General features: G+C 43.4%; 4 protein-coding genes across 7 annotated transcripts; 3 read left to right on the top strand and 1 right to left on the bottom strand.

The window, feature by feature from the left end:
- Window positions 1-4,844: 4,844 nt before the first annotated feature.
- Window positions 4,845-10,795, top strand: LOC130254817 (bone morphogenetic protein 2-like). Its single transcript, XM_056494822.1, has 5 exons — window positions 4,845-5,139; window positions 5,209-5,348; window positions 6,062-6,178; window positions 7,327-7,528; window positions 9,140-10,795. Exons 1-5 carry the CDS (start codon window positions 4,845-4,847, stop codon window positions 9,547-9,549), a joined length of 1,164 nt encoding a protein of 387 aa, XP_056350797.1. The 3' UTR covers window positions 9,550-10,795.
- A 9,082-nt stretch (window positions 10,796-19,877) lies between these two features.
- On the top strand, window positions 19,878-37,570 carry DRGX (dorsal root ganglia homeobox). The gene is made up of 6 exons (XM_056495128.1): window positions 19,878-19,911; window positions 22,977-23,074; window positions 23,317-23,418; window positions 25,930-26,102; window positions 26,410-26,522; window positions 36,160-37,570. The coding sequence occupies exons 1-6, from the start codon at window positions 19,878-19,880 to the stop codon at window positions 36,396-36,398; spliced, it is 759 nt and encodes a 252-aa protein (XP_056351103.1). The 3' UTR covers window positions 36,399-37,570.
- An 11,064-nt stretch (window positions 37,571-48,634) lies between these two features.
- C6H10orf71 (chromosome 6 C10orf71 homolog) lies at window positions 48,635-96,198 on the bottom strand. 4 transcript variants are annotated; one of them, XM_056495197.1, is made up of 4 exons: window positions 89,911-89,987; window positions 89,382-89,446; window positions 59,002-59,176; window positions 48,635-57,337 (listed from the first exon to the last, which is right to left on the bottom strand). In XM_056495197.1, exon 4 carries the CDS (start codon window positions 57,155-57,157, stop codon window positions 52,568-52,570), a length of 4,590 nt encoding a protein of 1,529 aa, XP_056351172.1. In that variant the 5' UTR covers window positions 57,158-57,337; window positions 59,002-59,176; window positions 89,382-89,446; window positions 89,911-89,987; the 3' UTR covers window positions 48,635-52,567. The 4 variants fall into 4 exon arrangements, with proteins under 4 accessions (XP_056351172.1, XP_056351174.1, XP_056351171.1 ...); XM_056495199.1 differs by lacking the exons at window positions 89,382-89,446; window positions 89,911-89,987 and adding an exon at window positions 96,086-96,198; XM_056495196.1 differs by lacking the exon at window positions 89,382-89,446 and having other exon boundaries at window positions 89,911-90,001.
- On the top strand, window positions 93,706-110,128 carry TMEM273 (transmembrane protein 273). Its single transcript, XM_056495200.1, has 6 exons — window positions 93,706-93,833; window positions 98,320-98,370; window positions 98,591-98,701; window positions 99,213-99,237; window positions 107,192-107,218; window positions 107,986-110,128. Exons 1-6 carry the CDS (start codon window positions 93,752-93,754, stop codon window positions 107,987-107,989), a joined length of 300 nt encoding a protein of 99 aa, XP_056351175.1. The 5' UTR covers window positions 93,706-93,751; the 3' UTR covers window positions 107,990-110,128.
- The last annotated feature ends 14,896 nt before the right edge of the window (window positions 110,129-125,024 follow it).

Below are 125,024 nucleotides of genomic sequence, written 5' to 3'. Positions count from 1 at the left end.
TTGTTCATGAAGATGCTTTCCCTCATCCTCCCATCCCATCCTCCTTTTACATTATTCCTGGTGCTTACTCTCCTGTGTTCACCCTTTTGCTGAAGATGTATAGCCAACCAAAACATCTCTGGTATAGAACTAAATTTTGACAGAGAAAAAAGACTTGGCTAAAGTTGAAGGCTTTTCTGGACTATAATGATCCACCACAAAAGAAATGTAAGATGCTGAATGGTTAGACTGATTAGAAATGGTGATTAAAGGTATTTTTATATGCCTGACTTCTGTCTGTGGCTCAGCCTCTTCTCAAAGAGCTGCACCCTGTGGAGAATTGAGTCTGTTGCAGATAATAAATGTCATCCTTCTAAATAAAGCTGTAAAGAAGTGGGGTTTTACATCTGCAGGTTTTGGCTTATTGTCACCCATAGACAATTGTACTCAAGTCATAGGGTCAGCTTTGCTTTGGATTCCCATACTGCTAAACTTGGCTAAATTTTACTGTCTTCTACTACTGCAATTAACTGCCTTTCAATAGGTTATAACAGAAGGGACAAACTTGAATGTTACTTTCTTTTTCTCCTATTCTAAAATAAATTTATTTTTAAAATAAGTAACTGGGTAGATGAATAATTAAACTGGTGGGATAATACCTAACTTGAATTCTTTTTGCATACTGGTGTGATTCATATGTAAAACCCAGTCATTACAGCTTAAGCAGTCTTCTCTCTTGAAGGGAGGAGGTGTTAAGGAACAGTAGAACAGCTGTATCTCAGTGATTCAGCAAGGAGGAATGATGCAATGCCTCTTGTGCTGCTGGTGGCTGTGCCTTCTCAAAAGATATATAAAGATGCTGAAATATTTAAATATGAAGAGACCCTATAGCAACTTTATCCAAATTTGGCTTATTTCCAATGTATGGCATAAGAAATTACTAAATTTCTTCCTATTTTTTCCTCATGTTTTACATTGGGTAACATAGTCACTGAGATGATTTAAAATGTGGAGTAATCTGCCTGCTTGGGCTTTTAGGAGCAGGTTATCTGGAATTTCCTGCTGTAAACCTCTGGATAGCTTTGGATGCAATACTCAGATTCCTGCGCTGGTTTCTCCATCTGATGGATATGGTCTTTAGAGGGAAGCAATACATCTTTCAGGTCCTTCAGAAATGCTTCAATAAATGATAGCACAGTACAAAGAAGTCCTGGTTGGAAAAACAGGTAATATGGCATTTTACTGTCTAGATCATTAATTCAGCAACTAATTCACAAAAAACTATCATAGAAAATTGCTGAGAGTGCAGTTTTTGAAGGGCTTGCATAGGGCACATGTCTAGGAGTCAGGATGTGCTGTTGAGTCTGCACTGGGGAGTTTATCTCCTCTGGGAGAGGTATTTATATATTAGATACATGGTAAAAACACTCTGCTACTTAGGGCCATTTATAATGTCCATGTTCCAACAGTCAGGCTAAATGCTGAATATACTAAATGCTTACTAACTCAGTGGCTCTCTCCATCTCTCCAGCCCTCACGGGATTGCTATTCTAGGCTCTGGGGTGATGTCACCACTCTTACTTCACACAGTATTGCTGATGTGGTACAGTCCTGTGCCTTCAGCTGAGACCTAGTAGATGAAGCTTTCTTAGTAATTCTTAACTTGTTCTGGTGGCCATGGCTTTGCTGCCTCTCCTAGCACCAAAAGTAAAGAGGAGTCTGACATCTTTCAGGCCAGGGCCATTCCTCTCTTTTATTTTGTAAATGGGCCTAAGCTGCTGTGGAACAGACTGAAACACCTGGCGTTCTTGCTCCCTGCCTGAAAAAGCTGGGGAAGACAGCAGAGCATCGTTGTTTCATTCACAGAGCAGAAAAGTAATCTTCTTTTCCCCTGAAAGAATAGACCTACAGTGAGTCATTAAATTAGGAACTACAGAACCAGCACAGAAAACTTAGGAAGTGTCAGGCAGTTGTGTTAAGAAAGAAGCAGCTTCCAGCCTGCTCTACCCACGGGCTCTCCTTGTTCATGCTAATGTGACACAAATGAGAAAACGGAGGATGTGTTCTGACCTGAGCTCTTCCTTTCTGAATGGCAGGGCTGGACTTGCCCTTCAGTCCAAACTTGGTAAAGTTCTGAAATGCCCAGTGAAGGCTCCCAAGTTTGCTCTGCCCACTAGTGATACCATGTGATAAACACGCTTTTTGAATATTGCTATTCTATATTCACCACGATGGCATCAAAGATGATGTGGCAGGCTGTGTAATAAATATCCCCATTCTTACCCATACACTATACCTGAAAGCCAAATGATTGTGAGCTCTTCAGACTCAACAAGCTGTTTATCCAGTCATTTGAGAGAGAAGGGGAAGCAATGCCAATGCTGAACTCTAGAGAATCCACCTAAAATTTTAAGTTAACTATCTATCATAGTTCCCTTCAGATTCACAGCTTTTCCTGGGCTCCCAAAGCCACACTGCTCACAACACGTAAGCTGAGAGAACCTATTTTTATTGTACAGAACAGGGAGGTTGAAGCCTTGCACTAATTGCAGACCGGGACTTAGAATCGTCAGAGGAGCTATGACCAACTCCTGCATAAGGCTTACATAAGTGGTGAGTCATGCAGTCTTACGAAAGAATGGGGAGAGAGGCTTTCATTATGTTGTTTGCCTAATCAGAAACATGAAAATAAAAGAACACAGCACTCAGTGGGTTACGTTTGGCTAACTGTAGGCTGAAATTTCTGCAGTTGCACTACGATAGAGGCATTTCGTTGTTTGTGGTCCCAGCTTATATTAAGCAGAGAGGATTTTTTTCATAAATCTTTGCCTCTGGGGCAGAGTTAAGGTTCTTTGGGAACCCTAACTATGTGTTCCCAGACATTAATGTCTGGAAGCAGCACCATGAGAATAAAAATGAAGGTATATGCCTAGGGAGGATACTGGGAGTAAATGAAGAGACCCAAGGGCAGGGTAGGGTTTGTGAGGATAAGCATGTGAAGAAGCAGTGGAGTGGAAGCAAAGCTTTTTAGGGTTGACTGAAAAACAGTCTAGTGATGACTTCTCCTATCTTACTAGTCTCTTTGTGAGCTCTCAGGCAGGTAGCTGAATGGGTGTATTTTATCCAGCACAGTTTTTAGGCATGAGCTGAGATACCTTCAGCCCTCAGAAGACAGCTGGAGAATTTTGAGGATCAAAATCGACTCAAGCTTTATGTGCAGCAACAGTGCTCTTTACCCTGGTGTGATTAACCCATCACTGCACCTCTTTTTCCTCCACTAGTCTTTTGCACTTTATGGGGCAAAAATTTGGGACTGTGTGAAGCTGTGGCCTCTTTGTCCCCACCTTATTCTCCTGTAGGTCCACCTGCTTGCTCAATGCAAGCACTCCTGTCTAACATAGTGTGGCTAAGCAGAGAAGCCAGTAGACATTTTTATCTGTCCCACAAAATACTTCCCAATACTTTCCTGCCTGAAAAAAGAACCCAGTGCAGTGTGGCACAAGCACTGCTGCACGAGCCATGAGAAAGGTCTATTTGCTCCTCTGTAAGTTGAGGCTTTGCCTTGAAAAGGAATACTATGCAGGATCCTTAGGGCTGGGGTAGGTTCGTTTGGGTTGGTTTTCCATTTCAGTATTTTTGGGGTGGGGGGTGTGAAATCCCCTTCATCAACCAATGGGTGGAAAAAAAGACAAATTATTGAAAGCTGGTTGACTCTGGGAAATAGTTAAGCCTTAAAATAGCTCTTCGGAATGTGCATTCCTGCCCCTATCCCTGAATACTTCGAAGCCTGGCTGTTCTTGCTGCACTGCACTAGCAGAATCCCGGACTCTGTCCTTAGACCTCCTCCCCAGGGCAGCTGTAGCCAGGAGTTTGAGCCTGGGAACTGCAGGAACTCCGTCCTGCAGCCCGGCCAAGCCCCGGCACCGGGCCGCTCCAGGGCGGTTCCTCAGGCTGTGGGACGGGAAAGGAACGGGGATCCGGGCATTCCTCAGGCTGTGGGATGGGAATATTCTGGGGATCCGGGCATTCCTCAGGCTGTGGGACGGGAAAGGAACGGGGATCCGGGCATTCCTCAGGCTGTGGGACGGGAAAGGAACGGGGATCCGGGCATTGCTCAGGCTGTGGGACGGGAAAGGAACGGGGATCCGGGCATTGCTCAGGCTGTGGGATGGGAATATTCTGGGGATCCCGGGCATTCCTCAGGCTGTGGGATGGGAAGGGAACGGGGGTCCGGGAATTCCTCAGGCTGTGGGACGGGAAAGGAACGGGGATCTGGGCATTCCTCAGGCTGTGGGATGGGAATATTCTGGGGATCCCGGGGATTGCTCAGGCTGTGGGATGGGAATATTCTGGGGATCCCGGGCATTCCTCAGGCTATGGGACAGGAATATTCTGGGGATCCCGGGCATTGCTCAGGCTGTGGGACGGGAAAGGAGCGGGGATCCCGGGCAGGGAAGTACAGAAGCTCACGCCCACGTCCCAGTATACTTTTCATTGCTGCTAAAACGACAGGAAACGGCACATGGGCTCAGCAGCCTCGAAATCAAAGCGTTTTTCGCTTTGAAAAAGTGGACGGCCGATTTAAAGGCTAGGCGTTTCGCAAGTGCGGCGCTCTTCGCAGACACTGTCCCTTCCCGGCGGCCCGAGCCCCCGAGCCGGCCCGGCGGCCGCTCTGAGGGCGGCGAGCGCCCGGCGATGCCCATTGAGTCCTTAAGCGCCGCCGACGGCCCGGGCGCGGCGCGGCCGCCCCTGCCCGCGGCCCTGCGCCCTCAGGGCGGCCGGGGCTGAGCCGCGCCCAGCCGGGCCGCGCCAGGCCCGCCGCCCCTCACGCCGCGCGGGCACGGCCGCGGGGCCCCGAGCGGCCCATGGCGACCGGCCCGCCGTGCCTGAGCCTGTGGCTGTGCCTGGCCGGGCTGCTGAGCCTGCGGGCGGCCAGCGCGCTGCCCCTGCGCCCCGACCCGCGCGACGAGGTGCTGGCGGCGGCCTTGCAGCGCCTGCGGGAGGTCTTCGACATCGAGGAGCTGCCGCCCGACGTGCTGCCCCGCAAGAAGCCGCCCCAGTTCATGGTGGATCTCTTCAACAAGGTGGCCGACGCCAACGGCATCACCCGCGCGCCGGGGCTGCTGCAGGGGGACGTGGTGCGCAGCTTCGAGGACCGAGGTGGGCCCGGGGCCGCGGGGAGCCTGCGGGGCCGGGGCGGCGGGGCTCCTAAAGAACCGTCTTTTCCAGTCCACCTGGACCACCACCACTTCTACTTCGACATCAGCGCCATGGAGAAGGGCGAGCAGATGCTGAAAGCCGAGTTCAGGGTCTTCAAGCTCAAGAGGACACGGCGGTCCAGAAGGTCCGAGGTGCAACACTTCTGCAAAGTAAGTGGGGCAATAGTTAAACACGTAATTCTGCTATCTTTTTTTACTAAAACTGAAAATACCGCACAAACCGGCTTTGTTATTATTTTTGTTTTGTCATCCTCACTTTTTCTTTGCCTCCAGCATGCAAAGAAGTAGTGAAAAGTTCTGGCTTTGGTTCTTCCTTTGTGCTATGGCAATGAGCTTTCCCTAAAGATACCGATGTCAGATCTATCACATATCAAACTCTGCTCCTCTGGGATTTGAGATGTTTCGAAATTAGAATTGAAATTTACCTGCTGGAGCTGGTCCGAAAAACAGAAATAGCAGCCAGGGATTAATGGGAAAACAGGGCGGGTAAGGAAATTGAATGTATCTATTCTTCTGACAAAGGGCAGGGTTGGACTTTTTGCAAACCTGAAGACAAATATGTGGAAGAACGTAAGACTTTGATGGTACCAGGTGTTCAAAACAGGATAGGAATGGTCAAGATAGTTTTCTATAGTGTCTATAGTCTGGTATCCTGCCTCTGAACACATCTAGATATATATGTATATAGCAATGACTATTTTTCTGTTAAACTGAGCAAAATCTACTTTTTACCTCCTTTGAAATGACAGTATCGTTTTACAGCTGTGATGTAGCAGAAACCTGCATAATCGTAATGCTCCTTTTCTGCTGTAAGAAAAATCAAATTAATTTCTTGTTGGTTTTGTGGTATTGCTGTTATTTAGGTGGAAGTGTATGAGCTCTTGGAGAGTGAAAATAAGCCACAGAAAAAACATCTCATTGCATCAAGATTATTGTCCCTCTACGGAGAAGGCTGGGAAGTCTTCAACGTCACTCAGACAGTAAGCAGAGAAGTCTGGCTTAATTTTGTTTCTAAAACTTTTAGGGTGTCACCTTATAATTCCAGCATTGCCATTAAGCTGGGTTTTGAGGTCAGTTCAAACAGAAGGACAGCAGCAGAAGGAGAAACTTTCTCTCTACCCTTATAGGTACACCTGGTGCTACCTAAATTAAAGAAGTGTTTATGAGCTGCTAGGAGCACAAGCATGGTGGAAATTGAGTAAGCCAAAACTAGTCGATGGAGGGAAGTCAGGCCAAGTATGTCATTGTGATTAAAGCCTTGTGTTAGTCCTTAAACTGCCAAAGCAATTGGCATTGGTTGTGTACAAAGAGTATATTTCCATTTCTCCTTTTTATTCTGGCAACATTTCTGTACAGCAGTATGCTTCAGCGTTGTGTTTCTGGAGTTTATCGTGGTTGGGTTGCCTGTCATTCAATTTCCCCCATAGACTTCTGTATTTGTGAGCTTCAAGCTTTGTTTCCATAAATTGTAAAAGTAGGTGAATGCACTTCCATAACAAAAGAACCCACACACGGTTTAGAACTCTGCTCTGTGACAGTGTTTTTTGTTGCCTAAGCTTTATGATCAGACTGAAGACCATGCTTGGATGATTGGTTGAGTTCTGTCTCAAGTCATGATATTCCTGCTAGGGAATGATAAGGCCTGGCCTTATCTATCAGTGTGTACTTATAACAACTAAATAAGTAAATTTTCTTGATTGTGAATTTCTTCAAGTGCCATGGTTTTTAGATTTACGTGAGTCTTAATAGTATGAAAAGTCTGGAGAGTTCATTATAACGGTGTTGAGATTGCTATCAAGAATAAATTTCTGAAAGTCAGAGAGAGTTTATTTTAATATTAACTTCTACACTCAAATGTTCACTGGTAAGTTCTCTGAAATTAATTATCTTTCTGTAAATGTAGCTTTGGGGAATGCTTATGCTATTTTGTATTTTTAAGTGCCGAATTACTGGTTTAAATATTAAACTCAATGGAGTCTCAGCTATACAGTTATTTCTGTTGTAATATATGTCCTTATGATCTCATAGCTTGTTGCCTATTCTCTTTTCCTAATATAAACATTGCTTAATCACTATGCTGTAATTAGAATATTGAAACAATATTTTTTCTTTTCTCTATCTTCACCAGGTTTCCAAGTGGGTTGGAAACAGCAGCTCCAACCATGGCTTTTGGATAAGGACGACACATGTTTCCAAGAATGGAATGGAACACGACGTGGTTACATTTGCCAAGAGCCAGGGCTCTTTTCAGGAGAGTAGAAATGCTCTCCTTATCCTCTTCACGAACAGTAACAAACGGAGGTCTCACAGCTTTGTACCCTCTGCTGCAAGTAAGTGCACTTTAGAACATGAATTGCCTGTTCATCTTCTGTTACCTCCTGCTCTACCTCATGTAGATCTATCCTCAGTTATTTACTTGCAGTATAGAACAGGTTTGAAGTTCAGCTTTGTCAGTGGTTGAAATTTGGTTTAATAGTACTTGCTAGTAGATCACCAGCATCCTAAATTGCCCACTCCTCTCACAAACAATGTGTGTGTCAGAAATATTCATTAATCCTAAGGGGAATCTGGTTTATTTAGTTTGTAAATGAATGTGAGTTCTGTTTTTTAAGTACTACTTATATTACTTTTGTGGTGGTGAAATTTGCATAGAAATTGTATGTTAGGTTTAGACTGAAAACAACTCGGTGACCTGGAATACTTTGTCAAAATTCTGGTAAAGTATGTGTAAGTAGAGTCATTAAGTGTGGTTTTAAGAGAGAAAGAGATTGTTAAATAAGCAATTTGAACTTCTCTGTCTTTGGCTTGGTTTTTAAGCACCTATTTGACTTCAATGACTAATTAGCATTGTGACTAAAGGCTGCTTTCGTCAAAGACAACGCCCTCGTGCCTTGAAATACAAAACAGTATCTTACCTCTCCCACTGGCCTTGGTGTAAAATCAGCTAAGGCTGGATTTTAGGGCCTGATAAATGCAAAGAGCAAAAGCTTGAAGGAGGAGCAAAAATCACGCTGTTCTGGCTTTCTAGTCTTTTCTGGCAAACGGTTGTATTTGCATATCAGAAAGAAGCTAGGTAGAACAATATTAAAAAGTAGGTGGTGAAATCGATTAAAAAAAAAAAAGAGCCTGGCCTGTTTATTTTTGTTTTCCAAATAAAAATTAATAGCGAAATCCTAGATCCAGTTTAATGAGCGTCAAGCTCTGCACGGAATACTGTGTCAGGATTGAGAAATTTCTTAAGGAAGAAACTCTCTAGACCTGGTCAGTGATCACACAGACTGTTCTGCATATCGGTGAGTTTCAGCTTGTATCCATGGATCTCCATGGACCTCAGGGCTTCTCAGAAGATACTTTAAGAAAGCATCCTATTGACAGTAGGCTTCATTCTTAAGCAGTATTCTGTAAACCTGGTGGTGGTTTTTTTTAGGATCAAATATTTGAAATATATATTTTTTACAGTGTTACTTTACACATTACCAGGTTACTGCACATTCTCCTTTGCAAGTGTATGGGTAGAGTTCCTGGGAGAATACTGGAGAGGAAAAGGCTGTGATCTCCACTCTCTGTTAGCCCTTCCCATAATAATATGTGTTGTAGGAGTGGCTCTATGAAGACAGTTAATACCATTCTGACCAGATTCAGCCCTGAAGAAGGACTGTGGAGTTCACAGAATACTTGGTAGATGAGTGCATTTTTCTTTTCTATTTTTGCTGAATTGGCTTTTCCAGAACACAAAGTGAAACACAAGATTTGGCAGATTTAGTAGTATGGCTGAAATGGCAGTTGAATACAGACCTGTTCTGGTACATTCACAGGTTATGTGCCATTTTAAAATCTGCTCTGAAAACTTTGATGCAGTAGTAGTAGTAGTAGACCTTCATGCAGAATACTGTACTTAGGAAATGAACTTTGTGAAATACTAACATGGAGCTTCCTTTCAGAATCAGAAGCAGGCCGTGTTTCCCATGAGCCTGATGTGGAAAGCAGCAGTGGCAGCACGAGCAGGAGAGCCCGCGCTGCCAGGAGCCCCTTGGCAGCGTGCCACCGAAGGGAGCTCTATGTAGACTTCCATGCTATTGGCTGGTCAGGGTGGATTATTCACCCCAGTGGATACAATGCCTTTTATTGCAGAGGATCCTGCATCTTCCCTTTGGGGGAAAGTCTAAATGCAACAAACCATGCTACAGTTCAGTCCATTGTTTATACACTGAAGCTGTCTCAAGATGTCAGCATGCCCTGCTGCGTGCCAGATGAATTGAAGTCCCTCAATCTCCTCTACTTTGATGACAAACAGAATGTCGTCCTTAAAAATTATAAAGACATGGTGGCAACAAGGTGTGGTTGTCATTAGCAAGACTTTTTTTTTTTTCTGCATTTGATGTGCACCTGGATTCAGTTCCCCATTTGCCACTGAAGATACCAAAGGAGATGGCATTTCAGTTCACAGGGCAGGAGAGAGGGAAACTGGTCCGAGCTTCAAATCCTTCTCCTCTCACCATGGCTGTGTGGAAAGGTGGCTGGCTTATGGAAAGCTGCAGACTTTAAGAGTTCCATGAAGAACTCTTTGAGTGCCTGAACACCAAGGAAACTATTAAAATCAGGAACTTGCTATGTGAAGGAATTGAAACACATTAAGTTGACTGTTCAAATTAAGGTCTTACTCAGTATACCAAGGCTCAGAATTACCAGTGATTTAACAGGCATGGCATCCTGCCTCAATCCAGGATGAGATGCAGGTGTCTCAGTAGCAGAGCCTTAATCAGTTTTGGCTGCATGATCCAGTGGGGATGTGCAGCTCTCAGGGTAAGTATTTGCCCAGAGATAATTTTAGAGGTCTCTACGACTTGCAGATCATGCATTACCAGGAAATGGACTTCTCCCTCTGAGCTTTATGCAGCTCTACCAAGTGCAGAGACCTCCTCATAAGTCCCTATGGGACTTGCTAGCCAGTCTGAAGGAGCCCATGGGTCAGTATCTGTCTGGGAATCAGCTTACTTGTCTTCTAACTCAGGGCTGCACCTCGGTGTGGTGAGGCCAGTCTCTGTGAGGGCTGTTTGGAAGTATGGCAACAGAGCCTGCCCTTGTGTATTTGCTGTGCTGTGGGATCCTAAGCTTGGGTCAGAACCCTCGTGGTTTAGCAAAAAGAAAGAAACCCATGAAGCTTTGGAGGTCCATGAGGATATGCTAGATACTGGCCTGGCCAGGTGTCTGAGGTGAGTGTGCTGCAAGGTACTTGCTGATTCCCTTCCCTTCAAGGAATAGGGGGACATAGTCTTGGATGGGGTCCCTTGAGATCTTCCAGTCTTGCTACAGTTTCGTGCAGGTAACCAGCCCATTGCCGTTCCTCAGTCAATTCACTGAGTTGGATCTCAAGCCTGGTTTGGTTTCTTGTCTCCATTAACCCTTGAAGGAAGCTGACCTCTCACAGAATGTGGTATCTCCCATGGGCAGAATCTTCATGGAGAGTTTTTTTTACTTCAATAAGACTTAAAAAAAGAAAAAAAATATGTAATTTTTTTCTGTAAATATTGATATCTGTAATAAATTTATTTTATTTAAAACCCAACACTTGGGGAATATTAAATTAATCTGTAATATAAAATGCTGATTTTTAAATAAATGTAATGTAACATTGGTGTGGTTTGTATGTTATATTTGAACCTCTTTCCTAGAGTCATGAATCAAATAATTTTCCAGAAGAGAGGACATTCCCTATGGCTTAGTGGGTACTGTATCAAGACCTCTGTGTCAAGGAGTATAACAAATCAGGAGAATAGACATGTTTCCCTTCAGGGAGGATCCAGTAGTTATTCCTCAAGTGAAAGCTGTTTGATCTTGATATGTGGCTGCCCTGCTAAAGTGGAATGTAAGTCTGGTAGCAGGGTGGTTCCAACTGCTGCATCAGCCCCACCCAGCCATGGCATTCAGTGTCCTTGCCAAAGGGACCTTGGGAAGCATAGAGGGCCATGAAGGACCTCCTTTTACTGTTTCATTTCCCTCCCTGCTCTTTTGCACTTTTCCCTTTTCACTGCAGGAGTACCTCTGGTGTTACAACTCTGTAGGAAGCACACCTTGGAAATGGCAGGAGGCATCTACAGTGAGAGTCTGGATGAGGTTGTTTCTAAATGGTCACTTCAGCTGATGTTTTATCTCTGCTTTTGGTAGAGGCCCTAAGAACTGAAGCCAGAAGTTTTTACTGGCAGCATTTGGAGTGGATTGGCAGAGGCAGGTTCTGTATCCCATCACATCTTCTGTCCATGCATGACAAATGCTTTCCAGCACCATCAGCTGTGTATCAGCTTCAACACAGAACTGCCCATTGTATTTCTAGGATATCCTAATGTGTTTCTTCTTGTTTCAGATGCCAGGAAATAAAAAGAAAATTTTCTACTGGAAAGCAAGTGTGATTAATAAATAAATAAATAAATGATGGGCACACTGAATATTAGCCAACATAGTGCTGCCCTATAATAGGTGAAATATGCACAGGCATCTAGGAGCACTAGGTAGTTTTGCACTCATTAAATTATTTTTTTTCTGCACCACTCAACTTAGTCTTATTATGCCCCATTAAACCCTGATAATTAAAACAAAATATATTGGAATTGTTTATCCTGGACTTTGTAAGGAAATGAGGTTCATAATAATGCCAAGGGAAAAAATTTACACTACACCACAACTTGTAATTAGAATAACAATTAAGCACAAGTAGGCTCTTTCTTTTTGTTGCCTTTTGTTTTGTTTTGCTTTGTTTTAGAATAAAGGATAATTTTCTTCTTATTCATTAACTGAAATAGTAAAAATTCCAAAATAAAAAGAAAATCCAACTCATGGTAAAGCTGAAGGGTTGCACTCAGCCCCATGCCAAAGCATTTGGTCCGAGTTTGGAACTAAAGTGGGGCAGGCATGTGAGGGATGTGCAGTCGCACTCTGCCCCCTAAGGTGGGGAGAGCACTGAGCTGGTCCTGACAGCACGGCAGTGGGAGAGAGCCAAAGGTAAAGAGCACAAATTCTCAGGAGTGGTGTCCTGTTTGTAGAAATGTTTGTTTTAAGGGGTTTCTTTCGTGCTCCTTTCACAAGATACAGATGATGGGAAGGTGCTTGGCACTGAAGCAGGAGAAAGGATATGCTGGGGATGTCCTGGAACAAGACAGAAGGGATGGGCTTCGGGAAATTGAACTGAGGTGGTTTCCTTTTTTTTTTTTTTTTTTTTTTTTTTTTTGCCGGGGAGTGGGTGGGTAGGATGGGGTGGGGAGGAAAACTTCTATGTGCCTGCCCTGAGGAAACTGGAGCACAGCAGTGCTGTAAGCTCGTTTCTATCCACTCTGCAGACTTGAAAGTGCTGTTCAGTATGAGGCAATCTTCTAGGAATGCTGGGTGTTTCTTCCAGACAGCCAAGGGTAATTACTTTGGTTCCTGTTCTTCGTGTAGGAAATGGGGCAGTTATTTGAAAGACACATGGAGGATAGTATTTATTCATAGTCCTGGAGCTTGTCTCCGGGAAAGAGGAGTGGCTGTGTGTCTGTGGTAAATTCCAGGGCTTCCAAACCCTCCTGATTTCACCAGTCCCTTCCTTTCAGATTGCACATGCAAATGCGTGTATAGCTGTGGGTTCATTCTTATGTACACCCATGTGCACATTCACTTATGTTCAGAGGCAGCTTCACTCCTGCATCCCACAGTATGGTGCAACTTTCCAGGAACTGAGATGGAGTGCTCGGGCTAATGTGAGAACATTGCCACATCCAGAGGGTGCATTTCAATGGCTTTGTGCAAAAGTATGTCACACCTAGGCCACTTCTTTCCTGCCCTGGAGTGCAGCTCACCTCCAAGGAGAGTAGTTAGTAGGTGTGAATTTGCCTTACCTGTGGTGAATAAGACAATTGTGCATTAAAGCAGATAATAAAATGTTTTATTTCTTTCTTATGGGTTTATTGCTAGAAGCCATTCCCAGAAAAGGGGAGACTGCTAACTTTCTGTTGTCACAGGATGTGTGCAGCTTTAGATTCATGCATATACTAACTGCCCTTATTCAGAGTTAGATTGTGGCCTGCCTTGTTGTGGAAAACAAAAGATGCAGATTTTCCCTGAGAAAAATGACCTGATACTGAGAAATGACTAAACTTTAACTGGAATTTGGTGGTGCTATAAATTCAAGCTTGTGACACGAAGTGGCATTATGGCATAAACCCCAGTATGCTGGTTCAGATCTGCACACAGAAACCTTGCTTGGTTAATCATCAGGTTACATGGAATTGTCAGGCAGCACAAACTGGTGTTGTATTTAAAAATCTATATAAACTTTCTACTGTGATCCACACTGTAAACTCTTCATCTGCATCACGTTTTCTGCTGAATGTGCTGAGACAGTGTTTGTGGCCAAGCAACAGTGTCTTCTAAAGCCATAGACTGAAAGACCTTCCCTTGGAAGCCTTTACTCACAGATCTTGGTTAGAAGACTTGCTTTATCTGGGAAGAGGCACCTTCTTATGATATCTTCACTAAAAACCCAGACAATTGCCCTGAAAACCAGTATTGTTTTGCCTCCTCCTGGCATAGACCCTGCCTGTGCCAAGCATAGGTTTGGTAAAGGCTCAGAGAGTGGCAGATACTGAGGAAGGCTCCTGGCAGATTAATCTTGTGTGCCACTGGAGGTGCCACAAGGTACCTTCTTGAACCTTATAGAATAGGGAGAGAAGCCAAGAGTGATTTATGGGCTGTTCATAGGGTGTTCACAGGGTCCTGGCCAGCTCTGAAAAGGAACATGCACTCTGTGCCTAAGAGAACTATGTGGAGGGCACTGGTGAAGGTCTGTGTGTACCTACATGAAGGTTTTTGGACCTGGATTGAATGAATATAACACTTGCCAGGACATAAACAAAACAAGAGATGATCATAGAATCAGGCCTGGCATACTGAATGACTTCTCAGTGGTAAGTAATTTAAGCTAATATCCCTTTCTGTCTCATGCACTTCTTTTGCCATGTCATGAAATTTCTATCCAATTCAATTTGTTGCTTAGCCCTTGCCCAGACTCTGATTAGAGACTTCCCTCTCTGATGTTGCATGTTCCTTTATCTAAGGGTCATGCAATTTCTGTCAACAGCAGCTCTCAGATGAGATGAAAATATATACCAGAATATGCACACCAGTATATGAAGTCTCCATTAAAGGCAGAGGGAAGAGAGAGAAGGAAGGCTTACTTTCATTATAAATGGGACCAGGAACATAAAAGTTCAATTACCAGAATGCATTTGCTTTGTACATTTTAAACCTGTTGTAGCTGCTGGAACCAGCACATGCAGTTGGGTCTAATTGCTGCTTTCCAGCTTGACCTAATTGAGGCTCTGATTTGCAGTCACCTTACCTCTGTGAGCCCATGTTTCATTATTTTACCCTTGCTTCTGAAATCCTAAAATTCCCATGGGGAAAAATAGACTACAGCAATCTAGAGCTTTTGTGTATGATCTGACAATTCTTTCTCACCTGTAAATTTTTTCATCTACCCATGAACAGTGAAAATACAGTAGGTTGACAAAGAGGTTTATTAGTTACCCAAATATACTCCTTATTTAGGTAGGCATAACTACTTTTAACTCACTGGGAGTTTTACTTAAACTCTGAGTGAAAACTGCAGTGATATAAAATCAGCTTAGAGATAATTTCATAACCTAATTGGGCTGTTTATATTACAGGACTGTGCTGTTCTCAATCTCTGCCCATAATTGCAAAGAAAGAGTTCTCTGTGAAGAATGTGTCAGTATTTTTCATGGAAAATTATTTCAAGAAAAGCTCTTGAAATATGAAAACCTCATGGTTTTAGCTTTAAATAAGCACTTCAGTCATCATAAAAAAAAAACCCCTTCTAATGTCTCCTGCAGCTTTGATTTCAAACACGTCACATTCTTCATTAAAGCAATCATTGTTAAAACAGAGGGACATAAAGCAACATAGGATTTATTCCTTCATTAAACTGATGATCCGTATATGAAGCCAATTAACATTATGAGTCTGGTGAACATCAAGTGTAAAGAGGTTACAGAAAATTAAAAGCAGTCACCTTGGTCTTTAGATAAAGAAAGAACACTTTTACATTATAAATTATAAGAGTGTCCAAGCGGGACAAATCGGCAAATTTGGTTAATTGGAAAATACATTTTACTGCGCATGAATTAGGGTAAAATAACCTTTTAGCTGCTAGCCTTTTTCTGTGGTCAGGTATTGAGGATCACGGGAAAGGAAGCATTTGGACATGGAGAGGCAAGAAGCCATTTCATCAAACCGAGCTGTTCCTTGAGTTTCACGAATGATCCCCTCAAAGCTCAGTGCTTCCAAGGAAAACATCCATTCGGTGGTTTTGCTCAGCAGTTCAGCCCTAGGTTTTGTTTTCGTGGGTGAAAGATGAGGTCTGTTTGTGTATGCAGCAGTTCTGCTCTAAGGCAGGCACCATGAGCAAAGTGTCTATCAGAATTATACTTACCTGGACATTTTCTTACAGACCTAGTAACTAATATTGATGTCACAATAGTCACAGTAAGAACAACAGTAATAATAATAATAATAATAATAGTAATAAAAATTGAGTTTATGACGGAGACTTTAAATAAAAATATATTTTTTTCCTGAAATAGTGTAGCCCTGTATGTTATTTCATTCTTGTTTTTAGTGCTTGCCTTTGGTAGCCGGATCAGAGGAACTACCAGAGAAATACTAGACATGATCCCAAACGACTTACTGCATATTTTTTCCTCTGTGGTCCCAGATTCGCAGGAAAGAGTCTGCAGCAGGGGGACAAGGAGGGGAGCAGGAAGAGATCTGCGTTTTCCCGGGGAGGGCCGGGCGGAGCGGGGCCGGGGAGCGGAGCTCCATGCGCGGAGCTCCATGCACTGAGCGGGGCCGGGCGCGGAGCTCCATGCACTGAGCGGGGCCGGGCGCGGAGCTCCATGCACTGAGCGGGGCCGGGCGCGGAGCTCCATGCGCGGAGCTCCATGCACTGAGCGGGGCCGGGCGCGGAGCTCCAGGCGCGGAGCTCCATGCACTGAGCGGGGCCGGGCGCGGAGCTCCATGCGCGGAGCTCCATGCACTGAGCGGGGCCGGGCGCGGAGCTCCATGCACTGAGCGGGGCCAGGCGCGGAGCTCCATGCGCGGAGCTCCATGCACTGAGCGGGGCCGGGCGCGGAGCTCCAGGCGCGGAGCTCCATGCACTGAGCGGGGCCGGGCGCGGAGCTCCAGGCGCGGAGCTCCATGCACTGAGCGGGGCCGGGCGCGGAGCTCCATGCACTGAGCGGAGCCGGGCGCGGAGCTCCATGCGCGGAGCTCCATGCACTGAGCGGGGCCGGGCGCGGAGCTCCAGGCGCTCTCCGTGGTGCTGAAGCTCCGCCGCCGCCCCGGGGCTCCGTCAGCCCGAGAGAAGCGCCCAGGGCGCCCCAGCGCTAACTTTTAATTATGTCAGCCCCGCGTTTCGAGCATTAAAATTAAACAGACACAGAGCTGGCAAGGGATGGAGGGTTATATATTGCATAGTTATCTCCTTGTTTTGCAGCTGCTGGTCCTTGGGAGAAAGTTGAGTCTCGACCGGCTCAGCGTTCTTCTGCTTCTATTTAAAAAGCAGCGACTTGGAGCACTTCCCCGTGCTCCATTCCGCTTTCTCCCCCTCCTGTAATACGCTGAACTTGCAGGCTTCAAACTGCTGGGGAAAGTGAGTCCTGGAGCCAAAACAGCAATGCAGCCCCCTCAGTAGAGCAAGGCCTGAGAGCGCCATAATGAAGTTATTATTATTTTATTAGGGGTTCTTATGATAAAACACTCTCTCACTCATCTCTTCCCGACGTCAGAGAAAAAGGAAAAGGCACATCTGTCTCTGTGCAAAGGGATCCTACAGTACTGGCCCTGTGTGGCTTTTAAAGCTCAGGAGGGAGAGACTGGCAGGGGAGATCCAGGCAGCACCTCTGGGTTATGGCCTTCTTTTTAAGGTTACTTAGCCTAAAGCTTGTGCTGCTATTTCATCGAGTGCAGTCAGATTTAGAGCATTGGTCTTTGATCTTGCATGGTGCTGTAAAAGCCATCTCAATTCATAGCATACTTTACTGCTCTGAGACATGCCTGGATAGTGAGCAAATATCTGTTGTCAAACAAAGATATTCCTAAAAGTGTGCCTGCAGACATGTGAACATATATAAAACACATTAAGACAGCCTTCTACATCTGTTACTACTATGCTAAAATTATAAGGGAATGGATAAGATAGGATCAGATCAAATCAATTGGTATCTCAAGTCAAATTAATTTTTGCCTTGCTTCGCTAAAATAATGCTTCACAGGATGGAAACATAACTTCAACTTGAATATACATTAGGGGAATTTCCACATCTACTCCTAATGCAAAAGACAGAGCAGGTGATATTTCTAAGGCTTATTAGTGTTTATTTAATGAGATCATATGTACAGAATCAACTTTCCAAAGACATCATCGCTTCAAAATCACTATTTCTGCACCTGTATTGCCTGTATCCATCTCCTTTGCTCTGGTATGAATGTGCTGTCTTTAAACTCCCATCAGATCTAAGAGAGCCTGTGTAGATTTGCTCGCCCTTCCTGCACAGAACATTACAATCTTTATAAAATATTAAATTTGTGTAGTCTGCCGGAGAAGCAATTGTTCCAAAATAAAATCAGCAGTCTAGACGAAACATAGACACCAGAACTTATCAACAGTTGTCTGACTTACATCTTCTGATGCATCTTGAGTGGGTCATAATACCAACTTTATTTTCAGTGGTGCATAAATTAATTACACGCATTTAATAACCAAAATATCATTATATTCCCCCTTTAATATCATAAAGGCTTTACGCCAGGGAAGCACTTAATGTGCAGGGGGCCATAACAGGCTATTATCCTTGTGTAATGCTATTACAGAACCAATTATGCGCCATTATACTTGCTTTTTTTGCAGTTTATGTGATTTGATCCAATCCCGCGTCCCTGACTTGAAAATTTCATCTGGGTACTTTAAAGTCTAATTTTCACCCGGGCTGAGGCAAGGGCCATCTCTCTCCGCTGAGCCTATGTCTCGGATGCATTTTAAAAGTAATTGCGAAGGGTCCCGCCGCATATCATTTGCAGACGGGAAGCGAGCATAAATCCAGAGACCCCTCGCTGCGAACAAAATCAAACTTTGCCGTGGTACGATCGCTTGGAAAGGCGAGGCGTGTGCAGAGCGGGCCCCGAAACCCACCGGGCGGCAATTGCGCGGCGCTCCGGGCTGCGGGCGGAGCGCTCGGTGCCGGGCCCCGCACCCCGGGCACCCCGCACCCCGGCCCGGGGGGACACGCTGCGAGCCCCGGAGCGCCAGCGCTCGGAAAATAATGGGATTGTGCTGCTGCCGTTCACATTCCTGGCGTTCGCTGAGAAATTACGGGTTTTTTTCTTTTCAGCCTCTCCACCCCTCCCCTGCTCTGCACACCACGTGGGCCATTTGTAGGGCCCAATAGACCTATCCAAGTTACTCACTGTAGACAGCGCTGGAAATAATCAGATTAAGGCCAATTATGCGTGAGATTATAAAGGCAAGTGCTGAGAGGCAGAGCATGCTGTAGACAGATATAAAGACATCTGGCCACTTCCAGAACTCCACAGAGCCCTTCTGTCTCTGCAGCCAACAACTCACAGCGCCTTATTCTAAAGCAAAACACCCCAAACCTTACCGGTGATTTTTACTTCTGTTCGGTTTAGGTATGGATTGCTATATTAATATAACTTCTGGATTTTTTTGTTCGTTCGTTTGTTTGTTTTTTTTTTCTTTTTAGTATGACTGCATATAAATTTGAATTGTTATTTGGGATTTTTTTCATTGCCGAGGACATTGCTCCCAGTGTGTTGGATGCTTTAAAAAGAAGGCAGCTTTTAGGTTTTATTGCTGTTTCATTTAGGCAGAATAATTTAGATTTTTTTTTAAGCAGTTCAATCTTACCTAGAAACATTTTTTTCTTTATGCGACTATTTGCTCCATAAAGTAATACTTGAGATAGATAGATCAGATAGATAGATAGATTAGATAGATTAGATAGATAGACAGATAGATAGATAGATAGATAGATAAATGGATAGATAGATAGATAGATAGATAGATAGATAGATAGATAGATAGATAGATAAATGGATAGGAGAACACAGAGAGGCACAGAGGGGCACAATCTGCCATTCCAGGCAGAAAGAAACCCAACAAAACAACAAAGTTTTGCTGATTCTGATTGTTGTACACCAACCACGGAGTTTTCTGCCTTTGGCTTTTTAAATTCGTTGCACGGGGTTAGACACTACTTTCTCTTCTTCCTCTGGGATGGGCTTTGGGTTTATCAGTGAGTTTCGTCAGGTGTTTTCTTCCGGCTCTTCACCTATTCTGTTCTTTCCTTCTGTGTCCCCAGGTCTGCAGGAGGCAGCTCGGCGGTGTGTGGCGGTGCCCGAGCGCGGAGCTGGTGCGGGTCCGTGGGTGCGGGGGGTGCGCGGGAGCCCCGCGGGCTGGTCCCGGTCCCGCTCCCGCTCCCGGCCCCGCTCCCGCTCCCGCTCCCGCTCCCGGTCCCGGTCCCGGTCCCGGTCCCGCTCCCGGTCCCGGTCCCGGTCTCTGCCGCCGTCGGGCTCGCAGCTGCGGGCAGCGGGCGCCCACCCAGCCGCAGAACCATGTTCTACTTCCACTGCCCCCCGCAGCTAGAGGGTGAGTGCTGTCGCACAGAGATGTGTGAGTGCAAGAGCTGAACTTGTTGGGGTCTGTGGGCGGGGGGTGCTCTGGGGACGGAGGGACAAACTGTGACCGAACTTGCGCCGCGACGGTCGCGAACAGATACGTGCTGGGATAAGATGCAAATTTATAGAGACAACTAGATAGCATCCTTTTCCTTAAGAAAATACAACCCTATCCCTCTCTCCCATCCTAGCTCTTCCCTCTTGTCATAGAAAGGAAAGAAGGATTGCAAGACTTTTTTTTTTTTTTTTTTTTTTTTTTTTTTTAATTTGATTCCTGCTGGAAAGGGCTTGGTTTTAAACCCCCACCCCTGTCATTTTGCCACCTGCCTCCCCTCTGTGGATAGCGATCCCGCAGTTGAGCCTCAGGCGAAGAGAGAGATGCTTTTCTCCCCTCCCTGCACAGATGTTGGTGTCATGGCTGTAATCGGGACACTTTCAGGACTTGGTCACGCCTCTTCCCTCTAGCCAAAGGGACCGCATAAATCTTTAATGCTATTTTGCAAACATTCTGTGGGAGGATGGGGAAAAATGAGGTACGAGAGAAGAAAAAAAAAAAAAGGAAAATAATATTTGAGAGGACGTTTTTCTTTGTTTTATTGGTCAGAGACGTTTTAATTTTTACTACTATTATTGTCGTTGTGATGTCATTTTTTAAAAACTGGCAGCTTTCAGGATTTCCCCGTGTTACCCAGCCCCGCAGATGCCCAGGGCCGTGTGTCCCCGCTCTCTCTGGCTCTGCTCGCAGTGCGTGGAGCATCCCGGAGCCCCCGGCGGGGTGTCCGGCCGTGCCCGCTCACTGACGGCGGGGAGAGCACCCGGGCCCCCAAAACCCCCGGGCCGGCCACCCCGCTCCTGGCACGGGTCACCCGGACAGAAAGGGGCTTTCCCTGGAAGTGCTCCAGCGGTTTCATCCCGCTCCGGGGGAGGGTCAGCCCCTCGTTAAGCTCGGCTTCCGAGGGTCAGCCGACCCCAGCCGGGCTGTGCATCCCCAAAGTTTCCTCCGGGCGGGACAGGGGAGCCGGGCTGGGCAGGACGAGTGCGAGAGTCCCTCCCGCTGGTGCCACCGCGCTCGGAGGCGGCTTTGTTTGCTAGTTTTTGGCAGACAGCTTGGGAAACGTGCTCTTGTTTTTGCTTGTTTGCTTGTTTGTTGGCTGAGCGTTTGTTTCTCCAGTGGCGGAGCGGGGCCGGTGCCTGTGTCCGGCGGCCCGAGACGGGGAGAGCCCCCAGGCTGGAGCCTCTCCCGGCTTGGGCAGCAGCAGGGCGGGGGAAGGGGCGATCTGTCCTGCCAAAGGGTGAAAACAGCTTTGGGCACCACGAGTGAAAAAAATAAAATTAAAAAGTACACCTCCGTCCAAACCCTCCCACCCATCAGCAAACCAAAGAAGAGGAAACAGAAGCGCTCTGTTCGGCCAGCGTTGGGGCAGGCAGGGAGTGCCGCGGGGAAGAGACCGCGTTCTGGGGGTCACAGGGACGGTGTTTTATTCTCTGATGAGCCTCTCCCAGGCTCACATGTGCGAGCAGAGGCTCGGGGCCGTGTTTATCTTCCAAATGACGCCGCAAGATGAGCGGTGACCTCCAGCCCATGTACCCCAGAGCGCTCCAGGGGCAGGTTTGAGAGTGGAGTTACAGGGACACTCAGCAGCGCTTCTGGGGGCTCGGGTACTTTTCTGTTCCTTGAGGGTTTATTTTGGATTGGTTTTGTGGGTTTTGGTTTGTTTTTTTTTTCTTTTTTTTCTTTCTTTTTTTTTTTTTTTTCTTTTTTTTTTTTTGGTTTGGGGTTGGTTTTTGTTGTTTGGGTTTTTTATTTTTACTTTGGTTTGAGTGGGTTTTTTGGTCTGTTTTGTTTTGTTTGTGGTTTTTGTAGCCTGTTTGGTCAGCGAACAGAAAGGGAGTGACACATTTCAACACGAGCACGCACGGATGATGTGTGACTGGGTCTGCTCCCTGGAACGTGGTTGGCATCCCGGTGGGCACCCATCTGCCCTCTCCCGACCTCTGCCTGGGGACAAGCCCCGGTGCCCAGGGCGGCCTCCTCCAGCCCCGTACCGACCCCCGGCGGTTCAGCCTGGCCGGGCCGCTGTGCTGTGCTGGGCGGCACCGAGCTCCCGTTCCGCCCCAAAGCCCGGGCGAGCAGACGGGGCCGGTTCGGAGGGGTGCGTGGGGAGGAACCTGCCGGCGGCCCCGCTGCCTCCTGTCCCGGCACGGCTCCCTCGGCAGCCGGGCAGCGCCTTGGCGAGCTGCCGGCCGCACGCCTAGGCCAAAGCTTTGTCCCTTTAAAGCACGGGTGGCCCGAGAAATGTTGTTTCCCGGGCTGGGGTGAGCTCCGGGCGGCAGAACCGCGCGGTGCCGGGAGCCGGGGAGACCGCAGCGCCCGGGGCCGAGGAGATGGGGCAGCACTGCCCGCCCTGTGCCCTGTGCTCCAGAACAAGGGGAGATGGGGCAGCACTGCCCGCCCTGTGCCCTGTGCCCTAGAGCACAGTGAAGATGGGGCAGCACTGCCCGCCCTGTGCCCTGTGCCCTAGAGCACAGTGAAGATGGGGCAGCACTGCCCGCCCTGTGCCCTGTGCCCTAGAGCACAGCAGAGATGGGGCAGCACTGCCCGCCCTGTGCCCTGTGCCCCAGAGCTCAGCGGAGATGGGGCAGCACTGCCCGCCCTGTGCCCTGTGTCCTGTGCCCTGTGCCCTGTGCCCCTGAGCACAGCAGAGATGGGGCAGCACTGCCCGCCCTGTGCCCTGTGCCCTGTGCCCCAGAGCTCAGCGGAGATGGGGCAGCACTGCCCTGTGCCCTGTGCCCCAGAGCACAGCGGAGATGGGGCAGCACTGCCCTGTGCCCTGTGCCCCAGAGCTCAGCGGAGATGGGGCAGCACTGCCCTGTGCCCTGTGCCCCAGAGCACAGCGGAGATGGGGCAGCACTGCCCTGTGCCCTGTGCCCTGTGCCCTGTGCCCTAGAGCACAGCAGAAATGGGGCAGCACTGCCCTCCCTGTGCCCTGTGCCCCGGGCCCTGCGGCCCCTGACGCTGCTCTCCGTGCCCCGCAGGCGCTGCCCCCTTTGGAGGTCACTCCGCCGGCGACTTCGATGACGGGTTCCTGCGGAGGAAGCAGCGCCGCAACCGCACCACCTTCACCTTGCAGCAGGTGAGAGCCCGCTCCTCTCTGCCCCGGCCTCTGCATCCACGGCCCCTGCTTGTCTGCTCCCTGCCTGCTCCCTGCCTGCTCCAGCCTCCTTCCCGCATGTCCCGTGCCATCCCAGCCCCATCCTGCCTGCCCCGCTGCCTCAGTGACCCCTTTTCCTCATCCATGCCTGGCAGACACCCCCGTGGGGCAGCCAAATCCCTCATGGTTCCCTCACGGATCTCTGCTCTCCTTCCCTCCATCAGCTCGAGGCCCTGGAAGCTGTTTTTGCTCAAACCCACTACCCAGATGTGTTCACTCGTGAAGAGCTGGCTCTGAAAATCAACCTCACAGAGGCCAGGGTGCAGGTAAACATCCTGGGGAATTACTTAACTCGGATATTCAAACTGGCAAACTTTTTTTAATTTTTTTTTTCTTATTTGACATCATGACTGCAGAGTGCACATTTGGCCAAAGAACGCAAATGAAGACGATCTGTCATTTTCATGATGCACTTTAATAACATCAACATAATGTGGAATATTAGATTAGGTTGATTAATCGGTCATTCATAATTAACTAGTGATAATGTTCTACACTAATTTGTCCGCGTCTCCAAGGTACTAAATTACATCAATGCACATCCATTTCCTTGCTTTTGGAGGGGGGGCGTGGTGCAGAGAAAAGAGCTGAGACGTGATTCTCCAAAGCAGCCGTGGCCATGTCGAGCAGGGGGTTAGTCAGCTGCAGGGAGCCAGGAACAAAGCTGCTGCACCTCTTCAACTTCTCTCCCTTTTGCCTTCCATCTGAGCACTTCATGCAGCTAGAGACCCTGCAGAGCAATTCCCACACCGTTATTATGATCCAATAAATACCACTGGCCATGATTATTCTTTCCACAGCCACGCTTTTCCAGCCCTTCCTTTCTTCCTTCTCCTCACCTTTTTACTTTTTTTTCCTTTTTTTCCCCATGTGTTTGTTTTTGTTACCCAGTCCATATGTATGTGTACATGCTCTTCTAAGAGAAGCAGTCCTGCAGTTGTCAGAGATGGATCCCTGTAACTCTTCAGGCATCCACCACAGAGTTGCAAATCGTTTTTTGAACACGATTATGCATTCATTTTTATTTATGGGGCTTTTCTGCACGCTGTTCTTCTATTTTTTTTTTATTTAGGTGCTTGGGGTTAAAACTATGCAAAGATCTAATTGTAGGAAATATAATAGCTTGCCTTTTGTTCCCTAGGGTCATGTTAGTATCTCTTAAAACCCAATGGCTGAAGAGAGATAATGGAATTCACCACAGTAAATTGGGGATTGTAAACAAATTATTTCTCCTATAATCAGATTATGTGATCCTGATTATTAAATCTGAACATGAATCATTGGTCATATGCGGACAAATTAAACTGATTATTATTTGGAAATGAAAATCTCCTTTTACCACTGCATTGTAGGTACTGGCTTAAAAAAATAATAAAAAATGCCATTTTGGCTATTGGTGCCTAAAGACTGAACTGCAAATTGAGATAAATGGGACAATTATCGAGCATTCAGAAGTGGAAGATCATAACTTCTTCCTGAAAGGTGCAAGGGTGAGATAGGGGTGGTGACAATTAGATTGCTGAGGACTGGTGTTTAGCCTTGTTGTTGGCTATTATGCAAACAGACAATAGATGCAAGCATTTGTTTAGCCTGCTTTCATGCAGGGACATGGGGAAACACAGAGGATGGGAGATATGTTTACATTTATACCCCTTGCTCATTCAAATATGATTAATGTGCTATAAAGCAGAGTCTTAATCGAAGATGATGTTGTCAAACAATAACTAAATAGGGAAATAAACGACTTCATCATGCTCTTTCCTCAGAAGCAGGCGAACTGTCAGTGCAAAGTCATTAAAATATGATAATGAAAAATAGCTCAATTAAATATTGTTATAGCTGTGACCTTCATTCAATTAAGACACAAGAAAGTGTCTGCATTTTGCTTTGCATTTAACTGCTCTAAATTTAGAATATAGATAAAATCATTATTCAATGTTTGCTGATACATGCAATTAAAAGGCAGCTAACTAAAATGGAATTGGAGAAGGAGAATAATAATAATAATAACAATCTCGCCTATACTTGAATTCATATAATAACATGTGGATTTCCTGATCTCAAAAGATGCTTGGCATTTTCAAATCAAACATGGTGCTTTCAGCATATCAGCTCCAAGGTTAATAAAAATTTTTTTTTTTTTACTAATAGTCAGGTGATAAAATTAAGAATACGAATATTTGTTTTGCATGTGGGGAAAAAAATTATTGAACTGCAGAATGATGTTCCAAAATTAGTACCTATCAGCTTTTGAGTCCTCTGAAAGCAGACTGGACATGGAGGAAGAGGAGCCAGTCAGAAATTGGGCTGGATAAGATGGCCAGATACACACCTTTTCATTCCTAACCTCTCTGATTCTAGCAGCAGCTGATGTAAAGACATAAATGTTTTCATCAGAATGTTTAGATACGTATTTAATACCATGTCTGTAAAAAAGCTTTTAGATGTGTTAAAGAAATCAGTGAGAATTAATGTGTCTGTAAAGGCATGTGATGAAATGGTTTGCTAACAGGCACAGTAGTATCAAAACTATTGCTTTTAAAATTTTTGTTGTGACATGCCTTTTGAATGTCTTTAGACATTTCTGGCTTGTTTTCCAGAGGCAGAAATATTACAGATACAAATGTAATCCTAAAACTCAACTAGAATAGCAATGGGGATACAAAATAAGAGGAAGATTTAGTCAAGGTACTAAATGCCAGAGTAACAATTTACAATCTCCTTTCTTCACACTTGGCTAAGCATGATTTTCACCTAGGATTGCTCTCCTGCTCCAGGTGTGGTTCCAAAATCGGAGGGCTAAATGGAGAAAAACAGAGAGGGGTGCTTCAGACCAAGAGGGCTCTAAGGAAACCATGGCTGAGGTGGCACCTCCTGCAAGGAATTTAAATTCCCCTTCTCCAGCAGATCAAACCAGGAATAAAAAAGAGGGTCTGGAGATCCAGCAAAGGTAAGAGTAATACATGATATCAGCTGCCTGCCTGTCTGTGGGGCAAGAATGTCTCATATGTGTGTTTGTGCATACAGATTTGCTGCTATGCCTTGACTACAGGTATCATCTTTGGAAAATGAGGTGTTTCTTGTGCAATCCACTGTTACCTGTGGAGGTGCTGAGGAGCTGTTGGCTGTGGGATTCTGATGTTGTCCCACCTGGGCCAAATCTTGTGTGCTGAGACACCAATGTGTTTGTGTGCATGCAGAAATGGAATCTGCTGGTTCTGGTTTTGTAAGGAAGTTGTTTTCTTTTTCTCCATCAGCCTGAGTCGAGCAGTGGGTCCTACAGGACCTTTCTTCCCTTCCTGCCTGCCAGGGACTCTTCTCAACACAGCCACCTATGCACAAGCTTTATCCCACGTCGCCTCTCTAAAAGGTAAGTTACTTAACTTAGGGGTAAGCTCAAAGAGCATCCCTTTCAAGGTAGGTGGCATGGTCCCACTGCCCTCTGTGAGGAAACCTTTGGGAAATGGCAGATCCCTCTTTCTGTTTGACTGGCAGCATTTGCACTGGCTGATGTACCTAAGTGAGTCTCCTGTTGTATCTTGTAGCATCATTTGTGGCAAAACTCCTTCATTGTACTCTGACAGCTACTTTTTGTGAGGTCAGGGTTTCTCTGAAGGAGTAAGACAGGTAGGGTTTGCTCCTTGAGAGATTTTGTTGTATATGTTATTTTTTTAAGAGTTAAATTTATTCTAATAAATTAGTTATATACATCCTTTTGCATTATGTAGTACCTGGCACCATTACTGATGCCTCATCCGCTCTTTGCATGTGGTTTCCTTTGCAGTGCATCTCTGCACAATCCAAACCTTTCTCTTCTTGAACAGTAGGTCCCCTCTGAGAACTTGAATAAAGCATGTTCCTGGGGACAGGGGAGGATATAAAGTAATTCCTCATGACCTGGGATCCAGGCTTCAGGAAGGGTACATCCAATGTCTATGTACTTTCAGTTTCCAAAAAGCAGCAGTATGCATCTTTTAAAAATAAATTACCTACTCATCCATTAGCTGTTCTTAGTCTAACAATTTATAAGACTAAGGGTGTAAGCAGAATGAATTCAATTTATAGATTTATAGGATGCAAAGCCTCATAGCAGTGCCAAGTACAAAGAGGCACATACATTTACTCAGTGTCCCAATGTGCTGCAATAACTTAGGAGGAAAGTTGCTCACCTTAAAGACCCCCCACTATAAAGAAAAATGTCCTCTAATACATCTCACTATATTCTCTGGCATGCCTCATGCTCCCTGTATTCCCAGTTAAATCAGCACTGCCAAGGTATATTCCTGAAGCACATGTTTGGAATTCCTGAGTGTGTGTTAAGTTCAATGTCCTGCCCCATGCAACCCCTTCCCTCCTGTCTTTTACAAAAAGCTGAAGCCAGACACTCCACACAGTTACTGCTCTTTTGGTAGGTGTGGGACCTGAAATTTTGAATCACACACAGGTGTGACCTGAACACTAAAAGGCTCATTGTCACCTGTAAGCAGGCAGCAGCTGTTTGGAGTGTCTGACTCCTCTTGATCTCTGCCTTGTGAAGTCTTGGGGCTGGTGAATTTTCACTTTTTCCATGAAGCAGGAAAAGCCTTTCTGGAGTAAATACAGCTGAAATCTTTCAAGCAAGAAAATTGTTCACTGATAAATGTAGTCCCAGACAGGTTGAAAAGTGTGGAAAAAGGATTGTGTTCAGTGAATAATTTAAATGGAAATAAGGGGGTTTTGTCCTTAAAATTTACGTTCAAGCATTTTCAAAACTAAATGCATCAATATGTGTTCTCAGTTGCTTCATGTTTACATGTTGCTACGTTTTAATAAAAAATTACCCAAATAAACAAAAGCCAAGCAAAATGAAATTAAAAAAAGATTTAAAAATTGTCATGAGGGGTTGGTGTTTTTAGTTGGTTGGGTTTTGTTTGTTTTGTGTTAGGCTTTCTTGGTTTTTTGTTTTTGTTTTTGTTTTTTTGCTTGTTTGTTTTTATTTTTATTTATTTGGAAGACTTCCTGACACTCTTTTCTTTGATTTTACAACTTAGCCAATAAATTGAGAAACTAATAATTGGCTCTTTTTTTTGCTTGATTGAAGTTTTACAACCTAGGGGCAGAAAAAGTTCTATTCCTGAATCTTTTATAGATATTAAATAGTCTTAGCCCAGACTAAGAGATGGTGTCCCTGAAAAACTGGTCAAAAACATAAATAGGAATTATTTATTTATACAGTTTGTATAGGAATGGTCATCTATCACATGCCTACGTATTGTCTTGGTGAATAATGTCAGTTATACATGCAGTTAATTTCTGAAATGTCAGTTTTGTATTTCCTGCCTGGCACTAGAAATCATCAGGTACATGCAAGAGGACTGGGATAAAGTAGTGTATTTTGGTTTTATGAAATCCAGTTGCAGATTTGTGCATCTGCCTTTCCATCTAGCAGGAGCTGCCTGTGCCTGTCAGTGTATTGCTATCCTTGCAAGGAGCTGTTAGTCTGAGCTGCTGCTTTGAGGGGAGCTCTTTTTTTATTCCTGCCAGCTCTGCTGCTAAGTCTTAGTAATGTCAAATTTTGGCTTTGGGGTTACAGGGGAAGAACTTATTGCTATATGAGGGACCAAGTCTGATATATACAAGCAGAGAATAATTGTAGCATCTTTCTTGTGGTATTGATATATGGAGCATTGTGTCCTCCTTCCTTGGCTCATCTCCACAAGTTCCTCTTTCTCCATTTCTCCAGGATAAATTCACTTGGGCTGAGGTAGGGCTGTGCACAGCAGCCACTGAGCTTTGATCCTGTTAACTGGTCATATGCTCAGTTCAGTTTGTTTGACTTTCCCTTTTCATTTCTGTTTGAGACAGGAGCTGTGTGCATGTGGGTAATAGTGTATGTCCTTATACATCTTAATAAAGGGACCTAAGCTTCTCCCTTGAAAATCTAGTTGCATTTTGCTGCAGAAATTATGCCACAACCCCGCCACAGTCAGTCTGGAGGCACAGGACTTTATGTCACAGAAATCCCATAAAACTCATCACAGGGCATAAAGTTATGAGCTGCTTGTTTTTTTGATTGCTTGGATAAGGGAAAATCTAGCAAGTAGAAAGGTTTTCCAAAATTTTGCAAGTTTTATTGAAGAATGAAATGACTGAGAGGTCTTCCCAGTATTTGTCTTGTGTGAGCCACACTTTGAAATTACCAGGAATTCTCTGTGCTTTTGAAAGCAAAATAGTTGTTCCAGAATCAAAGCATTATTTTGCTACAAAAGGATGCATGACCCTGCTTTCTTTTATGCAAGTGTCAAGCCAAATGCAGCTCCTCTATGTGGATCTTGTAAATAGATATGTATTCCCACCATTGGGAGAATGATCCTAGCCAGTAAAGGGAATCACATTCTTCAGTGCAGCCATAAGAGCTGCCTGCAAAAAAATGAGCACTCTCAGCACACCAGGTTCTACTAGGAAGTGTAGGTTGTTTTCTTATTCTTTTGAGGAGACAAGATGTGCCTTGTTGGACTTGTGAGCCAACACTTCGCTGGTGTCAGTGAAAAATATTTGACTGATGCTTTAGAAGGAGACAATTAAAATCAATACAGTGAACAACAAGTGATGATGGTGATGTTAATTAATAATTATTTTATGCTCTCAGGGATCATTTTCATTCTGTCATCTGAGAGTTCTCCATCTTTAGTAAAAAACCTAATATCTCTCTGACTCTGCTTGGCTCCAGACCCAGGTTTCCAAAGCTACGTAAAGTGCTTAGACCACAAGGTTCTGGGGTCTAATTCATAGTATAAAGATGCAATAGGTGAGGGTGAAGTTGGTCTACAAGAGACAGGAAATCTCAAGACAGCCTTGTCTGAGGCAGGGACTAAACCTGCAACTTTGCACCATGAGATGCTCGTTAAGCTTGACTCATGTGGCTCTGGACCCCACCTGTGCCACTTCCAGGATATGGGGATGTGGTTGGAGCATGAGCCCAGGTCTGCTCTGATGAATGAGTAGAAAGTTATTTTCCCTAGGCACTATGCCCCATGAACTCTGCTGTCTCTGAGACAGATTTTTTTTCCATCAAAGGGAGGATATTTGCACCACAGAATATTCTGTTAATAAAATGGGCTGGCTATACCATGCAAAGAAACTGTTATTCAGAATATAAACTTTTCCAGAGAAGAGTGTATTATCACTGCACAGTTTTTCTCTGTTTCTATCAAATATTCTCTGTTCAGTAATACAACAGACCTTTTCCTGCCTCCTCTCTCTGTAGTTTAGCACACTGGGGGCTGTACTCAGTAGCAAGCATCTTTTAACTACTGTATCATCTGCCTATGTACTATTCTGTCAGGAAATACAATTCCTCATTTGAAAAATTAGCACAAGGTCGTAATTTCTGGGGTGTACAGTGTTTCCTACTTCAGGGGCTTAGTGCTTCACCACTGGCCATACTCAGGAAAAGGTTGACTCACAGAAATGAAATTTCTGATGTTCATTACTCTCTGAAATTGCCCTGATTTGACAACTATGCTACTTCATTGTGGTGACTTCGACAGTTCCATGATCTTCCAAGATGAAACACTTACTGTAAGCTAGGCATCTGCAGTCCATTTAGTAGATTTAATTGCAGACCTCAAAGATGAAGGGAAAATACTTGTTTTATTTATGGGCTGTATAACTATAGAGTCATCTGGAGAAGCTAGTGTTCTGTGCAGAGAGAGACCTCAAAGTACCTCCTTAATGGATGACAGCATGAATGCAATTCATTAATGCAGAAGATGTTATTAATGGGTGTAAACAAGAATCTCCGTTTTCCAGCGGATGTGTTCTACCATTCTGGTGGCTGAGGCCAAGAGTGTGTCTGTTACGTTCCGCTGAAATTTCCCCAGACCCCATGATGAGTGAAGTGCATGAGGAGAGAAATAATTACACTTGCCAGGGAATTACTTTCATAATTCACCCACAGCTCCGCTCTGTGCAAGTTATAGCTCAGTTGGTTTTCACGGCACCTCCACAGCACTGATGGAGAAGCACGATTGCATTACACCACCCAAATGGGTACTGCAGGGCACTCTTGATTAGGCTCCTTTATGGTTTGCTGCTACTGTGGCTGCTGTTCATATTAGGGAGGCTTAATTGCAGTATCCAGAAAAAAACCTAAAACATAACTAGACCTGCCCGTCCATTACATTTCAATTTCTGTTATGGAAAGATGAAGGGAATTTGCCCAGTTCCATTGGGCAATTCCCCTTGCCAACCCTATGAAGGAAGTGTTCAAGGACTCACTTGAACACTCACCCTTGAATTGGTATTTACTGAATTGAAGCTCCACTGTTTACCGTAAGACAGGGGAATGGGAAAAAAACTCCTTTATTTTCAGGGTCATTCTTGATTATGGATTTGCTGACTTTCTCATGTAACATAGCCAATATATTAAGTGGGTTTGTTTGGCATTTTTCCTAGTTTATCTGCCACTCTGACTTCAGAGAATCTGAAACATTTCTTTAGTTTGCTGCAGATGGGCACACCTTGAGAAAATTACTTTGATTCCCATATCAAAAGTCCCCAGTTCTAGCACCGCCCTACCTCACAGGTAGAGATTTTTGATCTTTTTCACAAATACTAGGAAATGCACAAGTACTTGGAGCCCTAAGAGCCATGGGTAGGAAATGGGTGCTGTCTTGTTCCTCTGGGACAAATCTTGATTAGGTAAGTGGACCTCAGCTGGGCAGGGGTCCCTGTTGATGAGATTGCCAAGCTGATGGTATTCAAAGGACTGATTCTGTTCTCACAGCTTTTTTGTGGGCTTTGCTGCCAGCCTTCCTGCCTTAACAGGCAATTCCTGGCTTCTGATTTTTTTTTTTTTTTTTTGTTTTTGGAGAGTACTCTTGGCACAAATAAAGGAGGATGAAATCCTCAGGTTCCAGTGTTGAGTTATTTAGACAAAAGGGCTTCTGATGATAGAGCAACTGAGCCAGACCATCTGCTTTTTGTTGTTTCCACTGGACATATAAGCCAAGGTGATGTGAAATTACAACATTTGGACTCTGCTGTCACCTCTGAAGTGCTTTTCCAGCCTCTGGGCAGCACAGGGTACCTCCCATATTTAACTAGTTTCTTGGTAGAAGGAGAAACCATTTAGTATAATTCCAACAGCATTGAGGCTACCCCAGATTAAACTGGGACCATCTGATGCTTCTCCATTTCAGGCAGTGACTTAATGCCTTTCTTTTTCTGAACTTCCTGATTCAGAGCTCAAGAAGATTTGGATAAAGCCACTTTTGTGTTTCCTGCTTTTGACTTAGGCTTTAATAGACAGAATGTTGGTGTCATCTGTGAAGTTCAAGAGGGAGCTCCCTTTGAATCAGCTCCCACTGGTAATCAACACTATGAGCTTGAGGTTGCTGTTTACCTTCCAACCCTTATGAAAGGGATTAGAGCTGAAGAAAACCAATGTGACAGCTATGAGAAGATAACAATAATTAAATCAAACATAATATTTTCTCTGAAAACTAAACAGCATGCCTTGATATATGAGGATTTTAAAAGGGATTTTTTCTCTCCTTCCCTCCATGTCAGGTTGTCATTCAGCTGTCCATATCAAGTGCTGATATGCACAAATAATAAAAGAGGAAGGGAATGTGGGGTTTCCCTTTTGGAAAGACTACCTATTAAATTCTTTAAGCCCTCGACTTGAAATACAAAATACATGTTTAAAAATTTATATTGATGTTTATGTATCACCACTTCTATCTCTCTCTTCCCACCTGAAACTGAACCATGGAACTGCACAAAGAGTCCACAACGAAAAATGTAGATCAAATATTGTTACAATTTAAATGTGATGTTGGCAGAGACAAGACAAAACTAATTTAATTTTTCCTGTCAGTCTCTGTAGTAGATCAATTAAACTGCCAAGTGGATCAAATATTTCAGACTGTATTTATTACATTAAGTATTTATGTTCAGGTTGGGCATTTAAAGTATGAGCTCATATAGGAATAGAAGGAGGTTCAGATCAATCCAGCAGAATTTGCTGTAAGTTAATGGAAATCTAATTGTGTATTTTAATTTTGTGTATAGGAGGCAGTAAGTTCCTGAAAGAAAGCAAAAACAGTACCCTGTCTGTACTGCAGCAACTTGATACAAATCCTGTTAAGCTAATCTCAGATACGTTGGTGGGAGCTGGATCAAGATCTAGGGCTAACTGCTACCCTCACTCACTTTGATGGGAGCTGCATGCCTGAAGTGCTCTGGAGATTCAAAATAAGTAGGGACAATTCCTTCCTTTCCCACTGTGGGCTCAGGGCTACTGCAACAAGATGTTAAAAACCACTGCTGCCTGCTATATATGGATGCCTCTTTCCTGGTCAGCGTGACTTTTCTGGAGATTGTGGGCCGAGTGAGGGGCAGGTGGGGACCTTGGACTCCTGAGTGTCCCATTGTTGGTCTTGGCTTTGTGCTGGCAAAGTCCAGTGCATTTCACTGGACTCATTACCTGCAGATTCAGATGACTGTAAGGTAGAGTCCACTTTCTTTACAACATACATTAAAAAGGAACAGGGCTAAATCCTATTCTCCTCTATTCTAGCTGGACCCTGGAGCAAATGATGCTTTTTATTTTACGTTTTTTTTACATGTGTGAGCTGTTTGCAAGTATTTTAACCTCAGTGGAAATGAAAGGAATGGTTTATGGGTGAATTATTGCTAGAGATAGCTTAGTTTCCACCACAGGTAACTGCACCCTCAGGTTGCAGAGCCAGTAGGTAATATCAGGGCTAATTATTAAGCAAAGAGCTTAGGCTGGTACTGAATACTGATAAATATTTTATTCCTCTAACAACGGAATGAAAAGTATTCTTAGGGGATGGAGTCAATTCCTGCTTTTTTGAAAAGGGGAAGACTGCTTTCCACTCCTTCCCATCTCCTACTGAGCAGTGTCTGTGCCCAGTCCTGCATTAGGCACTGCAGACCAGCCCTCCCCTCAGTCTGAGAGCTGAACAGCTGTGTCTGAAAGCCTTATCCAGTTTGTGCTAGAAAGCAGCACTGCAAAGGCAGCTGATGCTCCTGCAGGCCTCCTGGCTCCTGTCTCTGAGCAGAACCTGAAGATGTGGGACTTGGTGCAAAAGACCTGCTGCAAACTGCAGGGCTTGTCCTCCCTCTCATTAAAACAGTAGCTGTGATTCTACAGGGCAAGAAATAACTTTGTGAGCATGGCTGGTGGTGGCAAAAACTGTAAGTTGCGTTACTGAGTAGATATTGTTGTAAACCCTCCTTCTGACCTGCTCAAAACAGCTACAGAATTGACGACTGAACTTCCTAGAGCTAAAAGCAAAAGAAGCAGAGATTTTAGTCAAGTGCTGAAACTTGCTTGTGCTTAAATGCCTGGACCCATGAAAACGTTGGTCTGTTGATCATATGCTTTATAAGAGAAGTATTACAAGAGAAAAGGGTTCTTTCCATTTATATAAATAAGCTGTCCTTAGTAGACACTGTTTTTTGAAATACAAAGAATACTTTTTCCTGAATGTTACTGCAACAACAAATCTCTGACAATTGCTGTGTTGTCTTGCCAACATCTTGGAAACAAACAACTGGCTGCCTTCATTCCTAGCAGATGGGTGCTGACCCGTTGCTACCAAGAACAGAAGTGTAAAACTCTGTAGGTTATTAGTTCCATCACTTAGTCATGAGCCATTTAACTCAAATATTAACTGCAGAAATTAAAGCAAGTCCTTGGCTTGGAAAGATCAGGGGAAGATAGTGCATTGTGTCAGGATGTGTATGGCTGGGCTGTTTCTTGTTGAAAGGTAGTATATCAGCAAAAGACAGGCTTTAGCCAGGGGTGTACATGAGGATGTGGAGCTGGTGTGGCCTCCAAAACCCCTGGAAAAATGGTGGCTAATAGTGTCTGGCTTTTTAACCAGAGAGTAAATTCAAGAAGTAGCTCAGCCATCCCATCCTGCCTCCCCATCCTATTCCTCTCACTCATTTTCCACCTTTCAATAGATGCCTCTAAGCTGGGTACCAGTGTGGCTTTTTTGGATGAATTCCATGTCCTGCCCAGTGATCAACCTACACTTGCAGGTGTGCTTGTTAGGGAGCTGGCCCAAGCTCCAGCATTATCAAACAGAAACCAGAGGAACAGCCTGGAAGGCAGCTGGTGGAGTGAGGACTGCCTCTGTCAGTGGGTTGCAGGGAAGATTTTGGCTTCAAGAGAGGGGAATCACTTCATCAGCTCTCCAGTGTTTTTTTGGCTATTTGGAACAGCCTTGTGACTCAAATGACAGGGTAGAGATGCTCTGGCCCATCTCTCCTGATGGGACTCTTAAGCTGTATCACAACAACAATTTTAGGTAGCCTTGGCTCACTTCTGGAGGCTGTTCTCTTTGAGGTGTTACCCTTAAGCAGCACGGATATTGAGTGGGTAAAGGCAGAACAGACTCTTGCCTTTTAGACATGGTGCCAGTAGTTGGCAGGGGCCAAGGAGAAGTATCTCATTTTACAGTGTGATCGAGAAGGTCATCATAACAAGTGGAATGTTTTCACCCTTCTCTCTGCTGTAATCTTTCAGGATAAGAGAAAAAGATAAGTGACAGGTCCCCTGCACTCATTCACCAGATGGTCAAGCTCAGCGTACAGGTGGAGGGCAGGGGATATCTCCAGCATGGAACTGATGGCAGCCACACAATAGCAGCTTGATATGAGCGGAGGGAATGAGCTGAGCCCTGCTTATGAGGAAACCTCATGTGTGATCTGAACTTCACTTCCCACTTCTGTCTCTACTTCCCTCTCGCACTCTGTCTGTCACCCTGGATGACTCACAGGGTAAGATCCTTTCTACAGAAGGATCAGCAGAGCAGGAGATGGGTTCTCTAGCCCTGGGGATGCAGAGGACACCTGTGTATTCCCTAGAGGTCAATGCACCCACTGAAGGTCACCCCGTGTCTCCTCCTCAGACTGACCATGGCGGGAGCAGCCGGTGTCCACGGCCTCGCCCAGCAGTGACGGTGCCTTGTCTGCTTCCTCCGCAGGGAGCCCTCTGTGCTCGTGCTGCGTTCCCGACGCCGTGGGCCTGTCCTTCCTGCCGCCCTACGGCTGCCAGAGCACGCGCACGGCCAGCGTGGCCGCGCTGCGCATGAAGGCGCGCGAGCACTCGGAGGCCGTGCTGCAGTCCGCCAACCTGCTGCCCGCCGCCGGCAGCCCCCCGCCCAACAAGGAGCAGCCGTCTTCTCCAGCCCAGGAGCACGTGGAAGGGGAGAAGAGTGTATGAGCCCGGGCAGAGCGGGGACCCAGAACTGCGGCACGGCCCTGAGCCTGGGCGGAGCGGGGACCCAGAACTGCAGCACGGCCCGGGCAGAGAGGGGACCCAGAACTGCAGCACAGCCCTCATGTGTGCCCGTATGGGCCTGGGCAGAGCGGGGACCCAGAACTGTGGTGTGACCCTCACGGGTGCCTGTATGAGCCCGGGCAGAGCAGGGACCCAGAACTGCAGCGTGGCCCTCACGGGTGTCTGTATGAGCCCGGGCAGAGCAGGGACCCAGAGCTGCGGTGTGGCCCTCAGGGGTGCCCGTATGGGCCCGGGCGGAGCAGGGACCCAGAACTGCAGCGCGGCCCTGAGCCCGGGCAGAGCGGGGACCCAGAACTGCGGCACGGCCCTCAGGGGTGCCAGGGACCCGCGCGGCTCAGCGGCCTCTTGGCTCCTTCCTGCACCCTCGCTTTTCTTGTGTCGCTGTCGGTTCGTTGCCCTGATTTATCAGCGCTATGTGTTTGGAAACGTTGGTGAAACTGTTTTTATCCCCTCCCTGCCTCATACATCCCAGAGACACCTTTCAAGGCCCAGGATCCTGGCTCGCTCCTGTGCATCTCCACTTCCCATCCTGCGTGAAATGGATGGCTGGAAGCAGCATGTCGCCTCCAGACGTGAGTTCTGGGGCAAGAGATCCACCCAGGCACCAGTTGCTCCAACACTCACAACGGAGGGGAAGGTATATCCCAATTCGGCCTGCTGTTTCCTGAAGGCATTTGACTTCGACCAAACCTATCCCAGGCAATCCAGGTGTAAGAGAAGCAGAAAATAGAACAAAACTTTTCATAACTTTTTTCTTTTTTTTCCCCTTTTCTCTGGAAGTGAAGCTTCCCATGGAGTAGATTACTGGGAAACTGCTGAGATAAATTTACTTGTGACTAAAATCCTCGCACTAGCTTCTGTGTGAACATTACTCTTGCCATTCCCTGGGTTAGACATGAAAGACACATGACTTCAGAGTGGCATTCAGTAATGCTGGTATTGAATGGAGAGTGAATTGTCTCTAGATTTGCACAAAGCTGGGGGTATTTTGACATCACTATCTTGGAAAAAGAGACTGGAAGACAAAAATAATCTTTCATTGCAAGACTGCAAATATGTTTTTCCATGTTTTATGTTTAATAAAGAGGAAATAAAGCTTGGAAGGATGTTCCTTTATGCCATCCAAATTTAGACTATTCTATTTACTGAAAGCTTGGCATAGTGAATCTAGATATGAAAAGATATTAATTATTATAGATTTGGAACAGTGCAAAAGAGATATTGATGCCTTAGTAAATTCAGTCTAATCTCTCACCCAAACCTCCCCAAAGCAAAGCAGACTAAGATCTGAAGAGCAGACATTTTAATCTGGGGTGCCTCACATTTTTTCATGCACATGTGGGTTTAAACTTAGTGGCATGGACTTCAATTTTCCAGGTGCTGTCTGCAGATTCCTTAGGTGTGTCCATAAGTGCCCCTGGAGAACGGGCTGAAAGCACTTTTCTGAGAGTTTGATCAAGTGGCTAGTGGAAGGATTCCTGTCACCTCTGACCCTGCACACTGTGCTGAGGACCCCCTGAAATGTGCTGAGCACATACCTTTACACAGGGTTTGTCTGCTGTTCACAGGATCCAGGTTTGGGAATGTGCTTGGATAGGCAGTCCTGAGTAAGGCTGGCAGCAAAAATTTGTCTCCTCCATGTAAGTGATTTCAGCCCACGAATTTCACAGAAGCTGGGACTTCTCTGGGGCTCACAGGAGCTTTCAAACCCCTGGTGCACACTTTGCTTTCCATGAGGCAGGTTTGATGTCAGCTCCCCCTCAAAGGGTGGGAGCCCTGGTGCTCGTGGGGTCGCTTGGCAGCCCCAAGCACCCATCACCCAGAGCAACCAAGGGTACCAGGCACCCCCAGAGTGGAGTTTGTGTCTTCTGGGCACAAGCCAGCAGAGAGGGCATTGCTGGCTCTGTCCTTGGGTCAGAGAACAAAGAAAAATCAAGCAGGGCCCACATTCATCAAATGGAGTAATTTTGCTTTACCTCTGCCACATTGTATGTTTTTTCTGGGGTTTCTTAACTGTAGAGAGTGGAACATTCAGCAGTCTGTGATCTGTTTTTGTGCTCCAGCTTCAGGAGCTGCTCTGCTGAACTGGGCCGGAGGTGGCTTCTCTGGCTGCAAGTTATGGCTTAATTTAACAACAGCAACAGCCCTTTTCTTCCACCAAAGTAAAAGAGATTGCCATGTGCTTTGTTGTGGGGTGTGATTGGAGGAGAGAGAATCACTGTTTTCTTAGTGATATTTCCAACCACAATTTTTTTTCTTCCTCCTAAAAAAAGACTAAAAAAATATTCCAGTCCAAAGAGGCAGGCTCAACTTTGTTTCAACATAATTACTTTGCATTCAGTTGAACTTCAGCCCTTCTGTACACTAACTCTTCAATCTAATTGTTTGATTAAACTCGTATTTCCTCCAGAAAGGTACATAAATAAGTGAATTGTTGAGCAAATTAAGAATACTTAACAGCATTGCATCTGAAAAGTAGTTACGCTGATTAAATTTTCTGTCCTTGAGGATTTTCAGGAAATTACTTTTGATCGTCAATAACACAATTAAGTAAACTACACGCACATTAGCATGAATAATTGATAAGAAATTATGTATTACCACGAAGCACTGATTTAATAATTCATGATGCGACACTCTAGTGACTGTGCAAAACTGGATAACATCGACAAGTCTGCCTGATGTTGCTGGAAATGCTGCAAATACAAACAAGTCCACAGTTTTGTTGTACAATAAAGGAAAGTATCTGATGCATGCTGTAGTTTCTGTTTGTTTAATACTTGAATAAATTTAGAAAGAAGACCCTGAAAAGCACCTGTAGTGTTTTCATTTGGATCAATTTCTCTGTGCAAGCACCTGCTTTCACATTGATGACTGCCCAGTTCTGCTTAGAGCACAGTGATGTTGCAGAGTGAGGGAGGCTCTCCCATGCACAACTGGAACCTGCTGAGTGTCTCAGAACTTGTAAAATTAGGGGACTCAAAGCTTTACAAAACCTTCTGGTAAGGAGCAAAGCAGCATTAATCCCTCTTTAGCCTGAACTCTTCAGTGTCTGATGTGTCTGTAATTATAATTATTCAGTAAGATTTTGTGGATCATTGCTCTAAGTCAGCCAAAAATGAGGCTGATCTGTGTGCTTTGAGTGTACACAATGCCATGTTAAACCCTAGGCCAATTCTCTGACAATTCTTGCAGTTTGCTGAGGGGAGGTAGATATATATTCGTGTTCTTGTCAGCACATTGGACCAACCAAGGCATGGTGAGCCATCTCTTCCTCTAAGCCTTTGATCTGAGATCTGCTCAGGGCACTGCATCCCAAGAGAGTTTGCTTGAAGTCACTCAGCAGTAGCACAAGGGCAAGAGCAAAACTCCAGAGACCTGTGTCTCAGTCCTGCTTGTTTCTAGCCACCAGACCCTGCTCCCTTCCAGATGGGCTGCCCACTGCAGATGAGCCACCTGCCTACTTTCTGTGCTGTCATATATCAGGGCTATGCCACTTAAACCACTCTAATGGCCATTTCAGTAGCTCTGATTAAGTCTGGCATTTAAAAGTTTATAACTCAGCTATAAAAAGTCACTCAGGCTGAACCCCAGCTTGAGAGGCCCAAGCCCAAGGGGATGATTTAAATGAGAGCTGTTCCAAAATTAGCCTGCATGGTATTTTTTTTTGGTTACATGAAGGAAAATTGGAAGCCCAAGGTTTAAGGGATGGATGTAAGACAAATGTGTTTTGTTTGACAGCTCACTGCATTTTCACTGCATCCTATGCAGTAATTTTCTCTGAATTTCTGTACTAGCATGAGCCATGCATAGCATGGATGGTCACAGTGCCTGTGTTGCTTGCTTATGTCTGGCAAAGTGTCTCCAGTCCCGGGCTCCTTTCCCAAGAAATCACAGACATCCACAATGCCCAGCTCTCCCTCATCCCCCACCTTCCCCACATCCCCATTTATGGCTCTGTGGAAAGCCCACCCTCCTCCAGGCCCGGTCTGACTCTCTGTTTGTGCCATCACCATGCTGCAGCTCCTGCTGCCCCAGGGCTGAGCCTGGCACTGGGGAGGCTTTGGCAGGAGCCCATGGTTAGCACATGTGGGGTGACCATGGTGTTGGGCTGGGTTTTGTTGATGGGGGTGCTGCAAAGTGCCACCCGTGGGGATTCTTTATAAGGATGCCTGTCATTCTCTCAGCTCTCTGTGCTTTTTACCTCTTACACATCTATTTGTGTCTCCTTATGTCTATGTACATGATAACAGGAAATGTGGAGCTGTGTTTTCACTTCTGCTCAGTTATGCTTTAGGCTAGTCCTTCCTACACTGCATGCTGGACAGTAATGAGATTGTTGGTCTAATTGGCTCTTTATTAGGAGTATTATTTACAACAATGCTGAAAGCAATGCATGCAGATCTTGGTTTACCATTAAACTCTTCTCTCTTGCAGTCAGTGCCCTCCCCTCTATTCCCCACAGACTGTTGCCCTTGGTGAATTTGGGATGACCTCTCCACTTCCCAGAGGAGTCCCTCCTCCCAGGTCATGGCCAGGGATAAAAGCCTGCTGGCAGGGCTGTGTCTCTGGAAGTTGCTCTTCAGCTGTGCACTCAAGCTTTTCTGCTTCCCTGCAGCAGAAAGGAGCCAGCACAGTGTGGGAGGAAGTCATTTGCTGCCGGGGGGACCACAGGGGAGCAGGGGATGGAGATGAAATGCTTGTGGTGTGCTGCTGTGGCACATCCTCCCTCTAAGAGGGCTCTGCTCGATAAGACGCTGTTGTGCTTGGCTGGCGCTGCGGTGGAAGCAGTGTGTGAGGCAGGGGAAGTGAGAGGCCCTGAATCCTGAGCACATAACTCAGACCTCTCCACTGAAGAGTTTGACACCCCTCTCTGAGATCACAGTGCAGCCCGAGGGCGGGGGGTGATCCACCACAATGCCATAAATAAAAGAGTAATAGAGTACAATAAACAATGCTTCATTCTTCCCACTTAAAAACTTCCTTTGCAATGTAGCAAAATATTGACTTTAGGTGGCCATATTACCACAAAACAAGATCTTTTCCTGATACTACCAAAGAAGCATTTACACAGACCTGGCTTTTGAATATGTGAATATGTGGATTTCATTGGCCTGTAGCACATCTAGCCTTAGTTGAAAGTGATGTGTTGACCATATTATAATAATCCAACCACAATGGGCTTGTTGTCTGCCCTAAGTTGTCTGCCACAAGTAGGTGCTGATCTGTTGTTTCAGAAGTGTGAGCATCATATTTTGGAGTTATGAAATGTTTCTTGTGGTAAACTAGTAATAGTTAAATCTCACTGAGATTTAAAATATTGTCTTGCATAATTCTTGTAGTACTTAATTTCAATGGCTTCTTCTGTAGTCCCTGTTTTTTTTCAATATAACATCCCTAATATCAAAAAGAGGAGGCAAAAAACACTACCACTTGTGTCATTTTACCAAGAAGAGTTCTCACATGCAGAGCAACAGAAGGCAGCTTCTAGAATTCTGTTCTGATAGGCCTGGGAGTTACTGAAACTGCTTCTGGTCTCAGACAGTGCAGTTAAATAACTCTACGGTGTCCTGGAGCATCTGAGATTGTGGCAGCTATTTGTAGAGAGAAAATATCCACTCCTCTGGGCTGGTCTAATGGCAGGGTGGTTGTTACTGACCTGCTTTCTGCGTCCTAGCACAAGCCAGAGAACTGTGACATTAATGCTGTATACAGGTGGACACCTGGAATATGTCATCTTTCATGATTGACTTACCCATCTTCTGCCCTACAATGGCCTGGACACACTCTGGGAAGTGCCTCCAGCCCAGTCTGGGAGACCTCTGATAGTGTGCTGGGAAAATGCTCCCTGGGAGCAGCCATCAGAAGGCAGGCCAGCCACAGCCAGCCTGAGACACTGCTCCTTGGGACTGGTCAAGGCCAGGAGAAAACTTCCCATTTTTAATTAAACTGTGTTTGCTTTGTCAGCTGAACTGGTTTACCTTTCAGTTCTTCTGTTTCAGAATTCTTTTTTATTAAACTCCAGCATCCAGTACTGGCCCTAGAGACTAACACTTGCTATAGTGGCAAATTTATTAGGGCTCCCCTAGGTACAAATAGGCCAAGGTTTTTATTGTGTGCACACAGCTTCTTTACACCCTCTCTGTACATGAGGCAATGTGTTAAATAAGATCCAAATCCCATTAAATGAAGAAACCCATCTCTGCAAAGAAGACTCCCCAGGAACCTAAACTCTGCCTGTTATATCACAGCTGGCTCACCCTCACTGTCGTGCTGGCTGAAGCCATCAGGTTTTGGCAGATGCTTGAGAACCAAGATGCTGATGTGATCACCAGCCTTGGCACAGCAAGGGATAGGAGCATCCCTGGGAGTTGTTACTTTTTATTAGAAATATTTCTGTAGCAGTGCACAAGAAATTGGCTGCTGGCAGGGAAGGAAGATGTACAGGAGAGAAGAGCTGATCCTATTTCTCCTCTGAACAATTACTTTAGAGCTAAACCCAACTGGGACTGAGCTAGAGGTTCCCTGGGGAGAATTTGACAGTCACCATCCAACAAGGGTCAGAAAGGAAGTTTCAAAATCACTCTCAGAAAGCCAAATACTTGAATACTTCTCCTGTGGGTCTGAACCTGGGAGCAATCCAGATTGATGCTGCTGCTTGTCCAGATAAATAACAGACAACAAGCAGCCAGACATCGTGTGTGTGTGTGAGCATGCACATTTAAACTGCAGCTTCCTCTCTCTTTTGGTGGAGTTCCCCTTCCCTCAGGAGCAGCATTTAGGTGAATGAGCTTTGTGCACCCTGCAGAGCCCTTTCTGTGTCAGTGCAGCCCAGGTTTCATCCCTACCTCACTGTGAGGCTCTGGGTGGAGCTCACAACCTGGCTCCAAGCTGGAAGGAAAGGAAGGGAAGAGTTTCTTGCTCAGTATTTACTGAGTTACTCAGTTATTTTTCTAGTGACCCCTTTTGCACTGTGACAGACCAACCTGAGCCCTATGTTACTCTGTTTTTTCCAGTGCAGACATTCTGAAAGGAGATATTTCTTGATAAGGGGTACTCTCTTTAGCAATTGAATGAGTGTTCATAGCCTGAGAGGTGACTTGTCCCTTCACTGACAGCTCACAAGACATCTGGGACCCCTCAGTGTCACCTTGCTTCCCAATGCCACACTGGGTTGTCTGCATCACGTCATCACAGAGATGAGTGGCAGTACAGCTGAAGATGCAAGTGCTCCTGTTTGTGCCACAAAAAGGGATCACTAGATCTTGGCTGAAATTCTCTTTTAAGTAGCTAGTTGTTTTGATTTTTTTTTTTTTTTTTTTTAAATTTTAAATTTTTTTTTATTTTAATGTCATAGGTCTGTTGCTCTGTACAAATACCAAAATACCAAGTGTTTACAGAGCTGTTGAGGCTGGAAAGCCTCCTGTCAATAGGAAACTATGAAAATCTACAAATTCCTAGCCAGTTCAGATGAGATCAAACTTTTAAGAAAACAATCCACTGAGTTAAGAGCTGCGCTTTTTCACCATCTCGATGAATCACATACATATTAAAATTTAGTGACACTGGTACTTTTCTGCTCTTCAATACACAGTTTGCCAGACACTGTGAAAGCAGGAGAGGGGGGAAGAAATGAGTCTTTGTTATTAATTGAATTCTAGAACTACATTAATGAGCCAGAAAAGTAGGAGCCAAGGTACTAGAAACACCTTATTCCTGCTGCCACTGCATGGGAAGGCAATTTAACCTTGATTCCATACTCTTTCTCTGGGGCTTACGTGTGCCCAACCAAAATAGCTCCTGCATGTAAAGATGGCTATATCTGGCCCACAATTTAAAAAAACCCTTAGCACCTGCCACAAGGGAGAATTGCATTGGCCAGATGCTACTTTTGTAAATGATGACACCTTTTAAGCACATTGTTTTCACTTCATCCCTTCTCCCTGCCCTCTGTCAGGGACCCTCTCTCTTCCTGAGCTCAGCTCCTCACATTTTTATCAGCAGGAGGGAACATTTTGGGCTTGCTACAGGCAGACTGGGAAATACTTGTGCTGGCAGAGCTGGCAATAAGCAGCAAGGAGCAAAAAGTCTTCTAAACAGCCCAGCATGTTATGGAGGGTGATGTCTGCTGTGTGCTCTGTTAGCTAACAGCATGTACACAGCAATGTGAGCATTAATTTGGGGGAATTAGGAACGAGTGAGGGTTTAGTTTGATTCAGACTGGATTTAGGATTAGCCATAACAAAAAACACACAAATTGGTATGGTGTGGTTTTATCTGTGGCCTCTGAGCATCACAGGATTCCTCCTGCTCAGCCTGACCATGGCTGACAATGCTGTTCCAGCAAATGCCCATGGTACAGATGCAGTCACATGTATAAAACCTTCATTTTACCCCCAGCTCAGCTTTATTTACAAGATGAAGGGTATTTACTTGCTGAAGGAGTATGTGGATGCACCACTGCCCTTACATTGGTGCCACTCTCCCAGCCACTGGAAGCTTTCCAAGGGCCAGGCTGTTGTTTGGGGTTTTCAGATGAGAAGTGTAAAAATTGACAAGTGCACACCACGTGGCTGGAGTCCTGCTGAGCCTGATCAGATAACCTCCCAGTGTAGCCCAGGGATGCAGATATTGCACACCATTAAGCATGTCTGGGATGCCCAGAGGGGTATAAATCTGCAGCCAGGTTCCTCCACGCTGGAAGAGCCAGCCGGTCACAGCGGGAATAGCCCCCTGCAGTGCTCGGAGGAGATTGCTCAGCGGCAGCTGCATCCAGAGCCACCGACGGGCCAGCACAAGAGGGAGCTCCGCTGTGGCTCATCGTGACAGCTGCTGCTGGGAGCTTGTCTGTGACTGCATCACAAACTGCATAGCCATTTTAGTGACACTGACATCTCTTCTTCATTCCAAAATGGGCAGAAAACCCCTCAACCGCAATTACCGACAGCAAAACAAACAAACAAACAAACCCAAACCCCCAGACACTGGGGGAAAAAAGGTCAAAACAATATTCAGCTCAACAAACTGCAAATAAATAAATTTTAAAGATTTGTGATGCTTTAAACCCTTTTTTCTATCTTCAAATTCATAATACATGTTTTTAAATTAATGATTTCTTTAAAAAGTACTTTCATTCAAAAAAAAAAGCTCCAGGACTGTTTACTTAGACATTCATGTAAGCAAACGAGGACTTCACAATAATTTTTGAGTGAATTTCCCATCTGAGAAGACAACAGATAAAAAATAAATTTACACTCCAAATTTTTTTTACCAGCAATTTCAGTGTTGTCAAAGCAGGGTCTTTTTCAGCAAAGAAGCTGTTTTACTGGAAAATTCCTGCTAAGGTGCAGTCATGTGGCTTGGCTGTGTCAGTAGGTTTGTGGTCCAGTACTCCAGCTGGTATTTGATCCTGCTTGGTTTGTGTTAGGGCTCATCTGGTTGCTAAGGAAAGGAGCTCATGGCAGCAGGATCAGTGCTGTGGGGTTGGACTGCTGGGGCTGATCCCGTTGCCAGGAGGAGTGTTTGTGTCTCGGGCTGATATGCAGGGGGTTCAGGAAGGGAGCACAGTGAGCAAAAGGGCATCTCCATCCCCTTTCCAGCTCCACCTGACCCCAAATTCACCAATTGCACCACCTTCAGCAAGAAAGGACAATGTGTGGCTGAGATGAGAGGTGGAGGTGTGGGGGCATCCCAGGTACAACCTGGCAAGGGTGTGGAAAGAGGCAAACATTCATCTCCCTGGGGTAGTGGAGCCTGGGAATGCTGGGGGAAATGGAGCTCCCTTGTGGGAGCTGCAAGTTATAGGACGTGCACAGAGAAGTGGGAGCTAGAGAGGACACTGAGGGCACTGTTTAGAGCATGTCCAGACCCTTCAGAAGAACAGGAACACTGTATCTATAAGTTTATATTGACATGTAGACATACCTAGATACATCTCTACACAGGTATGGGTGCACTATGGACAATGACATTGTCTTATTATAAAGTGATAGCAAATTCTGTTTTCATTCTTTCCCTAACTTTTCCTTTTGGAAATTTCAAACAGCACAGACAGTTTTTGGCATGGAATAACGCTGGAATGTTTTCATCCACATTCCTTGGGAAGGGATGCAGTCTCAGGGCACCTGTTCCAGGCAGTCAGTGCTCCCCAGCAGAAACTGATTCTGCCAACAGACTTTCAGGAATCTCAGGGCAAAGAGAGTTTCTCTTGGACCAGATCCAGTTCTCATCCCCTGCAGCTTATCAGTGCTAGGAATAGAAAGAAGGATCAATGTTCATCCCAGAGTCTGTCATCTCTGCCCTGTTGATATAAGAATGGTCCTGAAGAAGGCCCCATAGCTCACCTGAAATGCTTCATGTTGGTGACAACACTGACAATGCTGGCACAGCAATAATGCCATTTCTGTGTGCTCTGGATGCTGCCATTCCCTGAGCCAGCTCTAAGGAAGCAAAAGGACAGTGATAAGATGAGGCTCTGAGTGCCCATGGCAGGAGAGTGACACACTGGGGAGCTCCATGACCAGGGAGCCCAAGCCAGCAGAGGGGACAGTCAGCCTGGCAGGCAGCTTGCCTTTGACAAGGCCTGGCTTTACAAAGTGCAGCTCCAGCTTTGAACATTCTTCACTTTTCACTGGAGTTCCATTTCTTTCCATTGCTAGAAGGATTTCAAGGATTGTCCCAGCTTCTCACAGAGTCTTCCCTCTCTCCTCCTTTCAAAGCAGCCCAAGCCTCAATTTATTAAATTTGGACTTGGACACAGGAAAGTGCTTATCTTTAACCACTGCAAGCTGCTTCCCCCAAGGCTTGTGTTAAATCTGCTTTAATAAAAACACAGAGCTTTTGTCAATTGGGACATAAATGATTTCTCTTCTGCACTATTGGAATGCTGCTTTCTAAGTATGTTCAATAGCATATTAGAAGCAAGTCTCTGATTGGCCATATAGTACCAAAGACCTGACTATCTAATGTGAGAAATCAACATCATGAAAACTTTGAGAATATCAAAAAGAAGCAAGGGAAGACCACAGGTCATTTTCAGCCATTCCCTATCCATTTAAACCCCATAATTACAATATTATATTTAGTATCAGGGGACAGTGTTAAATGTGAGATCATCATAAGACCCGAATAATCATCTTAAAGACAAAATAAATTAATCACTGACCTCTGTTTTTATAATGAGGATTTCACAAAAAAACCCCAAACACATTGAAGTTCAATTTACTCAAGTGTTCCATGTTCTTTGTCTCCTATAAGACTCTGAAGCAGAGTTTCTCTAATAAAAATGACTGATGTACACCAGTTGCTCCAAATTACACATTTATATGTATTCACTAGAGCCCATGTAACCCATCATGTGCAATATCACCAGACTCTGATGCTGCTTTTCAGTGAGAGAGGGGATCAAACTCAGAGTTTTTTATTTACTCAGAAATGAAACAGAGTATATCCCCCAAATATAGATATGCAAACTTGTCAATGTATTTCTGGTAAAAACATAACCAGCCAACTATTCTCTTTATGGTCTGTTATATTAATATTGCAGTAGCACTTTCACTGTCAGCAAGGACTTCTTGGCTACTCAGGGATGAAAGCAGAGTAAACCTAAATAAAATTGCCAGTCTGGACAAGGACTGAGCCAAAATCACTCTGAGAAGAGTCTCCACTGTGTTTCATAACACAACCTACAATAAAAGAAAATGAGGAGAAATGTGAAAAAGGACAAATTACACACCTGGTAACTTCTCCCAGGTGGATGTGACACAGCGAATACAAAAGCACTGATGTCCTCTGGGTGGTGGCAAGGAGGTGATCATCTCCCAGTGCTTTTGGAGTGGGTGTGGCACCATATCTCCATGGACAGACCACTGCCCTTGCATGACAGGGAGGGTGGGAGTGATGGCAGGGGTTGTGGGCCAGAGGTGTTTCTGCCCAGTCTCCTGCTCCCTCTCTTTAAGGGAGGAAAGGGGATGAAGCCCTGCATCCAGTCATCTCCTAGATCTTTTAATTGTATACCACACACACACACACACACACACACACACACACACACACACACACACACACATTCTTCCTTGTTCTTAACTTTCTCTGCCAGCATAACTGGACATAAAATTGCAATGACACACAATTACAATGAAAAAGCTGGCTAGAAGTCATTCCAGTATTATAAAACAAGTCCCATTTATTTAGTTTATTAATTAATAAATAATCACTTATTTGCAAATACAGTTGCATTGATGGAACGTGCTGATGACATATATCTTCTTGGACAGATGACTTAGGAAGGCACTGAACACCCAAGGAGGAGTTGACAAAAATCCATGCATGTAGGCCATGTCAATTAAACTAAACTTTCTAAAGAAAATCCAGCATTTTCCACGAGGAAATTCAAGCCCTTGGGACAGAGCCATGGCTGTGGGATGGCAGTCCAAGTCTGACAAGTCTGTGACAGCTGGACTGTTGGCATTGCAGTCACCCCACAAGGAGAAAGAGATTCAGAGGGAGGCAGTTCTGGCCTGGAATCAAAGACTGGCTAAGTCAGGTTTAGCCTCAGTCACACCTGCCAAGGAAGAATCACCACTGTAAAGGTGGTGAAATGCAGCATGCACAAAGGCCACTTGCAGGAGAAGGAAACAGTGAAAACAATGGCTCTGTTCCCTTCAGGCTGCTGTGCTTCCGTGCATGCCAAGAACCTGCTGTGTTCTTTAGTCCTAGCCACAGCCTGCTGGCAAGGCAGAATTGGTCTTGGTTTGCCTCAACACCTCTTAAATCTACAACTTAATGTCACTGCCACAAAATAGTGCTTTCCTACAACTGCTTTCACGACTATTGCACGTTTCCCATAGCACCCCCCTCCCAAAGAAAAGGGTCAATTTACAGCTCTCATTCTGCCTGTACTGACCTCTTCCAGCCCACAGCAGCAATGCAAAATATCTCCCCAACAAACACAAACAGAATAGGGCAAGGAACAAAAAATATTTGAAAAGGTGTCATTTGTCTTCCTTTTAACACATAAACATTTTGTGTCCACCATCACAGCCATTAGTGATTTATTACACTGGTATGCAAATGGCAGTTTTTACAGGTATATTAATATAGATATGGGGTTGTTTATGTGGATGCTGTGTGTGTTTGTACACAAACACTGCCACAGCCTAGCAAGAAGTTGGCCAGCAGCATGATCTCAGCCAGACACAGGTTTGCTGACACAGGTATTGAGCTCCTGCTCAATACCAGGCTGGGACTGGAGCAATACTTCTCTAGTATCACTCATGCCCTGTGGCAAAGTGTGGAAAGCTTTGGATATGAGACAAGAACCACTTTCTTATCTATTCTCAAAACTCCCCAGTTTGTTTAATTTCACAGAATCACAGGATATTAAGGTTGGAAAAGACCTCTAAAATCATTGTGACCAACAGTTAACTTAGCACCAGGTGTTCACCACACCAAGGATGGTGATTCCAGTACTTCTCTGGGTAGCTTATTCCAATGGCTGAGCACCCTTACAGTGAAAACATTTACTTTTTTTTCCCATCAAATTACCATTCATTTTTTAACCTGTTCACAGATCCCTCATATCCATAATCTTCCCTTGGAAAGGAAGCTTTTATCCTGTCCTCTGAGAGCCTACTTGACTTGTGACTGTTAAGGCATTAAAATTTGTAATACCACACACACACACACACACACACACACACACACACTCACACACACTCACACAAAAGGCTTGTGCATTCTGATAGGGTTTAAGATTTCATAAATTTTGTCTAAATGCACCATGGAAAACTCTAATGGATCTATTAATCTATATTTTAACATATGGATGAGATGCTGCTCTACACTTCATAGATGTTATAGAGTGACAGCAACAGAGAAGTGCAACATGAATAGCACCATTCACAGTTTACAAAATATTTGTGACTAAACAAAAATATTCATAGTCAGAGCCACTTTCCTTAATTTGAAAATGAATTCCTGTTCCTGAAACACTCCTGAATTTCATGTTTTTTTTAAAGAAATTATTTCAAAATGAGCCCTTTCTCAGGGAAGACTGCATTTGCTGAGTTCCAAGTCCAAGTTTGTTTAAATTTTAATGTTTTCAGAACAGGATCACAGGATAATTCAGGCTGCAAAGAATCTCAGGAGATCTCTGGGTGAACCTCCTGCTCAAGGAGGGTCAGCTCTGAGGACAGTCCAGGGTTTTATTTAGTCAAGTGCTAAAAACTTCCCAGGGTGGAAAACCGAACAATAAATATTTATTCAAATATTTGGCTGAATGTGCTTAAACCCCAAATCATTCCAGTACAAGTTTCTTCATTTCCAACCCACACCTCTGCTGCAATCAAACCTACCAAATCAAAAATGTGTAACAGGTGAAATGAAAACCATTGAAGGCTAAATCCAAACCACACTGTAATCAATAAAATGATGCCCTTAGTGTTTGTCTAAGAGAAATGTTTCAGCAGGTGGCACTGCTGAAAGGACCTGTCTGGTGGGACCAGGACAGGTTGTGAACACATGGCTCTTGTCAGGGATGGAGAGAGGCTGAGAGCTGAATTCTGATTAAGGAAGGAGAAAAACCACAAAGTGTGTCTGTGTCCCAAGAGAGGCTTCAGTCCTGGGAAATTTACTGAAGATAAACTGTCATAAATACTGACACTGGGAGAGTGCAGCAGTGCCTGTGTCCTGTCTCCACAATTTATTCATTAACAAAAGGCCTGATTCATCCCTTTCTTTTTGGAAGTCAAGAGCTGCTTCACTGGAAAAAGTCCTGTAAAAATTGCCTAAGATGTGAATCAGGCTGAAAGTCACTGGCATAATTCTTCCTTAGAGCTTCTGCACTTCAGCTGTTATTGGGGAAAACAGTATGGAAATGAGACAGAAAAAACTATGCCAATACTCCAAATATAGATATTTACAAGCAGGCACAATAGATTCAATTTTTCCATCTTTTCACCTAGGTTTCCTCATTAACTATGGATGATAAAAAAGAGCTTGTGCAAGGATGAGTGATATTTTCATACAGACCTTTCAAAGAAAAGTGATAATTGAAAGAAGTATTTTATAGAAATTAATACCTTGGACATTCTGAATATTTTGTTTTCTTGTTTGTTTGTTTGTTTGTATTAAATCATAGAATTCACAGATCAAACTTAAGTACATTTTTCAGATTTTAAAAGTTAGTTTCATGTTTCAGTGGGAGTCTGAAAACAAAACAAAACACATTTCAATTACAATAGCAAAGGACTTCCTGTCCTAACAAACAATTAAATACTCTTGTGGGATTTCATTCAATCTTGCTCCTCACCAAAATATTTCAGGCCAAGTATCAAGATAACCTGAAGTTTAATTTGCATTATAAATAAACCCTGACTCTAGGGGAACCTATTTGGATGTTATCAAGAAATATAAAGAACTCAGCAGCATGTTAGTGGACACTGCAAAAGTATATGAGAAGTCTAGAGCAGCTGCAACTGTATTTTGGTTGTTTAAAAGAGATTTTTTTGACATGGCTGTTGTATTGTGCATCCAGTATACAATCTCATTGTCAATGACATCAGGGCAATCAACGTGTGCATAAAAGTGGATCTTGCATATATGGCATATTTATAGCCACATACTTTCTACCTGTCAATATAGTTCAAAGGCAGTGAGTGAGGAAAGTTCAGCAGATGCAGCATCAGTTCTAGGTCTCATAGAATGCACAGGATGGTCTCACAGGTTTTATTTTGTGTCATGTATCATGCAACACATCTGGGCAATAGGACACTTGCTTTGGCTTTCCCAGCCTTTATAAAAGCAGCAGCAGCAGCAAGCAGTGGCTTCACATTATCAAATGTATTTGTCTAGCTGGCATTGCTCCTTCATCTCACTGATAATTTGGTGCTTACTCAATTTCTCTTTTCTTCAGAGTGGTCATTACCTTGCATCTTTCAACATGAACAGCTTTCATTTCCTTTCCCCCCAAACCACAATGAGATTCAGACAAAGTGTTGTACAAATATCAAATCTGCATGTGCTTTTGTGTGCATGTGTCTGTCCAAACAGTTCTTAAAAACACTGGCTGGCATGTTTTGTTACTTCAGTTTTCAAGATACTCCTTCAGCAGCAAAATCATCTAAATTGGTGAGGGTGACAATGCCAGTATTTTGGGTTGGGCTCACATCCTTTCCTAAGTGAACTTGAGCTTCTCCAGCATCCTGATGGTAGGAGTAGGAGGCTGGTTCAGTGTAGGACTGAGAATCCACAGACTCAGTGTATCTGTAGTCCTGCTGGCCATCTTCAGGTAGCTCAGGTGGTTCTGGTGCAGCAGGCACTGACCAGGCAGGTTCAGAGAGTTGGGAAGGTGATTTCAGCACTGCCACTGATGAGGCTGGTAAGGGCTGCACTCTAGGGTAGGAGGCATAGGGAGAATTCTTAATTTCTGAAGAGGTGGGCTGGTGTAAGTTCTGTTCCAAGGAAGGGACTGAGACTTGAACATATTTGCCAGTTTCTGGGTCATAAAATGTCTTTAAATTAACTTCAGCTGGTAAATCAACTACATAGTATTGACCAGAGTCAGGGTCTTGGAGCAGTTTCCTCTGGGTAGAAGAGGGTGAAGATTTTGCTGCTGGTGCAAGTCTAGATTTAACAGTTGTGGTTTCTGTGGGAGTAAAAGTTGAGGGAAGGGGAGGATGAAGAGGAGAATATCCTAAGGGAGAAGCAGATGCTGTTGTCTCTCCAGAATGAGTAGGTTTTCTCCCTACAGCATCTGTATGCTCAGTCTGTTGGTTTTTCTGCTGCTCCTGCACTTTTTTCCTCTTGTTTGCCAGCTTTTTGGCCCGGCGCAGAGCCTTTTCTGTTTTGGGTGGCACAGTGGGTGGCTTGCCAGCTGCTCTGCCACCAAATCCCCTGGGCTCCAGCCTCCCATCTTCCCCTGCAACTCCAGAGCGCAGATTCCTCTGTGCTGAATCGATCACCTCTTCTGCAGGCACATAAGCTTGCCTCTCCAGTGCCATGCTCAACAAGGCAGGATTTGTAGCATCCTCTGTCTCTCTAAGGCCAGAAATAGTTGGTTTGTCTGACAATGAACTGGCAGCCAGAGAGTGCATCGTGCTCCCTGACCTGGGGCTCGTAACAGCAGAGCATGAAAGACTGTCTAACAAACCTGGTGCACCTTCTGTGTGCAGGATGTCCTCTAAAGTGTCATTGGATACAGAAGAACACGTGTGGTCCTCTAACATGGAGCCAGTCACAGGGGAAATTGTCTCCCTAGAGATTATTTTTTTTGTACAAGCGCCCCCTTTGCGGTTAGATAAATGGTGATTCTTAAAGTAATTTGTCTTTCTTTCTGCAGGATAGCTGGGCTTGTTTTGTGCTTGGTCATTTTCCACACCTATAATTGGCTGTGCTAAGCTGTGTCTTGCCTTTGTAGGCTTCTTTTTACTTCTACAGACATTTTCCTCATTCATTTTCCCAAATTTATTTAACAACATACAAGTCTTTTCATCTTCTTCTGTCAGATTTCCAAATGAAAAGCTCTCTGTATCTTCCAGAAGACTGGGATCCAGTGTCAGTGAAGTAGATCCAGTCTCACTGGCTTCTTTTTCTCTATCAGCTGCTCCATCTCTCACATTCTGCTGCCCTCTGTGTCTCGATGCCCACCAGCCAGCCTCCTGGGCGTGCAGCATGTTCTGGTGCCGCCTGTTGTGAGCTGCTGGGGACATAAACCTACGTTCCATTTCCTTGTAACTGCTGCTCACTGTATCGTCCAGGGAAAACGACCGGAGCAGGGGCAGCTTGACAGCCCTTATTACCTGGGGAGACTTGAATGTGTTATCTTTGATCATAAACAGGCTGGGTTTGGTTGAGCTTGAAGAGGATGGTGTTTGTGGTTCCTCAGACCTGGGGATGGACATGTCTCTCATACTGTCAGACGCAGGATTTGTGCTGTTGGCCTCTTCCCTTTTCTCTCTCCCTAGTTTCTCTTTCATCGAGCTCCTCTGTTCATTCCCAGTAACACTTCCCTCCCTCTTCTCTGCTGCACCAGTGCCAGGGCTGACACAAGCATAGTACTGCAGTTCATCTTCCCCAGCCTCTTTCCCTCTCTCCTTGTGTCTTTTCTTACTTCCTGATCCCATTTCACTGTCAGTCCTCTGGCTTTCTTGGAGGCATGTCTGCTCCATCAGGGGCACTGGCAGAAATGGCTCTTCCTGCAGTGGCTGCTCCACTGTGGAGACAAAGGACTGCTCTGAAGAACTAGTGCTTCTTTTGCCTCGTGCTTCATGGCCAGCTACCACAATGGTGGTTTGGGTGCCACTGTAAGGCTCATCTTCTTCTGGTGAGAGTTGGTTTAGGAGTGTTTTGAAGGCAAAATTTTCATTCTGAATAGCAGCTTGTCTTTCATTTTCCTCACCCTGCACACTGTGATTCTGCACGGGCTGCCCAGCTTTTGTATCTTCATTGTCTCTACTGAATGGTCTCTCTGCTGGATACTGCTGATGTTTTCCTAAATCAGGTTCATTCGATTCATGTCTGAACGAGGAGAAATTTTGATTATCCTCTGTGTTTTTAACCAGATCTTGGTGTTTTGAATTGTCTTGCTGCATGCTGTCTCCAGTTTGGTAAAATGGAAGGTCTTCTGTTGTTTGGGGTGAACTCAAAGTCAGGTAGTTACCTGTGAAGTGTCCAGTTAAATCAGTTTTACTGTCCTTTTCATGAACACTGCTTGGCAGTACATAAGCTATATCGCTCAATTCATCTTTCTCTGTAATATTTTTCTCATTTTTGTCATGCAAAGTTGAGAATGAGGTATTTGCTTTTGTACTCTCCTGAATATTTTCCCTTGTTTTATTTTTCTCCTCCAGGGCCCTTAGCAGGGGGGAAGGGGTATAAATGCTTTTCACGCGCTTGCGCACATCCTTTAAATTAAATAACAGACTGGATGCTGTCAGCCTGTAACCATCCCAGGACCTGTAATCATCCAAGGTGCTCTCCTCATGGTCTCTTGAGGCTGTGCTCTCCGTGGGAGGAGGTGTCAGTGGGACCAGCTCCTGTCCAGCAGTGCCCACCTCCTGCTTTGGGGGTATGACAGGAGTCAGGAGTTCAGTGATGTTGAAGGAGGCACTGCTGGATCCAGGGGAGCTTGGATGTTTAGCCAGAGGAGCCACATGCAGGCCAGGGTCAGCAGCAGTCACCTTTTCAGACAGAGAGGTGTTGTGGCTGTCTGTGACCCTCTCCTTTGCAGGCTGTCTCTTCCCTGCTGCCCTTTCTGCAGCCCTCTGTCTCCTCCAGGGGGGACAGGCACTGCCCAGCTGGGGGCTGAGGGATTCCTGCTGGGCTGAGCTGCCCTGGGCTCGTGGGGGAGGTGGGCTGGGGGTCTCAAACCTGAGTGAGGGTGAAACCATCCTGTAGGACACAGACTGGGGGGACACAGAGGCCTGGGACAAGGCAGTGGGGGACAGTCGAGCTGGCACTGGGGGTGGGGGCACAGGAGGGGCTTCAGGGCTGGGGGATGCTGAGGGATGGCCGGGCAGGGAGGGGGGAGGCAGAGGAAGGGCAGGGGGTGGCCGAGGGGGACCCTGGGGCACATGGTTCCTAGGGGGAGGTGTGGGAGGGAAAGCAGCAGGGAAGCTGGTTTCTGAAGGGAGGGGACCCTGAGGTACAACTCGGAGACAGAAAGAAGCTTCTTGTAGAGTTGGCTGAAAATCTTTCTCTGTCATCTTAGCAGCAGTGGTCATGACAGCTGACAATTTATGTTCCTGTGTGTGGGATCCTTTAACAAATGGTGATTCTTCCTTTTTCAGTTTTATGTCAACAAATTTCTCCTTTTCTGTCATTTTTTTATGGTGAACATTCCATGATTCAAAAGCACTGTTCTCACTGTGAAGAAAACTGCCTTTTTTTGCTGGCTCACTAATTTTCAAGTTTCTGTTTTTTAAAGCCTTCTTGGAAGAATGGGAAAAATTTGACTTGGCTACTTTTGACATCTCAATCAGCACAGGATAATAACTATCAGAGTCCCCATAACTCAGGTCTATTTTATTAGGTCTTCTCTGTGGCTCATGTTTGCCACTGAGATAGTGGCTACCTTGACTAGCCTCAGAAAGTTCAGAAAGTTCCTTGTGGATGTTTAAAATGTCTGTATCATCCCAGGAAGCAGTATCATTGCCATGATTTATTTTGTATTTTTGAAAGCTATTCTTAATGGGCTGCTTGTTTGCTATCAGAGAACTTCCTGACCCTTGGTCTGCAGTCTTATCAAATGTCTTAATCAATGAGGACACTTTTGAAACGTGCTTATTGTTCTTTGGACCAGGGACTGGCAAATTCAATTTCTTTTCTATAGCAAAGGTGTTTTTAGCAATCCTTTTCTCCTCTGAAGCACACTTAGGTAACTGCTGGAATGTGGAAGCCCATATTGTATGTTCATTGTTTCTTGCTGTTAGCTTGTCACAGACATTGCTTTTCTTGATGTCATGGTTCAACGTCCCTGAGTGAATTTTAGCAGACAGCTGGAGGGCAAAGTCAGGTGAAATGGAGAGCTCTGGTTCATTGTAAGGGTCTTCAAGTTCTGCTACACACAAACTTTTGAAAGCTCGAGCTGTGAGGCTGCTCACCTCTCTGTCTGCATCATCCAGGAGACTCCCAATGCTTGAGGAATCACTGTGTCCTTCCGTGTGTTTCTTATTCCCCTGCATTGTTCATGAGAGTCATGGGTGAAGTATCCAAAGGATTAGCTTCAGGTGCTGAACAGGCAGGTGACTGACTTTGTGAGGCAGATCCAGCTGTTTGCAATTCACAAGCACAAAGTCATTCTTCCAGATGGTGCTGCTGTACACTGACTCATCATGCAGAATAGCTGAAGGAAACGTTCTTCTCTGCAAAGCCAAAAATTATAAATTATTATTTTTCTATATTAACACTATTAGTCAGAGAGCATTTTCCAGATATATCAGTGACTAATTTTGTGATGCTAGCAACACAATGGACAACATGAAAAACCACTATTGTTTGGTCAATTCGAGTAGCTCATGGTAGATAGTTTAATTTCTGGAAAGAGCCATTAAAAAAAGTGTTTCCAGTTTTCATATTCTTTACTTGGGCTCTTAAACAAGGACATAAGAAACAAATTTCAAGCACTTCCCTTTCCACACCTCCAGCCATAAACCCTTCCAAGTGCTGTGCATCCATTTAGAAAAGAAGGCTAGCCAGAAAGAATTAGTAACAAAAATTACTTAGAAAAGGTGTCTTTGAGCAAATCATTGCACGCTAAGTCCAAAATGAAAGAAAAGTTGATAAAACTTAATTGTCACAGCTTTGTCATGATAATTGCCATGAACACAACCCTTGTTTGAGAAAACAGAATGGCACTGCAGGTAAAAAGGATTCCTGTGCATGTGCAGGGTGCAGCTGGGCTGTTGGAGCTGAAGAGGTGCTAACGTCAGCTCAGCCAGCAGAAGGCAGGAGTGCCTCGGGGGCTGTAGCACACCCACTAAAGTAGCACAGGGAACATTTGGCTTCAGCTCCAGAACTCTGAGAGCTAAAGGTAATCCATTCAACACAATTATAAGATACCACAGATTGATTATGATACACAGTTAGGGCCCAGAGTACTGAGGTGTTTGTGTATCTTCTGTCTGAACACAGGATGGGAGAATCATTTCATTGAACAAGTAAAAGCAAAAAGACCTTCAGCTGTACTTGAAATCTCTGCTCTAAAACTCTTCACTCTTCTTAGAGTTTCTCTGTAAACTCTTTAGATGATTATTCTCACATTCGAGGACTTAAACAGAGTTTTGACTAAACTGCAAGGAGACTCAGTTTAAAGCATAGTCCAGAACTGGATAAAACTCTTTAATGGAAGTCTGGTCTGTGTCTCCATTTCCTCCTTACAATGGCAGATGAACTTGTGATGTGCTGAAACACCACAGTTCACATCTACAGCAACTTCTCTACAAGAGGAAGATACTTACATCTCAAGCTTGGATCCACTGATTCAGCCCATAGAACTGAGAAATTAAATTCAGATCTAGATCCCAGCCTCTCCAGGTGTCCAAATCCTGATTCCACCCTGATCCACCTGTTTTTCTTTGTAATGACCCAGCGCTGGTCAAAGTATGAAAAGTAAGAGGAGCTGAGCTCAATCAGCTGAATTATTCAGTTGTTGTTGGCTCAGTTGTTTCTTCAAATGAAAACACTCCTCACCTTCCTTTTCTATTTAAAAGAATCTCAGCCAACCTATTTTTAGATTCCAAGTATCATAGTGAATTTAGATCCTGTCCTTCCAGCCATGCAATTCCAATGACTTATGCATAACTACAATAGATTTACACCAGAAATAAAATGAGACTAACAGAGCTTCTCCATCTTACTTTGTACAAAGATTTTTCAAACCTGAGTTTCACTCCTCTCACAGACATACATCTTTGTTTATAATGCAGCAAAAAAAAGAAAAAAGAAAAAAGAGAAGACAAATGAAAGGCCATCCTGCTCCTGATTTTGATTCTTAGCTGTTATATAAATGAGAAATACAAGTACATACCTGTCTTATAATTTTGCTCCTTGTTTTTAGAACTCACTGTCATACTTGTCTTTGGCTTCTTCTTTTCTGACCATCTTTAGTGAGGAGGTAGAAATAGTCCAGTGATGTAGATTTGACAGAAGGAGTGTCCCAGGATGTTTCTGACCTTCAGCATTTTTTTGATCCTAAGTGAACTCTGCAATTTGAAAACAAAGATATTTGTTTGCACAATATGAAGATTGTTTTCTTTCATTTGTTTGCTCCCATTTGACAACCATTTCAGGGTTGATTTTCAGGATTTCTTACAAAAAGAGACAGCTGTCCACCCCAGAGTGACCATAACCAAGCACCTGTTGGGTTTGACATCTGGTGGAAGGCAGTTAGGTTCCTAGCAAACCACTGTCACAATCTCCAGCACACCCTGGTAGCCCCAGCAGGGACTGGCAGCTGAGTGAGCAATGATTTCCTGGCACTCTGCCCTTTGCAAAGGCTGGGTGATGACTCCAGGCTAAAAAGAAGAATTCTTCCCTGCTGTGCTACCCTTTCAGAGGGACTCAGAGGAAAATATGTGCTTCCACTCCACTTGTATATGGCTTTCTCCTGTCAACAAATACAGACATCAATCTGGTGGACTTGGAACTAACAGCTGAGGTTAGAAAGTCCATGGTTTTCACTGTCCCTGTGGTAAAGGAGATGAAAGGTGGACAGCTGGCATGCTAAGGGGCAGTAAACAAAACATCTTTTGCTTCCATGCATGAATCAGAAGCAGGAGATGCTAAAGGAAAGCTCAGCCATAGTGAACGTGAATTGCTGCCATTTTTGTGCAGTGGAAACCCCCAAGGCTCAGGCCAGTTTGTCTAATCTTTGCAAGATTATATCAGTTTCCTACAGGGAGAACTGTCTGGCCCAGAGGTAATGCAGATAGCACAGTCTTCTCTAAGGAAACTTTTGGGTCAGCTTGATATTCAAAACCTACTGGCAAAAGTGACAACAAGGGCTCATCTACTGTGACTATCCTGCAGCTCACCTGAGGAATGGCAATTGTCAGTGTGTTTAAGGGTAAGCCTGTACCAATCACAGCTGTTTGTTGTCTAAGATGTGTAGGTAAAAAAAAAGTAAAACTAAAAAAAAAGTGACAAACAGTGCTCTATCTGGTTGCAGCCAGATGTAAAAGGGTAAAAATCCTCACTCCAGAGACATGCACTCAGTTCCCTCTTTGCTCAGAGGTTAAATTACAATTTTACTGCTTCTGTGGTACTCTTAACTGTGCAAAGCCAACACAGACATGGGAGATGCTGATTAAATTCTGTCTCACTCATTAATGGGGCTGCTGACTACATTCCAGTTGCACAATGTTTATCAGCACTTAGTGGTGGTGGTGTCTGAACTAGGAGGAATCTTGGCTTTCAGATCTCATGGACTGAGGTCTGGAAGAATATATTGTCCCTTGTAAACTGAGAACTTTTGCTGCAAAGTGAGTAGAGTAACTATAAACATGGAGATGGTGATGTAACCTCAGCAATTATTTTCCTAGATGGAGTCACGGTCACAAAAACAACTCGGCGCCACTGATGAAGGAAAGAATAGTGACTGCCACTGTCTCTGAAACCCTTGTGACAATCCTTGTCTTGCCTGCACATAATACAAGTGCTTGTGAAGTGTAATGTTTCAAGCTGGAAAAGCTGTATCTGCACCAAGTGGTCAAGGTGCAGACCATTACTGGGACTGGATGGAAACAGCAGCACTGTATTGATGCAGCTATTCCTTGTACAAATATAACCGCTATAACAACTATGAATATAACCACTATAACTGTAATAACAATATAACAATATAAACAACTTCTTAGGCAAAGAAGCTGTTCTTGACTGGTTTAATAACCTGGTAATTTCTGTACCTTTTTGGACAAACATGGTAGCTAATAAGCAAGGTGCAGTACTTGAGCTCAGGTCAGGGTTCAGCTAGTTCAAACATTTAAGGATGTCTGAATTTAGTCTAAGTTAAAGAAGGAGGAAAGCAATGCTGGTCATCTAAAAATGCTTGGAAATTCTGAGAAATGTGTGAGGTGTTAGTGGTAGACATCATCTGATATGAGCTACTGAAAAAGTTTGCATGAACACAGATTTCAAGCAGTTTAATCAGAAACCAACCTCCCCTCTCTTTCAAACAGGAGGCTTTTTTCAGTGTCTCTCTTAAGTTCCCAGCAAGTTGTGATGAGGAGGTTAAATTACAGATCCTATTCCTGGCCTGGCACAGACTGAATGTCAGCCTTTTTTTTCACTAGACAGGAGCTGGGTAAACCAGCAAACTTGGCTGGAGTGTATGACATCACTGCTGCTGCAATATTAAAAGGACCAGTTGGTTCCCCCACCCCCTTGGGCTGGTATTTGGCTGAAGGGTTATGCCATGAGACATCACAGTGGCATTTTGGCAGCGCCCTTGGAAGTTGCACAGCAGCCTGAAGTCAGCAGCACTGCATGAGAATGAGAAGAGAAGGAAAGATTTTTTTTTTTTTTAATCTTTGTGAGCTGGTTTCTGAGTGTGGCACTCTGTCTGTGGCGTCCATCCACTGCTCCAGCCCAAAACTCAGAGCCTGTGGTGACTGCTGGTTTATTCAGCAGCATGCTCTACTTACACACATGCTGCTTCTTTAAGTTTCCAGAGGCTCATAATGACAATGAATAGTTAATGCTCCTTACCATGGGAAATAGGAGAATCCCTAACAAACTGATGACTTTCTTGCACAGGTTCATGTTTGTTCATGGCACACACAGGACTTCATAGTCAGGTGAGAGCTCTGGATGGAAAAGGGTCTCTTCAGCTTTGTGCCATGAAGCTGACACAGAGCTCCAGCCCAAGTGGGGCTGGCTCAGTGAGGTCCCCTGGGTATTGGCAGAAAACCCTGCATGGCAGCAGTGTCAGCACACAAATGACTACAGTGTGCTGCTGCTGGTCAATGATCACAGCACTGGTGTCTTCATTGCACATTCAGGAAAACAAACAAAAAAGTGTCAGGGAATTAACACATGGACCTGGGGGAGGATCACAACACCCCCAACAAGCAGAGAGCTGCCTCCAAGAGAGGCAGTAGTGCTCAGTAGACATTCCCCCAAACTGTCAAGAAAGGCAGTTTCTAGATTAAGGAGGCTATAAAATTAATTCTACTAGCACAAGCCTCTGTTTCCCTCATCCAACAAGATCACTTTCACCAATTCTTTGTAGTCATAAAGGGAAACCAAAGGGTATTCTCCTGCTTGGGGAAAGAGGAACCACTTTACTCAAATACAAATATCTGCCACAGCAGATGGAGGATGGAGAAGTGGATCTCTCCAGCTTAGGGTGAAAATCCCAAACACTGGCAGGAATGACTAGCATAGAACAAGGTGACCTCAGCTATTCCAGCACCAGATCTTTGATCATTGCACTGGAAAGCAAGGCAAATAAACCATGTGTCTGAACCACACCAGTGTAGGGAACTGGGTCCATTCCCCTCGAGGGTTTGGCCTGGCAATTCTGTCTTGAACAGCCTGTTCTGGGCCAGAGAAGAGGAGAGACTGTTCTTGACTTTGGGCCAGCTTCTGTTCTCAGTTACACTGGTATAAATCTAGAGTCATTTTACAGACGTCAGAAGAACAACTGAGAACAGAATTGGTGACTGAATGCATCTACTTCCTCAGCCAACACTGGTGCACTATCCAGAAGCTGCATATGCAATTGTAGCCACAGTAAAGTGAAATCCAACATCTGCAAAGAGCCAAACCTCATCCCCATGAGGTATTCAGACCTACATGCAAAGGAAAGGGGCTGGAACCAATACCACATTGCTGTGCCACCAGATCGTGCCTCTGGACAATTCCGATTTTCTAACCTGTATTGCTCATCACTGAAAACAGCAGTACATTTGGGATAATGTCATTTTGCTCTTTTCTGCAATATTCACTGGAATACATAGACTTAAGAGTGCTGGGGTAGGCATGGTATAGTTCCAGACTGCAGCAGCAAAGCTGGCTGCCAAACCAAATTGCCATCATGTGGACAATAGCAACTTTTGGAAATATGTTTGTGTGTGTGTTAGGGGAGGTTGTTCTCATTTAGATAGATTTTGAAATTTCACATGGAATAAAGATTCTGAAGAGAAATTAAATTGGGAATTTCAAATTTAATCTAGAATTAAAAAAGTATTTTTTAAATTTTAGATTATTTCACCATTTTCAGTGAAAAAAGGCCGTGAGAAATAACACACACACACATATATACATATATATAATAGTTATAGTAGTATGTTATTACTGTCCTTAAATCAAAGAGGGTGTATGCTATTTAAATTAACTGAAGCCTTTCATTTTATTTTCTATGTCAAACAATACTCTGATGGTACTGCAACAGAGAGTGTGATCTTGTTTTGAAATTTCCCTAAGTAAATATTTCAAATTATAAAGCCCATAAATTTCCAATTATCTTTCTAGGGGAAATGCCATTGAAATGAATATGATTGTGTTTTTATTTGTTTAATCAAACCTCTTTTTTTTTTTCCCCTGAAAAAAAGAACTGGAGTATTTTTCTTCCAGTGAGCTCTACTGAAGCTACTTCATTTGTTCCAATGGGAGCTGGAATTTGTTCCTGGAGCTGGGGACTCATCAGCTCCAGGAAGGTCAGTGTAGGCTGGTGGAAGTATGAACACAAGGAAGAAATGTACCTTGCTGGTGACTGTGTGTTCTGTATCCTGCTGTGTCCTTTCCTCAAAGGAGGGGAACCTCTTCCAGCCCCAGCTGAAACGCTTACCTTTCCAGCTCAGACCACAAAGCTTCAAACACTGGAAGGTGAAGACCTCCCATGAAGAAAAATGGTAGGAACAGAGACTGCAAGTGTCTGTACCTTCCCCTTTCTGGCTCAGTGGCAAAGACCCAGAGGTTATTTCCAGCAGGTCTCCAGGCTGCCTTTCCCAATGTCCTCCAAATGCCCCATCCTGCCAACAGGCCTGTCAAGTCTGCAAGAAGGAGATTCTCTCAGAAAGGGTTGTATCTGGACTGAGGCTTTCTTGCAGCTCCTGTTCATCCTTTGCATCTGCAGATCCAGAGCCTTTGAAGGGCCAGTAGCATGCAGACATGGCAGGGAAGTCAAAGGCAAGAGCACATGACTGACACAGCCAAGGGCAGGGGCAGCACTTGACAACAGCACGAGCCTGTGAGAAACACAAGGCAAAAGGGATGGTGCTCCTCCTGTGACCTGAAGCCAGCACAGACAAGTGACATTTAAGCAACTGAACCCAAACAGTGTGTTTCTTGGCATTAAATGTCTGCCTGGGAAAGGCCACTGTCTGCAAGTAGGTCAGTCACTATACACCAAGATATTTATACAGCTCCCCAGCAATATGGTACATGAACACCTCGTGGCTATCTTTGCAAACTCTCCCACTGCAAGCAGGATCTGTGTCATTTACAGATCAGCAGCTAAGACCCAGCTTCAGCTGGCTGGTTTGCCCAGGATCAAAGAGGGCATTTGTGTCAGGAGCCAAATCTGTATTTTCGTCAAAATGCATATTTTCTGAATTGCATAGGAAGAGCTTAACCTTTCCCAGGTAAGGCAAAAATATGCCTTCCTAACTCATGGTACTTTAATCTCTGTGATCCCTCCCATCCCCTTTAACTGAGTATGGTGCTGTAGATTTGAATTACATTGTATAACAAAATCCAACCAGATTTGGAGGTGACAGACTGCAAAGATCTCTGCTTCATCTCAGGTGCTTGACACCTAAATAAATGCTAGGATTGTTAAAACTCAAGCCTTCCTCACTAGCTGATGGTGACAGCTGACATGACAATGGTACAGTGCCCTCACTGAGCACTGGAAGGATTTTGGCTGATGAGACAGGTGTTCAATCTCCTTCCATTCAGACTCAAGCAAGACTTAGATGATGAAAGCTTCTGAGTTTTCACTTCCTGAATGGGTGAAAGGAGATTTTCCCATAGCAGAGGAGTATCAGCATTGCAATGGCTAGAGGTGGGAGATGACAAAGGGGGAAGGGGAATAAAATATACTGTCATGAAAACAAACGTAATGTTTTGGATGCCTTGTAATCAGGAGCACACCAGACAGTCCCAGTCCCTGTCATGGGAAAATTGCAATGACATCAGCAAGTATGTCAGACACAAATGGGAGGCAGGTGTATTCTCCCCTGTGACCTACACAAGGAAATTTGCAGCTAGCAATGCCTCACTTCTCTTTCCAGCTGGGGAACCTGAAACCATCCCCCACTTACACCGCCCTCTGCTCATCAGCCCCAACGCTCTGATACCATCAGCACTGTCAAGTTTACACTCAAACCATCTCAGCTTCTTGACAAGGAGTCTGACCCACACCCACCACACAGGATACAGTCTCAGGAAATAACAGGCTTGCAGAAAAAAAGGATTATTATTTTACTGGTAGTCTCTTTTACTGGTAGTCTCTACTCTTTTTCTTTATAACTTCTGGATATTTTCAAGATTTGGTCAAAGACTTTGCTGAATCTGTTTTCTATTAAGAAAAGAAATCAGAATACTTGTACATTCTAGGTTCAAAATTGTTCCAACTTCTAAGAAGTTTTCTCACCCACTGAAATCCACAGGATTTAGGTACAGGCAATATACCAAAATAGCTGTTTTATGCTACAAAAGGCAAAAGGTGTAGGTATCAGAGGTGGGGGAGAAGGTGGAGGCCCTGGTTTTCAAAATATTCTGGCTCAGGTTGCAGGAACAGAGCTATTTCTCACTTACACCTTGCTATAGCTGTGAAATGCAGCCCAAAGAGCTCTGCTCCTGAGCACCAGTGTGGCAGGGAGGGTAATATCAATTCATGCCAGAGCACATGACTCAAGCACATCACCATCCTTTCACATAACATCTCTCCTCCGATGACAAACTGCTCCTCAACCATTTGTGATTATAACAGAGCCATTCCAGTTGAAGGACAAAAGCTGTGGCTTATCTTCTGTCTGCTATGGAGCATGGCCTGGGACAGCTACATGTCTATGGGAATACTCTGAGAGGGCAGGGGAGAGCCCAACCTTGCCCCAGGAATCTCTAGAGACCATATTACTTTCCTCTTTTTGAGTAGCAAAAGCCAGGAGAAAAATCTCACCCTGAACAAGATGACAGTTCCTTCCAGCTCCCTCTTTCTGCACGGTACACAGGAGTTTTAGTTTTGCCCTGGAAAATGCAGACTCCCTGTTCAGAGACTGATTAATTGTTATGATTTAATGGTGTATCCCCAAGCCAATTCCTCACTCTTTCACTGTTAATGCACTTGCTATGGTGTTTCTTGTGATTATTCTGTAAAGGATATATGCAATAAGACAGAAAAGGAAACATCAAGAGTTTTAAGCAGAATCCACACTTGTTCCTCAAGAGAAAGATTGTTGCCTCAGAACTTCAATGATGCTGTCAGCACATTGACAGACCCTCTCAAGAAGCCTGAAGGCAAACAACAGCATCACTGTCACCCTACTGTCACCAGCTACTTCTCCTTTCCCTCCATCCCTTCTCCTCAATTCTCCTACACACCACAGAGGTGGCAATTCTAGATACTTGTCTATGGCTTCATTCAATTCACAAGCCTGGTCAAAGAATAATTTCTCAGTTTTGTAGAGACAGACCAAGTCCTAATATCATTACTTCAAAGCAGATCAGTCAAAACAAAGAGTCTCAGTGAACAATACCATGATAAGGAGTGCTGCCCCACTGCCCCAGCACAAACCCTGTGCCTTGAAATGTGCAAAGGATAGAGACAGCCACATGTGAAATACACCTCAACAGAGCAACAGCCATCAGAAGAGTGCAAAACTGTACATGGGTCATAATGAAGCAGACAGGCAAACCAAGCTGGCCTTGAGGTGACAGCTTATGTCTGATCCTGAGACAGGATCTGCAGCAGCTGCAAACTGCCAGACTGCCAGACTCTCTGCAAAAGGAGGCTCTGGAAGAAGTCAGAGAAGGGTTCAAGAAAAAGAAGTATTTCCTTATTTCCTCTTTCTTAACTTTATAATATAGTGTTTATATAATAAAATGTCAAAATTGTGTTCATCCTGTTTGCTGACTTTGCATGTCAAGGTGTAGCCAAATGTTAACCACATGCATCTCTTTGAGAGACTCTTCCAAAAATTTGCAGGGATTTTTGTATCTGTCTTTCACAAGTGGAAAGTATGAATTAGGTGCCTTTTGTGTACCTGACTATGACAGCCTTATCACAGTCCCCAAAACAGCCTTTGACACAGTGTGTAGGTAATAGGGAAAGCATCCTTGAAACTAATGGGATGTGGCTATGTGAGAGGCTGAAAATAAAGATGCATCCCTATTTGACCTTCTTGGCTCATAAAAAGGTGGGTCTGACTGTTACCAGATGATTTAGATTAATCATTACTAGCTACTGCTTTCTTGTAAATCATTATTTGCAAGCACAGGTGAAGGATGATAAAGAAACCTAGAACTATAATTAAATATCTGCTTTCTATTCCTGTCCAAAGGGGATCATTTGGCAGGGAAACCCAAGGAAGACCTTACTTCTGGGTGAGGGTTACCCTCTTCCAGCTTCAATGCTGCCTTAATTTGTCTGAGACTGCTGAAGGACAGGGGTCTTGGTGGCAGTCTCTTCCACCACACACACTTGAAAGCCATAAAAACCTGGCAAGCAGCAAGAGAGTCATGACACACCAAGCTCAACACACACACAGATATACATATGTAATATATGCATGTATATACACATATATATACACACACAATTTCAGACTGGTCCATCCAAAAGCATATGCAGGCTTGACTGAAGAGGAGCAGCCTTATCTCAAGGGTAAAGGTCCCCTGTGAGTGAAGACAAGCTCCCACTGTGGTCCTTTCCCCACACACCTGTCAGCTGGTTCACAGACAGCTGATCCCAAAAGGCAACACAACCTCAAGCAATGCCCAGTTACCCTAAAGCAGTGAACCCACCCTCTCACTCAGAGTAGCCAAAGCTCTGTGTGACCTGGCACCCCAGCTGCAGGCAAGCCTGCAGCTAAAAGCCACTTGCAGAATTTGCCTCTGCCAGCAGCTTTCCCTGTGTGTAACTCAGCAGGACTGAAGAAGGACTGATACAGATGAGTGGAATTTTCTCCCAGCATGGCTCATAGGGTTAGTTGACTTTGTTTCTAGTCTTGGAGGGATTAACAGTTTTGTGGACCTTTTCCACAGCTCTGGTAATGCAAGTACAGGTGAGACAAGCATTTCAGAGAAGCAGGTTGGAATAAGAGGCTACAGAGCAAAATTTCTGTGTGCTTTTGGCTTGTAGTGCAGGGATGCAATTACACCTGCAAAGCTCCACCCAGCTGTGGCCTTCAAATTCCAGCTGTTTTGGTAAATAAGCCAAGAAAGTGTATATAAATACCTTCCTAGTGACAAGCATGGAAGGATAGAGAAATGCAGCTGGGGCTCCAGTGTGCTGGGAGTCTTCTATGTCTTAGTATTTGTCACAAATACTCATCCTTCAAGCACTCAGCTGAGACATTTGCTTTTTGAGTGGTCAGTTCCTTGAAAAAGTGAAGGAAGAGAGCCACAGACTTTGGTCCTGTCCAGAGAGCTTATTTGTCCTTTTTATCTCATCTCTCCTTTCCTTCTCCTCTGCCTCCCTCCCAGAAATGGCAGAGCACTAGAGAGGAATCCTCTAGCTGGTACTGTACAAATTCAGTGTGAACCAGTCACTCTGCTGTCTGCTGCTGTAAAACTTTTCCCTATTCAGATTTAATCAGATTTGCCAGTTCACAAGCCATTTTAAGGAAGCATAAGCAGTTTGGCTTCCCAAGGTCAATTTTAATTATTTCTGTTCCTTTTTTGCTACTGAGTTCTGCAGCTAGACTAATAAAATAGAGTTCCTTGGGATAGCAGACTAAGAAGTTCTGCAACAACTGGAGTAAGAAAAGCCTATGACATTTAAGAAATCTTCCAACAATTAGAATTGGATACAAGTCATAGTCACAGTCATTCATAGTGGCCTCTTAGCACTGTATAGGTATTTGAACTATCTTACTTTTTCAGGCTCTGTATTATGGTAATTACCTTTAATAAAATATTCAAATTATTCTATTCATATTTGTTACAAAAAAGAAATATCCAACAGCCTTCCAAACTCTATACATATCACTAAAGTTATAAAGAGTAGCTTATCTGTAGGCAGTAATCACCTGGAAAGTAAAACCAATGTATATTTCCTTAAAGTTGTTTACAGCACAATGTGCAAGAATTAAATGAAGCTTCATATCAATTTAGTGCTCTTTTAAAAATATCATGCCCCTTTGCAAAATAATTACATATCATACACAGTATTCACTGCAAACAAATCTATGTGTATGTCTCTTTCCACATACAGATTTTCAGAGACAATCCTGCATTTCCCTGAAAAAAAAAAAAAAAAAGCTGGACAAAATGAAAGGACATTCCACCTCTAATCACTGAAGAAAAGATTTAAATGCTGTTTGATTTCTCTTACCTGATCAATCCCATTACTGACCCTTGAGTGCACACACATCCACACACTCAGAAACCACCATTCTCCACAATTCCCCCCTTTTAAAAACTCCCATTTGCTTCCCCCTTACCTTCTGTGCTCCAGCTTCCTGACAGGGACAATGCAGGGCTGTGCTTTCTTCCCTTAAGTCAAAGCCCCAGCACATTTTAGAGCAGCCTGCTTACTATTAGCAGTTCCCATTATTTATGTGTGTCGGACTCTTCCTCTGAACATGGTTATTTTAATAAAAAAGGTGGATGAAAAATAAATAAAACAATAAAAGTGGAGGAGCTAACACTTGAGCCCTCACAGACCTGCCCAGCCAGGTGAAGTGAAATGAGCAAGGAATCCCAAGTTAGTAAAATGTATTTAAATAGTTATAAGGCAAGGGGAAACCAAAGGGAGATCATGGTGGGGAAGAGGCAAACATACGTATTGGAATAACCACGCGGTGTCGAGTAACAGACAGATGAAACAAACAGTCATCAGCTATTTTTACATTCAGATTGGCCATTGGTAATTCTTCAGAGATAACTAATACAGACAGCAGGGCTGTGCCATGGGCTGCCTGCTGCCAGTGAATCAAACCTTAGAGCAATGCAGTTTTGTACCTACAGGTGGGAGGCAAAGTGTTTATTGGGGTCACCACTAAAAATACTGCCTACATATGCACACGAGTAACACATTGCTGTCCTGTGGGTGCTTTTGCATAAATAGCTCATTTCATCATCAAGGCTGGACACGTGTAGCCAGTGTTCTTGGAGTTCTTGGAGTAAGGGCCTCTTCCACTGTCCTTCCAAAGCAAACAAGATCAGCCATGCTGCTGGAAGGCACATGCCAGCATGGGGTTTCATCTGGCACACCCAATAGGATGCTGGATAATGGGGGAAATATGCCATGGAGTCAACAAGCCACGTTTTTGTACTGCAGATCTGAATAATGGATGGCACCCTGTGCCATTCTGAGTGCACACAACATCTTACTGGAGTCACAGGACTCTCATGGGGTTCAGCTTCATCCTGGACTTGAACACAAAGCCTACAGCAAAATAAAGAGCAGCATCTCCTGTGGTTACAGCTCAACTCCTGCTTCCATGGTAGAACAGGACTCTACATGAGCTCAGTGGTCATTTGCATGCTAAAAAGAGCTGCTAATTACATTGCTACAGCATGAGCAAGATCCTGCTGCCTGAGAATCTCCAAGCACTGGAACACTTGTGATGAACTAATTGTCCCTGAGATCCAAGAGCAGCCCAGGCTTATCTCTCCCTGGAGGGACAATGACCTGCCCTCTCCAAAGCAGCCTTCAGCTTTGAATTCCTGACCTGAGGGAGGTGTATTTTTCACCTTAGATTCCAGCAGGAAGCTTTTGCAAAGATGACTCTCCAGAAGTCCTGCTCTGGGCTTTTGGTGCTCAAGTACTTCTCCTAACTCATCCCAAACTGAATGCTGGTCTTGCCAAACATCAGGGCACTTCTACCTGTTAAGTTCTGACTTGGAGCTACAGAGTTCCACCAGCTCCCCATGCTCTGCACCTGTAAGAGCACTTATCCACAAAGGGCTGTGTATCACCAGTCATGGCACCTGTGGGTTGAGACATGGGAGAGAACTGGGGCACACTGAAAAAATGTTTGGGATTACTAGAGACAGTGGAAAAAGTTGTTTTCAGGCACCCACTGCCACTAATGTAGGCAAATGTCTGTGTGTCTGTCCCTCTCACAGATTTCTAAAGAGGAGAGGAATGTATTTCTGGAATACTTGTGCTAAAAATAAACCCATCTCTGCTGTCTATGAAGAGAGGCAGGTATAGCCCTGCTTTCTGTAAGCCCTGAACTTGTGAACTGCTGAGAGGCTGAATCACAACGAGAAAGATCCCTATGGAAATGGTAACTGCTAATGCAGGAAGGTTGGCTGATTGCTTGGAAAATCCAAAACAGGCTTCTCACATGAAAGCAACTGGGGTTAACACTATTCATCAGGATAAACACGGTTCACAGACGCCAGCTTTGAAAGGACTCAGATCTTGGGACAGACATTAAGCTTATTCAAATACTGTGACAATAAATATTTGCTAATTCAGTGTTCAGATGAGACTCTGGGATCAGATGGCCTGTCATTAAAATAAAACCACTTCTGGGGAAAATTACTGAATAACACACAGGAAACACAACCCAGTGGCACTTGGATGTTGTTATCCCGCTCCCAGGAAATTTAAAAAGCAAAAATTCCTGCTGCTTTCTTTCACTGAGTGTCAAGCAATAACAGATCACACTGAGTTTTTTTAGGCAGCAATTTGGACCAAAATTTTAAACTTGTATGAGTACAGTAAGCAATTTGCACAAATATGCCAATGGAAAATGCATGCATGTTTGCCTGCATAATCAACTCCATCTTTCACACACACACTTGAAACCCTGTATGCTTGGCAATGCTCAGAATTCTGACAAGAGAGACTTTTGCAAGAGCAGTAGCTTTCAGCCTTTTCTGATTTGTATCCCATCCCAACACTTTCTCCAGGGAAATAGATGGAGTTCTGCCCTACTGACAGAAACAGTTTTTCCCCTTTGTTACCTTAGCTGCAAATCCCAGAGAGGCAGTATGCAGACCCCAAGGGGTCAATGCACCAATCACATGCAAAAAATCCCTGGTACATGGAAACCAAAAAGTGGAACTGATTATAAACAGAACTGAAAACATCACCCTGGACTAGGAAAACTCAAGCATCAAACTGTTTTGGTTGTAGAAACTGAATGTTTTATAATTCTCAAGGCATTAACAAGCAAGGGGTCTATTTAGGAACCCGTGAGAGAAATGGGACTATATTGAGGTTTCACTTGTTTGCTTACAGTGCTCTTTGTCCAGCAGAGCAGCACAGGTTCAGTTCTTACCTGGCAGCCACAGATTGAATGATTTGTTGACTATTACCACAGTGAGTGGGGAAAAGCCATTGCATTTTTTTTCCTGTTTGTCCTTATTGAAGCTTTGAATGAAGCCTTGCAAAGCAAAAAGTCTCTGCAAAAAGAGGCTCTGGAAGTCAGATTTTTTATGAAACCAAGAGACTTTGCTACATTTTGGCTTTGACTGCATTTATGATCACTGGCAGACATTGGTTCCACCATATTTTTGTCCGTTGGTGAATAAGACCTTAAATGCATTTTTAAAAGAATTTCTGCTCTCCTGATCCCCTCTCCCTGCTGCTGTGCCATCAATAGCACCCAGACTCAGCTGACTCAGAAACAACTTGTCTGGATTCCAGCCTGGAACACTCATCCTAAAACTCTGTGAAGTGCCCGACCATGGCACCAGTCTGGGGCTCAGCATCTCTCTTTTGGCTTTTGGGGACAGAATGCAGACTAGAAAGGACTCCAAAAACACAGCCTCAGGGACACTTTTGGCAAGGATGTCAGTCACAACCTCATCCTGCCTATTTACCCCAAATCAAACTGGCATTTCAGTCAGGAGCAGTCACATTTCACAGTAACACAGCTACCTCATGTACAGTGACCACACCTGAAGAACCCCAGAAAGATGCTTTTTGAATAACTGCTTCCCTACTGAACACTGTGCCAAGAGTGGAAGACAGATGTGGAAATAAAGAAACTAACTACAAAGGATTTTAAACAGCAGAAGAGGGCTAAATTTATCTGCAAATAAAGATTAAACCTACAAAGCACTCTTCTACTTGGGCCCATTTTTCTAAGGGTTTGCATTACCTAAAATAGCCAAAAAACATGCTAAGTGCCTATCTGCCTTCTGGGCAATGATTTTCCTTGGAAACCTTTCCCTTCTCATCAGGATATGTCATCAAAACCTGACAGCACTTTGCAATCTGCAGGAGAGGCTCAGCCTGTGCCAGGACATGCAACAAACCAGTCTTGCAACTAAAGTTTAAGAAATAAGCACACTTGTGACATATCAGATGTGGGAAAAAATACCTGTAAATAGTCTGAGTGATCTAAAATTAGCTCTCATTAAAAACATTATGCAGAAGCCAACAACATTTAGAGATACTAGGCTAAATGCATTAGGTAATTTATAAACATAGCTATAACCCATCCAATTTAAGCAAAGGTTGGAAGAATGTGGGGTTAGTGGCCTAGTGTAAATATTTCCCATTTACAAATTGCAAAGCAAAAACCAGAGACCACTGGCTAATTAAAATAGCTGGACAAACAATGATGGGAACCATAAGGGGCTATTTTTAGGGGATTGTATGAGAGCCCAGGCAGCCAGCAGTCCAGTCAATCCAGAGGTGTCACATGGCTGCTCTCAGTCCTTTGCACTCTCTCACCCTTCCACAGACAAGGTGAACCAGACAGGATGATATTTGTTCAGCCCCACACACCTCCAAAGTGATTTCATGCAGTATTTTGCTTTTTACACAACACACTGGATGAATTCCTGTGGAAGTTTCCACAGAACCACTGTCCCCATCCTGTCCCAGGTTCCTTCACGGCTGAGAGATGGGGTTTGGGCAGTGTGAGCAGGGCTGAGTCCCCCCAGAAGCTGGGAAATGACAAGAGGAAGTTGTGGTACACTGCACTACGAGAGGAAGTTGTGTTATGCTGCAGTTCAGCTGGAACTGCAGAGGTACTGTAGTAAAAATGTGTGTTTATCTCTGGGTGAAGAAAGGTGAAGACAGAAAAAAAAACCCCATTAAAACTTGTTATAGTCTAATGAGTTGCCTGAACTACATGGATTTTCATTTTCTGGTTTGTAGAAACACTTTCTGTGGGCCAAGAAGAAGGATGAAGCACAGCAGAGGAAAATGCTTTTATAATACAATTGTATTCTTCAGAAGTCAATGAAGTATCAAAACATGTCTGCATTATCTCAAAAACTCAAGAGTCCTGCAAAATGTGTTCAGAAGATATTGGGGTACAAAATATCTCCCTGCATGGCTGTGTACTGGAGCACCAGTGAAGGGCAGTGGTTTAGGAGGAAGGTTTTGGCCCAGATACTAATCAGACTGGGAAGGAATTTAAATTTGCACTTCCCCCTTCTCAAACCAACTTTCTTCCTAGTTCAGAATCCTTCTCAGGAAAGGCTAATTGGAAACCACAAGGGTTTTGAAAAATATGTAATTTTTGTATGTCTTGGCAGAAAATTATGTACCAAGAGTATGCAAGGCACAGCAAACACACTTGCCTAACCTGCTTCCAGTCCATCAGCAGATCAGAGCACACCCCTGAACTGCAAGAAGCAGCACAGCTCTTTGCATTTCTCATTCCAGTAATCTGAGTAATTATAATTCTGTCTCTCCAAAATTACATGACTTTAAATCACATTTAAGAAAAGTAAGCAATCTGAAATGGGCATTCAGTAAACCAGAAAGCACTAGAGAGAGAATGGGAAGTTCATGTCCATCCTTTTAGAAAAAGCCAATGTGTAATTGTTCAAGATTTGCTGAACGTCAGGAATGGAAGATTAACAAGCAGTGAGATTATCAGTGTTAGCAGGAGGAATTCACACAAACACAGCAAGGCCAAGAAGAGCTAAAAACCTGGTCTGAAAGATAGCAAATGTGCTTCTGTGCAGAACAGTGCTGAATGATGGCTGAGAAGGAAGGAGCCAAATGAGGAGCAGAAAAGCAACCTCTGCAGAAAAGTGAGGAAGCAGGAGCAGGGCAGCAGAGACAGAGCTCTGCACTGCAGGAGCATCCCAGCTCCTCTTGTGCAGCTCACCTGGGCTGGCTCACACAGCCCAGCAGCCACTGAAACACCCAGGGCAAAATCTGCCCAGGCACTGGGGGAACTGGGCAGCTGGGGGTGCATTTTCACTTTCCTGGCTGAACCTGGGAAATGGAGTCAGTGATATATGTGGAGTAGAAAGGAAGATGTCATCAGAGAACACCCTAAGAATTCCCCCAGGCCTAAAAATTACATCACAACCCCTTAATGACAATTAATTAGATGAGTCCCAGGTAATCAGAGACTATTCCTAGCAGTAAAGTGATTCCTGGGACTGAAAGTCACTGTACAAAATGTACTAAAGTGGCTGGTATCAATAAACTGACAAATGCAAACAAAATAATTCTTTAATCTCATTCCATTAAGGAAAAGGCATGTGGTTTGAATTATGATCATATAAACCACTGCCTTCAGGCATTTTTTGAATGTTTCTAGTCTGTTAAACTCGTTAGAAAATTCATGCTGTCAAATATTTGAATAAAAATATAAAGGGAATAAAGAGATAAATACTTGCTTTTCAAATAAATTCACAACTAGTTTCATTTACACTTTACAAAAGTATTTTAGACAAAAAAGGTAAACATAAACCAAAAATGAAATTATTACTGTGAAAATTCTAATGCAGCAAACAGGTACATGATTAATTATCTTCCATCATAGATTAAGGGCTCTTGTCTTAGGTACAAAATTAACATGTTCACAAAATCAAGGCTTTTAGCTGATCCATAATGACACTCATACAGGTACTGTCCTTGACTTCAGAAGTGTTTATACCCAATACAGAGCACAGGCTGAAGTATTTAAGCCCAGCAAGCTCCAAGTGCACTTTCATTACAGTCTTTCAGTTAGTGACAGAAGGTATTGCTGTTTCAAAACACAGCAGCAATTCCCACATCCAGTGTGTATCTGAAATCCATTAAGGAAATGTCTGTGTATGCAGGCAGGCCTGAAGAAAGAGGCAAGATTTGATGTCTACACTGATAACATTTTTAGCAGTGCCCTTGTCATTTGGGATCACAAGTCCCTCTGATTTCAATATTCCATTCCTGTCGAAGGGCAGCAGCATCTCACACATTTCAAAGTGGCACAGGAAAGTTGGATGTTTTGGAAATTGATGTTTAGTGCAGAAGCAGCCTGGCATATGCAGCTGAGCCAGCTCTAATCAACAGAAACCATTCCACAGACATGAGTGGGAGCTCTGCTTGCTCACTGCTTCAGACAGAGTTTGTGCTGTCCTTGCATCAGGGATGCTAATGAGACCTTGGACTAGTCTTTTTCCAGCTTAGTTGAGCACAACAAGCATGGAACATCCCCATTGAAAAATAAATTTCCACACACTCTTTCTGAAAGGCTGCAGATTTTCAGGAAAACAATTGAAGGAAAAAAATTACAAAACTTCCATGCCAGTAATGCAAGATCAGAAAATACAAAAAAAGCAAGGAATGGGTGCTGTGTATTAAAATGCATAAAAAGGAAACACTCTTTAAAAAGAATATTTTTATATAGTTCAGAATTAGATGCCTTGAATGGTTAATTCCAGTATGCTGTTTCATATTTTCCTTTGTATTTTTCCACAGCTTTACCATTTATTTGGGCATCAATGCAAAAAAATTATAATAATGAAATTTCATAGTTCCTTCAAAAATCATTTACAGACTCATTGCTCCTACAAAATACTTCCAATATCTTCTAGTTTTTCTTTGAGCTACATTAGTTTGTGAAGTCCATAACATTGAAATAATATCATCCAGTGTATCAGTGGTTTCCATGTGACTGGTACAAGAGTGAGCAAACACCTAACCTTGCAATTAGAGATGATTTATAAATCCAGGCTTGTCTACACATGGTCCTGTTGCTTGAGACAAAAAATCCAAACCACTGTCAATTCAACTAAAATCACCTAAAATACATAGAGATTAATATCAAATAATTGCACTGGAATTCCTTCCAGATCTCAGCTTTAAACACCTACAACGTGCTTTGTGGGTGTGTTGTTAGCTTCAGAGCAACTAAACCATATGCTCAGATTTACACTGGAACTTATGAAAAAGCCATCTTTTTCCTCTTCTGCCATTATGGACTATTCAATAGCTTATGCTGAGTCCTAGATGGAAAAGCCTCCAAGGGAGGACTTTGACTAGCACATTCTGCCTTCTGCAAATTACTGTGGTATGATTGTAATACCTTTGTGCTTTCTTCTACCTGCTGGTAGTATTTTAAAAGTGCCTATTGCTCTTGAGTCCAGAGCTGCATAAACAACAACAATAATAATTAATAACATTTGCAATTATCTCCTGCCAAAAGAAATCTCAGCTTCAGCTTCAGCTAGATACATTCATATGTCTTAAGCTGTTGTCTAGGGTTGCTATGCACTAACTGTTGATATGTTCCATCCCCAAGGTGGCTCTTTGGGAAACTTTGAAGCTCTATAAATAGAAGATATTATTTATTATTATTGGGAGGGCACAGGAATGCACCAATTCACCCTCAGGGGACAGAGACACTTAAGAACGCTTGCTTCAGTATTGGATGCAGGAATAGTTCACAGAGTGAGGTAGAGAAAAGCTCTAGTGCCAAATATCCTGTATGAGCAAGAAGGTGAGATCCAGTGGACAAAATCCATCACACCCACAGCTCACTTTTTTCAAGTTTAAACTGATCTTGGCTCCTTTCCTCGTCCCTGGAGGTCAGCAGACACCTCTGGGTCTGAATGTCCTTCTTCCTGTGAGGAAGAATCACAGTCTCAGGACAGCTGGCAGAGGAAGCCTTCCTGAGTGGCTTAGCCCAGCACCAAGCTCTGAGGGAGCTGAGGACAGGGGAAGGACTTCGGCCCCAGAATGGGGACAGAAACTCAGCAATCACTGAGATCCCCTGAGCAAGGAAATACAAATGAAATACACACCACAGGAGATTTAATGGGAGTAGGGATAGTGAGAAAATCCTAAAAACTTAAGAAAAGAATAAAGGGAAAACTAGGAGCAGCAGTACAAGAAAAGTCATTGCTTTCCCTCTAAAATTTGGAGGTCTGGTCCTATATCTGTATATTCACTGTGAATTTTCCAGCAGGAAATAAGAGCAGATTGAGACTGCAGAGGATCCAGCCAAAGGCACCTAAACAAATGAAGTATTCTCCTCTAAGTGGCTTCCTTCCAACCCTCCAAAGCAAACCATGCTGAGCTGTCACCCTGCTGGAGAAGCCCTGAGCACAGGGCATGCACCACACCCCAGCCAGCCTCTGCCCTAAGCTTTTGCCTTAAGAACTGAGTGTCATTCCTCACCTCTGCAAGCCACCAGAATTTCAGAGCCAGGCTGCAGAGAGGGAGAGAGGTGGTGGGCACTGAAACTGCTGGCACATTTGAGCAGGATGCCAGCCCTCAGCAGTAATGAGCTCATCCATGCAGAGCAGTTGTGTTTCATTTCAGAATGAGCCAGGAAACAGCATTTCCCCCAGCAAGTAGAACCAAGGAGGTACATACCCAGTGGTCTGCATAGGAGATCTGCCTGTACCAACATCCCCTTGCCCCAGCACAGTGAGAGGTGGCCAGGCCATGGTGCCTGGAGTGAGCCAGGGCTCTGGGTGCTGCTGGCACACACCCAGGGCTGACCTGAGCCACCTCCCTGGCCCAGGCTGCCAGCACTCAGGGGGCTGCACCATGACCCCAGCTCCCCCAACACAGCCAGCTCTGGGCAGAGCCTGCTGCTGGCAGCAGTGACAGCCAAGCACTGCCTTTGCCTAAAAAGACTGTGCTCTTTTCCAGTTAAATGAGTCTTGAAGTCTGTTTCCTTTCACTGTTTATTTGACGGCCCTGTAAGCTCTCAGTGTGCTGAGCACAAGGATTGGAGGCCAGAGGGGAGGGTGGCCATGGCTCAACCCACTTCAGCAGCTCTCTGCCTGCAAGCAGTGAGGGGAGTGAGTTATAGCTCAACTCTTCTTCACTGAGTGAAAAATTCACCTTAACTTTACCTCAAACTTCTCCAGAAGTCCAGCAAAGGGTTAGGGTGATGAAACCTGCCCCTGCCCATCCTCTGGCAAAGACAACACCAACCAAACACTTCTTTGCTTGTGCCAAGAGTCAGGCAGCTCAGGTATCAAGTGAAGGCTCACACAACAGCTCTGGAGCTCATGGTCTTTCTGATGGAAGAAAATATTCTGCATTTCTGCACACTTCTGCTCTCTGGACCTTCTTTAATCTACTCTTACAACTGCTTTGAGGTGACAGCAATCACCATAGGTTATTCAGAATATATTTATGTGGGACACAATACTATTCTTGGTCCCTTTCCCACTCTTCTGTGTGCCTTTCTAACCACTGAGCATGAAGCAGACATTTTGGAGGCATGAATGCAGCCCACCAGCAAGGAGACACATCCCAGAGCCAACACAGCAATGCTGTGCTTGAGAAAAGCATTTTGGAAAATCCTGCTCCCTACAGCTCTTCCAAGACAGCCTCTCCAGGCTTTCCCAGGATGTGCTACATCCCCAGCAGAGCCAAGGAATCAGTGATTCCTGATGTGTAGAATACACCATTCAGCTTAGCTTCTCCTTAGCTACTCCCATTCCTCATGCCTGATATTAATCCTAGCAACTACCCCTAACAAAACCCTGGTTTCTTTCCAATTTTTGCCTGTTATTGCCAAAACCCCACAGAGAGGGAGTGCTGAACTGTACCCATTAATTACACTGTGCTTTCATTGTAAATGTACCACTGATGCAGGATGAGTCCTAGGAGTGCCTAAACACAGGGATAACAGAATGAGCTCCATCAGAAAAGGTACCTACAACCTAGGCTGGCACTGGTGAGTCAGGACTTCATGCTCAACCACTGCAAGGGGCAGTGTCAGCCTTTGCAGATCAGAGGTACAAATGAAATTGATGGGGCATTTCTAGGACCACATCTCAGTTCTGGAAGTATTTGTAGAATTATGAGGATATGGTTGGTTTGCACTGAATGAACCCATCCCACAAAATTCCTTTCTGTTGGCTGCTGCTGGGTTTTGGGTTACCCAGCTAAGACAGATGACACACAAGTCATTTAAGGGCTGAGGTGCCTCCCTACCAAGTGGATTTTGCAGTGTGTGCTGCACTGGGAGGTGTGGTGCAGAGACCTAGAATCCTCCCTGGGCACTGGAAGGTTTCCCAAGCACACCAGACTCAGGGGGAACTGTGCTCAGTTCCAGCAGCTCAGGTGAGGTGTTCACAGGTGTCTGCACTACAGAGACACAGTCCTGACAGCTGGAGTCCCACTGGCTTGACAGACCTAAGCCTACATACATATCATGGCAAGACACCTGGGAAAACCTTCTGCTAGAAGATCTTGCATATCTGTCATGTTGGTAATAACTTTATCCCAAGCACGGTTTCCTTGTCTTGAAGTCAGAAATCCCTTCCATTGTGGAGTTAATTCATGATCTTAACAACACTAGAAGGCAGGTTTTTGTGGTCAAATATATTGCCACATTAATAACTTCAGAATATTACATGAAGCACAAAAAGAAAAGAAGTGAATAAATTAACAGAAGAAGCCTGCATGGCTCACTAGAGAATTAAAGTGCCATTTTATTACACACACCTCAGAGTTAAAGTTTTAATTTTCTTCTAAAAGACCGCAATATATAATTTTCATCCTCCATATTCAAAAATACTTAGAGAGGATGATTTGTTCTTTTGTTATAATCCACAGGACAAATAAAGCTATAGTCAAGTGATGCTGACCAAATCCCTGCAATTTCCCAGTGATAACAGAATTGTTATTATCTTCTGTATTCATTATTGCTCTAATAAGGAACTTTTCTCCAAGGATCCTGATGTTCTTTAAATACAAATGAATGAGTCTTTCCCAACCCCTTGGGAACTGTTCTGTGGTCTTGTTTTACATATTAAAAGGAGGACACTGAGGCAGAGAGCTGTTACTGGCCTTATTTCCAGAGGAGCTGACTTTGAAACAGCTCCTAGTTAGTGGTTTGGCTCAGGTCAAAGCTCTAGCTCTAGGCTGGAGGCAGCTCCAGGAATTTTTCCCTGTCCCTTGGGACAAGCCTCCGTGCCCAGATGTATGGCTGCATGCATCCATACAGTACAGGCACAGTAAGCACTGCCACTTGTGGGTTCCACTTGCTCTGCTGAGCCGGCACTGAGGAGCTTTTAAAAGTGGAAAGGCATCCAGAGGCATCTTTTTCTTTTACAAGCTGCAGACATTTGCCTCTTAGTGAAGAAGGTCATCAAGCAGGCACGGAGATCTCTGTGAATATCACTGCAGCAGCTCCCAAATGGCTGCTCCATGCAGCAGCTCTCCCCACTGCCTTATACTGCAGAGCAGCAGAGCTATATTTGGAGCAGATATGGGGATTATGTTCCCAAGAGCCTGGATGGAGTAAGTTCAGAGTGTGCTGTCATGATGGACGTGCACACATGTGCCCTAGCAGAGTAGAGGTCAGCCATCATTCATGAATATGTGCAGGCCACTTACAGTCCAGTTACAGCTTATGCTAGTAGCACGTGTTCCCCACACACCCTGTTTTCTCCCCAGTAAGCTGCTGTATTTTTAATGTCTCCATTAGCTTTTGGAACAACTGACAGCTTTAAGCTTTTCCCTGCAATGAGCTCCAATGTGGAAACATCATGCAGCTTTCAATCACAAGCCAAATGCTAAAGATTTTGAGGGGAGATTCTAATTCTAGAATAGGAAGCCTGCCCAGTCAACCCTACACCTTTAATATAATTGTTATTTATTCATGACCAACCATAAATGCACCTGGTTCCTGCAGCACTATTTGTCTTCAGAAATGCCCTTGCTGAAATTGCAGGTGACTTTCTGCAATTCTCTCTTTCAGTGTGCCTGTACCTAAGGCAAGGTTGCTGGACCTCATGCTTCTATGGGGAGACAAAAGATTTAGCATTTAATGCAGCAACACCGACTTATGCCCAAAACACATAAATTTTTACACTTGTTTCAGCACAAGAAATGATTCTTTCATTTAAAGGGAGAAAAGTGCCATTAAATAGTTTTTACATAAGGCTGTCAGACCTCAGTCCCCCCAAAACCATGAGTCACATTCACAGCTGCTGAAGAAAAATCTGAAGCTGGCTGGTGTTGCAAAGATTCAAAGTGCCAAGTTAATAGAAATACTATAAAGCATCTGCTCTCTTGAGGCCTTGTATATTCAAGGGATGCTGCCAGCCCCACCAGCAATGAAAGATGTGCTCAGGTATGAGATAAAATAATGTTTCACTAAGTCCCATGTGATTTAGTTTGGGAGCAGTAAATTGAACAAGGCTCTGAATTTAAACATCACTGAAAAATATATGTTTTGCTATCAAAAGTTGGCTCAGTTGTACTGGAAATGCCCAGATATGGAGAGACATGAAGCTGTCTCCTCTCAGGTGTTTCAGTTTTGCAGAGATTCAAGGAACAGAAAGAGGTAAAATCACATTTCTGTCACTGAAGGAAGCACACTTTGAACAGCAATTTAATTTAATTTAGAAAACTATTGCATTAAAGCAGGTATGACCACTTTGATTAAGTGGTATAACCACTTTGATTTTAGCTGTACAGCAGTGTTTTGACCAAGGCTACAGGCTGAAGAGAGAGCAGAGCAGGTCACTGAAGCTGCAATTACACATGCTGTGCTGATTGCTGCCAAGCCAGCCAGGGTGTTACTGCCCAGCAGTTTTCTGGCTTAACATTAATGCCCCTCTGTGGATCTTGCTGCCTCTTTGGATAACCCAGGTGTGACTCTGAAGAAACAGAACAGACTGAAAGTCCTGATAAGAACTTAAACTAAATTTCATCTTTCTGGTGGAACTGAGTTAGGAAGAAACCACACCTAGTCATGTTGGCAGCCAAGGGAAGGCAGTAAGCCCCTGGAAACCAAGCAAGGGAGATATTTGTGTGGTGAGCTGTGGTTAGCTGACAGTGATAAGAGATCTTACCAATTTTAATCTTAAATAACAGTTGCATTTAGAGTAAGAAGTGTATTTAAATTGCTCATTGTTTATGATGTGGTATTGTTAACTGCTACAAAACTCTAAAGGCAATTCTGGTGACATGAAACCTCAGGGACGTTATCTCCCTGTTGGTGTTTTGTTTCTTTCTTGATGGTCCTTCCCAAGCTGGGCACAGCCCAGCCAGGAGCTGTGCTGCCTGTGTCCCCCATGATGCCACACACTCCTGTGGGTGCAGGCTGTGCAGCCCTGTCACACTGTCAGGATATGGCTCTGACAGTGCTCTCAGTGCATCTGAAGCTAATCTCCACTTCCTGCAGATGAGCAAGGAGATAGCATCCTTCATTTCCCTGGCTGCTCCTCTACCCATCTACTCTCACGATTTCTGAAGGGATAACACATCCTCCTGTTTTCTTCCACAAGGTTACAGCTTTTCTGCAGGAGCACTCTGGACAAACACCTGTCAGCTGTTGACAATGTGCTTTTGTCATCACCATTCACCCTTACACTCACATTCAACAAATGAATGACAAATATGAAGTAAACCAGCACAAGAGCATCAGTGAAATCAGCTCACTGATATGAATCTTCAAGAAACTGCTGCTGCAGAGAAATCTGGTAAGAAATTCCATACATTAAAGTCTTTCCCCTGTGAGATCACAGAAGTTAAGAAAGGGACCATGAATTCCATCTGTTGGGATACCCACACACTAAAAGTCTCTATTCAGGAAGCTAGGCAGGCAGAAAAAGAAATGGTATTTTACACAGATAGATGGAACTGGAGATTTTTATTTTTACAATACTATACATCTGGAGAAACCTTGGGGCCTCTGAGTGAAGTCCTGACCCTCAGTACCCAACCTCTCTCCTGGATGATCCTCCCAACACCAGCAGCAGCCAGAGACCTTGATAATCCAGATACTTTCCTGCATTCACTGAATTGCTTTAGTTTCCAAGCAAATCTACAGTACCACAAATGCTTGATTTAATGATAGGATTGTGAATTAAGCTCCCATGGCTTGATGACTTCCTGAAGGAAAGTGCTCTGTGAGGACTGCCCTCTTGGGGAAGGGGCAGGTTGCAGGAGGAAACCCTGCCTGCATCAGCCCCCAGAGCTGGGGGGCTCCAGGGGAGGCACCTGCAGCTCTCCACTCCATGGGTCATGGGGATGCTGCTCTGCAATCAACAACCACTTGTCTTGAACTTAGGCCCTGCAGGCAATGGCAAAGCAAGCAATCACACAGCATTTCTTTATCTTCATGGGCACACTCCAAGGTCTATTTTCAATGTGAACACTTATGAGAGTAAGTCCCGATGAAAATCGGTTTTTGCAAGTGGTACTGAATACCTTTTGCACTTTCACAGGTGTATCTGGACCTCTCTTGTGCAGTATGGCTGGCAAATCCTTTCATCCAGCTGCTGACAGCCTCTCTGCACAGCACATCTCTTCAGGCTCTAGAAAACATCCATTTCTAAACAGGACAAAGCCAAAACTGACCACACCTGGTGGCAGCAACAGACCAGCTCTGAGGAGGAGTTTAAGCAAGAAACTCTGGAGCCTTCTTGCTACCAACTTTTCCATTATTTCTATGGCTTAGAAAGAAGCAGATGCTGGCAAAATTCCACATCAGTCCTTCAGAGAGTCTAGTCTTCTCTAGCATCCTTCAACAGGAAGATACCCAGATTATCTACAATCCAATTTATTTCAGCCTCCACAAGTCACAGTGAGTCCAGGAGGTGAAACACAGCAGAGAGTAAGAAAAGGACTCTCTCTAAATCTTCACTCTCAGGGATTTCAGAGGGAAATAAATGTGAGATGCACTCAGTCAATTGTGGTAGGAGAAGACTTTGAGGTGTACAGTCTTCAGACCTACACTGGGAAGGGCAGGGCAGGCCCTTCTCCGGAGAGAAAAATTTTTGCTGAAGATTGACAGATTAGACATTTCTGCTCTAATACTATGGAGTTCAAGAGAGATTTTATGTATGCTCAAAGGAATGAACAAATCTTTGTAAATGCTGATAGACTGTTAATAAATAAATGAAGCATTAATCATCACTTTCATCAGAATCTAGGAGAAATCTATCTTTGTATTATTTGGATAAGGCTCTGTCATTAGTTCAGCCTTGCCATTTTTAGAAATTATTAGAGTTTTATAGCAGGTCTGAAATTCTGTGCCACTGAGATTGTGATTTTAATGCATATTAATGGCAGAAATGGGGGAGGGGAAAGGAAGTTGGTGTGATTCCCTTATAGAGTACAATACTAAATAAGAAGATTCCAGCTGTGCAACAGGAAAGTTAAAATGGTTTGTTTGGATCATTAATATTGCAATGAAAACTAATTAAACCTAGAGCTACAAGGAGGAGCTCATTAGAGACTTGAACAGAGGCAGCATAGCACTCAGCAGCCTCCAGTTTTAGCAGTTTCTTTTATCACACCAAGTGGGATAGCAAGAATTCACTGAAGAGGGAGGATAGTCTGCAGAGCCAAGGGGATATGGACACCCAGTCCATGGGATGCAACTGCAAGAGGCACCTGATTGCTGAGGGCTTCTTTGGGAAATGCTGCCTGAGCTTTGTAGCCCTGTAGAATGAGCCAAGCCCTTTGACTGGCTCTCTGCTCAGACTAGCATTGCTGCTATGCTATACCTCTGTCCCCTTGTCTGACCTGACATTTGAAGCTTCATCTAAAATTTCCATAGCCTAAGAGCCCTCAAATATGCTTTACAAAATATACCTGCTTGCTTAGCATCAGTCCCTGCATGCCCATCCCCAGGCATGGCACTTTATAGTCTGTAATTTAAGTGTGACCCTCAGTTTTGCATTTCCTTTCTCCTTTAACATGTCATGCCACTTTTGCTGTAGCCAAAGGTGTCCCTGCTCCTGCTCTGTGGCCATCAGCATCCTCCTCCAGCTATTTAAATCTTCTCACTTCTGATACTGCCATTCCCATCCCATAGCCTCCCTACATCCCCAGCCCCCTTAAACCCTTCTCCTAACTTCACACAGAAGCCAGAGACTATACTAATCTAACTGTCCTTCCAAGAACATTTATCTGAGAAGGAAATAATGATCAAACTGGGCTTCCCTAAGTCTTGCATCCTTGCAGCTTCAAGTAAATGCTGAAGCCCCAAGTAAGCTGTTAATCATCCATGGTAAGTGCTGGTAAGAGTGCTTGTATTTCACTCCAGCAGAGGCTGCCAGGGTGAAGGAATGCCCTCAATGCTGATCACAAAGGCCTTCGTGGGGGAGAGTCCTGAAAGACAAAAGACACCCTATAATTTTACTAATATTGTCTAAATGCTGGATCGGGGTCCTACTGGTGACTTGAGAAATTTAGAAATCCTTCAGTCATAGAGAAAACACAGTAATATACTAGAGCAGTGGCACACTAAACTGTACACATGCAACTCAGACTAGAATTTTTCCTACATGATTTAGGCAATTGAATGCCAAAGGAACATGATAGGTGAGGCACTGGAGCTGATGAGGTACTGGAAGAAGTTGCCCAGAGAAGTTGGGGATACCCCACCCCTGCAAGTGCTCAAGGTCAGGCTGGATGGGGCTCTGAGGAACATGGTCTAGTGAAAGGTGCCCCTGCCCACGACAGAGAGGTTGAAATTGGATTATTTCTAAGGTTCTTTTTAACCCAAACCATTCTATGATGCTACCAAATGAACCTTGCCTCCCTTAATCACAGTGTCAGAACATGTGAACATGTGGATCACTGAAAAATCTTCCATTTTCAAGTCAGAAATTTCCCACCACTATAGCAGGTGCTGACTCAGGTTTTTATTAGTTTTGTCCATCTTTGGGCATCAGGGAAATAAATTTTGAACAAAACCTTCTGCTACATCTGAATTCACTGCTAGGTGATAGTACATCCAAGGGACTGGACTGGAAAAGGCAAAAGCTCAAAAAAGGAGAAAACAGACTATTAACATTGAAGATCCAAAGAGATGAGAATGGATCTAAGCAAGTCAAGAGGACATCAGTTCCAGCCCAGCCTGCATTTCCAGGCAGGTGTTATCAAGGTATGACTTCCTGAGATAGCCAAGGAGAAGAAAAACATGGAAAAATGATGTAAAAGTAAATGTTAATGAAAAATGTCCAGAGGCATTGGACATGTCTTGGCATTGGAAATGTCTAGGCAGAACCTAGAGCTGTGAGCTGCAGGCAGAAATGGCCCCACAGGCTGCAGGGGTGGCACCTCTGCAAAGACCTCTGTCCCTGGCATCCCAGGAGGGGATGGTGGCATTTAAGGATACTCATCACAAAAAGGGGATGGTTTAGGTTTTCTGCAGCCAAAACATGGACATGCAGATGTGATCTCTTCCTCACTCCTCATTCTGCAAACCCTTGCTTAGCTGAGCCCGTGAAGGGACTTGGAGGACATGGGCCAGGCTCAGGTGCCAGCGAGCCCACAGAGAAAATAAGAGCCCAAGAAGTGCACTTCAGATTTCCCTTGAGCACAGGAGTCCCAGCCTAAGATTGTATCCGTGTACACTGACCAGATTTATACAAACCCTGCAAAATTCACACCAAGAGATCAGGGGTAATTTGATGTGCACTCTTTCCACCTTTTCCCTGGGGAAAAAATAGATGAGTTTGTCATGATGTCACTTGTGCCTCTTTATAGCAATCCTGAGAACCTCCATTCCACTTTCTATTTTACCCTCCCTGATGTTCCCCCTCAACCAAAGCCCTCAACAGCATAGTTTTGGAATGACAAACATCTCCACAGGCTTGAGTGACTGCAGTAACCTCACATTCCCTTTCCTGGTGCAGCTTGCATATCACAAATTCACATAGTTCGAAGTCAGCTCTTGAATACTTCACATGCTGGTTCTGCTGCTTCCCCCTATGGCATCAACACCTTTAAGCAACCCCATGTTGCCTCTGATCTGGTTCATCTGATATGCTCTAGGCAGATAAACAAGGACAGTGACAAACAAAGGGGAAGAAAATCAAGAATCTAATGCACTAAATGCTCTGTGTGAGGGTAACCAGGGGTGTAGGAGTCTCCATGGAGATGGACAGAGGAGGGGAATGGCATCGACCAGAACTTGTGGTGCTGCAAGGATTCAGTGAGAAAAGCAGTCTTGTTTCTGACCCCTCCCAGAAGATTAATTTGGGCTGTGATGTAGGCAGACGTTAGTACATAGTAAAAGCTGAATGCCTTGGCTGTCACTTGATCAGGCATAGTGATGATTTTACTAGCAAAGTGCCTCTGCACTGAGATGCTGTTTCTGCTAACTGCCTATCATTAACAGTACCTCCACAGGAAAGACTTTGGGCCTCATCCATCACAAAGATAACACAGCTTAGGTCCTAGAAGATTCTAAGGTTCTAACTACCTTAATGTAGGTACTTAAATTCCTGTTGGAGGAGTTAAACCTCTTTTTTACATCCCTGTATCTATATATAAGGGCTTAAAGAAATCAGGGATGTAACATATTTAACTCTCTTACTTCAGCTATCTAAATTTGAATTTTACTGCCCTTCATCCTTTGTCCTTAAACATCTTTCCACTTACTTTGGCAGGCACAACCCTATCAGGCAGAGATGAGGTTTCTGAAAGGCTCTGTCAGAGGCTGAAAGCTTTCAGCTTTCCACAGAACTGTACACACAGCAAAAGGACTGTTTTCACAGGCAGATAATGTCATGTATTTGGGGGATATCTGCATGGAAATGAATGTAGAATGGTTGTTTTACTTTAACCTGGTGTTTATGAAGATCTCTAATGACTTTTAGTGCTTTTTGGTGTTAGATGTAAAGAAGAAAAAACACAATTCTTGCCCCAAAAAGGGAATTAGCTTGCTTATGCCTATTATATTATAAAGATGCAATGTTTGCTTTATGTCAAGGGAAGTCCCAGCCTCTTTAATGCCTTGTGTAAGTGCAAATATTAGTTAGCACTGAAATGGGATGCAGTTATGTCATGTACAGCTAATGTCATGTCACCAGTATTGCTCATATTATAAAGAAACTGGCAATTAATTTGGATAGGAGCTGCATAGTTTGTTCAAGTAACTCTGCTCTGTGTACATTCAAAAATGACTTCTGACAACAGGATTTCAAAAGCAAAGTGCAACATGTTTGTACACACAAGGAATAATAGAAATGAGCTGTAGGAGCCCAGTTGTCCACTATTCACTAGTCATGGCTGCCCTGGACTAGCAAAAACTTCCTTATCACTAAAAGAAACACACACACCCACACCCCAAACCACAAGCTGAGCATTTCTACCCAGAAACTTACCAGCCTTTTTTTGTGGAAGTTACATATCTCACATTTCACATCCTCTCATTTGATGGTTGAATTGACTAGCAAAAGGAAAAAAAAAAAAATCCCTGGATGCACACAATTTTTGCTGTGCCAGTGCAATGGATCATTCTGTTCTCTGGTTACAGCACATCATGAGAATGCAATTCAGCGGGTGACCCAGCCAAGAGGGGATAACAGGGACATGAACTACCTGAATTACCACTCCTATGGAGCACTGAACCTACATTCTCACAAAGGAACAGCTGGTGTTTTTCAGGAGTTCATTCCTCGTAAAGATGCTCAACCTTTCTACATTTACAGCATATTTTCTTGGAAGATTTATTCTGTTCAAAATCCTATTTTACACTTGGAAGAGGAGAGACAAAAAAAGTTTCTTCTACTCCAATATCTATATTCTTTAGTAGAAACTCACCATGGTTTCCCTTTATTAAAGTCCAACATGCTTATACAGAATACAGACAGACAGGAGATGCAAGAATATTGGATGGAAATTGGACATTACCTTTTTCTCTTGCTCTGGAATTTCCCAGCCACTGCATTTTGCTCCTCCACCACACACACCACCTTCAGAGAGCAGGCACCTAGCCATTTTCAGAGGTTGCTTAGGAACTTTCTAAGTTATCATACACGTCAAAGGTATTTTAAGACACAGCTGAGTGCATCAGAATATGCAACAATGACAAAGCCAGGCTGCCAGGCATGTTTTGCTCATGCTGTCTGAAAACCTACATAGGAAAAATTCCAGCAGTGCTGCCACAGCAAAGGAATTTTATCAACAAACACCCCTCCAGTGACTGAGATAACCAGAAGACCAGACAGCACCATCCAGTGAATATTGGAGCCCTTCATTTAGGGTCACCCAGTCCAAAACTCACTGCTCAGAGAGCCAAACTCTCCCACAATGATTTTTCATGAGCTTTGCAGGATTGTTTCTTCCTCCTGAAGCATCCTGGTTCTCTGGCACTTTTACAAATGCTACATTATCTCCACAGGGATTTACAGTGCTTCAGAGAATATAAAACCTATGGAAGAATCTCCTCCTCCAGTTGCTCACTCATATTTCAGCAATGAGACAAATGATGCAGATTCCTTTCCTAATGTACACAGGAGACTTGACTACATGTCCCAAGGCTTTTGTTTTTGCCTCCTTGCACCTCTCTGAGTTGGTAACAGGGCCAAGCTATAGTGACCCTCAAGTAAGATCCAGTAAATATGTTTTAGAAATGTACCAGCATCTCTGTAGCACAACACATTCCTTTACACAGAAAAGGAAAGAGGAATAAAAAAGGAGCAAGGCTGGAATGCCAAATGGTTTCCCACAGTATTCCTGAATGCCAAGGGAGGAAAGCATTAAATAACTGGTGCAGGCGTGCTTCCCTTTGTTAACACACCCAACATCTGTGATTCTGCTGCTAGCTGCAATGTGCAATCCCCTCCAGTTGTCCCAGCAGCTCAGAGTCCTGACAGAGGGGGTGATGGAGAAAATAGCAAAGGAAGAGCAGCTGTGAGTTTTCAAACATAGTTTCCATTTGTTCTGGATGCCCACAGCAAAGCCACCTTGATTTTTTGGCAGTAGCCAGCCTGAACATGTTTCCTTCAATTTGTTCCATGATGTGACATGACATATTAATGGAATGGAACAGCCACACACACCAGGCTGCCAGAGGTTGTATAATGCCCCTTGGTATCCATAACCAAAGTGCACAAAGTCTCTCAATCTTTTTCCAAGAACCTTTTTCCATTGGACCCAAGATTTGCTTGGCCACTCTCTGAAACTATATATTTGAGCCTGAGGATTGGATTTGTGTGATGATGAGTTCTCATCAAGAGCTGTTAATGAAACAAAGGAAATGACCCCTTGGATCAGACCAAGGAATTGTTTCACTCCATGTTTGGCTGAAGTGACCAACACAGATGATGCTGGAATCCTGTCAAGAGGATGTTGACAAGAGTCAGCCAGCAATGTTTGCAAGGGTCAGTCTGTAACAGAATATTCTGCTCACCTGAGGTGTTTCTTTCTGATTTTTCTCTTTGGGACTGACATGCATCCCATTGCATTGGACTTACTACTTCCTTTTCAAATAGCGTTGGCTTGCCATTATTGAGAAAGCTTTTTTATATTTGTCTGTCTGATTTGTCCTGCTGAAATTCTTCATTGCACAACATTTATTTTTTTAAATTTTTTAAGATAATCTCCTTTTTGAACCCACAACTGTCTTGGCACCCCATGATATCATCAGCTGCTGCACTGGTCTTTGCTTCATGCTGCTCACTGCCATCTCAGTCCATTTTTTGCCTATAGAATGAATTCCACAAAGAATGAAAGTTGGTCAGGACAGATTTCTTTTGAATCTCAGATGGAGTAGAAGGAACAGCATTTTAGTGTGTCTCTAATTGCAGTCACCATGACAGTTCATATGTGTAGCAATAAAAATAACCATAAACCTACCTAATCATTAAAGTAAAGCAAACAACTCCTCTCTGTATCATCATACACAGGTACTGGAGTTGCTAATAAACCAGGAAGAGCACTGAGGCACTGGAGTAGCATCTTTCCTATCTCCACAGTTTCTTAAACAACTTTAGAGGCGTATTTTTATTAAGTATATGAAAGGCAGATGATCTTAAACCTCAAAAAGAGTCTGTATAATAATTGTGTGCTCCTCTAATGCTCTCCAAAGACCTATTCAGAGTCCATTCTGAAAGACAATAATATATCAAGAACTTCTGCAAACTTCCTCCTAATGAACACATGCCAATTTGAGACCAAGAATTCTGGCCTCAGAGGACAAAATAACCACTGCACTTAGTCTCTGGGTGTTTTGCTACTTTATTTCAGAGTGATTCAAAATCTAATTAAATTTCTAAACTCTAATGAAATTACAGAAGAAAAATCATTTAGGATTATATTATATACAATTACTCACAGCTGAAAATTACAGTTAGCCTCTTTCACCAAGACAGGGTCTCCTGAGAAATCCTTGTTATTCATATAACGTATAAATCTGACATGACTCCCACTATTTACAGGTCGAAGGTAAAAGCAGAATTAATTAAACATATATATCCTGCCCAGTGGCTGGATGGTGAGGAATAGAGGGAAGGCTGATAATGATGACGGTGCTTGAAAGCACATTTCCCAGTTTGGTGAAGAATCAGAATAAAGCTATTACAAAGCAGGATTCTATTAAGTCTGTCTTTTTCTGGTCAGTGCTTTTCCTGGCTGGAGGTATGCTGTGAGCTAGAACAGTGCAGCTTACACAGTCAGCTGTGTGCAGCCACCTAGCCAAGCTCTTCGAAGCATTCATGGAAAAGCAGCAATGAAATAAAGCTAATAGTTTCAGAGATTTCACCCAAATATTCAGATATTTAGTTCCATCTCTGAAATACTGAAACTACCTGAGATTGCTGATTTGGACCAGCAGAAACGACAAAAACCAACCAAAGCAAAATATAACAAAACCACCCCAAAATAAAAAAGCACCAACCACCAGACCCCAAAACAAGAGAGCTGACATTCCTGTTGTTACTTCTACAGGAAGTAATTTTCAGGAATCTTTGCAGATGAAACATAACATACAAAAACACTGGAAGTTTCTTACAAGGATCCTAATCTTTCCCATCCAGCTGGTGCAGAGATTTTTGTTTGCTTGGTTTTGGTGTTTCCAACTCTGATCCCATAGAGAACCAGGAGCAGAGAAAGAGCAAAAAGGAGCTACACACACCACACACACGTGTGTGTGCACCAACACTACAGGTCAAAGCAGTGACAAATACTTTCTATGACACCAGCCACACTCAGTCAATTGTACCAATGCTTCACACAGCTAAATAGGCCAGGGACATCAGGACATTTTTCTTAGGTAGAAGTTACTATCTGGGAACTGGTTTGCAATGGTTTAGCAGCCAGAGTGAGCTGCTTCTCTGCTCCTGAAAACTCTGATTATGAAAAGGAAATATTCAAATAAGTGCTCTGCTGAAAACATTATGATAGCATTCAATTTGAGTTCATAAAAATGCTAGCAATACTGAAAGAGAATGCCTTAGGAAATTCTTCTAAGACAGAAAATCCACTTGCTTAATGATTTGGAAGATTTCAGGTGGATTTAGAAGATTTCAGCAGAAACAAATTCACTGGCTGAACCAGGTTGTGACTGTTGGCTGTCCACCTTCTCCACAAAACATTTTCAAGTTTGTTTATACATTGAACTCAAACCCAAAAAAGGGAACTTGTGTTACAAACGTAACTACCCAGGATGTGACTAGTTTCTCAATAATCATGTGACCTGCTTTAGCTTTTTTTCCCCCGACACTGAAGAAGAGCAAAATTAGTGAAAACTTGGATGAAACCACTCTGTTGTCACAACTTCATAATGACCTTACTAACAAACTGGATATCAGCCCCAACAGCATTTCTTCTCTTGTGTAAGTGATCTAACTTATTTGTTCTCCATTCTTTTTCAGAGCTTTTATTCCTAGCTTAGTGGGCTTATTTATTCCCCAGCTTAACTGTATATATCTTGTGTAAAACTTTGTTTCTTGGGGAAAAAGCATTTGTCGAGCCAAGGGGAGTATTTTGCTGAGATTTCTAGCTCACATTTCCTATTCTGGGTGCAAAGGGCTGTGCACAATCCAGAAGGCACCTTGAAGTTAAACTCCTGTGGTTTTGCAGATGAGATGCACACCTGCTGAGCACTGTGTTTAGCACTTTGTTCCCTTCTCCCTGTACAGGAAGCAATAGTTCAGTAGAGGGTAAATTGGTCTGTGTGCATGCTGACTGCAAGCTGCTTTTGGGCTCTCCCCTCCCGGACTGTGACAGTCCTGCCTCACGCTGCCTCTGATGCTCCCTGCTGGCCCAAAGCGGGGCTTTCTCACAACCTCCTCTCTCCCTTCTTACTCGTCTCCACTCTGCAGGGAAGAAGTGGGGCTCATGGCTAGGAAACCTCAGCAGGGTCATATGAACCCTGGCACAGCATGGTCTAACGGGGACTGGCAGCACTTCCACGGGCTATGCTGTCCCTCTGTGCTTTGTAAGGGGGCAGGCACCACCCTCTGGTGGCAAAACCTCAGCTTTTATCTAGTGAGCTCCTCCCATACTACCCTGCTTCATGCAGACATTCACAGAAAATCACCATCTACACTTGGGGAGTCCCACAGGGGCAGTTTGCCCCACCTGAGCCATGCAGAGCAGCTATTCCAGCTTGCTTCCACTGGGTATCTGCTCCTGCCTCACCTGCACAGCTGTCCACACATCTGCAGCAGTGCTCCACCCTGCCTCTGGGGTCCCCATATTTATGCTTCCTTTCCTATTTGCTGCCTCGATTATAAATGACGCTGGCTGCTGCAATGCCACAGGATCAGCCACTATCTGTTGCAAAGAGGAGAAATATGAATTTTTGGAGGAAGGGAAAAAAAGTCACACGGAAGAAGGAGGTAACAAGCAAAGGGACTAAGGGAAGTTCTGTGCTCTTCAAAAGACAAGGCACACATTGCTGTTTAGCACTGCAGGTTCTGGCTGGGAATGGGTTACAACACCTAATCCGGCGGGGAAATGGAGCTCTTCCTGCTCCCTGATTTTATGTCCAAATTGTATCTGCACCATTTTCCTGGCTGAGCTGACCTGTGGGAATGGCACAGTGTGAGCAGACTGTGTTGCAGAGAGCACAGGCACAAACCACACTGTGACACAGAACCTGCTCTCTGCCTGGCTCAGCTGTGTGTGCAGCAGGTCTGGGCAGGGCTAAGCCTGCCCAGAGTTACACCAAGATCACAGACTAGTGCTCCCAGCCCAGCGAGTTTATCTGGGCTCCATCGCTGGCTTAGTGGCTCTACCTTGCAGTGGGTAACTGTTGGAGTCTGTAAGTCAATTCAGAGAGAAATCAGAGTGCAGGGATTGAATTAAAACCTTTGGATGGGTTGAAGTATGTTAAGCCACTCACACATAAAGTAGAGGTGTAAGTTTAAGTTTCAGAATAAGCAAGGAAGTAAGTAAGTAAGTAAGGACAAGTTTTAAGTGCTTTGGAGAATAAAGGTCTCAGATACCAGGTCTATTGAAGGTTGAAAAACAGAGTCCCACATACTAGTGTATCTAGTGGAGGCTCCAAGAGCATAGTTTCAGACGTAGTAAAACTATAGTAAGAATACTGCTTGCATTTTTTAGATGGAACAAGATAAAACACACGCGTAGTTTATACGTAACCTGGCGTGCTAAGAAACTAGAATCTAATAGGTTAAGAAGAAATGGTTCGAGTTCCTGTCTTTAGCTCGTTGGGTAACTTGTATATAAGAATCCATGCACTGGGGAGAGATTTGCTTTTTGCCTTTTCCTTTTGTTCCTGCTCTCTTGCCACCATCACCGTTGCCCTAAGAAGGCGGAGCTGCCCGGCCGGGACTTTCGGGAGCAGCTTCTGCTTCTATTTAGGACTCTACAACTTTAGCATAGGCTTTAATATCTCTTTGCTTTTCGAGACTGATGTGCCTTTGCAATAAGCAACTTTTTAGCAGCTATTATCTGCTCAGCTCTTTACAGAAAGCACCCGGAGGCAGAAGGTAACCACAGGGGCAGACAGGGCTGTGCCTGCAGCCGGCAGCGAGAGCTTCCTTCCCCCGGGGGCTCCAGCACTGATGCTCCGCTCCTGCCTGCGCTGCCCCAGCTGCAGCCTCGTGTGCGCACTCACCGGGACGCTCCGCGCTTCCCCCGCTGCTGGTACCCGCGCTCCGGATCCCCATCCCTGCATCACATCCCCGCCGGGCACACGCCGGGCGCAGAGCGCGGCACCGCCTGCGAGCCCCTGAAAAACGATCCACCAGCCACCCAAGAGCCGGTGTCAAATTCATCCGTACAGGAGCACGTACTCTGCAGGTCCAGAGGGTTTATTCAAAATGTGTTAGTCTAAACTCTCTACAGAGTCAGAAATACAGCACTGGGACTAAAACACTGCAGAGTTTAAGGCATCATTTCTAACCCTCCCAAATAGGAGCTTTTTGTACATCCCCGAAGGATCTAAATTGCAGATAAGATCAAGATCAAACAGAAAAATATGTGCATTTTAACTAGTTAATCCACCTATTTCCACTCAAGGAAAAACTGAAACAAATAGAATCCACCTAACATTCTCTTCAAAAGCAAACAGTATTTAAGCAGCATCCAGTAAATGATATTAAACCTTAATTAAAAGCATATTGAAAGTATGAATTAAAAATATTTTCTTTAGTCTTGTGGGTTTTCAGGAATTTCCCTCCCTTTTAAAAAAGAAACTAATGATTTAATCTCAATATGTTAAACTGACCTACATAAAATATTCCATGTAAAATATTATTTCTGCCATAAAACACATAATCTGTCACTGGTTTAATTCCATTAGAAAGCATACATTATGGTCTATGTATTATGATCATTAGGATAATAAAAGTAATACAATATCACTTTTATTATGCTTGAATTTAAAACATTCTTCATATGAGCACAAAGAATAATTAAGGGGATGGAAGAAAGGTGTTTTTTTTAAATTTATAATGAAATAAAATCACAGGCGAGAGCAAAGAGATTGGGTTTTAATATGGAAAAACAGAAGCTATGCTTTTTGTGTCCACTGTGTAGCCTTAGAGCTTTTTGTTCTCTTTAAATTTTCTTATCTTTATAACTTTGATTTTGGTCATTTAGTATAGGCATATAAGCACAGATTATCTACCCCTTACAAATCCTCTTTTGAGTGTCATGGAGGTTTTGGTGAGAAAATAAGTTTCCAGATATTTTCATTATGAAGAAAAGTTTGGCAACAAAATGGACTTTCAGCTCTGAATTATAGTTCTCAAAATATATTTTGCTTTAAAACTCAAGATTTTTTTTAAGCTCTTCTCCAGATTTTTGAAGCTTCATTTGTAATTTATTAAAATTTGGGCATAGAAATGTGATTAAGACTCGGAAATAAAAACAAACCTGTTGTAAGCCACCCAATATATCAGATTTTTTTGACATAATCCTGGAAGCCCCAGGTCCCACACTCAGCTCAAGAGTTTTAGCAGTCTGAAAAGCAGACTCAGGATTATTTATGTAAAGATAGCAAAATGTCTTGTTTTGGAATGTAAGGACTATGTTTCAAGTTGAAAAGCAGTCATGTTTCTAGCATTCATTGAAAAGGCTGTGGTGGAAATATCCTTGCACTGAAAAAAACATTTTTAACAATTTCCTATAATAACCGAGCAACATCAAACAAAACATGACCTCTCCTTTTTTTCTTGTTTTTTAAAAATGTTGATTCTGTTTTCTTCGTAAAGTATGTGGGAATTAATAGTTTGTTTTCAAAGCCACTCCATTCTGAGGGCCTGCACACTCTGAGCATCAGGCACCATGGCTCAGTGGATTTATGGAGAAGGGGAGGGCCAGGAGGTGTCCTTTTCATGAACAGGGAACTTGGTGTAGAATTCTCTGGAAAGGTTTGCTTCCAGCCCACAAAATTTGCTTCCAAGAGGAAAAGACTCTTCTCTGCCAGCAATAAATCTGAAAACTGGAACTACAGCAGGATTTGGATTCATGTTTTCTTGAAAGGGGTGTTGGGCTATGCCATATCCTCACTTATTAGTGTGTTTTATTAGCCTTAGTGCATCTGTAATCTTTTCCTTGATTTATAGCAGCTTCTCTTGTATAGAGCTCTCTGGCTTGCAGTGACAAAACCATGGAATGGAAACATGCTAAGGCAACATGAAATTTTGGAATTGTAGTTTCTCTTCTGGTCAAAAACTAGCACAGTGTGACCACATTTCTAGGATGCCCTCATTAACTTGACTGACAACATTTCACTACTGCAGGAAGCCTCAGATGCTAGCTTAAGGTTTATTAGAATCAACCATAAAAAAGCCAGAAATGGCATTCTGCTCTATGTCCTAACAGGCTAAAATATTTCCATTCCAGATTTTTGGAGAGCAAAGGTACATGCTTCTGGAAACCCAGAGGACGAAATAGGTGAGTTCATGGTGGGATTTTCACTTCCACAGAGGAAGTTAGAGGCCAAATAACAAAACTGAATGTCCTTAGAAGACCTAAGACTCAGGATCTTCTCAGCTACCTACTCTGGCTCAGCATTTTTTTAGGAATGCATTTAAACTTTGTTACCTCTTAAACTCAAATAATGTATTTATTATTTAATGATGTATATTCACTGAGTTGTTTTCAATATTTGCAGATTACACATATGTTATTATAGGAGTTACTCTGGGAGCAGTTCTAGCAATTGGTTTTGTAGCAGTAATAATCTGCATGATCAAAGCCCAAATGATTGACAGTGTCTTTGGAGGTAAGGAAAAAATACTTCTGATCCCTTTTCCATAGATCTAGCTCTCCTCATCTTCTGATACAGCAGATCTGAGCTTCAGTGTCAGCAATTGTGTATGTACAACAGCTCTGGTTTTCCTGTGAAGAACTATATTAGAAGTGTCTGAATTGCTGGACTGCATAGAACTGCAGATTCACATTTCACTATAACCAAGTCTACTCTTTAGCCTCAAAGTTGTTTCTCATGATATCCTGGGGATATGCTACAACCAAACTCAAACCAGACAAAGTATTAGCTAAGATACAGCACTGAGTGAATTGGCATGAGATATTTCAGCTGGGAGAATCAAGAAGGGCTTTAGGAAAGTTGCATGACAAACTCATATCAGAGAGTTTTGCCTCAGAAAGGATGGCTGGATCTTTACCAGCTGTAACTAGGCACTCCTGGTGGCCTCCCCACAAATTCTGTGGAGGCCTGTCACCACTCTGTTCCTTGTTTCTCAACTAACCACATTTTCCTCTTCTCACTTTAGATTCAGATGGCAAAATGGATAGAAGGTAAGAGCCATTGTGTTTTCTGTTGTGCACAACTTTTAATTTCTCTCTTGTTATGTATGATGCTTCCCCACGTTTGAATGATTGCACATAACACACATGGTAAGACTCTAGAGGACTGGGATATCTAGTGAATCTGCATGGAAAAAGGAATTTTCTTCTATCAGCATTTTAACATTTCAGAAATGCACAAGAGAACCCACCTGATATTCTTTCTAAAGTGAAAATACTTCAAATACTTGTGATGAAGCTTCGTTTTTTTGTTTGTTTGTTTGTACTATGTATAATAACAGCAACTCTGGGTAAAAGGCTTCATCTAAATGGATTAGGACTATGATAAGGTCAGAATAAAGAACAAACATAGAATACCTGATAAACTATATGGTGCTTTCAGGACAGTATAGACAGAACAATGAATGGGAAAGTCATGAGAAAGAGCTAAGCCAAAGCAGAAAAGCCAGAGCCCAGAGTGAAGAGAATAAAGGGATGAGAGGGACAAAGACAAGAAGAAACACAGAAGGCAGTGGTAGATTTACTGCCTGGCACAATGCAGACAGGATGATGTATGAACTGTTCCACACTGGACTTCTCTAGCTCTCTTTGCTGTTTATTATGTGTCATATTTTCCTTCAGAGACAGTCTGAACATTTATTACATCATCCTCTGATCTTTCTAGGGGAAGTGACTGACTTTGTGGTGGCAGCAAAATTTAACACCTTTAGTGGTGACCTTACATTGACCTCTTTGATGTTTCCTTATCCCAGTCTGCAGACATTTGCTAAAAGTCAAATTACCAGTTTCATGACAAAATTCTGGTCTTAAGGCTGGAAGTGTGACACAATACACAAACATTTTGCCTTAGAGCCACTGACACTGACCAGTGAGAGAAACTCTAATTCCACAGTATTTTGGGGCAAAACTATTTATGTTAAAGAACACACTTTTATGGCTAAGTAGAAAAAAACCTAGAAATCCGCTGTGACTTTTTAATCAGAGTACTTTTCCATTCTGCTGTGGTAGTCAGCAGTTTACTAGCAAATCTTTGTTCTCATTCACTTTAGGGCATCTGTGTATTGGTGGGTCACTCTGGTAGGTCACTAAGGCATTCTGTAATGCTGGTAATATTCTGTGGAAACAGTATAGCCTTCTGCTACTTTTGAGAAAACCTCTGGCAGTAAAAAAACTACCAGAGCCATAGAAACATTTAAAAATACCCCTAATAAACTAATCCTTAGTATGATTTATTCAGGTCATCAGAGAGACATAGGATAATTACATCTAAGTTGACTTACCTACTTGCTTCAGTTCCCTAGGGAATTCTGATTCATGGAATTTTTAGACCAGTGGCTAATCCTAGAAAACCCTCTGATAAAGTGAAGTCTACTACCTGAAGTCACCTGATTTATTCCAACCAACCATATAGCCATCCTGAATCCCTCAGGAAAAAGCAACCTGAAACCTTCAGTGTTAGGAGACACCATCCCTTTAGGATTCGGAAAAAAAAAAAACTTAATCCAACTGATAGAACACTCAACCAAATTCACCTTCAGCCAAATTTTGTTTTAAATTTTGTAACAAATGCCACCAGCCACTCAACATTTCCCTAGCTGGGAAATACTCCCAGTGGGCAACACCCAGCACTGTACTTTCACAGCCAGTGGAGCTGCTCTGCCTTGTACCAGCTGAAGATCTTGATGAAGATAATCATCCTGTGTGTCAGAACCCCAATTAGCTGGTACTGAACCTGACTGACCCCTTCCAAGAACAGGTTTTCACTAAAATCAGGAAGTATTCGGGTGCATCCCCTTGATAACACAAGTGTTTTGATACCCACATGACACTGACAGCTCGTTGTGAAATAATTAACAGAATTTACTGCTTTATTTAGTCAGGTACATAACATTGAGATTTAAACAATCAATTCACAACGGGTTGTCCTTAAACTCAATGGGATATTTACTAATACTTGAGAAGAAAAAGGCTTGAGGCAAGATTCTGTCAGCCAACAAAACAGCAATTTATATGTCAACTGACAATTATTTAACGTCCTCTTTTTTAATTAATAGCTCATGTCAGTATCAAATGCCATCTTGGTGTAAGCTTGGTAAATTATAATGCCTAAAAATTTCATGCAAGTTTAATGTATTCATAAAAATGTCTGGGCACATTTAATGCTGGCAATATTTTGAGTTAACTACAATGTATGTCAGCCAGATTTATCTTGACAGGAGCAAAGAAAGAGACATACAGAGACAGGGAGAAGGGTGGAGGGACAGAGAACATTTGCTAAAAAGGAAAAGGTACATATTTTAAACCTGCTGCAAATGAACCTGGGAAATAGCACACACAAAACTCCCTATGCCACTCACTGAGTTCTATAGGACTCCATGTAAATGATTCAGTAGAAAATCAGGTTTTGAATGCAATACACAAGTTATTCTGATGTTTTATAGAAGAGAGGAGGAGCTTGGGAGTTGCTTGCCAAGTGTATCTGAGATTTTCTTTTCCTACCCAAAGCCTCCTCTAAATATTCTTTTATATTTTTCCTTCCTGACTTCCAAGGGACCGACTTCCCTGTCCTTTGCTAGACTGTGCTTGAGAAACATAGGATATTTTTAAGAATTGTAGCATTCTTTACATGAATGGAAGAGGTCTTGGAATGTAACAGCACCTTGAAAGCCTCTAATATGTTCTAAAAATCTCTAAAAACAATCTCACACATTGCATAGGAGATGAAATCATCCACTTTGAAAATATAAACATCACAGATGGATGGCATGGAAAAGACTAGGTTTGGGAAATCGTATGCAGGTTTCAATGTTGAGCTGCAGTTTCTTCCAACTGTCAGAACTGTGGAAGCCTAAACATCTGAACCAAGAATCTTTTTCCTAGCAATTTGTCATGTTCAGGTCTGTAGCCTGACAGGCAGGGACAGTGAACAGGTTCTGATGTAAAAATATTGTATCCTTCAAACAGGTTTAAAGTAAGACAGAAAGACAAATATCTTGTTTTGGAGATGAGTTCTTACTGATCCAAGTAGTCCAGCTTGATCTATACCACTGTGAATTGCAGAATGCATCATTTAAAAAGCAGGAATCAAAAAACATAGACATGAGTCCCATCACCTGCAAATGAGAGACACTGTCTAGTCACTGGAATCTGAGCTTACAAATAAACTTAACTGGAGATCCTGTTTTGATGCTAGAGTGGGTACTAGAGAAAGCCACATGTGGGAGTCCTTTGGAAAATGGTCCCAAAATTTATAAACCAAAATCCATAAGTAAATACAAATTGAAAATAAAAGAGACTTTGGCCTTGTTTGAGAGTGTCACTGGAAGAGTGGTGCACAAGGGAAAAGGGTCAACATGGAGAGCACAGGTTTCCCAGGATGCTGGGAATGAAATGCACTGCAGCTCCTCAATACTCTGCCAGCTATTCACAGGTAACACTGTAAGTTCAGCCCATAGCCTGCCAGCAAGTTGCCTTCACCTATCTTTGCTCTCCTAAAACAAGCCTATTTTTTCTTTTCCGTCCTTTTATACTCTGCAGTCAGTTTCATCTTGGATCTGTAGCAGACCAGTGATGTAGATTCAGCAGAATCTTTGATACCTCTGTGTGGATGGATTCCTTTAATATCCCTCAGTGATGCCCTAAGCTGTTCTTTCACATGACATTCTTGGTTTCCCAAGCAGATCTTCACAAGGTCTTTCATTCTGACATAGGATATTCTACATACAATTCAAACATCACATCAATAAAGTTTTTAGAAGTTGTGGTTTACATATAAGGAAAAACAGAGTGAGCAACAACACTTAGCCTCTTCAATGATCCAAATAAGCGTTGCAAAATCAGTCACAAATTAGTTCTGTGAGGTCTGTTTTTACTACAGAACCTCTTTTCACATTGCCACCTTGGCCTAAAACCAGTAGTGAAGAACTGTTCTGAGAATGGAAGACAAACTTGGAGGGCTCCATTCCTGTTAGGCAGAAGTGCATTTGCACTTGACTGAGCAGATACCACCTGCACAAGATGGGTCTGGCCCTGTTGATACAGCAGAACAGCCCAGTTCCTCACTCAGCACTGTAGGGATTGGTGGGTGGTTGACAGGCTGAAGGCTGTACTCACTGCTTTAGGCTTGCTCAGCATGCATCCTGGGAACTGAGCTTAATGGAAAGTATTTAAAGCTTCACTAATGCAATAATAATGCATGCCACTGCAAATAAATTTAAGTACGAGTAGAGATGATCTAAACAACTCCATGTGTGTGCAAATGTTAAAAAATGGGCAGATAATCTCAGCAGAAATGGCTGTCTCAACTCCTTGTACATATACATTTGCATAAACAAAATGCCAATACCCATTCTGTGTTGAGGCAATAGTCACCAGTGACTAGAGTAATAAACTGGTTTTCCTTCCTACTTCTGTCACTGCCCTCTCTAGATGAACTTGTTCTTCTGAACAACCTTGGACAAGTCACTGGCTCAGGTTACCCTTTCCATAAAATAAAATTAATCTTTTTATCACACACTTCAAAATCAAGGACATTAAGCTTTGCACTATGCTGGGGACAGCAGGCTTTAAGAAGCAGGAAAAAAACACTCTGTAGGCTCTCAGCTCCCTTTGCACCATTCCTGGATTGAGGGAATGCAGACACACACAGCCCCTGAAAGACAGTCTTATATATATATATATATACACTACACACATACATATGGCACAAACTGCTAGGGTGATATTAATTCATTAAACCTGTTTCCAGGATACAGCATACCTCACTGAGGCCAGCTACCAGCCTGATGGGCAGAGCCACACTTCTGGCTATTTTTTGCTCCTCTCTGGCCACTCTCCACATTCCCTGGGAGGGCACCTGGCCCAGGGCACCTGTTCTCCTCTTGGATATGGGGACTGCCTTTGTCATTGACCTTTTCACAGCTGCCAAACAGGGAAGAATCCTTACTCTTTCCTACCCCTCTGCACAACTGTTTGAGGCTAGTCTTGCATAGCTCTAAATAATTTGATTGTAAGGGTTGGTGCCAAACCTGCTGAGTCAGGAGAATGTTTTCCTGGTAATATTCAGACACCTGTCAGAGGCAATTCCTTCCACAGCCATCGTGGTCGCTGCTGGCAAACTTGCTGGTGCAAATGATTCCAGCACTAAACGAGTAATTCTACCCTTCCCTAGAGCTGCTGCAAGTCTGGATACGAAAAAAGAGAAGTGTTTCTGGAAGAGTACCCTCTTCACTCCTGTCAACAGGCACCCAGGGTAACCCAAATATTAGATGCCACAGAGCAAAGAGCCTCCTGCTCCCTGGCAGCACCGCTCTGCCAAACAAACTGAGTAGCTTTGTGTTGCCTAGGGCTTGTCAGAGGAGTGACAACATGGGATTAGCTAGGAATGAAAGCTGCTATGATAGCTAAAGGACAGCTTAAAACCATCACAAACCAAGGCCTCTTGATGCAGGAGACTCAAGAGTGCCACAGGTGTTAGTCAGACAAGAACAGCATCGAATTAAAGCCCCTGCATATTTCAACTCACAGGTTTTTGTGTATCACATTTAATTTCTGCACACAAGTTCATACTAAACTTAGGAAAAAGGAATCACTGATTTAAGATCCTAGGAGCTTTTTTGAATGACATCTCAGAAAATAAGAATATTTACAGATCCTTTTTTAAGATCATGTGCACAGTCTATCGCATCATTTTATTTCAGTTCCCTTGTCTCTCACTGTCCAAGAGTCTTGCCTTGAACACCCTGTACTAAGTATCAGCTGTTTGTTTTTCTCCTGATTGCTGCTTATAATCATCCACTCTCCATATTCCATGTGTACTTTACAGCCTGGTGCCAGAGAACAAATAGCAAGCAGAAAAAAATCAATGAGTACCACAAAGTGATGCTGACTTCTGCCTCTAGGTTGCAATGCTTGGGGTGTACTTCTCAGCAGTTCACAGAAGTTTATGGGCTTAAAGGCTTTCCATATGGATTTAAATGGGGCTTAAAGACACTTTGAAGAGGCTCACAGAATCAATGGAAAATTTGTATGGTCTTCTAAAGGAAAAACACAGAAAACTCCTGCCTGAAAAGTAATTAGGCTTTTGTGTGTTTCTGTGTGTGCATTAAAACAAGCCCTGGCCCACTCCCAAGTCTTATTTACCACATAGACATGGAAATGCTTGTGCTGGTACAGGAGAAGTGGAAGCTGGGTATAAGAAGAATAACTAACCTTGTAGGCAGAAATGGACTTTTAAAAGTGTTTGTGAAGGAGCTTCCACAACTCCCTGGAGGAGAGCAAAGCATGGGAGAAAAGGTTGTCCCATCTCTAGAGAAAGGTCTGCTTCACTTCCCCCCCTTCCCAGCACAGCTGTATGTTCTGCTCAGGCAGTCATCCTTTGCCACTGCCTCAGGGACCTGGCCCTGCCAAAAATCAATGTGGTAGAACATAAAAATAATTTTTTGAGTTATCAGGTTGTTCAAGGATGTCTAGCACAAGGGAAGTGGTAAAATACTACAACTGAGGTGCCAGGAAAGGCTGGACTGCCCTGTCTTGCAGGAACTGGCATTGACAACAGGAAGATTGCCTAAGAGCATCAGCAAGACAGCCACTGTCTTGGGGTAACTAATTGATTGCATTGGGCTACATGGGGAAGAGCATTGGCCTCCCAACCAGTCTCTTATTTTCTCTTTTTATGTGCAGAGAATTGAGTTACTAAGGATTAGATCACTTAAGCAATCACTTGGAAACTGCTCTTCATAGCAGTTTCCTGCCAGCTTCTTCTCCTGTGACACAGGCAGGAGAGCATCCCTGAACCTAATCCATGGCTGATTCACCTCAGTTAGCTCATATCACTTTGCACTGGCCTGCTCTGTACTAATCTGTTGCTACAAGTGGGAAAAATACTGTATTTCTTTAACAGGCTACAGATCCAGACAGAAATTTGTGTAGCACTTCACAGGCTAAAGTCTGTTATTTTGTGTTGAAATTTTTGACAAGTTCATAAGCACAGCCTATATCAGGTCCCCGTTTTTGAGATGCCTCTCCTTTCTGGGAAAGAGCTGCCACAAAGTGGAACAAGCTGAAAAATATTATTGCATAACTGTTACCTCTTGGTTAATGTCAATGCTGCGTCACTAAAAGAAAGTCCTTGTGTCAGCAAAGTGCCAGACCAGTGCAGGCAGAGGAGGGCTGAGACAAGCCCCTGGTACCTCAGTGGTCAGAGTCTGCAGGCAGGAACAGGTGAGGCTTTGTCCTTGCATTCCAGCAGACACCTTCCCTGGCTGGGCAAAGCAGGCAGAATGGGGACTCAGCTGTGTCTGCACTGCAGGACAGGGCAGGCACTGCTGCCTTACAGAGCTGTGCTGACTCACCCAGCCCCAAAGCAGAGAAAGAAATAAAGGAGGAAAAGGAGCAGAACAGAAGAAATGCCTCTGATTCCAGACTATCTATGTCTCACCATATGGTATCCCATAGACTGTATGCCCAGGTCAGACTGGAAAGATGGCAATCAGAATCTTACAGACACAGGGCAGTGGGTTTCATGTGAAAATTTTGGCAGAGCATCTGAAAAGACACAAGAGACAAAATTTCTCTCAGAGAAGGGAAAAAGACTGAGGCAAATTATGTGAAGGATTGTCCGCACCCACCAAATCTCCTGTGACATCTTTCTTTAGCAAAGACACCAGAAAATGCTTGAGTAGTATTGAAGAAATGGGACTATGATGAAGTTCATTTTCCTGTGGAGTCGTGAGATTCAATATAAACAAGTCGAGGGCTGCAAGACAAGATCGTGTTCCCAAGCACTGACACTAGATGGAGCAAAACTGAATAAAAGATTTAGAGCAGTGAAGAAAAGATAAAGTTCCTGCATTTCTGCAACTCCAATGTGCTACTCATTTGAATTCTCACCTTTGATTATGGCCCTGAAAGTCACAATTAATAGCTCTCTCTCTCCACTTTGCAGGTCAAACACGGGGTCAAGCCAAAACAGGTATGTTCTGGGAGAAGGGGGGTGCTGGTGGCATAGGGAGGTGGTGACAGACCCAAAGTTATAGACACATCCACCAGGGGAAGGGTCACACAGCACTACAGGCTGTGGGGTTACCCCGAGCTCCTACTGACAGCCCAGGCTGCTGGGCACTCTGCTCGGGCTGAGGCAGGGAATTTAACTGTGCTGTCCCACAGCTGCCCAGTGCTTTACCTGCACACCCAGTGCAAGGCACAGGCACTTTGCAGAGCTGGCTGCCCCATGCAGCTTCCCCACAGCAGCAGGCACACCAATAATAAACCCCTGGGAAGCTGCATCCACAAAAGGGATCCAGGAGCTCAGCTGCTCCCCACCCTTTGGCAAGACAATACTAGGAAGCCCAAATGACAATAGCCCAGTGTCTGCAATGCAGGGAGCACTGGAATGCTACCTGAAAATCCATGGCTTGCTAGTGGATTCCTACCTGGCAGTGACAAGGACAACTGGAAGTCACCACAACAGCCACAAGCATGAATTTGTTCTGTTAATTCACTTAGAAAACAAGATACCTCCAAACATATAAAGAAACATCTATTAAAAGAAAAGTTAAGTGAAAGGAACTTCATGAATGTAACTCCAGCATCTCCATTAATAATTTTCTAGAATTCCTGTGATTTTTATCTGAGTATCTCCCTGCTCAGCTTTTACAATGATGTTTTACCTGAGATAATCCAGGTAAAACCAAAGCCAGAGAGTTATTGTTAAGCTGTGATTTTTCTTTCTTTTCACAGATGACAGCAATGCAGTAAGAAACCAAAGTACAAGAGATCAATAACTCCTTTGCAATCAACAGTTACCTGGTCTGAGGATCAATAGAGGTCTCTTGTGCACTGGCAGGAATCTTACCAATATCAATGCTTTTCTTTGTTCTTTAGTTGAAAGGCTGATTGATTGTTTACAGGAAGAGCTTATAGTGCAGCTAACTTCAATCACCTACACCCAAAAGGCCTGCAATCCCCCTCAGCATCTATGAGAAGGAAATGTATGAGGAGAATAAAGCAGATGAGCTCTGTTCACAAATAGATCCTCTTTATTCTGTGATAAGTATATGACTGTTTTCTAAAATTAGTTAAATACCAGGTAATCAGAAAGGTGGCAATATAATTCAGCAGCAGAATTCATGGTCAAAACAATATTTCAAGATAAGTAAATAATGTTTTCAGCAACTTGGAAAATCATTCGAGGTCAAAACAAAACAAGGCTTCTTATTTATTTCAAGAAATACATGTTTTGTGTTACTGATAAAATATTTCATTAACTTTAAGTTTTATCTTTTTAGATCTAGAACTGATGTCTTCTGTAGGTGGTAGTGATAATTTCAACCATTTAAAATTAATGATGGTCATTTAAAATTAAAAATTCCTTTATGAAATAATGTTTTTCATGTTCTGTTGACACTTCATATCAACACTGTATAAATGAGCTAGTCTGTTATTTTCAGAATTTCCCTATCCCTATTTTTTTAGTATAAAGCAATGCACTAAGTTCAATCAGAATTTGTGAATAATTTCAGCTTCCCAGCACCTTCATTCTTGTTCTAGCCTTATATGTTCTGGTGGACTTGATTACATCAAAATTGCTTTGCCTGGCTCCAATTACAAGCTCCTTACAGTGGGAGTGATGAGAAGGAAAAATAGAATTTTGTTTCAGAACATTTAGAGTAGTTTAAATAATTTAAAATAATTTAAGCCAAACTTTTACCAAAGCTTTGAATTGGTGGCTTTGGTCTCAGTTCAGAAAATAATGCTATAGATGCTATTCTGTTTAATCCTCTTCTTTCAAGAATGCTGTATATAATATATTGTCATCACAAGGTATAAGGAAACATGAAGACTTTTTTATTTCAAGCCAGGCTTTTCGTTCACCTTGTGAAGAGAGGGCAGCCAATGTCAGCAGTGGGAGCTTTGGGAACTTTTGGCCAGCATCCTTTGCTATTCCTACAGCTTCTCTCAGGAAACTCAGCAGAACTTCAAGGCTTGGGGGCCTCAGGTAGATGGCATGCCCAACTTAATTAAGTAATATCCCAATATTTCACAGGCAGAGCTCTATGTTGTAGCATTACAGGATGACTCCAAACAGGATTTTACACTATTTTATTGTAACTTACCATTGTCCGGATCCAAAGACCACAAACTGTAAATAATTAGGATATTCATAACCTTTTAGCTTAAGCCAAATGTCTATAGACATGTGGGTTTTTTGAATCTCTCACCTTACATACATTCCTAAAGTTCACTTTGATACCTGTTTTGCTCTCAGTGTGGCAGATCATAATAAAGTAAGTTCTTTCCAGCTCTCGACTAATATAAGAGATTTAATCCAACTTTTAAAAAAAAAGCAATTGTAAGACTGAAGTCCAACCTAAAAATTCTGAGTGTTATTGAGAAATATCACTCAGAAAAATCATGGAGACCAGAGCTTCCTATCCACTAATCAATTTTCAGATCAGGCAGAGCTGATGTGCTGGGTCAGGGACTTTGAGGAAATATGCTGTTTGAGCATTAGAGGAGATATATCAGAATTTTGTTTTTATAAAGAATAAGCTACTGTTATACTTGTAACTGTAACTAAAGGGATTTCAACATGGGTGTTTTTTGACTTTCACAAAGCACATCATTTGTCAAATGTGCAAAGGAAACTGGATAGTAATTTTTCCACACATATTGAACAACAAAGTGTAAAATTTATTTTGACAGAAGAATGGTATATTGGAACACTTTCCCTCGTTTCCTAGGTGTCTGTTACTCATGTCAGTAACACTGCAGTTCATTAGCAGCATTTGCTAACAGATAGACTAAAGCAGTAATGTGATACTTGTAAGTAATTGTGTGTACATGAGTAAGTGAATAAAGCATCTTGTAAGGTATCTGTTAATTGATTTGCTTCCTGTAGTATCATTTTAATTAAGACTTGGAACAGAAGAGAGAGCATGTGGTCAGGGAGGAAAGCTATCACCTTCCCTTATTTGTGTGAACAAATGTTTCAGTACACATCATTCCTGTACACTATGGGAAATAAAGATGAAAATAAACAAGAAATGCTAAGTTACAAGCAGTAGAGGAGAAAGGCCTGGAGAATTAAGGCTGGTAATCTTGATCAGGCAAATGTGCTGGGGTGGTGAACAGATTATGATTTCTCAAAACCTTTTGATGGGTGCCTTGGCTGCCTGGGAATGGGAGAAGGATGAGCAATACTGAGAGAACACAGCTGGGCACAAGAGACCCTCAGAGCTACTGCTTCTGCTGCCACTGAGAGCTTTGGGCACACTTACACAGGGCTGCAGTCTTTTGCCACCTCAGGGAGTTGCTGTTTTGCCCATTCCTACAACCAGCTTTCCCAGCACCACTTGGAGCATTAGCAGCTCCTAAATTCAGGCCAAGCTGCACAGCAGTGCTTGGAAATAATCAGTGAAGGAAAACTAGATGAAAGAGGAACATCTGGGAGGCATTCAGTCAAAAGACTGAAAAAAAGACACTGTTGCTCCATGAATTTTTGCTCAATGATTCGGCCCAGGCAGTTCACATCCAGCACAAGAGGCTGGAAGCTGTGCACTCTCCTGTTTGCTGTCCAGCACAGGTTGTGCCTGTCCATGCCAAGCACCCCACACTCTCCCTGAGCTCATGGGCATTCCCCTGAATGGGGAACAGTGGGAAGCTCTTCGGGTTTGGACACATGCCCCAGCATGTCATGCTGGACCTCATCCCTTCATAGCAGATGCCCAGCAACGAAATGATGCTGTGAATAGAGTTATTCAGAAGAGCAGTCAGTTGTGGGCACAAGAAGTGAGCTAAGAGGTGCAGGCACAGCATGCATTTCTAAAGACATAACGACACAGCATTGCCTTTAATTACAATGCAAGTGCCACAGCAACAGTGAGATCATTCCAGTCAATTCCTTCTGTCAGCTGCATCAGTGCAGATCAAAACTAGCTGCAGGAGTCACACAGCTTGGTGTGGCCCTTATTCACATAATAAATCAGGCAAAAACCCACTGGACTCAGTACAGCTGCATGGGTAATAAAAATGTGCCTGTGGGTGGAGTCCTGGAAATCAGACCCCAGTGATACAAATCCACTCTGATAGTATGAAAAAGAGAAGAGTCTGTTTCAGCTCCTCCCAAACAGAAAGAATGGCAAATGTCAATAGTCAAAACATTTGCAATATGAATTTTTCTTGGCTTCTCTCATGCTTGTAAATGAAAACTCAGATCATTTTTGTCAGGAATATTTTTTCTGTTTCCCACATCTGCACTTAATCAAATAAAAAAGATTATTAAAATTCTTTAACTCACCAAGCAAATATGAGAAAATACAAACAAAGAAAGTACCTAACTAGCAGACCTGATACAGAAAGGATGTTTCACTATACAAATAGGACCTACAGAGAATTCAAACTCCTGAAAACTGCTCTTATTACACACAGGGAATATTACAATAGCCAGCCGAGGTCTGACAGAGGTCCATCTTCTGTGATAGCCTCTTTGCCACAGCAAACATCTAGATGAAGCCTAAGGGCATTGCAAGCATGTTCCAGTGCTCTCCTAAAAGACCCTGCTTCCCTACAGTAAACTTCTGCTCAGTGTCACTAAGCCAAAAGTGTTGAATTTATTTTTTTCTGGTGTATTTTTATTCCATTGTTAGAAGTGGTTAATTCCATTCATACTACATAGTTACACATAAAAAATCACAAAGGCCTTTGCCCTCTCTATTACTACATCAGAGAATTTGTATGAATTTTCATGCTCACACATCATGAAGGCAATTCACATAGTCCTAAGAAGGCATGTTCACTCTGAACTGAGAGGGGAAATGAGACATGGAGCAGCCTAAGTGTTGCAGCAAAAGCCAGTGCAGGATAAGCAGAGCAAAGAATACAAATTTTTCCAAGCTCAACATGGGTGAGCTTGGTAGACCATCATTCTTCTCTACTACTGCCTCCAACAAAAATGCTGCTTTTGGAATGGTTAGGTGTTAAGTATTTCACCTTATTGAATATATATGGTTCAAATTCTCATATTTCTGGCTTTAATTCCTGGACAAACCTTGTGCTTTCACTGACAGCTGAACCAAAGGCAGCCTCAGCAAAGTTACACTGGGTTGGAATACTGTGTGAGCTAATAACAAGCCCAAATGCACCATGAGCAAAGTGGCACAGTGCATACACTCTGTCTTGTGCATTCAGACAAAAAGTATGTCCCGTGTTTCCTGCCCCACATCCCCTCTCTCCATGCCAGAATCCACAGGCTACTTGCACCCCTCACACCACTGCTGATGGAGATCTGATGCAGGCAATCCACAAGACCTTTCCTTTACAGATAAGATGCTATCCAGAACTATCAGAAATCTTCTTCAGTTAATGGGCAATTAAAGTAATTACCTTTAATCATATTCTTCAATTACTCCACAGTACCTAGGGAGGACTCGGAGGGCTGGGACCAGATGCAAACATATTCTGTTGTGATTAAAGCTGACTGAAATGCTCCAATGAATATAAACCACTGACTATTCACCTGTTTTGGGAACAGCCCCTGTATGTTTAAAGCTGTTTCATATGTAAACTCATTAGAGTGACACCAGGGAAGCAACAGAAAGCTGTGCTGAGTGCCCAAGGGCTCCTGAAGAAACCCCTTCAAAGGAGCTGCTACCTTGACAAGCATACAAAACACAAAATAGCTGCTCAGAAGAAAAGGCCACTGTGTGCTCCTTCCTGCCAAAGGGATGCAGTGCCCAAAGTGGAGCTGGAAGGGCTCTCAGGCACCTCAGGGGTCCTGGTGTGAGCAGATGGCTGGATGTGTGTGGTATGGGACTGTGGACAGTGGTAGGTTCACAGGGACTTGGCTGGGGATGCTAGGGAAATTGCTTTTTCTTATAAGCAAACTGATGATATAAAGGAGAGCAAAATATGAGAGAGAACTAACTGATGCTGGGAAGGGGTAAAAAGTGATTGCAGAGGAAAAGGCAGAACATGTGAACTTATACTTTTGTCAAATCACTGTTTTAGCAGTCAGAACAACAGAAAAAGCAGAGTGGGGCCAACAGTCATTATTTAATTTGGGAGTTTTGCACTATCTGCTACTCTACTTGAGATGCTAAGTCTTCAAGTCATATGGCTGTGGCAACACCCACCATAATTTTAAATATACCTTGCTTTTGAGCACATTATAATGCAGATCTAATTAATAATATTTTCCAAATAATGTTAACAAGACAATAACTCAAATCTAGTTCCTATTACAGCATGATCTACACATACAAGATGGTGCAAATGGAAAGTTAATCCCAAACCCTGTGATGTAACATTAACAGAACCAATAAATTTTTGATTCAGATCCAACAGCTGCCAGCCTCTTCAAACAAGATGATGAAGCTGTGACTGGACCTTCTGTGTGAGTCATAAATGCCTTCCTACCATGACTAAAGGAAAATTAAAAATACATCTCTTGTTGTTGATTATTCAGTAGAAACCATTCATTGACCTAAAAGCACGTGGTTTTTCAGGCATCCTTCTTGGGGAGGTGGTGTTATTGATCAGAATTAGGCTGAGGCTTTGAGCATGTTGGGGAAAGGAGTGCAGGGCAGCTGTGAGAGCAGCAAGGCTCATCTCCAGCTGCAAAGAGACCATACAAGGATCAGGGGGAATCCAGAAGTGGTACCTAGCCCCAAACCAAGTAAGAGCTGTAGTTCTCTGCTCCCAAGCCTTCCTACTATTATCTATTATCTTCTCCTGCATAATTTGTCATAATCTCTGACTCGTCAGGCCAATTAATCATGCTTCAGAAAAAATGAGATTTCTCACAAGGAGATTATCTGTCTCTGACAAACAAGGGATAATTCAATTAACTTCCTTTTCTAAACATTTAGTAACTGGTTTCGGTAAATTAGTCCTTTTTGTAATTTAGCTATAATTTAGGAAGATTTAATATGTCATTAGGCACACTGAATTTTGTGTTAATATAACATTATAGCTGAGATTTTAATTGCCCCAGAGTCAGGAACTGTATACATAAATGGCTTGATTCCCACATGGAAGCAGCTGATAGGAAATACATAGAGCTCCACAGAAATTCTCCTTAAAATCTCTTCTTTTAGTTAAGCACATGCTTAAGGAGTCTGGAGAATAGGAGGCTTTCTCTGACTTGGGTAAGAACTCCAAGAATGACGTGTAAAAGATAAATATTCACATATTTATTTGCAGAATTTCTACACACTACAGAAATGTATGGATTTAACTTGGATTTAACCCTCTTCACAGTTCTCAAGTTCCTGTTTCCCATCCTGCAATTTGCTGGGAAAATCCAAGTATCTAACAGTAGTACCCAACTGTGACCTGTCTGATGAGAATTTCTCCTGTTTCATTCTGGAAACAGGCCTTTTAGTCCTTTTGGACATTGCCAATTGATACTAATGTAATGGCATTAAAGAAGTCGATGCAACTACATGCTGAGAGTAAAAATCAGCATCTTTTGTGTTGGGGGAAAATTCAGAGAAAATCAAAGCAATTGAGTTGCATGGATGTTAAAAGGCATAATGGAAGCAGATTTTAAAGCAATGTTAATTGCTTTACCACAGCAGGGTCAGACAGACTTTGCCTGAGCTGGAGGTGAAGGGTTAAAGCAGGCTGATCCCCACACTGTGCTGGCTGCATATACAGATCCAGAGTTTCCTGATTGCTCTCTGGAACAGCTGAGCTCAGGGTATATTTTGAAATAAATAGTATAAAACTGAAGCTTTTTCATGAGTTATTTCATGTGGTAATAGGAGGCATGATTCTGCACTCAGCTGTACACCAGCAAAGACTGGGAGTAACTTGATGGATTTACTGCAGGAAAGAGCAGTACAGACAGAAGGAGACTTCAGCCCATGTATTTTTTAATTTAAACTATTCCTATATTTTACTACAGTCCAAACTCAATTCTTATTGCTGTTAAGGGATTTCTTAGGCAAGAATTGAAGCCCAGCTGACCTCAGTGGGAATTTTGCCCAAGTAAACTTCCCATTGGAATATGCAATACTCTTTGTATGCTCACAATCATAAGCATTAGCAGAGACCAGACCCACATCTGAGAACTGTTTCATTAGCTCTCAAAGGTGACATTACTAACAGAGATGAAGCTTTAAAAACTATTGGGACAGATTCCCTCTGTGCCTTTTTGGCCTGCACGGTGTCCATTAACACTCTGCAAGCAGCTGAGATGAATTCAGCCCTGGGCTGCAGGGTGCCTTAAACACTTAATTTTCCTCCTACACAATGCCACTGCAGGGCATAAAAGTGAGGGGTGGAAAGGTAAAAATCCTGGGGAAAACGTGCTCACAGCATGTGTGCAGCTGTGCCTTTAAAATCTGCTGGTCTGAGACGTGTAGAAGGAAATGCTCAGTTCAGTGGTGCTCCATGCAGAACAATGCTGACACATTCAGAGATCACATTTACAGCCTGTCAGGCTCACAGGCTTGGCCTTAGCTCAGGACAAAGTACAGTATCGGGAGAATCAAACTATTCTGCAGGAATGAATAATGGAGGGGATAGTGACAAAAAACCCTCAAAGACCTGCACAGTTTCTACAGCCACAATGAATGCTCTCAGAAGGATACTGGGCATAAAGTCAATTTATTTCTGATAAAAGTTGGTTCTCAGTCGCTTGAAGTTTTTATTAGTTTTCAATTAAGACAGCCAAGAGGCTCACAATGAAAATGGATTGCAGAACCTTAAGAAAGACTGCATTCTGTGCAAAAATGGAGCAAGATTGTTTTAATGCAAGGGGAATGGAAAGTATTAAAGGAGCTTGTAACAGATCTAAGACTTGATAGATGAACATTTTTTCCTCTGGAGTGGGGAGGAAGGGGGTTGGGGGGGCATGGTAGTTGACTAACCCTGATAAGAGCAGAGTTCACCACTGGTGTGAAGACACACATACACAGAGAAGCCAGAGAGAGGATCATGAAAGACCCAGAAATAAACTCTGGCAAAGCATCTGGAATCTGACAAGCAAAGGAAGTCACCCAGACGTAACTGAGGCTTACAGAGTGCAGGCTGCTCTGATACTGTGGCCATGACAGCAGGCAAATACACCATAAGTAAGGAAATAAAGACAGGACCTGCTCATGGCATTCAGAGTCCAAAACAACAGTATGTGACTAGGCACACAAGCCAAAATCATGCCCAGAGCTTAAAACTAGATTAGAGCCATAATTCTGGCTGAGATGGCAAGGAAGGCCTGGCAAGTTCAATGATGACAACATCAACACTGATGCTTCTGGGGATGTCTGGACAGCATGGCTATAAAACATGATTTGGCTGCAGCTGTTGGCTGCTCAATAATATCGTGTGTTCTAAGATTTAGTGAAGAAGGAAAATCTTATGGCAGAACTCAACATTCTAAGTCTGGTCAAGAAACTCTTCGGAGAAGGAGTGACCAAAACAACTAAAAAAAGCTTTAGTGACACTATTGGGAAATTGGGATGCTCTCAAAGAGCGCTGAGCAGTGCTGTAAAGAATATCACTTTAACACACAGGCTCCCAGGAAAGCTACTCTTGTAAAGAGAGGGCAAGCTTAGACACATTTGTCTGGGAAGGCAGAGGAGAAATATCAGTCCAGTTGTTGAACATTTGTTCTGGGTGCTGAAAGGGGCAAAATAGACAGTTCATGGAAAGCCAGGATAGCCCTAAAGACAAATACTGATATGAGCAAAATCAAAGTAAAACTCAGGCCATTATAATTTTTAAATTTAAACTTCAAATCTGCTTTTGCACATCTTATTAATCCAGAGCCTGTGCAGCATTTAAAAATGAAAATATCATTACTAGAAAGAACTACAGATGCTAATAATTAGTGACACATTACTCACACTTCATTGTAAAACAGATGTGAGTATTAATCTAACTATAATGACTAATATAACATAGGCCTTTGACATATATACATATATATATATAAGCATAATGTTTTCTGTGAGTCAGTGCTTTAAATATGGTTTTGATTTTGTTTACTTCCCTAAGTTCAGTGTCAGAGAAAGAAAGTATATTTGTTCCAGGCTAGCAGATCAAAAGAAGCAGAGAAAGTCATCTCTGGGTATTATCAGAAACCCGTGTTTGTTTTGACAGTAGGCATTTTCAAGTGGTGAGTGGAATGTTATGATCTCCAGCTTCACTCAAATTACTTCTTTTTAATGATAATACTTCCTTACTCTGAGGCTATACCACAAACAATTATGGAATATTTTGGAGCCTGCACTGTGTGCTATTACTTTGAAAAGATAGTATCCTGCTTCCTTTTTTTCCCTGTAATCTTCTTCTTTTTTTTTTTTTTTTCTTCAGAGCAATGTTCAAACACACTCCTTTTTGGAAAATTACTTGCCTATGCTGTGGGTCATATTATGGTCATTTCACACTGTGATCATTCACTCTCTGACTAGCTTTTCAGAGGGTTGACTGCCTTTGCACTGAGGAGTCTGAATAACAAAAACAAATAAAGAAATCAGACTCCAAGAGCAGAATCATCAGCAGACATTTAACACAATACTACAAGGTACAACATAACTTATGTGCCAGTCGAGCAGAATTTAGAGACTCTCACTCACCCATCTGATTTAACTCTAGAGGTTTCCTAGGTTCAAACACAGACTTCCCTTAAAGACCAGCACAATGTCTATTGTGAGCCTCAGAGAAGGAGGTGAGTTCTCCTCCTTCTCATCTGTGTCTCTCCACAGCCACTCAGGCACACACAAACCTGGCAGCCTGGTGGAGTCAGTCTCAGGTGTGGGACACCCTTCAGCAGTAACTCCCCAGCTGGAAGACTTTGCTCAATGTTTCCTATGGACAACATACATTTTGATAAAATTGCAACTCCAAGAAACTGCTCTGTTTTTCCAGATATTAACCCACAAACCCATGAAAAGCAACTCAGCCACTGCTTATTGGCATTCCTCATCAACAATCCCCATCAGAAACTTCCATTGCCATTATTAATAAGTTTTGACAGACTTTAACGATCAGAATCAAAATAATCTAGGCATAGGCTCTTCACAAAGAGAAGTTTTGTTTTTCCAAACTGTGCAAATATTAAAACAAAGAAACCAGCCAACCCAGCACCAGAGCTTTGCCAATATCTGACTTAACATCAACACAGTACACTTCGAATACCTTAGTGGGCGACAAAAATAATTTTTCATTTTTCCAGGGTACAATCCAGAGTTCAAAGCTGCCTACCCCAAGCCATAGAGAATCATTCACACAGGTTTTCTCTCACTTAGAAAGCGCAGAGGAAAAGCCCTCTTAGTGTTGTACAGAGGAATTTGATGGATGCTCACTTGTAATTCTGCCCACGTCCCAGCTGCCCTGCATACACTATTGTTCCACATAGCCATGGAGCCAGCAAATCAGACCAGACAGTCAAAAGGGATCTGGCTGCTACTTCACCACATCAAAATCACTAGTTTTTAATGGGTCAGGACCTTTCCTCTTCCATCAAGCAATGCAAATAATTTGGCGCCTTTCGGAGGCCTGCTGTTGAAGCAGTTATCTTCTTCCTGTTTTAGGAGACAAATTTTATCTATTGCCTTCTCATGTAAGGAGAGGAACACAGGGGGAAAAAAATCAGATTCTTTTTTTTTAATAGGTAGTGCATATTTGAGAGCTTATCCAAAACAACTTTGCAGACAGAAGAAATACAAGCTGATTTGGCGATATGACATCCCTACATCTTTTCCACATGGCCCCAACAATGCTAAGAAAAATATCTATTTTTGGTTAAGGGATGCATTCAAGCTTATGGTATGTGCAGTATGTGAGATGTGGCTTCTTTCTCTGCAAAGAATCATTTAACAAATGGCACCTGAACTTCTGTACTTTGAAAAAGAACAGATAACATTTTCTTTTGCTCCTTATTTTTACTTTTAAAGAAAAGAAAATGAAGAACACAATATTCAGTACCTGACAGCTACATGAAAGAGATGTCTTTAATGTGCTACAGCATCTCCCTATTTTTCACTTAGATGCAGTATTGAGGAACATATGTCCTTATCTACAACATGAAAGACAATCTACTCTAGAATACCCAGTATTTGAAGGACATGAAACAAATATTTTGTTTATTCAAAGCTGGGTCAAAAATTCTTCAGAGAGATCATCTTAGAAACACAAGTGGATATTTGGATAAATACTTTTTCATTATTTCCTTGCTCAGCAGGAAACATAACCGCTTGTCTCATCCATAACTCCTCCTAAGGCTAAGAGGTCAAAGTTTGACCACTACTCAAACTCATATAGCACACAAAATTCAACTGAAGTTTCTGATTAAACTGTTTCTGACAAACGTATTTACTGTAAGAATTCCTAAGAAACAGTAGACTTTTACTTCTGTTTTAAAGTTTAAAGGATCTGGTTTAAAATTAGCATCTGCCAAAGCGTAGCGACACCATTCCTGACAACAGAGCAAAAGTGCAGCACATCTTCCAGGGACATTCCTGAGGTTAGGGAAGGATTCCCTGCTTTTCTGACAACAAACTCTGTGCTGTGAGTATGTGCGTGGGTATTTTGTTTTCAGCCTGGAGTGCTTTAAAAAACTCAAAACTCAGAGTCACAGCATTTACTATCCAAATAAGAAATTTGATCAAGGATTTATTATCCTGAAGGAAAGCAGAAACAGAAGAAACTCTTGGTAGAAAATGGTAGAAAAATGGAGATCAGAGAGCAAGATTCTATCTATGTCCAAGAAGGACAAAGTAGAGACAAAATGTTGTTATTCCTTGGATTGTGAAGACTTTTTTTCTGTGGTGTGTTCAAGGATTTAGTATTTCTACTAAAAGAGAAAACATACAGAAAGCATAAAGCAGTCTCAAAAAAAAAAAAAAAAAAAAACAAAAACAAGGCAAAGAGTCCTTTAGATCTCATTTAGGCCAACATTTTTCCCTTTAATTTACCTTCACCCAAACCTTGCAGTTCACAACCATTCAATTCTTTGCTTGGACACCTCTTCAATCTTTCTCAAGCCAGGTGACTGGGTAAGGGCAGATCAGAAATATCAGGAAGGGAGAAGGGGTGCATTTCATGTAATATTTCTGGTTTTTGAAGAGAAGCAGGTAGGTCAAAAGAATTTATGTGGAAGCATTTATTCTTAAGATACATCAAGGCTAACTGTGCTGCTTTGGAAAATTTGTTGAAGAGATGTTTGAAAACTTAGGACAATAAATCCAAGCATAACCCAACAAATCTGAGACAAGTACACTACCCCTTCTGACTTTAGCTCACTGCTTTTGTAGTGTGACTTTCCAAGAGCCATGTAGCAGCTGTTCGACCACCCCTGTGTGGCTACAGTGATTGTTTAATGATCAGCTTCACCTTAAAATGTTCTCCCTCCCACCAAGCTTTATTCCATCAGATACCACATCTGGCACCATGGGAGCCACACTGCCACCCTGTCAGAGGAGGGATGCACTGGGAAACTTCTGTCTCCTCACTCAGAACTAAGAGACAAAGGAGCACATTGAGTGGCTGGGTCAGATCAGTGAGGCTCTGAGACACATCTCTCTGAGACAGCACATGCTGCAAACCATACGGAGCTGGAAAAGTCTCCTGGGAACACAGTACTGTGTGTTTGCCCTGCCCTTAAATATTTGTTTATTCCAGCCACAGTCAGAAAAAGGGCACTAAGCCAGAAGGATCATTGCTTTGCCTCAGTAGAGTCATCCTTGTATCAGACAGTCCCTCAAGAAAGAAGGTCCAGAGACAAATTATGGACACAAAGTCCATATAAGATATGGTGCCAGCACAGGTTGTATGGAAAGCACAGACAGAATTCCATGAAACATGAGACTTCACAGATAAACCATATCCTGCAGCCTTTCAGAGGGACTTGTCCTTCCCCAAACCTGTCTGCAATACTTGTTTGGGGAGGAAGGAAAGGAAAGCCAGAACAGGTGATAGCACAGTGCATTGTCAGGACAACTCTCACTGACTGTGTGGTTCTGGAGCCTGTGCCCTCTCTGAGCTGAGCAGAGTGGGATCAGCAGGCTCACAGGGGGTAGCTTGAAGTCCTGTCAGTAATGTTTTCACTGGAACAGGTCCTAATGAGAATGCATAGCCAGAACATACCAATGCACTGAAAAGCCTTTAAAATCCATCTTAACATGACATTTGCTCACCTACTGCCAGAAATAAGGCCAGCTAAAAGTGACATTTCAATATTTTTGGAGAACAGAACTGGAGAGGCAATGGATTTTTTAGTGGTTCCCAAATGACACTGCCACCTACCTCTATGAAGCTGACATTGCTATATACAGCTATATGAAGCTGGAACTGTGTCTTTGTACACAACAATCACAGCACGACTCTTCAACTCTTGCACACACCTAACTATGCAGGAAGTACACATGACAGAGTCTGTAAACACTCTTGCAAAACACTCACAGGTCTCATTTTTTTCTCAGGACTAGCAGTGTCCTGAAAATTGCAATGATCAAACTTGAAGCAAAAGCTAAGAAAAACACACTAAATCCCCTGTGCTTTTGTGCAGTCTCAAACATAATCATAAAAGTAATAACAAAAAGCAAGTTTCCTGTTCCAAAACAAAATGTGCTCTTATTTGAAGAAAGAAAAAATGAAAAATACATTACAGCCTCAGTGGTAAGGATTTGACTTCTCCATGAAAGCATGGCTGCACAAAACCTCAGACCCTACCTAGATACATCAGTATCATTCATTTCACAACCCTGAAAGAAAAAAAGAAAAAGGGAATGGAAGAAGGGGGAAAGGAAATCTGCAGTTAACAACATCACTCTATCTATCTAGACATTTTCCAATCAGTCAGAAATAAATGGCCACAAGAAAAATATGATCAAACACTGTGTAAACATTGCATAATGTTCAGAGACCTAAAATGCATGATGCTTGCAATTTGGAAGCTCTTACATAGTGTTTTTTTCTGTTGACAAGGAGTTGGGTTCACAAACCTCATTTTCTTCATGCTGATTCACAAGCAGCCATAGAAAAATACCAGGGGCAGAGCTACATTGCTCAGTTCTGGATTGCTACAGTTCAAAGGTAACTTGGCCCATTAAAGGTATAGGAAAGTTTGGATGCACATCCAAATACCCTCCATGTTTGGAAACATTTAATCAGTTTGGATTTTATCCATCTCTAATCACTGAAAATTCATTTTTAATTAGGATTCCTTGGGCCATGAGAGCTACCATGAATTCTGAAAAAGACGTGCCCGTGTCTCTGATTGGGAGGTTCCAGGCAGGCAGAGAGCATCTTTGCAAACTGCTGCATGAGGTGTGGAATGGTGATAAGCTTTAGTTGCCCTGAAAGATGATGTCCAGGTGAAAGATGAAAAGTTCAGAGAGACAATTTATTGCTGCAGGTGTGGAGCAAACTCTCATATATCACTCAGAACAAGCATAGCTCTCCTTAACAGCATATCAGGTATGAAAGCAGGAGCCCACCCCAGCCCATCAACACATGGTGAGAGCTGCAGCCTTGAGAAAACCTTTTGTCCATGCTAGAGCCCAGCCAAAGCAGCCCAGTGTGATTGCAGTGGATGCCACTGTCCCTCTGCCACACTGCAACAGTACTGTAAGGACAAGCCACAATCCTGCTCACAGGAATCCTGCAGCAGATTCTGGAGGCAGATTTGGGAATACAAGTAAGACCTTCCAAAGAAAGAAGGCAGGTTAAGAACAGCCAGAGAGGGAGAACAGGACAGCAAAAGCCAAGAGGCTGTGGTTACCTCTCCTGACAGACGTGACTTTGCAGAGAGGCAAAAGGGATTTGCACAGCAGGTCTCACCCCGAGTGACTAAAGCTGATGATTTCAATAACACTGCCCCAGGGAGAGAGGGGCTCCAGGCTCTGCAAACAGTCAGTCTGCGCTCTGTCAGCTGCACTGGAGTGCTGAGTAGGCACTTTTCTCCTCAGAGCAGACCCATTCAGCAGGAAAGAGGCCACATACGTGCTGCCAGAGCTGAGGAAGCCGTGTCCTGCGGGTCAGAGGCTCCGCTCGCGTGCGTCAGCACACTTCCAGAGCAGCAAAGGGACGTGCACTGTCCTACAGAGAGCTGTGCACCCAGCCTGGGGAGAACAAGGGGATTGGACTGCATCCTTTGGCCTTTGGGATTTTTGGTGCATCAGGTAAGAGACATCAAAAATCTTGAAAAAACATTTTACAAAAGCAGAAACATCTCAGCAGCAACAAATGTTGGAAGGGATGTAAGATTTTAACAGTGAAGAAAGGCAAATCATACAATTTCCACCTTCCATGCTGGTTGCCCCAGCTCCAATAGTGACCCTTCTAACAGAGCGACAAAAGAACGTTGCATTTCACCCACCTGCAGCCAGAAGTGGGAACCAATTTGTAAAAAGTCAGCCTAGACCACTTTTAGAAGTATCTTTGGAACTTTAGGATATATATCACTTTTTAGAATAAGAATGACTTTTTATGTTTTTATGTTGTTGAAGAACTTTCAAGACAGTAAAAGTGATTCTACACAAAAGACAGAACCCACAACACAGAGGGAACTGTCAAAAGTACAGAGATCACAAGCTCAAAACAGAAAAAGTATGTTTTCAGTAAACTGTCAGACATGAGAGATTTCAGTAGTCCAGATGTGCCTTTGACTCTTCTGTCTTCTACCATAGGCAAATACATTATATAATGCCTTCTCCCCAGTTAAATGATCTAGTTCTGTCCCAAAACTTGTTAGGGTTCTTGATGCAATTAAAGGAGCTGTTGGTGCAAACAGGAATGGGGATTGTTGACAAACAACAAACATTGATACTGATTCTCACAGTGCATCTTTCAGCTGTGTAGGGCCCAAACACCCACAGGAGACCTTAGGCATCCCTTATTGATATCTTTACACCAGCATTTTGTACACACCTTTAAAAGATTAGTAGGCTAAAGGAATTTATGAGAGACATGGAGTGAGGCATGAATGAGCCTAGCAGAACTATATGAGAAGTTTAAGATGTCCGTTGAGCCTAATATTTTCTCTCAAGCAATGGCAAAGAGCAAATACTTTGGAAAGGTATCCAAAATCAGTCATCCTTGGTTTCCTCTCTATTGGCAGTCCAAGGACTTCCTGAAATGTATTTTCCATCAGGACAATCAAACCACATAATTGCTGGTAGAATGTTTTTGGTCAATTTGTCTGTTTGTTTTTGAATTAGTTTATCTCTGATAGGATTTCCTTTTGCAGTGTTAAAGGAGTAGATTTGAGTCTACAATTTTTAATTACCTCCCCAGGCAGTGTAAATCTCAAAAACTGTTTCTGCTTCCTCAAGTCTGCTGATTGCTCTGTGCGTAATCCAGACCTGTCACTCTCTTGTGAGAAGTGTTTGCTGTATGGACACAAAAGTCTCTCCCTGGAGGAAACAAATTATAAGATTTTAAAGGCAGTTTTCAGCCTCATAAGGATCAGATTTAGCACTCACTAAATTATCTGCAATGCTTAAAAGCAGACATGTATTATCCTGTCTAAGTCATTACTAGGAGAGGGGTGGAGTAGCTAAATCTGTACTAATTGCCCTATCCAGGGAAGCAGGAATACCAATGTGTTTGTATCATCCATACTTCATGCAACCTGAATACATAACATACAATACATAATACATACCTGCTGGCAGAAGTATTAAATCAATTTCTGGGAGATTTGTAGGCTTTCAAGTGATAAACATTTCAAAAGGAGCACAGGGGAAAGGCAGGAATGGACTGCAAGGGGCCAGCTTCCCTTGTCCATTCTGACCTAGTGCTATTTGTGAAGACAAGGAGAGTAACCTTGG

Source organism: Oenanthe melanoleuca, chromosome 6, assembly GCF_029582105.1.
Source record: "Oenanthe melanoleuca isolate GR-GAL-2019-014 chromosome 6, OMel1.0, whole genome shotgun sequence".
Taxonomy (NCBI): domain Eukaryota; kingdom Metazoa; phylum Chordata; class Aves; order Passeriformes; family Muscicapidae; genus Oenanthe; species Oenanthe melanoleuca.
The sequence above is the reverse complement of the archived record's forward strand: the minus strand, read 5'-3'. Positions and strand labels throughout refer to the sequence as shown.

Excerpts from the sequence above, each read along its gene's own strand:
- LOC130254817 (XM_056494822.1), top strand. The coding sequence starts at position 4,845 with ATGGCGACCGGCCCGCCGTGCCTGAGCCTGTGGCTGTGCCTGGCCGGG. Across the intron at positions 5,349-6,061 it reads AGGTGCAACACTTCTGCAAA|GTGGAAGTGTATGAGCTCTT; the intron begins GTAAGTGGGGCA and ends GCTGTTATTTAG. Across the intron at positions 7,529-9,139 it reads CTTTGTACCCTCTGCTGCAA|AATCAGAAGCAGGCCGTGTT; the intron begins GTAAGTGCACTT and ends GCTTCCTTTCAG.
- DRGX (XM_056495128.1), top strand. The coding sequence starts at position 19,878 with ATGTTCTACTTCCACTGCCCCCCGCAGCTAGAGG. Across the intron at positions 23,075-23,316 it reads CCACCTTCACCTTGCAGCAG|CTCGAGGCCCTGGAAGCTGT; the intron begins GTGAGAGCCCGC and ends TCCCTCCATCAG. Across the intron at positions 23,419-25,929 it reads TCACAGAGGCCAGGGTGCAG|GTGTGGTTCCAAAATCGGAG; the intron begins GTAAACATCCTG and ends CTCCTGCTCCAG.
- C6H10orf71 (XM_056495199.1), bottom strand. The coding sequence starts at position 57,157 with ATGCAGGGGAATAAGAAACACACGGAAGGACACAGTGATTCCTCAAGC.
- TMEM273 (XM_056495200.1), top strand. The coding sequence starts at position 93,752 with ATGAAACCACTCTGTTGTCACAACTTCATAATGACCTTACTAACAAAC. Across the intron at positions 98,371-98,590 it reads AAACCCAGAGGACGAAATAG|ATTACACATATGTTATTATA; the intron begins GTGAGTTCATGG and ends CAATATTTGCAG. Across the intron at positions 99,238-107,191 it reads GATGGCAAAATGGATAGAAG|GTCAAACACGGGGTCAAGCC; the intron begins GTAAGAGCCATT and ends TCCACTTTGCAG.